General features: G+C 43.5%; 1 protein-coding gene and 1 long non-coding RNA gene across 4 annotated transcripts; both read left to right on the forward strand.

Annotated features, from left to right (window-relative positions):
• The first annotated feature begins 51592 nt into the window (after positions 1-51592).
• Positions 51593-113950, forward strand: LOC136572645 (lethal(3)malignant brain tumor-like protein 4). Of its 3 annotated transcripts, none has more exons than XM_066573409.1 (22): positions 51593-51646; positions 55140-55244; positions 55388-55514; positions 55590-55650; positions 58834-59005; positions 66685-66739; positions 69053-69141; positions 70381-70485; positions 73389-73524; positions 74049-74140; positions 74268-74419; positions 75703-75779; positions 82942-83027; positions 83270-83380; positions 83604-83718; positions 89145-89244; positions 89336-89500; positions 90168-90266; positions 106129-106184; positions 108749-108915; positions 111070-111132; positions 113497-113950. In XM_066573409.1, the coding sequence occupies exons 2-22, from the start codon at positions 55155-55157 to the stop codon at positions 113623-113625; spliced, it is 2247 nt and encodes a 748-aa protein (XP_066429506.1). In that variant the 5' UTR covers positions 51593-51646; positions 55140-55154; the 3' UTR covers positions 113626-113950. The 3 variants fall into 3 exon arrangements, with proteins under 3 accessions (XP_066429506.1, XP_066429526.1, XP_066429516.1); XM_066573429.1 differs by having other exon boundaries at positions 51605-51619; positions 55142-55244; XM_066573419.1 differs by having other exon boundaries at positions 51646-51665; positions 55142-55244.
• An 8187-nt stretch (positions 113951-122137) lies between these two features.
• LOC136572655 (uncharacterized) lies at positions 122138-127156 on the forward strand. The gene is made up of 2 exons (XR_010785811.1): positions 122138-122411; positions 125897-127156. It is a non-coding gene; the product is annotated as an uncharacterized lncRNA (long non-coding RNA).
• The last annotated feature ends 17023 nt before the right edge of the window (positions 127157-144179 follow it).

Below are 144179 nucleotides of genomic sequence, written 5' to 3' on the forward strand. Positions count from 1 at the left end.
AACTTTTGTACTGAATATGAATAATTGAATGGATAAACGAGAATGGGAAAGGATCGGGAAGGGAGTTGGGAAAGGGGATAGGGATATAAGGATTGGATCAAGTCTATACGCCTCTAATTTGATGTTGAAGTAAACGTTTGGATTAAAGTAAAATATTAGAATTGACTTCTAGTCTAAACTTCTCATCATCTGTGTAAGCGTCCTATGGCCAAGAGTATCCTGTTTGGAAATGATTTGTCCAGGGCTTCCATGTCTCCTCGAATTAAACCACTCTGTCCTGTCTATATGCAAAGTTTTTCATACAGGTAGTGCTCTGAGAGCATCTGGGAGATATCTGGTGATGTAAGAATGTTGTTTGTTCCCCAATTTCTAGCAATCAGAAGCTTGGTGGCAAGGAGACTATGTATGATAAGTTTCCTGATGTTAGGTGGAATATTCTCAACTATTGAAAGAACCGCCAATTCCAGAGAGAGAGGTATCCTGTATCTAGTTACTTTCTGCATCAGGGAGGAGACATCTTGCCAGGTTCTTCGTATATATTGATAGTTCCGAAATATATGTAGAAAAGAGCCTCGTCCCCCACAACCCCTCCAGCATCTGTCACTCGATTCCGGAAAGAAATCTGAGTGACTGGGGATCTATACCATTTCGTGACTACCTTGTTGTGGACTTCCATTAGAGTTGCACACGAAGAGGCCTTAATTGACCACCTGTGCGCCGTGTTCCATTGGTTTATTTGAAAGGAACACCCAAGTTCCCTCTCCCAATTTAGGACGTGTGCTTTCTTATTTGGTCTCTGATCAGATTCACTTTCTCTGCTAAAGATTTCCTAAATGGTCTTAAGTTTTAGTTTATAGGGGGGGGGGGGGGGCGTCAAATATAAATCTGTATAGATATACTGGTAGCGATATTTTTAGAGTTGGAAGAGTCTTCCACAAACTGTGTATTTGGAAGTAGAGGAAAAATTCGCTGTCTGGAAGATCATATTTCACTTGGAGGGCTTTAAAGCGTTTCAGCTTGTTACCGTCGGTTATGTCTGATATATAGGAAATGCCCTTGCTTCTCCAGCTACGGGTTTGTAAATTATCTGACCAGAACTCAAGAATGTCAATAGGGAGTGAAACCGGTCAACTGGGAGTTTGATTTTTAGCATACTGCAATAATGTTCTCCAAGTCTCCACAGCTCTTTTGATCATGGTTTTTTTGGGGGGGGCACTACATTAGGGTCGAGGATGGTAGCAAGTAAAAGATTGCGTAATGATTTTTTACCCAACATGGATTGTTCAATGTTTGGCCAGCTAACTCCTCCTTGTGGTATGCACCAGGATCTCACCTGAGAGATAATATTTGCCTTATGATAGGCCTCTATGCTAGGTACTACCATTCCTCCTCGACCTCTGGGACTATACATTATAGATGCCGCTACTCTCGGTTTCTTATCTCCCCAAATGAAAGCCATAAGTTGTCTTTGTAAAGCTTTTAGTAGTTTTTTAGGTCTGCTAAGTGCAATGGTACGGAATCTATATAAGATTTTCGGAAGAATTATCATCTTACATAGTACGATTTTTCCTAACCAGGAAAGCTCCACCTTTTGTAATTATTAAGAGTTTCCCGTATCTCTTCTAATAATGCAGATATATTAGTGGACATTATATTTGTGGAGGGGGTAGAGATTGTTATGCCGAAATACTGGACCCCTGTAGTCTCCCATGCATAAGGGAATTCTTTTTCAATTTGTGATTTGGAGTCTTTTTGAGATGTTGATAGGTAAGATGTTTGATTTTGTTGAATTAATTTTTTAGAATGAAACTTTCCCAAACTACTTCAGGAATTCGGAAGCTGCTCTAAGAGATTCCACGGGGGAGGCTAGCATCAGTATTGTGTCATCTGCGAAAAGGCTGATTTTGTACTGCCTGGATGCTAGGGGAATACCTCTGATATTGTGATTAATTCGAATTGCTTCGGCTAGGGGTTCCATTGTTAAGATAAACAGGGTAGGGGATATGGGACACCCCTGTCTAGTCCCGTTAGTAATTTCAAATGGGCTAGAGATGACTCCATTTATCAAAATTCTAGCAGTAGGGAACCTGTAGAGTGCTTGAACTGCTCCCAAGATTGGTGCCCCGAACTGTCTTTTGTAACACCGACAAGTTGTATCCCCAGTGGATCCTGTTGAACGCCTTCTCCGCGTCCAAAGTGAGGAGCAGACAAGGCGTTCGAGAGTCCTCCACCTCCCCCATTATGTCTAGTAATCTGGTGTTTTCTGAGGCCTGTCTCCCCCTGACTAATCCCATTTGATCACTGTGCACCAGGTTAGGGGTTATCTCTAGAAGACGTAGGGCTAGTATTTTTGAGTAATATTTAGTATCATTATTGAGAAGCGAGATGGGTAGAGATGAAAAAGCGTACTCGCTAAGGCAAACTACTCGAGTGAGTAGTGCCTTATGCAAGTACCTGCCTGCTCGTCTCTAAAGTTTCAGCTGCCGGCGCGGGTGAGAGGTGAGTTGCGGGGGGGGGGGGGGGAGAGAGAGATTTCTCCCCCGCCAGCACCCGAATCTTTAAAGACGAGCGGGCAGGTACTCATATAAGGTACCATTCGCTCGAGTAGTTTGCCTTAGCGAGTATGCTCGCTCATCTCTAGAGATGGGTCTAAAATTGGCTGGGGAAGATGTGTCTTTGCCAGGTTTAGGGACTGTAACTATATTTGCCTGGAGCATTTCTGGAGAGCGGTAGCCCTTCAGCATGGCTTGATTGAATGTATTCACTATATGGGTTGCTAGTTGTACTTTAAAGATTTTATAATATTCATTACTGAAGCCGTCCGGTCCGGGGGCCTTGTCTCTTTTAGAACTATCAATAACTTGTAAGACCTCCTTCAGAGTGATAGGGGCATTTAAGTCATCCAATTGTTTTTTTGTTCAGTTTTGGGAGGTGGATGGAGGACAGGAAATGTTCAATATCTTCATTTGATGGCTGTTCCAGGGAGGGACCGTTATTTAAATTATAAAGAGATTGGTAGAAATTTCTGAAAACTTCAGCTATTTCAATTGGGTTTGAAATTTTGTTGCCCGATATTGGATCTATTATGAAAGGAATCTTTGATTTAATTCTTCTTTTGTTTTACTCTGTTAGCCATGGGTTTGGTAAATTTGGTATTGATTTAATAAGATAATTTTAGGCTTTTTAGATTTTTCTCATGTTTATCTATGAGGATGTTGCGTATTTTAAGACGTATATCCATAAGTTTTTTTTGTGCTGATAAGTTGATGGTGAGCTTTGAAGATCTTTTTCTAATTTGTTATCTCCGTTAGGGTGTTTTTAAACAGTCTATCTCTTTTTTTTGTAGATAGAGCCCTGTTGAACCATTACTCCTCTAATCACAGATTTGTGTGCGTTCCATAAAGTGAATTGACATGTCCTGGGAGAGTCATTTAATTTAAAATATTCTATCATAGCTTCTTTGATTTTATTTTTTTCTGAAAATTATGATTTTTCAAAAGGAAAGTGTTATTCCTCCAGTTTCTGAAATGTGGAACCCGGGGGCTTAGCTTTAGTTTGATAGTAATCTGAGCGTGGTCTGACAACGTCGCTACTACTACTTTGGCCTCTTGGACTCTTTGTACCGGGAAATCTACCAGGAACATGTCAATCCTTGAAAACGACCTATGACGAAAGGAATAGAAGGTATATTCTTTAGTATTAACATTTAAACATCTAAAAGAATCGTACAGGTTTGCTTCATGGATCCAAGTAGATAAGGTCTGACCTCCCCTTTTATTCGTGGAACTAGTGTCCAGTAAGTTGTCTGCTATGAGGTTGAAGTCTCCTCCATAGGATTAAGTCGCCTTGTTGGGCCTTTTTTAATTTCCTCATCACCTAAATTCAGGAAGCTTATTTGTTTTGAATTTGGAGCATATATATTGGTGATGGTCACAGGGAGACCTTCAATTTTGCAAATTAAAATCAAGAACCTTCCCCCGGAGTCCACAATCTCCTCTACGAGTTGGAATTCTATTGAGTCTCTAATAGCAATTAAGACTCAAGCTTTTTTCTTGGGGGCATTAGCTGTAAATATCTTAGTAAATTTCAGAGGAGAAAAGACAGGAGCTCTATTTTGGGCAAAGTGGGTCTCCTAGGCACAAACAATGTCCGTCTTGGAAGAGACGGCATTCTTCCACAGCGCTGATCTTTTATATGGAGAGTTGAGGCCTCTGAGATTTATTGAAAGTATGTTAAGCTCCATTTGTGTTCTACTTGAGGAGGCTCATAATGGGTCTTTTTACTCTTGGCCTTGTATTTTATTTGTGGTTGGTTTCCTCGGGGGTGAGACTGATTAATTGTGAAGTCTTTCTGAGAAATGAACCTTCTTTGAGCTGGGGAGGGTAGGGATAAAAAACTGTGTTTGAAAACAGAATTCTTCACTTTTGCGTTCCAGAAAGCTAAATTGGAAACTATTAAAGAAACTGAGCCTTTCGGTGCTTTGGATAACTCCAAGCACATAAGGCCATGTTTGAGGGGGGGGGGGGGGTGTTAACAGTTCATCCAACAAAAGATTGCCACCCATTTTGAAATCTAGGAGCCTCAAGGAAGACTGGAGAGTTACCGATATTTGGGCTGTCAGCGGTGATGGGGGGTTTGTTTACCAGAGCCGGCCACCTGTTTATGTGGCCAGTCTTTAGCAATGTGTGAGGGTGCCACCTCACGGGGCACGGGAGATTCCACTTTTTCATTAGATCAAGACCTTCTTCGTGAGACGTTATAGTAGTGAGGGTGCCTTCTTTGTTTACGAGGCGCTTGGCTGGAAATCCCCATCTGTATAGGACTTTATTCTCCCACAGTACTGTTGTTATTGCAGAGAGTTTCCTCCTTGCTTGCATGGTTATTTGTGAGAAGTCAGAGAACAATTGGATATTTCCGTATGGTTGGGGTATATCTTTAAGGTTTCTAGACACATGCATTAATTCATCCTTTAATATGAAAAAAGTGGACCCTAACGATAACATTCCTAGGTATATTTTGAGAAATGCCTTTAGGTTTAGCTAATCTGTGGATTCTATCCAAAATGCGGTCTTCAGGTTTTGAGTTTGGAAGAAGAGACTTTATTAGGTTTTGAGCATATTTATTAAGCTCTTCTGTCTTCACTGACTCTGGAATCCCCCTGAATTTTATATTGTTGCGCCTATTACGGTCCTCCAGGTCCGCCATTTTTTATTTGAGCGCTTCAAAATTGTCTTCTAATTTATAGTGTGCATCAATCAGCTCATTATGTGAACATGTGATTTCACTGGTTTTATTTTCTAGATGGTCGACTCTGTCACCGAGATTTCTTATGGTAGATCCGATTCTAGTGTTAATATCCGCGATGTCCTGTTTTAAGGATCCTCTCAGAGCCAGCACCATGTTTTTTATGAAAATCTCTGAGGCTGCCTGTCCGGAGCACTCTATTAAGTATGGGATCCACTGTAATTTCAGATACACCAGTTCTGCATTGTATGGTGTTACTATAATTCTGATCTGTTCTGGGTCTCCTTTTCTCTGGGCTTGTGCTGGGAGATGAAGGGTTAATTTCTGTCTCCTTCTGCATTAACTGAGGAGATGAAGATGGCGCCGACCCCCCTTTTATCTTTCCTGGGCTGCCTGGGGGCGTGCACATTAAACATGTCTCTTGCTGGTTAGAGACTAGCGTCTCTTGTAATGGAGACTGTGGAGTTTTATTATGCTGGGACTGCAGAGAAGGCGGGGGGCAGGAGAAAGCCTGCTTACCACTTCTCTTGGGCTCAGGGTCCCCCCCTCCTGCCGCCTCCATCTCCTCACCACTCCGCATGCAGCCCGCCGCTTCCTCCATCTCCTGCTCCCGCTCCACTCCGCGCGCTGAGAAGAAATCTGAAAGGCGCTTGGGTCCTGCTTTCGGCAACCTCCTCCTGGACATCTTCTGAAGCCTCAGGTCTTCTGACACCTATTTTAAAGCAGGTGAGGACTTTTCTTTGTCGCTAATGGTAGCTATGGGTGGTTTTAAAGAACGGAGCTCAGGATCTAGCATCCGCCATCAGTCGTCTAGGCCACGCCCCCTCAATAATAGATTATAATCAATGGCTTCTGTTGTATTTGATGGCCAATAGAAAACCCCTATGAGGATTTTGTTTTTCCCTTCATGTATTTCAACCCATAGAGACTCCACATGTTCATCTCCCTCCCATTCATCTTCCCGTAATGTGGGCTTTAAATAGGACTTTACATAAAGACAAACCTCTCCGCCTTTCCAGTGTTTACAATACTTTCTCAACAGACTGCAACCCTCTAAGTTCACGGCCCAGACATTATTACTTCCAAACCTTATTGGTTATATTCCCCCTATTAGTCACTATACCGTTTAGATGATTTTGGTTATTTTTTATATTGCTTGTATCCCTACTAACTGTTCTATTGGTACTAACCACTCCACCCCCATTTCCATTACTTAGTCCCAGGTTACTGTCTACACTGTCTTTCCCACTATCTCTCGAGTTGTGTGCTCCCACCCAGCCTCTACTTTAAACAGTCCTCTAGCCATCTGGACTAACAAGGAGGGGCGGGGGGGGGGGGGGGGCTGAACTAGATGGACATTGTCTTCATTCAGCCTAACATACTTCTATATTACTACTACTACTACTATCTCCCCCCAACACTGCTGCATCCTCCCCATTAAGATGCAGCCTATCCCTACTGTAGAGCCTGTAAGCAACAGCAAAGTCAGCCCAGCAAAGTCTGCAGGAATCCAAACCCCTCCTTCCTATACCAATGCTTGAGCCACTTGTTTATCTCCCACTGCCTTTCTAGTGCGGTACATGGTAGTATTTCAGAAATAGAACTTTGGAGGTCCTTGGCTTAAGCTGACATCCTAGTTCCCTGAAATAGTTTTAAGAACCTTCCACCTACTTTTAACTTTGACATTGGTGATGATGTGTACCATGACTGCTGGGTCCTCACCAACTCCTCCAAGTAATCTGTCAACCCGATCTGCGATGTGATGAACTTGAGTCATGCATTTAGATCCAGGATCTGGGATTCCATTTGTGCAATGCACTCACATTTTGCATAGCAGTATGCACCAGTGAACGGCTGTTCAAGGACTGCATGCAGCTGTACAGTAGATGGCATTGGCAATTGTGGAGCACATTTTAAATGGGGATTGTACAAATACTGTAGATTAGATAAAAGTAATATATGCAAAAATTCAAATAAATAAACCTTAAATAAAATGACTCTTCCAAAGTCCCTGAATCCAAACTCACTAATCTCAAGTCAGACACTTAAAAAAATGGCAGGTTTAGAATACAGCACATACACTCAGCTTGCACTCTCTTTTATGTTTGCTTTATATAGCTCTTATCTGTAATGGGCTATTTACATAGACAAAATTGTTACACAGATTGTTGAACTGACTCTTCAATCCATTTAACCCCTTAATGACACGCCCTATTTTGGCGTTGAGGACCAAGCGATTTTTTTTTGGGGGGGGGGGGGGGGGGTATTTTTCCATCTCCATTTTTCAAAAGCCATAACTTTTTTATTTTTTCATCGACGCGGCCGTATAAGGGCTCGTTTTTTGCGTGGAGATCTGTAGTTTTTATCGGTGCCACTTTTGGGTACATAGACAATATCGTAAAAATTTTTTTTTTTTTTTTTTATGATAACAGGGAGAAAAAACGCATCAATTCTGCCATAGATTTCTTTTTCTTTTTTTTTACAGAGTTAATCATGCAGCATAAATGACACACTAAAGTTTTTCTGTGGGTCGGTACGGTAACAACGATACCAAAATTGTTGTTTTGGTTTTTTTTTAGCTTTTTACACTTTTTTGCAATAAAACCCCCTTTTTGGAAATCATTTTTTTTTCTCTATAGCTGCATTCAAAGTCCTGTAACTTTTTTATTTTTCTATGTACGGAGCTCTATAAGCGCTTAGTTTTTGCGAGACGAGCTGTAGTTTTTATTGGTACCATTTTGGGGAATGTACGGCTTTTTTGATCACTTTTACTGCATTTTTTGTGAGGCAAAATGCTAAAAATTAGCATTTTGCCTCTGTTTTTTTAGGGGTTTTTTTTAACGCTTTTTGTCGTACAAAATAAAAAGCGTGTTCAACTTTTTGTACACGTCGTTACGGACGCGTCAATACCCAATATGTGGGGTTTTCATTTTTCTTCCCTTTTTTTATGCTAATATTAGAAAAAGCATAAAAAAGGGTTTTTTTTACATTTTTCTTTTTTTTACACTTTTCTTTTGTTTTTTTTTACACTATTTGAGTCCCTCTGAGGGACTTGCAGCACTGTGCCTATGATCGTTGTCATAAGGCATGGCAGAGCTACTGCTCTGCCATGCCTTATCGCTAGTACAGCGCTTATAGGCACAGGCAATACAGGACGCCAGTGTCTGGCGTCCTGTTGCCATGGTGACAGGCCGGGCTCTCGCGATGACATCGCGAGAGCCAGCCGGAGACACAGAGGGAGCGCGATCGCTCTGTGAACTCTTTCCCTGCCGCGATCTACTTAGATCGCGGCAGGGAAGGGGTTAACAGCAGGGGGGGGTGCATCTCCGATGCCCTCCCCCCCCCCCCCCCCCGCTGTTGCAGTGGGACGCCGGCTGTGACTGAGGCGGCTCCCGCTGCTGGATAGCGCAGGATCATATGTGATCTCGCGCTATCCCCAGGACGTACTGGTACGTCCTGTTGCGGGAAGTACCAGGCTCCCAGGACGTACCGGTACGTCCTGGAGCGGGAAGGGGTTAAAAACCATTGAGTGCTTGTCATTCTGTCTAACATTCAGCACTTCACATAGAAAGTGAAACGCTGAGTGAGACGCTCACGGTGACGTCAGCACTCGTGCAGTAGTTACCCGACTGTTGGCCTGTGCAAAAGGGCCATAGTACTCCTGCTTCTCTTCTGTTTGGTGCAGTCTGCTAAAACACGGTGAAGGAGCTGTCCATACTTGCCACGCATCAAGGTAGTGCACTGTTTTGTTGGAGGAAAACGAGGAAGAAAACAAGTCTTCATCTAACAACCTTGTGTAACAGTCTGCTCTTAAAAGCTATGTACACCTTTGCACCTTTTTTTTTTTCTTTAGTCAATGTGTCTTTGGAAATTAAGACTTTTTGTAATTTGGTTTTCATTAAAAAAATTTTGATCGTTTGATTTCTATGCTTGTACTGTTTTCCAAGGCACTGCAGTTTGAGGACTGATGTATTAGCAAAATCTATCAGTAATGGCCCGTTTTCGTGTAAGAATCGCTCAAAATTTGTTTAAACAAATTAATTTGAGTGATGATCATTCAGTGTAAATGCTAGGAACAAGCTGACTATTTGTTCGCGGTTGTTTATCGCTGACTTTCAGTCAACGAAAAAACTATCACTGGATTGCTGCCTTCTTGTTGCATGTAAACTCTCCCCCCTCAGCGCTTTACCTTCTAAGTGAGAAACCAGTGATGTATCTTAGTCTAAATGTTTGCACCAGCAAGCGGTGACCTGGAGCAGTAGGTTTAAACTGTTGGCCAGTGTAAAATGGCACAAGGCTGACTCCTGGTTCTTAGCTCCTCCCCTCCCCTACTCTACTATCTGAAGGAGCAGCTGTGAGGGGGCACATTACACAGCAAGGGATTTGTGAAACATGACCACTGAGGGGCTTTCTGCAGTGACGGGAAGAAATCACATTAGTCATTTGTAAGTTCATGTGAGTCTTCCACACAGGGAAGTGCAGCCTATTGAAAGCTTGTATGTCATTGTTTATTACATTCACTTCAAGTTATAAGTAGTAAAAGAGGATAAAAAAGAGTAATATAGCTGGAGAGAGAAAACTTATTACAAATAGCTAGATGACCGTTTGGTCTAATACTACTATTTTGTCATGCTCTGCTCTCCATCCAGATCACCTACCCATAGTACAATTAGGCTCTGTTTTTAGTCCAGCTCATCTCCCACCACCTTGTTATTTAATTTAGCGATAGCACTGTGTTGTAATCAACCACACCATGCTTACGTGCTCCTCTACTATCAAGGACATAAGGATGAGGCAGCATTGTGTAATATTGTCGGATGGGAAGGGGAGCTGAGCATTTGGGGGTGAGGCCAGTGAATTAGCCCCCAGCCACAAATCTCAGTAGAGGACTTGAAGCAATGCAATCATGTTTACTACATGCATCAAAACAAAACCTCAAAGCAAAAACAAGATGAGTGCATCTTTTTTTCTGCAGTAAAGATGTGTATTGATTTTTTTTTTTTTTTTTATATTTGATTTTTCATGTATAAAGGTTGCCATAGCCTTTAATGTTCTGTCAATGAAGAAAGGTAATGCAATTTGGATATTCCATACACTATACTATGACTTTGGCCTCATGTACACGGGCGGATTTGATTTGCGAAATCCGCTGTACTAGTTGCCCTTAGGAAAGCGTGGAGCTTCCTCAGCTCCATGCACACGTGGATTTGATTTGCAGATTCCACGTGTGGAAAAGAAATCACAGTATGCTCCGTATTACCATGGATGTGCTCCATGGATCTCTATGGAAGCAAGCGATCCGCAATTCAACTGCTGATTTGTAGGCAGATACCTCTCTGGTTGCTTGGAGACCAAGCAGGGAGGAGGGGAAAGATGGGCACTTTTGGGCTTGTGATTTTATTTATTTATTTTTTTTTTCTCTCTGTACATCCGCACGGAAAAATGATTTCATGCACGATCGCCGGCAAGCATTTAAAAATTATTTCCACACTGATTCGCAGGTCTTCTGCTGTGGAAATCCACGTGTGCTGTGGACTTGAGGCCTTTAGGTGAAAAAAGTATGCTAGAATCAGTGCAGTGTGGATTTGTGTCCAAACATGATTTTCTTCGCTGACATTACAAAGAAATTTACTAAAATGGAACCTTTCAGCAACCATATGTACCATAAACTACGTTATGTGACACATTCTGCAAAATCTATCCCACAGTTTGGGTTGCCCTCGCTCAGGGTGTTGCAGCATCTGAATTTTGTAAGGAGTTACAGAAAGTGACATCAGAATCTAGATGCAGGCTTTCAGTGACGACCACTTCCTTCTGCATCAGAAGGGAACCAGCTAGAGGGGCGATCCCGGCAAGCTGTACCCTGCACCAAATCAGGCAGTCAAAGCAGCCAGCAACAGAGCTCTTTCTAAGGCCCACTAACTAAGATGCATGCAGAGCATAGAGCAAGATACGATCTATCAGAGACTCCAAGGATGGTCAGTGTTCATTTCTCAAACTCTGGAGGCTTATGGGAGTATGCCTAAGTCACATTACCTATGCTATTCTCTGGTTGCTTTAGGGAGGCACTGCACATATAAAAGCCCTTAGGAAAATTAACATAGAGCGCTGTCTGCAAAAAGAAATTGATGCCCTGTTACTGTAAACATCTTTGAATTGACTGTATTGAGAAGGTAGTTACAGAGGAATCCAAATCCATAGTCAAGGACACGAGAGCACTTATCTGACTAGAGGTTCGCACCTCCATCAACTGCGATATAGTATTAAATGAGATATATGTAGCACTTTTTCCCCGGAGAGGGGAGTTCTGTAATTTGCATTCCCCTAACAGCGGTGTGTCTAAATATAAAAAACCCTTTATGCAACGCCAAGATTTAGGAAGCTAGAGACCAGTTCAGTTCAAGATGCCATATTTGCTATTCAAGGTACCAACAGAAGACCAGTCTTCCGTATTTATAAAATGTATGGGACCTGATTAAAAGAGTGGGAAAAAGAAACTGCTTCTTGGAATACCCCTCCTACAATAGATGTGCCGATTGTATGAAGTATCTCATAAATCCTCCCTTCCTTCCTTTATTAGATGTGGGATTCCTGAAGAACTCAATATATAAAAAGATAGATGGGTTCTATCGTGAAGCTGTGGAAGCAACATTTTAAATGCAACACAGCAGCTATTTGGTTAGTCTAGTTGGATCTATTTGAAGAGCACATTGAGAATAGATCCCTCCTTACTCACAGGACATCTATAGACTTTATTATGGATGCTTTGGGACTGTCTTCACGCTCTTTGGCTCTATTCTGCTCATAGACCAGTGTGGCTCAAATCCTAGTCAGCAGAAACTGGGTTAAAAATATGTGCACTATTCCTTGTGAGGATCTGGTTATCTGGGTAGGAGCCAGACAAAGCATGGGTTTCCCCAGTCCTTTCTACTTAGAGGATGTAGACCCTTCAGAGGCTAACTCAGGCCTAGAGAGAATAAATATGACTGATGCAATAGGTGTAGACTCTCCCAGAGAAAGTCTGGTGAGTTCAACCCTCAAAATTCAAGTTGCCACAAAAACAAATCCCTCCCAATGACGCCAGAAACCTCCTCGACCTCTCCGCAGCATTTGACACTGTTGACCACAAACTCCTCCTCAGTATGCTTCGCTCCATCGGCCTAAAGGACACTGCTCTCTTCTGGTTCTCCTACCTATCTGACTGCTCTTTCAGCGTCTCCTTTGCTGGCTCTACCTCCCCTCCTCTTCCCCTTGTTGTTGGGGTCCCCCAGGGCTCGGTCCTCGGCCCCCTCCTTTTCTCTATTTACACAGCCCCTATTGGACAAACCATCAGGAGTTTTGGCCTCCAATACCACCTGTATGCTGACGTCACCCAGCTCTACACCTCTTCCCGTGACATCTCTGCACCTTTGCTCCAAAGCATCACCGACTGTCCGCTGTCTCTAACACTATGTCCTCTCTCTACCTAAAACTAAACCTCTCTAAAACTGATCTACTGGTATTTCCACCCTCCACTAACTGACCTCATCCTGACATCTCCATCTCAGTGTGTGACGCCACCATAACTCCTAGACAACATGCCTGCTGCTTTGGGTTCATAGTCGACTCTGATCTATCATTTACCCCCTACATCCAATCTCTCGCCCGAACATGTCAGCTGCACCTCAAGAACAGCGCAAGAATCCGCTCTTTTCTCACTGTGGACACGCTAAAAATGCTTACTGTTGCCCTCATCCACTCTCAGCTCGATTATTGCAACTCGTTGCTGATCGGCCTCCCCTGCACCAGACTCTACCCTCTCTAATCCATCCTGAATGCGGCAGCCAGGCTCCTCTTCCTGTCCACCCGCTACTCGGACGCCTCTGCCCTGTGCCGGTCACTGCACTGGCTGCCCGTTAAATACAGAATTCAATTTAAACCCACTACCTTCATCCACAAAGCCCCCCCCCTATATTTGCTCCCTCATCTCAATCCATCACCTAGCCCGGGCTCTCCGCTCTGCTAACGAAACCAGACTGAGCGCCCCTTTAATTCGAACTTCTGATTCCCGCCTCCAAGATTTCTCCAGAGCAGCACCGGTCCTCTGGAACGCACTACCAAAGGCTACCTGGGCAATCCAGGACTTCAGGTGTGCTCTAAAAACGCACCTCTTCGGGGAGGCATACCACATACCCTAAACAAACTCCTCTGTACTCCGCCTGATAACATGCTCCCTGACTGCAATTCCTGCTAGCCGCCATAAACCGCTCCTGCAGTCATAACGAATCTGCCGTCACACGGCTAAATGTCTGACCATTGTCTATGTGTATAGCACCCCTCACACTCCACCTCGCCATACTGTGCACATCTCAGGCCACTTTACCTTCTGTATCACCCCACTACTTGTAGTATGTAAGCTCGTGGGAGCAGGACCCTCATCCCTGCTGTTTCCATCAACTGATTACTATGTAACCGTGGTTCTGTAATTTTTATACTTTTGTCTTTCTGTATTCCCCGTCTATGTAAGCGCTGCAGTATATATTGGCGCTATACAAATAAAGATTATTATTGTTATTATTCAACTACTGTTCTTGACAGTTTGCTAACTGTCCCAGATGGCTCCTGGCCCCCTTCTGTCTTTTTTGACCAAACTCATCATATCCAGTATTTCTGACAGTGCCTATTAAAACAAGTGTAGAAACAGCAAGTGTATACTGACTGCTGCAGCCCTGTTTTCTCCTCTGCTGTGAGCATACTACTCAGATACTGACCAGTTACTAGAGGTCCATGTCTACTCCAGACAAGATGCAGACTGCGTCATGTGAATCTCCATGTAAAGGTATAGATTAGTGTGCATATGAGTCAGAGTCCTAACAGCAACACTCATTTTCTAAAGTCACAGACATGATAAACCAAAGGAATAAGAGGAAAGTTGGTACGCTGGTGAGGCAGAGAACCAGGAACTTAAAGGGGTTGTCCCGCGAAAGCAAGTGGGGTTCAGCACTTCTGTATGGCCATATTAATGCACTTTGTAATATACATCGTGCATTAATTATGAGCCATACAGAAGTTATTCACTTACCTGTTCCGTTGCTAGCGTCCCCGTCTCCATGGTGCCGTCTAATTTCAGCGTCTAATCGCCCGATTAGACGCGCTTACGCAGTCCGGTCTTCTCCCTGGTGAATGGGGCCGCTCGTGCCGGAGAGCTGGTCCTCGTAGCTCCGCCCCGTCACGTGTGCCGATTCCAGCCAATCAGGAGGCTGGAATCGGCAATGGACCGCACAGAGCCCACGGTGCATCGTGGGTGAAGATCCCGGCGGCCATCTTGCTAAGGTAAGGAAGAAGTCGCCGCAGCGCGGGGATTCGGGTAAGTACTAAACAGTTTGTTTATTTTAACACATGCATTGGGTTTGTCTCGCGCCGAATGAAAAAAAAAAAACCTGTTTCGGCGCGGGACAACCCCTTTTAAATCAAGAAGCTTTATTGAAGGTAGGCTTATGGTGTACGTGTTTTGGTATCTGAATGATACCTTTGTCTGGCCACACACTATACAAATTTTAGAGGAGCCTATAAAGTTTCAAAAACATGGGTAAAAAGAATTTAGTTAGTTATGCTCAAGTATTTTTTTAAACAAATGGAATAGATGGCATAAGTGCTGTATAATGTTCATGATGTTCTTCAAAGTAAAAGGCAGCAAGATACTGTCTTTTACTTTGAAGAACAACAAGGATCATGTCTCATACTAACATCTGCTCTGGACCGATCTCCTGTAACGCCTGTGCAAACATAGCACATTGGAGAGATTGGTGCAGAGGAATTAAAAGGGATGATAAGGGAAGTAGTTCATACACAGACTTTCACTTGACCCTCTTTTTTACAATTAACCTTTTCTTACTTCACCTACATAAAGCAGGGGCAGATTGTATTTTTGGGTTTTATTGTCTTTGTTTTGGTCTGTTGAGCATTTTGTTTCACTACATTTTTTATTTTCCATTTAGATATTTGAAGCTTTCCATTGATTAACAGCTTTCTCTTGGCTTCACTGGAGAGTGATGCCTTAGTAAAGTTGGGGTAATGGCTCCTGCACACTTGCGTTTTTTTGCACTTTTTTTTCACGCGATATCGCTGCAATTTTTTCAGGCGGTTGTCAATGGGACCTTCTAATGTTAAAAACATCGCACAAAAATTGCAAAGCACAAACTTGTGATGCGTTTTTACATTAGAAAGTCCTATTGACAATCGCGTGAAAAAAATGCAGCGATATTGCGTGAAAAAAAGTGCAAGAAAAATGCAAGTGTGCAGAAGCCCGCAGTGTCCTGTTTTTTTGCCCCAGTTGGAATCATTGTACATTTTTTTTATATCTGCCAGTGTTCCACTATTAAGCACCTTTAACCCTTTCCAATCCATTTATTTTTTCTCATCCATTCTCCCCAGCTCCAAATAAATCAGAGCTGGGGAGAATGGATGAGAAAAAATAAAATTTCCCTGCACCCTCCTGAACTGACAGAGTTCAGGAGGGTGCAGGTGCTCACCGCACCGTGGAGGGACCTGCTTACCTGTTCGGCGTCTTCCACATTCTCCCTTCTGCCTCGGCGATCATGTGACCGCTGGGGCCAGGTGGCACCCAGCCTTCACATGATCGCCAGGCCGGGAGGCAGAAGGGAGAATGCGGAAGACGCCAGACAGGTAATCAGGTCCCCCCACGGTGCAGGCTCCCGACTCGGCGTTCATGTGACCGCTGGGGGTCAGGTGACACCGGTGGTCATATTATCGCCAGGCACAATCTCCTGCATTACATAGCGTTAATTGAGCGCTATGTAATGTGTAAAGGAGAAGGCAGAAAGGGTTAAATGATGGAGGGAAATGATGATGTCGGGGCAGGCCCAACATTGGATTGGAAAGGGTTAAAAGCGTCACCAGATGTAAATCTAATTAAAATTCCCCTAAAATGTGTCGCAGTGTATATGCCCCAAAGTATGGAGCAAATGTCATATGATGACTCTTAGAACTGGTTTATAGTCATGTCCGCCATTGCACTACATAGTTACCTTTTGGAGATGAGGTCTATGCAGTGTGACGATGACCTGTTAATATGACTGCCAACCATGGCTATAGAATAGAGAAATGTATGATGCTTTTTATTGTTACCCTTATCAGGGAGGGTCATTGAGCAGAACAGAGCAGGCCACAGGGATAGGCCTCCTGTCCACGGGCGTAGCGATATCCCGTGGCAGATCGCCGCCGCAGGGTCCGCGCTGAGCCTATCTAACAGATAGGCTCACCGCTAAGAATTTTGGCTAATCGCAGCATGCTGTGATTTAAATCCCGCGAGCGGAGAATCGCTATGGTTCTCCGCTCATGGACCATGCTATGGAAAGCGTTCACTGCGTTTCTCGTCACGGGAAACAGTGAAAAATCGCCGGTGGGCAGGCAGCCTAATGAGTGTTGCTGTTAGGACTCTATGACTCATATGCACACTAATCTATACCTTTACTCAACAAGAGTTAAAATGGGGACACTACAATTACGTGAGACCGCTAGTACTATAGGAGGCACTGAGAAGGTCATTGGGGGTAGCAGCAGAATGAGGAGAGTGTGCAGAGATGAGTCATGGCTGAAAGAAGTCGTCATGGCGGTCTAGGCTGGATAGAGAGTGAAAGTGCATGAGATGTGGGTGGTTGTAATGCCAGTGCACTGCAATCACTATCGCTGTGTAGAACTAGTATCTATTATATAGTGACTGAATTATTTAGAGATGTACTAGAACTGAGTCTGCCGTGTTCCATGAGCTATCTTATAGAATATACATAGGGGGACTATTACTCTAAGGGGACACAAAGGTGATGTCTTAACATCAAGGCACATTGCTTAAAGTCTACGATAAATCTGCAATGTGCATAAAGCATTTGAGGCACTTTGACAGACCATATTATATTATGCCATTAATATTGGTTTCTATTACACAAGCATTAGCGGTTGCTGCTAGTTAAGTATAATACATCCCCCGAAAACAAGACCCTGTGCCTCTTTTGCTGCAAACAATATAAGACGGGGTCTTATTTTGGGGGAAACACGGTAGCACCTTAACAGAGAAACATATGTACAACCCTGTTTCTGCAGTTTCTACAAATATTCCACATGTGACCCTAGTTTACAATACAACCCAAAACACAGGCATCTAAAATGAAAGAGCACTTTATGGATTTTAGGTTTGGAAGATGGTAGAGAAAAATAAGAGAATGGAGCAACACACAGGAGGTAAGTAGAAAAATCTTCGTAGGGTATTTTTTTTCCTTTTTTGCAGGAGACTGGTTAGTAAAGTTTTTGACTGTTTCAGCCAAGCCAGAAATGTCACATCCTTTGTAGGAGGTTGAATCTACAAGCTAATGTGAGTTAAAAAGTGTGACTAAATGAATCATGTGAAAATATTTAGAGAGATATGCATCTTACCTACATCTCACTACATGTATGAAATTCACCCTTATTATAATACCTTCCCATTATCATTATATTTTACTTTTTTAAAAACATTTTTTAACCTGTATACTATTTATTATATGTTGAGCATCCATGTATGTTATTTTTTTATTCTTGCTCAGCTTTGTAACCCCTAATCCACCTTTTTATTAATTTTTAATAATCTTTATTTGTATAGCGCCAACATATTCCGCAGCGTTTATTACCCTCATGCCTCCAGTTTTATACCCAATAACTATCCAACTGAGACATTTATTGTAATGCTATATATCCTCCTGGGAGACCCCTTTATAAGTCATGTAACACCAGTAATTGTATTACTTCCTAACAGTATTAGCACTTCCAAATACAAAATGGAGCGCTCTCTTCTATATACAGTGGTGCAAGCAGCGTCTGCCTATTCACATGCTCCTATTACAGAACTATTCCTAGATACCTCAACTCATTCCACAATATCAACTTTAGAAGGTTTCTTTATTACAGGCTATAACACACCCATGTACAGCCCCCACATTTCACCCGGACAAAAAACAATCATATTTTCATCTGACCTACCCCCATCCTACCTATCTAGCTATTCAGTTTTTCTTTTAGAGCTTCCCACATCGCTTACCCCGACTTCAACGCAAGAAACCAAACTGTGATTCTTGTAGTGTTTGGATCCAAAGTTTTGAAAACAAAGTGAAAAACGAAGAAAAAAGAAACAAAATAACACCATAAAAATTTTTAATCTATCCGACCATTTTCTTTCTGAAGCAGAATGTAAATTATTGAACAAAGACTTTCATTTTGTCTGAATGAAAATCTCAATGAATTCGAACTATTTATCAACATCAATTGTTTCCCAATAAAGTTATTGTTAAAAAGACATTTTGCAATTGAAGAGAAAAAGAGAATCAAACCATCTAGACACCTCTGGAAACACCTGAGAGAAGACCTCCATGATCCAACAAATCCCTCCTCTCCCTTTTCACACAAACTTGAAACCAAAATCCTCATTTTATCCCATCCACCACAGAGGAAAGTTTATCGAGACCTTTTCTGCATTAGTCACCAAAGAATGCAGAAGAATCAATGGAGTATGCCAACAGAAACCCTCAACAAAGGACAGGCTTTAAGGAGCTTAATGGAAAATCAAGACATAGTTATCTGCAATGCTTACAAAGTTGGAGGAGTAAAAAAAAAATATATAGGGGATAGCGCTCCAAGAAATGGATAGAGAATGAAAGTATATGAAGCAGAAAAGTGATGTGGAAAAATAACTCACCCCGTGACGCCGGGCCCGCTGGATGGGTTCCCGTGCGTTAAAATCCAAGATGGCATATCAATCCACGATGAGGATAAAGCTTCCTTGCACCGGTCACCCAGGACATCTTGGAGAGAGCGTCTTGGTTGCTCCCAGAGATGGAAAAAACACACCACAGGATAAAAGACAAACCAATAGAAGACAAAAAATAAACCAGCGCTCTGCACAAATCTCTGCACCTTCTGATTGTCACCTTCCGAAACACCGGAGCGCTGGTTTATTTTTTGTCTTCTAAAAGTTGGAGGAGTAGTACTACAAAACTGCTCGACATATATAAAGGAAACCTCGAGAATCCTCTTGGAGTTCCCATATTATACCCCTATATCTATAGACCTCACGAAAGAAACAACAGAAGCTCTAACCTCTCTGGTTCAAGAGGTATTTAATAGAGATGAGCGAGTATACTCGCTATGGCTAACTACTCGAGCGAGTAGTGCCTTAGTCGAGTATCTGCCCGCTTGTGTCTAAAGATTCGGGTGCCAGCGGCGGGGGAGAGCGGGGAGGAACGGAGGGGAGATCCCTCCCCCCCCCCCCCCCCCGCTCACCGCTGCAACTCACCTGTCACCCGCATCTTTAGACACGAGCTGGCAGATACTCGACTAAGGCGCTACTCGCTCGAGTAGTTAGCCTTAGCGAGTAGTATACTCGCTCATCTCTAGTATTTAACAATTCTATAATCAACAAGAAAGATAGAGACTTTCTAATTATTGATCAACCAAGATTCCTGATTTCTTACCACTTGCCCAAGATCCACAAAAATCTTCAGAATTCACCAGAGCGACCAATCATATCTGGAATCAACTCAATCACCACTGATCTATCTCAATACTTTGATATCCTGCTCCAGAGATATGTGATCAAACTTCAGTCCTATTTAAAAGATACTCCATGACTCCTAAACATTTTGAAGGATATACAATAGTCACCTAGTTACAGTTGGGCTATATTTGATATCACCGTACTTTATTCTAATGTAATTTAAGAATAAATTCTATCTTATCAATTTTAGATCTTGATATTACAATACCGTTTGAATAAAAGACGTTTATTTTATACGGGATCCATTTTATCTTAGTAAATAATCATTTTGCTTTTAATTCAAAACAAACAGATAAGGGGAACTGTGATGGGACAAAATTTTCACCGAGTTTTGCGAATCTATAAGTCGGCGAATTTGAAAAAGGATATATTATGTCCAATCGTGAATGGCAGGACAATATTATATTATACAAATGTTGTAAATATGATTTGATTTTTATATGGAAGGGACGGAAGATTTTAACGAGTTTACTATATATTTAAATCAAAATAATTAACTTTTTTTTCTGGGGAAAGCATTGGCCATGCCTATTACAAGACCCCTGCTTCGCAAGAATAATCCCACCAGAGCAGAATATAATTTTTCAAAAGGCAAAATCCCTAAAAAAAAAGTTGCCTAGCATCAAGTAAAATGATTGGAATCAAGAAACATGACTCACGCCATCATCCGTTATTCCCAAACATAATCGGCTGTTTTAGGTGCAAAAAGGAAAATTGTAAACATTGCATAAATATCGCAAACCGAATCACTGAATTTAATAGCTATACCACAGATGAAAAATTTTAAATAAAGTCGGTTATCGATTGTTCCTCAGACATTGTTATATATATTTTACTAAGCTCATGCCACCTTCAATACATAGGTCGGACTACACAAACTCTAAGATGTAGGATCAATAAACAGATCCAACACTACACAGCATTTCTAAACTCCAAGCACTTAAATGTAACTGTAAGTTTGATGCTTTTCCAATAGTAGCAACATAACAGATTCCAGCTGAGATTACAGACAGATTCGGTATGCTGGAGAAAAGAGAAATATACTAGATTTACAAACTTAGCACTCGTGGTCCAATGTGCAGTTAGCAAAGGTAAAGTCTCCTGGTCCAACCACCGACTCCTAGGGTGACGTTTTCTTGGCACACTGTTTTTGCGTAGTGGTTTGTTATTGTCTTCCCCTACCATCTTTTACCCCCCAGCAAGCTGGATACTCATTTTACCGACCTCGGAAGAATGGAAGGCTGAGTCAACCTTGAGCCGCCTACCTGAACCACGGACAGCAACTCAGGGAGTGGTATTAGAATACTTTAGTAATTAAATAGGACTCACCTGGTGTGAGCAGCCTGTCACAGATAGGCTGCCACACTGCTGGATCCAGTTTGCCTATAAGTACAGTTGCCATTGTCCACTCCACCAATGATCCCTGTCAGTCCACTTATTACCAACCCTGATGATACAACTCTATGAAACACACTTTTGTTCCAAAACAGCGCACCACGTGCTGAAACCTCTGTCACCCTAAGTAAACCCGGAAGATAACATTACTGGAAAAGTCTGGTGGCTCAGCCAGCAATCGTCATGCGCCGAAACCTTGCAGTGACGTCATAACGTATAGAATGAGCGCACGTTGCAGTCCACTGATTATTAATTATGATGATACAACCCTGTGAAACGCACTTTGCATTCTGAGACAGTGCACTATGTTCTGACGCCCCGTTCACGTCAAGTGAACTCAAAAGATGACGTCATGGCAACAGTCCGGTAGCCCATCCAGCAATTGTCATGTAAGTCATTTTTATAAAAAAGTATGTTTTGAATGTTTGTATTTTATGTTTTGAATATTTAAAAAAGGTGCAAGCGAGCGCCGAAAAGCGTTGCAAATAGGCTGAATCTATTTTCTATTCCCAATAAATGTACCCGGCTATTTAGCCTTTGTGGTTACCTCTATCTTTCTACCAAACGAGCACAGAGAATCTTTTTTTACTTTTTGATTAGAAACGTGTATTCTTACATATGCTTGCTGTGGGTCAGTAAGCATACAACTCTCGGCAGCTCCCCTGAGACTGGGATACAGACGCGATTGGAGCTCTTACCTACTAATACAAAGTGAACCTGGACTCGGAGGTGCTAGTGGGGTGTTCCCAAGCAGGTACCCCACTAGCCACCGGGTAAGTCCTAATCTTTTCTTCTATACGCTTGTATATGCTAATAGCATAGAATAAGAATTTCTACAAGGCACTGTCCAAACTATTTTATTTGATTGGTATCTGCAATGACTGGGAGGATACCCGAGGTAGGTTCGTATCTTGGTCACAGACCTAGGAAGAGAACACAGTAATAAAAAAAATCCCATGCTTTATGGTGTGTGCTGAAGGAACAAGATGAAAGTGAATAAAGTTTAAGCTTACTCGGATGAGGGGTTCGTGTCCACAGCGAACCTCTTCCCGAATTCAAGATAGCCCATATGTTTGTGCTTGAAAAAAAAGAGTCAGGATCAATGTACGCACCTCTGAAATGGGTTGCACCCACTGTACCCTGTGCCACTGATTTATCCCCTTAGTGACTAGCCTGTCGTGTTTTTACGTCCTGCAGCTGCAGGCTATGTATGAAAAGAGATCGCAAGCGATCTCCTTCCATACATTGCGGCTGCTGGCTGTTTCTTATAAGCTCATCTGAGCTTATAAGATGCTCATCTGAGCTGTTAACCCTTTAAATGCTGCTGTCAATTCTACTTGATAAAGGAGTATGCCCCTCCACGATGAGATTGCAGGATGCAGTGCAGGTGTCATGGCAGCTGGGGGCCTTCTGAAAGGCCTCAGCGCTGTAATGGCAGAATGCCTATCAAGCCATACCCGTGGGGTGGCTTGATAGAATGCCTGCCCGATCGCAGTATGATATAATGCTTTGGCATTACATCCTACTGCAGGAGCGATCAAAGTATCGCATGCTATTGTCCCCTCTGGGGACTAAAAAAAAAAAGTCAAAATAGGACCAATAAAATTATACTAATTATAAAAAAAAGGTAAGAAAAGTTTAAAGAACCCTCCTTTTGCCATATTTATAATAAAATAAACTAAATAATAAAACAAAAAATACATATTTGGTATTGCTGCATCTGTAAAATTCTGATCTATCAAAGTAAAGCATTATTTATCTTGCAAGATGAACGTCATCAGAAAGAAAAAAAAATGCCAGATTTTTGGACACACTCAAAAAGCTGTATGTATTTCAAAATGGTACCAACACAAACTACAGGATGTCCCGGAAAAAATGAGCCCTCGCACAACTATGTCAACGGAAGAATAAAAGGGCTATTGCGCGCAGTAAAAAAATATATATATAATTTTGGTATCGTATTAATCGTACTGACCCAAAGAATGAAGTTATGTCATTTTTGTTGCAGTTGGTGCTCCGTAGAAACAAGACGCACCAAAAATTGGCAGAACTTCACACTTTTTCCATTTCTCTCAACTTTTTGTAACATTTTTCAATACATTATATGGTACATTAACCCCTTCCCGCTCCAGGGCGTACAGGTACGTCCTGGCAGCCTGGTACTTCCCGCAACAGGGCGTACCGGTACGTCCTGGAGATAGCGCGGGATCACATAAGATCCAGCGCTATCCCGCAGCGGGAGCCGGCTGTCAGTCACAGCCGGCGTCCCGCTGTAACAGCGGGGGGGCATCGGAGATGCGCCGCCCGCTGTTAACCCCTTCCCTGCCGCGATCTAAGTAGATCGCGGCAGGGAAAGAGTTCACAGAGGGATTGCGCTCCTTCTGTGTATCCGGCCGGAACTCGCGATGTCATCGCGAGAGCCCGGCCTGTCGCCATGGCAACAGGACGCCAGACACTGGCGTCCTGTATTGCCTGTGCCTATAATCGCTGTATAAGCGATAAGGCATGGCAGAGCAGTAGCTCTGCCATGCCTTATGACAGCGATCATAGGCACAGTGTTGTAAGTCCCTCAGAGGGACTCAAATAGTATTAAAAAAAAGAAAAGAAAAGTGTAAAAAAAGAAAAATGTTAAAAAATTTTTTTTAAAAAAACCCTTTTTTTATGCTTTTTCTAATATTAGCATAAAAAAAGGGAAAAAAAAATTAAAACCCCACATATTTGGTACTGACGCGTCCGTAACGAAGTGTACAAAAAGTTGAACACACTTTTTATTTTGTACGATAAAAAGCGTAAAAAACAACGCTAAAAAACAGAGGCAAAATGCTAAGTTTTAGCATTTTGCCTCCCAAAAAATGCAATAAAAGTGATCAAAAAAGCCGTACATTCCCCAAAATGGTACCAATAAAAACTACAGCTCGTCTCGTAAAAAATAAGCCCTCATGGAGCTCCGTACATAGAAAAATAAAAAAGTTACAGGACTTTGAATGCAGCTATAGAGGAAAAAAAAGATTTCCAAAAAAAAGGGGGTTTTATTGCAAAAAAGTGTAAAAACCTAAAAAAAAATATAACAATTTTGGTATCGTTGTTACGTGCTGCATGATTAACGCTGTAAAAAAAATAAAAAAAAAAAAATCTATGGCAGAATTGATGCGTTTTCTCTCCCTGTTATCATAAAAAAAAATTAAAAAATTTTACGATATTGTCTATGTACCCAAAAGTGGCACCGATAAAAACTACAGCTCGCCACGCAAAAAACAAGCCCTTATACGGCCGCGTCCACGGAAAAATTAAAAAGTTATGGCTTTTGAAAAATGGAGATGAAAAATACCAAAAAATCGCTTGGACCTCAACGCCAAAATAGGCCGTGTCATTAAGGGGTTAAATAGCACCATTAAAAGATGCAACTCGTCCCGCAAAAAACAAGTCCTCATACAGTGACGCCGATGGACAAATAAAGGAGTAACAATTTTTTTTAAAAGGGGAAGAAAAAAAAACTCAAGAGGCACTACAGTCCTGAAACGCTGGTTTGAAATAAAGAAGGTTGCGCCTACACCCACTTTTTAACGCTAGCTTATGGATTTTATGTCCTTTATATGGGAATGTTTTTTTTTAGGCACAAATTCCGGTTTGCAAAAGCTTTAAGGTACCAAAACACAACACCGACTGAACCCAAAAGAACTCTTTTTGGAAACTACACCCCTATAGGAACATATCGAGGGGTATAGTGATCGTTTTAATGCCACTGGTGTTTCGTAGAGTGGTGACCACTTTGAGCACCTAATGTGACTGCAGAAGTCAAATATGACTTTCAGCTATCCTCTGATGTCTATATAATTCTAAATATATGAATACTTCAACATGAAAAATAATGTTGAAGTATGTACACCCTGTACGATGTGGACATAAACTGCTGTTTGGGAAGACTGCAGGGCTCAAAAGGTTAGAACTAGAGATGAGCGAGTATACTCACTAAGGCACATTACTCGAGCGAGTAGTGCCTTAGCCGAGTATCTCCCCGCTCGTCTCTAAAGATTCGGTGGCTGGCGCCAATGACAGGTGAGTTGCGGCGGGGAGCAGGGGAGAGAGGGAGAGAGAGATCTCCCCTCCATTCCTCCCCACTCTCCCCCGCCGGCCCCCGAATATTTAGAGACGAGCGGGGAGATACTCGGCTAAGGCACTACTCGCTCATCTCTAGTTAGAACCATCATGTGGCATTTGGAGAGTGAATTTTGCTAGATTGGTTTTCAGTGCCTTTTCCACTTTGTGGAACCGCTGCATTTTGCAGTACATAACATATTTATATTGCTGTACCAGAACAAATTTGACAAAGGTTTTTTCTTTCTCTCATGTTCACCGCGCAGGCTAACTAGCATGGTTATTCTACAGTTCACGTTTCTAGAGACATGGCAACCACAATTATTCGTTTTGTTTTTTTTAAAATGTTTTTCTTTTATAAAAAAGATTTTTAATGTGGAAAAGGGGTTTATGTTTTTGTTTTGCTTTTTTACACCTATTTTTTTTTTTTTTTCCTCTGCTTTAAAGAAAATCATAACTTTATTTTATGTCAACATACCTATATGAGGGATTGTATCTTGTGGAATGAGTTGTATTCTTTCAATGGCACCATTTAATGCAATATATTGAGAAACTTTTTTTAAATTGGTAGGTGGTGTGAAATGAAAAACGTCATTGAGCTTTTTTTTGGAGGGGGGGGGTTAGAAGTATACATAGTGTGGTATAATTAAGGTACCTTTAGTCAGTGGGTCATTAAGATTACAGCAATGCCAAACTTCTATAGTTTTTTTTTCTTGCACTACTTTCAAAAAATAAAATGTTATACTTGTCACCATAATCTGACACCCATAACTTTTTTCTGTTATTTATTTTCCATCAGTGGGGCAGTGTGGGGACGTTTGCAGGGAGGACTGTAGTTTCTATTGCTACCATTATGGGGTACATACATTTTTTTAAATTCTCCTTTTATTAATTTTTTTCTTGGAGACAGAGTAAAGAAAACAAAGCACAATTCTGTTTTTTTTTTACGCCATTCACCATGTGGTATAATGCATTTTTATACTGATTCTCCATTGTAAAGAAAAGTGTTTAAGAATTTTTTTTAAAAAAGTCTTAACTAGGGGACCTAAACTTTGGATTGTTTGATTGCCTGTACAATATGCTGCCACACTTCAACATGGAAGGATTTTGTACTCTTAACAGCATCCTCTTAAACGCTGCCACAGGCAGAGCCTTTTGACGTGAATTCCATGGCAGGCCTGGAAGAATTTACAAGGCCCCAGTCTGCTATGACACCCAAACTGTAACTCACATCACACAGCGGCCGTTCAAAGGACAGAGGGAGCTACTGCCTTTTGTCAAGCGATTTAAATTTCACAGTAGGCTCTGACTTCTAAGGGTCAATGGCTGTAATTGGAGTTCTCTCCAATCCTGGCCTCTGTGGCCAGCTGCCAGTTTTATTTAACAGCCAGCACTCACCATTCATGGATCGGGCTTGGCTCCCTAGCCTGATCCATACAAAACTCATGCACATCTACCATATATAAATAGTAGGTGTTGCAAAGGGTTAATGTTTTCAAACTATTTTTTTTTTTACACATACAATACAATCACTTATTTACTATTATGCCGGTAATACATTAGTTTAGGCAGTCTATTAGGCACTGCCTCTGGCATGACCCAAAAGGCTCCTGTTGTGACAGTTCTAGAGACCATTATTAGACCTCTGGTTGCCATAGCAACCCATCATAACCCTACATTGCGCCGACTGATTACAGAGGGAGTACCCTCCCTCTATAAATCAATTAAATGCTGCAATCGCCATTAATTATGATATCCTAGCGGTAAATCTGCCATGATGTAAGTTCTCTCTGATCCAAGCCACTGAAACAGAACTGACAACCAAAGTCCTATGGTGATCGTATGTACATAGCTCCTGTGCTTGTGCAATCACCATCATGTACTATTAATTGAATATGAATGAATTAGTTCCCATGATATGTCCCATGATGTATGTCGGGGGGGGGGGGGGGGGAGGTGCTAAAATACCAAAAGTTCCAAATGGAGGCTGTAAGATCAGCATTGATCCTGCTCTTGAGAAATTGCTCATGGTGTCCATAGACTTAAAGGACACCTACTACGGTGTCCTAATTCATGCAGACTTTCCAAAGTTTCTGAGGCTGGCTGGTATAGTAAATTCATTCTTGTTGGGGTGTGTGTGGCCGAACACTGAACAGAGCAGATGCATGGACCTGGTGCTCCTTGATCCACCATCTAATCCTGTTGTCATCAGTCCCTTTTTTGTGCCATATATCCCTGCTGTGGCTTCCCTTGGCTTCCTTATAATAAGGAATAAATTGAGGGGTTTTTTTGGTTCTCCAATCTTTATCAGAGAAGCTGCCACCTACCTCTGTCCGGCAATCTGGGCCCACATAGTTGACAACAGGAGAGCAGGTGGGGGGAATTAGTACCATCTTGAAGGCTGCACATCACAGCCCCAGTTGGCACCCTCGATAGCCAGTGTCTTACATTTCCAAGTTGCCTCTGACCGCCAGCACTCTGGTCAGCAGTGCCCGCGGCATACTTACCACAGACAGATGCTGACCTCTTCTTCAGCATTGTGGATTCTCGTTCTGGAACTTTGGAGCTCCACTTGTAGTGCATGCACTGTGACCATGACTGCAGTCCGTTCTGGTTTTGGTTCTCACCAAGGGTAGATCGCCTCATGTGAGGCTACAGCTTGGGCAGCAGGACAACCAACATGGTGTCCCCATGCTGCGCTCCACACTCACTTGAGCGGGCTTTCCTAGATGAGAGACAAGACACCTTGTGCTGCACACAGGAGCAGTGGTGTATTCTGCGAATCTCAGCAGCCTAAAACATCCCTGAGCTCCCATACATGGAGATCTTTACAATTATTGAGCCATGGCTGCCATCTAGTGGTCTCCTATGAAATAGCATTCCCTGTTTCACAAATCAGCTATTTAAGGAACAATTCTTAGTGCTGCACCCAGATAGTGGACTACTGCTGCCACCAGGTGGTCACTATATGCTCTGTGGCTTATCACTGTCTGAAACACGTATTTTATTATTCGGTGAAACTCTAACTCTTTGTCTGAGGACTTGCATGTAATACTATAATAGCTCCAGATTGACGTTACTCATCCTCCAGACTACACTCTTTTCTTGTTTTCTGTGTGTGTTTTTCATCTGTAGCGCTCCTGCAAAATAGACCAAACTTAATAATAAGTTACAGCCATTTGCGCAGTCCAGCACTATGGCGAATCCTCCACCTAGTAGTGTCTCTAACGAGTCTCAGGGGTCTCCTTCTGGAACTGCTACCCCACCCAGCATCTCCAGCAACCGGCTTGACTATTATGGATATTATCAAGGCAATAACAGAATGTCGGTCTGTGCTCATTAAAAAGATAGATGCTTTACAATCTGATTTTAGCTTTTAGTAGTGAATGTCCAAAATCTACAAAAGCGCACTTCTGTGGAGGAGACTCGAGTTTCTGTTTTGGAATACATATCCACGCCACTTAGAGTTCAAGTGTAGGCTCTTGAGTCTACTTCTTTGGAACAACAACAGAAACTAGATGACTTAGACACAGCGCAAAAAAGTAAGTTCCCAGAAAGTAGTGGCCCTTATACTAAAATCGAAGCTCTTGAAAAAGTACAAACGGTCTCATGCGACTTCTGTCAACTCTTCTCTCATTGCAGCCTGTAAACACTTGAAAGACAAACTATCCTTCCAAACTAAGTCCCTCTTGGCTAGAGGACGTTGTCATTTCTTTGAGTTCGGAAACAAATGCAGTGAGATCTCTGAAAGAACAGGAATTTCATCTTCCCCTGGAACACGAGTTGAAACCCCTCTGAGCTCCCAAATTTAGTGGTACCTAGAGGTATCTGGCCTGCTATCAGTGTCACCGGAATCAGCGTGTGCTTTAGATCGTCCCATTTCAGGAGATGAGATTTCCCAAGCCTTAAAATTTATGCCCTCCTCCAACAGCCACAATGAAGGCCAATGGAAACTTCTCCTCCCTTTTTAGCATTAAAAATGGCACAAGGCAGGGATGCCCACTTTCACCTCTCCTTTAAATAATATATGTCTGGAACCCTTTCTAGGACTTGACAGATCCAACCCCAATATATCGGAGATTTACTGGAATTTTGCAGTTATCCCCAACTCTCCAATTTCAAAATGAATTACCAAAAATTGGCAGCACTTAAAGGGGTTGTCTTGTGAAATCAAGTGGGGTTCAGCACTTCTGTATGGCCATATTAATGCACTTTGTAATATACATCGTGCATTAATTATGAGCCATACAGAAGTTATTCACTTACCTGCTCCGTTGCTAGCGTCCCCGTCGCCATGGATCCGTCTAAATTCACTGTCTTCTGGCGTTTTTAGACGCGCTTGCACAGTCCGGTCTTCTCCCTGGTGAATGGGGCCGCTCGTGTCGGAGAGCTGGTCCTCGTAGCTCCGCCCCGTCACGTGTGCCGATTCCAGCCAATCAGGAGGCTGGAATCGGCAATGGACCGCACAGAGCCCACGGTGCACCATGGGAGAAGACCCGCGGTGCATCGTGGGTGAAGATCCCGGCGGCCATCTTGGTAAAGGAAGAAAGAAGTCGCCGCAGCGCAGGGATTCGGGTAAGTAATAAACTTTTTTTTTTTTAACCCATCCCTTGGGTTTGTCTCGCGCCGAACGGGGGGCCTATTGAATAAAAAAAAAACCCGTTTCGGCGTGAGACAACCCCTTTAATATCTCTCTTCCCCAATCATTGGTGACTGAGCTCAAAGACTCCTTTTCCTTTGGCTACTACCCACATAAAATATTTAGGCATTCACTTGACCGCAGACGTGAAGGATTTATATGATAAATAAGGATGAGTGAGCATACTCGCTAAGAGCAATTGCTCGAGCGAGCATTGCCCTTAGCGAGTATCTGCCCACTCGAGAGAAAAGGTTCGGCTGCCGGCGGCGGGCAGGGAGCTGCGGGGGGGAGCAGGGAGGAACGGAGGGGAGATCTCTCTCTCCCTATCTCCCCCCCCCCCCCCGCTCCCACTGCCGCAACTCACCTGTCACCCGCGCCGGCAGCCGAACCTTTTCTCTCGAGCGGGCAGGTACTCGCTAAGGTCAATGCTCGCTCAAGCAATTGCCCTTAGCGAGTATGCTCTCTCATCACTAATGATAAATGAACGTCCTCCCATGTATCCTATATGTCTTTCAGGCACTACTCATCTCTAGTCCCAGGCTCTTCTTCAAACCCCTAAACTCTTTAGTGAACAAATTCATCTGGGCAGATAAATCTCCTATTGCCAGGTCTACTCTTTACAGACCTAAACAGGAGGGAGGTCTGGGACTGCCAAACCTGATGGCATAACATCGAGCATCACATCTACCATGAGTCATAGATTGGTATAGGCATGAAGATCTAAAACATTGGATACCTCTAGAACAAAGTGTTACACCTGTACCTTTGACTACATTACCATTGCTTCAAGTTAAATTTCCCATAAGTATTAAAAATCACACCACAATAGGACCCACATTGAAAGTGATATTGAAGACCTTTCCAAGATTGGAGGTATCTCCGGGACCTTCCCCCTCCCTTTTCCCTGTCCTGGGTAATCTGGGCTTTCCCCCGGGTATGGAAAAAGGGATATTTAAACATTGGCGAGATAACTACAAAGACAAAGAACACCATTTCCTCCAAAATGGATCATGGATGTCCATGGAAACGTTATCACATATCTCTAATACCGCTGTCTTCATGGCAGATCATTCAACTCTGTCACTTTCTCATTTCACTACCCTCCACATAACTTTTCTCTCGTATAAAGATGCCCTTTGAACAACAGTGCAACGCACAAAACCCAGTTAGAAACACTCACATTCTACTAAATTCACAGTCTGAATCATTAGATCCCATCTACATTAAAAAATGGGAAAGAGATCTCTCAATGTCGTTTACAGAGGAACAAACAATATACACCATCACTCATAAAACCTTTATATCCAGTAGATTTCAATAGTCAGGGTTCAAGATTCTCTCTCATTGGTACAGGATGCCCTCCCGCCTCGACATCATGATGCCTTCTGTGTCTCCACTTTGCTGGATATACGGGAGAGAATGAGGTACATATACTGAAATCGAAGCTCTTGAAAAAGCACAAAAGGTCTTGTGCATATCTTTTGGGAGTGTCCTATGTTGGCTGGCTTCTGGTTGGAGGTATGGCGCATTACATCTAAATTTACAAATTTCCTATTATCTAAATCTCCATCGTTGTTTTTGCTGCACTTTAGTGACATTCCAATATCCACCTATAAGTGCTCTGTGGTACGTCATCTGATGAATGCAGCTTGGGCATGTATCCCGAAGCTTTAGCGTGAGTCAGTGCCACCTCAGCTCTCTTTGTGTTTTATTATGATCTCTTAAAGGTACACAAGACACATTCCTGAAAACATGGTTTTATTGGAACGAATTCCTAAACACCCCTGAATATAGATCTTTACATTGTGCCTAATACACACGTATAACTGCTGGTCCTCTTGGCTACTTGCTTTATTTCTCTGCCGCTGTACATCCCTAACCTTTTGCTTTTCCTTACCCACTTTACTTCTCTTTTTCTCCTTCTTACTTATATCCCACCTATATCACCCCCTCCTCCCACGGTCCCTGATTTAGGTTACGGATAGAGATCAGCTAGCACAAAAAAAAAACGGCTGCTTAGTACTCGAGTCGAACTTTTCGTAATGCTCAAGAGCTCGTTTCGAGTAACGAACCCCATTGAAGTCAATGGGCGACTCGAGCATTTTTGTATGGGACCAATGCTATGCATAGGGGATGATTTGTGAAACGCATCAGAAAGTCATGGAAACACCACAGAAACGAATAGGGAACGGCAGGGGCAGCATGCATGGCTTCATCTCAGGTCCCACTATTAAGCCAAAATGGGGGCAAGAGCCTGGCGGTCACCCCCCCTAACTATTTACTAGACCCTCATTAGCAAGGCACATGCGCTGGCGCATCTTAGCTAAGCACCACACTACCTGCAACCAAGGACAATCACCGCCTGTGGGTGATACCGCTGCCTCTTCTCCTGGGTTACATGCTGGCATTGCTGTCAAACCCCCCGCACGACCCTGCATCCATAGTGCACACAAAATTTTCCCTGTGCAGCATTCAGCTGCCCTCAAGACACCTGCTCGCTTCATAGCCACACCACCCTCATGTCAATTTATAAGTGCGTCTGCGATGAAGAGGAACCGGAGACACACACTGCAGAAGGTTGGCAGGGCCAGGCAGCGACCCTCTTCGAAAGTGTGGCCGATAGCCCACAATATTGATGATAAATTGACGTACGATCATCATTCCAATTCCGTGCCACCTCCGTCACAAAATTGTCAGGAGCCGCAAACGTGGGCATAAAGGGGACTGAGGTGCCAGCACTTCTACACATCTCCACAATGCAGCAGCACATACTAACACTAAAGGTTGGTTTTAAGCAGGAGGTGTCGCAAAAGTAGCCACCACAGGTATACAGTGACCCTGTGAAAGTCTCATGAAATCACTAACGCTTCTTGTGAATGCTCCAATCCAGTATCTCAGAAAACACCGTGGGAATGCGCCACAAGGTCTTTAGAGTCCCATTCACATATATCCAATCCCCAAGGTGTCGGGAGAACTGCAGGACATAAGGAGGGCTTCCCTTAAAGGAGAACGCCCCCTAAAAAAGATACAAATAATATTCTATTAGAAAAAACGTCTCTAGACAGGAGGGGTGTGTGTAGTATTCAGAAACCCCCTCCTTTTAAACACCGAAATGCATTGCCTGTTTGTTACATTAAAAACTTTTGGGACCATACCCCAGTGAATTGGAGTGTACTTAGCTCTGATGTTGGAGTCAACACTTCAAGGAGGGAGCTTCTGAATACCAGTAAGTGTCTTTCTTTGTTATAACTTTGGTTATTTGGACAAGTATTTAGCTCATACCATATCACATTATCACAAAGCGCAGAGACGTTTTTTCTAATAGAAAATCCAGTATCTCGGATAACTGTGGTTACACTGATCCCCAGACCCCAAGCAGGAGGAGGAGGTGGCATAATAAGGCCAAGAAACCATGACCAAGGTAGGACCTGCAATACTCTGTGTGGGAAGCAAGTGATCGGGCCCAGGGTCAGGCTCGATCACAGCCTCCATCTTGTGTGGCCCAAGGTGCTGCAAGTTACATAGCAATTGGAAATCCATGTATCCCCACACAGTTCATTCTGTGTAGGTGTCAGATAGCTGAACACCGCAATGGGAAAGCCTTCTGCGCCCTACTTAAGTCAGTCAGTGTATTTGAGCCAGATAGGTAAAACACCGCAATGGGAAATCTTTGTGAACCCACAGTATAGATGAGCCCATGAAACACATAAACAGTATTAAGCATGAAGAAATCAGAGTGCCCAAACATGGCAGAGTTTCACCCCGCCAAGGACCTCGAACTCGGTCCACATTTCTGTCCAATTCATTCTTTGTATGTGTCAGATAGCTGAACAATGCAATGGGGAAGCCTTTGTGCACCCACAGTATAGGCGAGCCCCTGGATCCCAGGGACAGTATTAAGCAGGAAGAAAAGAGAGTGCCCAAACATGGCTGAGTTTCACCCCACTAAGGGCCTCGGCCCACATTTCTGCACAATTCATTCTTTGTATGTGTCACATAGCTGAACAATGCAATGGGAAAGCCTTTGTGCACCCACAGTGTAGGCGAGCCCATGAAACTCAAAGACAGTATTAAACATGAAGAAAACAGAGTGCCCAAACATGGCTGAGTTTCACCCCACCTAGGACCTCAGCCCACACTTCTGCCCTAGTCATTCAGTGTATTTGTGCCAGGTAGGTAAAACACCGCAATGGGAAAGCCGTCTGCACCCTAGCCTAGTCAGTCGGTGTATTTCTGCCAGACAGGTAAATCAACGCAAAGGGAAGTCTTTGTGCACCCACAGCATAAGCGAGCCCATGAAACTCAAAGACGGTATTACGCATAAAGAAATCAGAGCGCCCAAACAAGGCAGTTTCACCCCGCCAAGGACCTCGGCCACGGCTCACACCCTCAGTAATTGTGGGCCTCAAGACTCGGATGCTAGTACAGCTGTGAACATCTCATTAATGCAGTAACGCTCCTTTTGTTTGGCCCAAACCACTGTCTCAGATAACTGTGGTAACACAAGATCAAATACATGTTGCCCAGACCCCAAGCAGGAGGAGGAGGTGGCATAATAAGGCCGAGAAACCATGACCGAGGTAGGACCCAAAATACTCTGTGTGGGATGTACGTGAGCGGGCCCTGGGTCAGGCTCGGTCCCAGCCTCCACCTTGTGCGACCCAAGATGCTGTGAGTAACATACCTATGGGAAATTCATGTGTCCCCACACACTTTATTCTGTGTATGTGTCAGGCAGCTGAACACCGCTATGGGAAACCTTTGTGCACCCACAGTATAGGCAGACCACTGAAACCTTTCTGTTGCAAGAGTATAGACGAACCCCTCAAACCTTTCAGTAGCAAGTGTATAGGCGGCCCCCTGAAACTTTTCTGTTGCAAGAGAATAGGTGAACCCCTCAAACATTTTAGTAGCAAGTGTATAGGCGGACCCCAGTAACATTTCTGTAGCAAGAGTATAGGCGGACCCCAGTTACATTTATGTAGCAAGAGTATAGGCGGACCCCAGTAACATTTCTGTAGCAAGAGTATAGGCGAACCCCTCAAACCTTTCAGTAGCAAGATTATAGGCGGACCCCCGTAACATTTCTGTAGCAAGAGTATAGGCGAACCCCAGTAACATTTCTGTAGCAAGAGTATAGGCGGACCCCAGTAACATTTCTGTAGCAAGAGTATAGGCGAACCCCTCAAACCTTTCAGTAGCAAGATTATAGGCGGACCCCCGTAACATTTCTGTAGCAAGAGTATAGGCGGACCCCAGTAACATTTTTTGTAGCAAGAGTATAGGTGGACCCCAGTAACATTTATATAGCAAGAGTATAGGCAGACCCCTCAAACCTTTCAGTACCAAGTGTATAGGCGGACCCCAATAAAATTTCTGTAGCAAGAGTATAGACGGACCCCTGTAACATTAATGTAGCAAGAGTATAGGAGGACCCCTGTAAGATTTCTGTAGCAAGAGTGTAGGCAAACCCCTGAAACATTGGTGTACCAAGAGTATAGTGTAGGCGAAGGCTGGAAAAATTTGTTAGATAACAGTGTAGGCAAGGGCCTGAAAAATTGGTGTACCAAGAGTACAAGTGTTCCCCCTGAAAAATTGCTCAACCGCGAGGGCAGGTGAAACCCATAAACATTTTTTTAAAGATACAGCTTGCTGTTGCTTAAATTGTACCAGAGCCTGGAGGCAGCCCTCCAAAAAAAATTGGTTTCAGTTAAAGTATAAAAGCTTTTGAAACTTTTAAAAATTGTAAAAAAAACTTTTAAACAGAGCCTTTTGGGCCGCAGAAAAATTGGCAGTTCAGCGTGATGACATGCTGTTTTAGGAGGAGGAGTAGGAGTAGGAGGAGTAATAATATCCGAGAGTGATTGACAAAGCTAATTCCCTTTTTTTTGTGGTGATAGAGGATGCTTTTTTCTCCTGTTGCAGCGAAAAGAATCATTAGGTTCCACTGCTTTCCACCGGTGGAGAAGAGAAGTCTGGGAAAATCCAGCCTTTGTTCATCTTTATGAGTGTAAGCATGTCGGCACTGGCAGTTGACAGGCGGGTATGCTTATCCATGATGATTCCCCCAGCTGAACTAAACACCCTCTCTGACAAGACGCTAGTGGCAGGGCAGGCCAGCACCTCCAGGGAGTACAGCGCAAGTTCGTGCCACGTGTCCAGCTTTGACACCCAATAGTTGTATGGAGCAGAGGCATTACGGAGGATGGTGGTACGATTGGCTACGTACTCCCTCATCATCTTTTTACAGTGCTCCCTCCGACTCAGCCTTGACTGGGGAGTGGTGACACAGTCTTGCTGGGGAGCCATAAAACTGGCAAAGGCCTTGGAGAGTGCTCCCCTACCTGCGCTGGACATGCTGCCTGATCGCCGCGCCTCCCCTGCTAGTTGGCCCTCTGAACTGCGTCTTTTGCCACTAGCGCTGTCAGATGGGAACTTTAGCATCACTTTTTCCACCAGGGCCCTGTGGTATTGCATCACTCTTGTACCCCTTTCCTCTTCGGGAATAAGAGTGAAAAGGTTCTCCTTATACCGTGGGTTGAGAAGAGTGTACACCAAGTAATCCATGTTAGCCAGAATGTGTCTAACGTGAGGGTCATGGGAAAGGCAGCCTAACATGAAGTCAGACATGTGTGCCAGGGTCCCAGTATGCAACACATTGCTGTCCTCACTAGGTGGATGACTTTCAGGATCATCCTCCTCCTCCTCCTCTTCAGCCCATACATGCTGAACAGATGAGAGGCAAGTAGCATGGGTACCCTCTGCAGTGTGACCAGCAGTCTCTTCCCCCTCCTCCTCCTCCTCCCCCTCCTCCTCCTCCAAAACACGCTGAGATATAAACATGAGGGTGGTCTATCAGGCAACATACTGTCATCTCCTGTTTCAAGGAGTGAGGAGGCTGGGAGGAAGGAGGAGCAGCCAGAGGATTCAGAGTCCTCAGGCCAGGAGTAGTGGACTGCATAGAAGACTGGGTGGTCGATATATTGCTGCACGCGTTTTCTGCCATCCACGACAGGACTTGCTCGCACTGCTCTGTTTGTAATAAAGGTCTACCACGCGGACCCGCAAATTGTGATATGAATCTGGGGAGCCCAGGAACTCGGCCTGTGCCCACACCCTCACTTGGACGCCCGCGTCCTCGACTCTTACCCCTACTCCTCATTATGGCAGATTAAGGATAGAGCAGGGCCCAAATAAATTACACCACTGTACAGTGCTGATAACTGTGGGTATTCATCGCACACAGAGACTTGTAGATAGTGGAGGCTCTATGCGGTGACTTGAAAAAATTAACCCGCTGTCTTGCGCTGATACCTAGGGGTAATTTACTGCTCACAGAGACTTGTAGATAAGAGAGGATGTATGGAGTGGGAGAAGACTCTAAAGCCAGTGGATAGTGCTGGTAACTGCGGCTATCTCAACCCCCCAAGGAAAGGGTATTGTGAGACGCTCTGCACAGTGGCACAGCTGAAATAGTTTGCAGTGGCCCAGAAAATATTAGAGTAGTGTTTAGTGGTGAGACCTCTATCTAATGCACTGCAGACATAGAACAGTATAGCTGAAATAGTTTGCAGTGGCCCAGGAAATATTACAGTATTGTTTCGCGGTGAGACCTCGATCTAATGCACTGCAGACTGAAAATGATGTAACTGAAAGGCTCTGCACAGGGGTAGATAGGTAAAAACAAAAATGGTGCACTACTGCTCCCAGCCAGCCACAACTGTAATGCACACGATGAGGAGTAGCCCTAAGAAGGACCATTGGGGCTTTTGAAGACAGGATCCTACTCTAACACTTTCCCTGTATAAGCATCAGCACTTTCCCTAACCACTTCCAGCATGCGTCTGAGGCGAGCCATGGACGGGACCACTTTAAGTACTTGGCGGTCACCTGATCGGCCCAGCCACTCACTACTGTGGGGGGGAGAGGGCTGGCACGTCACAGCAGGAAGTGCTAATGCCTTCGCTGCATGTTTATTGGCTAGAAAATGGTGCTAAACATGCGGGGAAAGGAAATGAAATTGACTCGAGTACCGTGTGGTGTTTGTCTCGAGTAACGAGCATCAAGCTCGGATGAGTGTGCTCGCTCATCTCTAGCTACGGTTGGAATAATATCTATAAAAAAAATAAATCTAGGGGCGTGGCCAAGCAAGCAACGAGGAGAGTCGCAGCCTTGAGAGCTCTGCCATAGAGCCACCCTTTTACGGACTTTTCCGCAAACAAAAGCACCCTGAGAGGCCCAGGAGCCGAAAGACAGGCTTCACCGGGATACACGGAGCATTTTGAGTTGCTCCGCCAGAGAATCGGTGCCGGTGCGGGGTGAGGCCTACCTGGCGCAGCCGAGCTGTGGGCTGGAGTGACGGAGGCCGCGGACCAGAAGGAGGCGCGTGGTGGTCCGGACACAGTGGCAACAGCGTAGGAGAGACCAGCGGAGACCCAAGCCGGTAAGGAGGGTGTGGGCCGTGGAGGAGCGGAGCTACAGCAGCCGGCGGCACGAAGTTCAGGTGTGTAAGGAGGAGGGGGAGCAGGCTTGTAGAAGAGGCGTCGACGGGCAGAGAAGCCGCGGGAGATCCAGACCTCCGGAGGAGAAAGCACAGAGCCACAGACACCCCTTGCTCCCTCAGGCAGACGACCCCCCCCCCCTTTCCCCGAACGGGGAAATAAACTGAGGCGGGAAAGTACCGAGCCTAGGGAGGGAAACTAGCTCCCCCTAGCTGCAGCAACAAGAATATAAGAGAGGAGGGAAACCAGCTCCCCCTAGCTGCAGCAACAAGAATATAAGAGAGGAAAGAGTGCACAATCAGTACACTAACCCTGCACCATTCCCAAAAACTCCCCCTCCTATTAAAGAGCCAGTTGTGCACAATTACATAGGCAACAGAAGCCTCCCAAAAAACTCACTGAAGTTCTAAAGCACGACTCTGTGACCTGACCGACCCGCGGCACGCCGATAGGAGGGGAAGAAAATCCGGACCCTGACACAGCCCATACATTCCTGGAGGTGATAACAGGCAGGAAACAAAACCTGCACACCACCAGCGGCTTTCCCTACAAGACATCAGTGACAAAGAAGTCATTGGCCCCCCTCTGCAGGCAGAGATACTCCTGAGGGCCGCGAAAGCATCCCGACCCTGAGAAGGAAAGAAGCTTCACAGCGAAGGTACGGCAGCTGGTCCTGCTGAGTGCTGGCAAGAACCCCCATCTACCTGGGTGAGTCCTCTCCAACTCTGCGGGGTGCACAGCAGAGTCAGCAACATACACATACAGAGGCCACACTGCGCAGTAGATACACCTATATTGGGACCCTAATCTACTGATTGCCCATCACCCTACAATACTAACCATATAAAGTCCTCTCAATATTTCAAACCGGGACCTTCTTTATAAATAGTGGCCAATGCCACCGCTAACTTTAAACCGAACATTTCGTTATCAGAGAAAAATACCATAACCTCCACAACACAAGCAAATACCGCACGCACCATTACAACAGTGCGTCGCAAGGAAATCTCACTAGAAAAAGGGTCTCCAACCTTATAGGAGAATGCCATCTTATTGATGAACATTTAGCCACACACGGCTTTGCAAGGTGGTCAAATATCCAAGTGGACCTTAAGATACCCCCCCATCTGAAACCTGAATGAACCAGCACCCAGTCCATATACCCTCAAAACCATGACCATGCGCCCCGCTCAAACTAGAATGGGGAAAAATACCCAAAACTCACAAACGCATACTAAAAAGACCTCAAAAATACAGGAAGCCCCTGCTTCCTCTGATGAGAATTCCCGCTCATCGATGGAAGAACATCATCTCTCACCGCAACTAAACTATGAGACATCAAACCAAAACCATTCTATGAACAATGCATCTACCCTTCCAGAAAACCTACTAACTCAAATAGAATCACTACTACAAAAAGAACTGTCCAAAACCTCTTCAGAAATAACAACTAAACTCTCTGGAGAAATCCGAGAACTTAGCCAGAGGACGATCGCTCTTGAAGACAGAATGGACAATGCCACCATAGTCCTCGAATCTCACGAAAAAGACATAGAACAACTCCATGAGGAGATACGCTTTCTACACGATAAGCTGGCAGATGTAGAAAATAGAGCTCGGCATGATAATATTCGCATCTGTGGAGTTCCCGAATCGATAAAAGATCTGCAATCAACAATAACGGCACTGTTCCAAGAGCTCTGCCCCAATATTCCAATCGACCGACTGGAGTTTGACCGAATACACAGAGCTCTGAGGGCACCAAACCCAAATGGACCTCCTAGAGACATAGCGCTAAAGCTTCACTTTCACCGCACTAAAGAGCAACTAATGCGTGCTGCTCGCTCCTCCCACAAACTAACCTTTCAAGGCATTAATTACAAACTGTTCCCAGATTTAGCTCCATCGACCTTGTCAAAAAGAAAAGCATTAAAACCATACCTACAAATCCTACAACGAGAAAAGATCCAGTACAGGTGGGGCTTCCTATTCAAACTGACATTCTCATACCAGGATAAAGTGCACACAATCTTATCACCGGAAGGAGCTCGACGGTGCTTTAAAGAATTAAATATACAACAACCACCACCCCAGCCGAACTCCACGGATTCCCCACCTACATCCCCCTCGTCCCCAAGACCTACACCCGGAAACGGGAGAAACAACGCAATGACCCCTTGACAGTCATGTAACCTCCTGATGAGGAAAACATGAGAGATGAATGAGACTGCAGGAAACCAAATCGATCCACGTTCTTTTTCTCCACCGGTTGTGGACTCTTTGTTTGTTTATGGACGACGCGGAAACATCCTGCAGAAACAGCTGATATGTTATCCTATTGGACTGTCGTGTGAAGGGAGGCGAACACAACCCAGAAGAGACCCCCCTAACCTTCAGTCCATGCCTTCTCCCCCTATATAACCAACCCCCCACCCCCCTGAATCCCTACTAAGTCCACTTGGACCTTCCTCACCACTAACATTCAGTTTGGTAAACCACCCCACTCCAGAGCTGTTGTGGCTTCATCTCCAAAAACCCTCCTGGAAAAATGAGACGTTTCTGGAATTATGCCACTAAGGCAACCACACTTATAGTTTGCAAAATTAATACTAGTTGGCCACCTCCTACTTATCCACCCTTTTCCTTCCTCACCCCCCCCCCTCCAACCCCCTCTCCCGTGGGGTGGAGACCCTGAGACAGCCTCTCTTTACCATAGCTCTCACCACCACCCATGGACCTAAAAATAATATCTCACAACGTCCAGGGATTCAATTCCCCGCAGAAACACTCAAAAGCTTTCCGATATTACAAAAGCAGACACACTGACATAGTCTGTCTGCAGGAAAATCACTTCTCCTCTACCTCAACACCACGCTACTTCTCTTCTCAATACCCCTTATTCTATTCAGCAAATGCACCAACTAAAACTAAAGGAGTTACTATCTGCTTTAGTAGAACAGTCCCCTTCACACTTACCTCTACTATCGCAGACCCTGAAGGTCGCTACTTGTTACTAACAGGCTCCATTCAAGACGTCCCAGTAACAATTGTATCCTACTACGCCCCAAACTCAAGACAAATACAATTCTTTAAAAAACTACTTGAGTTAGTTGACAACAACAAAGTAGGCACAGTAATCCTATGTGGAGACTCTAATTGCATTCTTGACCCGGATCTGGATAGGAACTCCATTGCCCTCCCAACTCACACTCCGTCACCCCAACATTCGATCTCTCACAACTTTAAATCCCTTCTTCAACAACATCACCTAATAGATATATGCCGCGAAACAAACCCAACTACTAAAGACTACACACATTATTCGGCTCCACATTCATTATATAGGAGAATAGATCACATCTTAGTCCCCGATAATTTCGTGCCACAAATACCACATACCAAAATACTATCAGTCCCATGGTCAGACCACAGCCCACTGACTATCACATGCAATTCCTTAATGTCTAAACCTACAAACACATCATGGATCCTCAACGACTCCCTCATATCAATAGCTGAAGTACTAGCCCTATTAACACCACAACTGGAAGAATATTTCCAAATAAATACCCCATCCGCCTCCTCCCCCATTTCTCTATGGGAAGCACATAAAGTAATAATCCGTGGATACTTAATACAAATAGCTACCAGACGTAAAAGAGAAGGCCTGTCACAACAAAAGAAACTAGAGCAACAAGTCACCCAACTAGAAGAAATAGCCAAAAACCGCCCGACTAAAAGAAATCTTCAAACATTGTCACAAGCCAGGACCGAGCTTGACCTCTGTCTCACGGACACCATAGAAAGACAACTGTGCTGGTCTCGCCAACGTTTCTATGTTCTCAATAATAAACCCTCCACAAACGTAGATGTAAAACTCCTTACCAAAATCCTTGTGACACGCCTAAACATTGCTCTGCCGTCACTAATAGGTGGAGATCAGGTGGGATTTGTCCCTGGCCGACAAGCCCCAGATAGCATCCGTAGAATAACCCATCTTAGTCCAGGACTATTCAAAATACTACCAAGCTGCCCAGGTGGCCCAACTGGCCCCCTTGCATTCCTCCTACAATACCCCTCTCTGGGTATCACTAGAAGCAACCGAAATACACCCTCTTACTACAGACTCCATTTTATGGATCCCACCCAAACATAGACCCCCAATCAACAACCCCATTGTCAATCACTCCCTCTACATTTGGGACTCTATGAAATACTCAGGAAAATTGCTATCCCCCTATCTACCCCTTGCACCGATCCTGCACAACCCTATGTTTCTGCCAGGAACGGAGTCGCTCCAGTCCTTCGCGAATTGGACGAGATCAGGCCTCTCTAAAATATACCACCTACTTTCTATAGACGGACCCACTTCCTTAACCGCCCTACAAGAAAAATTTAACTTGCCACCTTCCGAAATCTTTCGATATCTACAACTAAAATATTTTATATCCTCCCTTCTTAAGAATACAAGTTCTCCGCTAACACCAACCCCATTCGAAAAGCATTGTTACAAAAAACCACATGCAAGAGGCCTCATCTCACAAATTTATTCGAATTTGGTACACTCTTCTTTCCGAGCTCAATTGCCATATGTCGTCCGCTGGGAAAAGGACCTAGGCAAAACTCTCTCTGAAGAAGAATGGGCTCAAATATGGGAGTCTACTAACAGTAGCGCTAGAAATATCCTAATGCTGGAAACATCATTCAAAGTCCTCCTCCGTTGGTACCTAACTCCGGACCGAGTAGCTCACGCAATCCCGGGGCGATCTCCCAATTGCTTTCGCGGATGCTCAACTCCAGGAGACATGCTCCATATTTGGTGGACCTGCCCACGGGTTAAGAGGCTGTGGGTCAGAGTTTACTCTCTAATATATTCAGTTACAGGCCATAACATCCGCAAAGACCCTTGGGAGGCGCTCCTAAACAAACATATAAACAATATCCCTCCTGACTCTAGGAGGATGATATCCTTCTTCTTCCTGGCAACGAAGCAGGTAATCGCTCGGTCATGGCACAAACTCTCATTGGACTTCACGGAAGTCAAACGCAGACTAGACTGGTACTTAATAAATGAAAAGCTAACATCTATCCTCACTGACAAACACGAGAATTTTTTGAAAACATGGACCCCATGGCTAGACTACTTATACCCCTCACAAAATAATAGATTTTTGGCTTCTCTATAAAAACAAAGAACAACAAAAACAAAAGCATATTTGCCTATTACTATAAGAGCTTGGGCTGTCTCGGGCGGTTTCCACCCCATGGGAAAATCTTCACCTGTCTCTGAACCCCCCACCCCCCCCACCCTTCCCATACCTACCCCTCCCAACCTCTCCTCCCTCCCCCCCCCCCCCCAAATAAATCCAAGTTAGGCCTTGGCCAGGCCGATTATATATACATTGTTTCTTTATCTAACAATTCAAAGACAAGATTGATAAGGGATACGATAAGAGAAAATTACCTTAACATTCCTAGAAATGTATCCCCCCCCATCTAATCCTCATACTTGTAACCCAAGATTGCTGTTTATCAAAATGACTATAACATTGTTCAGTAAAATGTTACTTTACTGTAAATCTTGAAAAACTTAAATAAAACTACAGTAATAAAAAAAATAAAATAAATCTATGCCCTCTAGTAGGCACCTAATACAAACAGCCTTTCATTCTCTTATTATTGTTTAATCAGTTTTGTTTTGTTTTTTATTTTTCGGAGAAAATAAACATATCAAGGTCGCACAGGACCTTGTGAAAAGAAAATTAACATATCATGTAATAACACAAAATGGAATAGTTCGGGCCAACAGTTACTACCTCTCACTCAACTTTTATGGTGTCTAATACCTTCGGATGAGAATATAGATTTATTACCTCAGGTAGTACTTGGCCCGACAATAAGATTAAATCCTATCCTTACCAATATACGTAAAGAAGAAAGAGAAGAAGAGAAGAAAAGGGGGGGAAAAGTGTGTATGGGGGTGGGGGGATTGAAGAAGTAAAACAAGAGAAATAGGGGAGGAGATAGGGGAAAACAGGTTGGTTTAGTATTGTTAACCCTGCCATTCAGATGGCCCACAGTTGGGTCCTGCATTTATCAAGCTTAAGAGAACAAGTCTTGGAACTCTGTAGAGGACTCAAATTCTATCCATGTCTGCCATACTGACAGGAATTTATCGGTTTCCCTCGCATTTTCCGCACACAATTCCTCCATATGACACAGGTGTGACATCTCTTGTTGCCATTCACACATGGAAGGAACATGAGTGGTCCGCCAATGGCGCGGTATGACCACCCTAGCAGCTGCCAGGCAAAATCGTAGTAAACCTTCTCTTTTGATTTGTAATTGAGCCTGGGAGTATAGATAGGAGGGCAACTTGTGGGGTGTTATCTATTCTCTTATGTTATATTAAATTGTATGTGGAAAATATTTTGTCCCAAAAAGGTTTTATCATGCTACAGCTCCACCAGACGTGGATCATAGTACCTCTATCGGTTCCACAGCGCCAACAAAGCTCCTAGACTGAAGGGAATATAGTGTGGAGACGAGTAGGATACCTGTACCACCTTGATAGTGTCTTGTAGCTTTTTTCCTGAGCCGCGCAGGGTATAGTTTGTGTGTAAATATAAACGCCTTCTGCCAGTTGCGGTCTCTGTCATCCTCATACAAATTTGATCAGGGCTGATCGTAATCTGTCAAAGAACGATACAGGAGGTATACTAGGAACTGCCTGAAAGATGTACAAAAACCTGGGCTCGTCCTCTTATTAGAAGATTTGCTTATCAGTCCACTGACCTCCACATTGAACTCTATTGCGGAGGGGATCCCTCTTCCCCTAGAGATGACTAATGTGCAGAATACAGTTATCCATGAACAAGGTGGAGCTACCACTCTTTGCACAAGTTAGCCAATGACTCTACTCAACGAGACTGTTTCCAGGGTACGCTTTTTCACCCTTCCGCTCTCCCTATCCTAGGAAATCCACAATTCACTGCAGGTCTCTCCTCTTGCCAGTTCCAAACCTGGCACTCTGTCAGTAAATACCAAACTGTATATTTCCCTACCGGTTTGGAGTGGCTTTGTAGAGTGGATGTGTTGTCTGCCTCTGACCCTGTCCCCCTGGGCTTTTGGCTAACAATACAGACAGCATATTTTTTAAGCTCCATCCCACTGGCGATATCCTTTTGCAGATCATTCATGATATTTGAAAATGCCTGTCTGGGGCTTGGCCCCATCCATCTATCTCTATCACTGATTAACTGCCTCCTAATTTTGCATGCACAGGACTATAAACCCCCCTATGTAATCAAATAGGAGCATGAGCTTGGTCTGTCTCTCTCCCCAAGCCCAGATGGACAGGATTTACACACAGATCATCAATCGCCAGTAGATATAAAGGGGCAGGATAGAAGCTGCTTTCACGCTAGTATATGGTGCCATCGAAATTGCACAAAATTTTCCCTTTTTCACCCCCTACATGTTGGTGCTGTAGTACAGAAGTAGGTACCCTTTTACATCTTTTCTCGGATTGCCCCCTTATACACAACCTGTGGAATGCTGTCCACTCTATTACTTGTAAAGTTTTACACCAGCAGGTTCCTAAGTCTCCAACTCCAATCCTACTACATCTTTTGAATCTCCCTTTATGCACATATCGCAAATCTATACTTAAATATTTTATTAATGTGGCCCGCTCCTTTATTCTGGCTCTTTGGAAATCTTTTTGGCTCACTGGGTTACTTTCCAATACATGCGAGAATACCAAGTAATCTTAGGCTCTATCTAAGATACCAACCAGGAGGGAAGATGAAATGACAAGAGTAAAGAAACCGAGATATATTGGGTACACCCAATATAGTGAGTGAGTACCTTTTGAGACCCCAGCCCAACTCCTCTCCCTTCCATTTTCCTTTTGTTTTGTTTTTTTTTTACTTCCCTTCCCATCTTCTCTTCTTTCCATTCGCTCTTCTGTTTCTTCTTCCTCTCTTTGGTTGTTCACTTTATAATCACCGTCTTATGTGACAGTCTTTTCCTTTCCTTTTGTTCATGTGTTTAAGTTGCTTAATTAGTGGTATCCTTTGACAACTTGATCACTTGTAGAGTTGCGCAAATTTGCCTTTCCTTTTATTTTCAAGATACTTAGATACCGCAAATCTAAACCCAAATGAATCACAGAATGGTAGAGTTGGAAGGGACCTCCAGGGTCATCTGGTCCAACCCCCTGCTCAGTGCAGGACTCACTAAATCATCTCAGACATATATTTGTCCAGCCTTTGTTTGAACACTTCCATTGAAGGAGAACTCACCCCCTCCCATGGTAACCTGTTCCACTCATTGATCACCCTCACTGTCAGAATGTTTTTTCTAATATCTAATTTGTGTCTCCTTACTTTCAGTTTCATCCCATTGCTTCTAGTCTTTCCTTGTGCAAATGAGAATAGGGCTGATCCCTCTACACTGTGATAGACCTTCAGATATTTGTAGACAGCTATTAAGTCTCCTCTCAGCCTTCTTTTTAGCAAGTTAAACATTCCTTTAACCTTTCTTCATAGGACATGATTTGCAGACCGCTTACCATCTTGGTAACTCTTCTCTGAACATGCTCCAGTTTGTCTATGTCTTTTTTAAAGTGGGGTGCCCAGAACTGGATACAGTATTCCAGATGAGGTCTGACTAAGGAAGAGTAGAGGGGGATAATGACCTCACGTGATCTAGACTCTATGCTTCTCTTAGTACATCCCAGAATTGTGTTTGCCTTTTTGGCTGCTGCATCACATTGTTGACTCATGAGTCTATGATCTATTAGTATACTCAAGTCTTTGTCACATGTGCTGCTGCTTAGCTCAATTCCTCCCATTCTGTATGAGCTTTCTTCATTTTTCTTGCCCAGATGTAGGACTTTGCATTTCTCCTTGTTAAATACCATTTTGTTAGTCGCTGCCCACTGTGCAAGCTTTTCTAGATCTCTTTGAATACTCTCTCTTCCTTAGTATTAGCTATCCCTACTAACTTTGTGTCATCAGCAAATTTGATCAGTTTCCCATCAATTCCCTCCTCCAGATCATTTATAAAAATGTTGAACAACACTGAGCCTAGGACAGAGCCTTGTGGTACCCCACTTGATTCATTCTTCCATTTGGATGTGCAGCCATTTATGACCACTCTTTGAGTACGATCACTCAGCCAGTTCTGAATCCACGTAACAGTTGCCTTGTCAATCCCATATTTGGTCATTTTTTTCAATAAGTGTGGTATAAGATACTTTGTCAAATGCCTTACTAAGGTCAAGAAAATCTATATCCACCGCATTTCCCTGATCAACCCAGTCAGTGATACTATCATAGAAGGAAATTAGTCTGGCATGACTTGTTTGTTACAAACCCATGCTGCCTCTGGTTAATTAATTTTCATCCAAGTACTTGCATACATGCTGTTTAATAATTGTTCAAAGATCCTTCCCGGTATAGAAGTCAGGCTCACAGGCCTGTAGTTTCCTGGATCCACCTTCTTCCCTTTTTTGAAGATAGGGACAACATTTGCCCTTTTCCAATCTTCTGGGACTTCTCCTGTTCTCCAGGAATTTTCAAAAATTATGGCGAGTGGTTCAGCAATTACCATTATTGAATGGTATAGTTACAGACTGCGAATGCTTTGCTTAGTGAATTTTACAATCCCTTATTCTCAATTAGAGGATGTCACGATTTGCATTATTCACTACCTGTTTTGCATTATTGAATTGCTATTTGTGTTGATCCCCTAATGGGATTTCTGTTTTAGAAAAAAAAGAAAAAGTTTAAGATAACTAATTTATATAAAAAAAGAAAGTAGATGACTTGAAAAATCGCTCATACAGATGTGACATCAGACTAATAGGACTACAGGAGGAAGATGAGGGGAAAAATCCCTGTGAATATTTTGATTCATTTCTTAAGGAATGCTATGAATCGGGCTCCTTGTCCATCTTTTGTGTTGATCGCTCATATCGCATCCTGTTCTAAACAGCTAGTCTATATAATGTTGTACCCGACTAAGTTAAAAATTATCAAGGACAACTGTACCCATTTCTTCGACAAGCCAGAGGATGTTATTGTGTGGCTGGAGAGTCATTAGATCCTGTATGTCCTGCATCTGCTGTGTATAACGTTTCAGTTGTATATGTGAAAACTAGAGATGAGCGAGCATACTCGCTAAGGCAAACTACTCGAGCGAATAGTGCCTTATTCAAGTACCTGCCCGCTCATCTCTAAAGATTCGGGTGCCGGCAGGGGGCGGGGAGCGGCAGGGGAGAGGGGGGAGGAACGGAGGGGAGATCTCTCTCTCTCACACTCTCCCCCCCCCCCCCCCCGCTCCCCCCCTGTTCACCGCCGCAACTCGCCTGTCACCCGCGCTGGCACCCGAATCTTTAGAGACGAGCGGGCAGGTACTCGAATAAGGCACTACTTGATTGAGTAGTTTGCCTTATCAAGTATGCTCGCTCATCTCTAGTGAAAACTGTCCAGGCTACCAAAGGTGCAAAATGGCCAAAATTTCCTGGCAGTGTGTGACGTGCACACGAGTGTGGTGCCAGGTTTCCCATTGAAAACACTTGCCTATACTCTAACGCGCTTGAAAGCCACTTCGGAGGATCGCTACTTCACAGAAGTGATGGAAGGGGTTTCTGCCAGAAAAATGCCTCACATTGGGGTAAAAAAAAGGAACGTTGGTAAGCGCGATATTAGGTTGAGTTTCTTGGCCCTAGGTAGTCTTAGGCTACATTCACACAGGCAAGTGAAATATCAGGTTGGGATATCACGCTTGTCAACTCGCTTTTTACCTGCTGATGCAAAACGTTTTTTTATGCAGAAGCGCTTCACTTCACTTCTGTGAAACTATGAGCCTCCGGCGCTTGTTTTGTGCGCATAAGAGAATCAGCAAGTGTTTTCCATTGTTTTCAATGGGAAACCTCGCACTGTGTCTGCTTTCATTGGAAAGCATTGGTTCTAATAGATGCGATTCGCAAACGTGCCTAACATGCGCGTACAAAAACGCTCGTCTGAGCCCAAAGATGGACTTCATTTGGATCAGGAGAGCCTACTCACACAAATATTGGACATCATGGCATATGTTTGAGGCTGCTTTAACGCACCCTAAAAAATCGTGCGATTTTCTAGCGATGTGGCAGCACTACAAAACGCGCGTATGTGAAGCCCATGGCTTCCAATGGCTTTCTTGACATTAGCGATGGTTTGTCGGATCCTATGTTGCTAGAAACAAAATGCGGCATGCTGAGTATTACCGCGATGTTTTGTAGCCCATGTTCCCTACAGAGCCTCCTTGTTTATCACATCGCATGGCACGAACCTGCGATTTTCGTGTAATGCAACACATTTTAACCTTAGAAACACCTATTAATGCGCTCGCAATTTTATCGCAGGTGGCAGCCATGTGATATTTTTCACAAGAAAAATGCATCACTGATGCAACAAAATGGCGTGTACAAAACGGTGATATGGCTGCCGCCCGTGGGAGAGGCCTGGATGTTCTATTAAAGACATTGGGCGCTGCGTTCTGAGGAATACAAGAAAAATAGGACATGCAGCGTTTCTTCCCTCCCAGCATCACTAATGTGTAGGACTCCATTGAAAAGAATGGAGTTCATGTTTGCGTGACTTTTGTACGTCTCGCCCGTGTGAGTGGAGCCTAACGTCATAGTGACTGCTCTTACTTTCGTCTTACCAGCCGGCTGGCATCTGGACAGGCATTACTTAGCATTCACAACAGTCTGCCAATTCCTGCGAGCTGCCTGAGATTATGGCTGCCCATCTATCAGACAGGTACATGGTGATAGAGATGGCGAGAGGTGACCATGGCCCTGTACATGAGGGGCCGATGTACACACCATAGCCCTGTACATGGGGGGCCACACACCATAGCCCTGTACATGGGGGGCCACACACCATAGCCCTGTACATGAGGGGCCGGTGTACACACTATAGCCCTGTACATGGGGGACCGGTGTACACACACCATGGCCCTGTATATGAGGGGCCACACACCATAGCCCTGTATATGAGGGGCCACGCACCATAGCCCTGTATATGAGGGGCCACGCACCATAGCCCTGTACATGAGGGGCCGGTGTACACACTATAGCCCTGTACATGGGGGGCCACACACCATAGCCCTGTATATGAGGGGCCACACACCATAGCCCTGTACATGAGGGGCCGGTGTACACACTATAGCCCTGTACATGAGGGGCCGGTGTACACACTATAGCCCTGTACATGAGGGGCCGGTGTACACACTATAGCCCTGTACATGAGGGGCCGGTGTACACACTATAGCCCTGTACATGGGGGGCCACACACCATAGCCCTGTACATGGGGACCGGTGTACACACACCATAGCCCTGTACATGACCAGCCGGTGTACACACCATAGCCCTGTACATGACTGGCCGGTGTACACACTATAGCCCTGTACTCGAGGGGCCACACACCATAGCCCTGTACATGACCGGCCGGTGTACACACACCACAGCCCTGTATATGGGGACCGGTGTACACACACCATAGCCCTGTACATGGGGACCGGTGTACACACACCATAGCCCTGAACATGACCGGCCGGTGTACACACACCATAGCCCTGTACATGGGGGGCCGGTGTACACACACCACAGCCCTGTATATGGGGACCGGTGTACACACACCATAGCCCTGTACATGGGGACCGGTGTACACACACCATAGCCCTGTACATGACCGGCCGGTGTACACACACCATAGCCCTGTACATGGGGGGCCGGTGTACACACACCACAGCCCTGTATATGGGGACCGGTGTACACACACCATAGCCCTGTACATGGGGACCGGTGTACACACACCATAGCCCTGTACATGACCGGCCGGTGTACACACACCATAGCCCTGTACATGGGGGGCCGGTGTACACACACCACAGCCCTGTACATGGGGCACCGCACTGCTCGGCCCCCAGTGTCCGGGGCTATGTGCAGCAGTACCGGCTGTCACCTTAGACCGGGGCGGCCCAGCTGCTTAGAGGCTGATGGCTTCGGAGTAGTTGCCTTGGAAATAAGAGCTGGGCAGGCGGGTGCTAGCAGGGGCCGCCCCTTGACGCCATCTTATGGTGGAAGAGGCGGCTCTGGGACAAGAGTGGTGAGGAGTGATGCCCTGCAAAGTGAAAGGGGAGTTTTGCTTTACAGTTAGTAAATAGTAGACTTCTACTTTGTGGGCGCCAGCGGCGGATAAGAGGGACTTGTGTGTTTAGGCGAGCGGAGCAGACGAGTTGTGTGCGGCCCGGCGGCAGACATTGCACCCGCTGGGTAGTGAGTGATGTGCCGCCTGCTCTGTCATAGGGGGTGACTTCCGTCCTGCTGGATAGAGTGCAGCAGTTTAAGGACGGCCACTATTTCACTACTGGAACTCTTTGGCTACATCTTCTTACCTGAGGGAGTTCGCGCCCTCTAGTGGGCAGTAGCGGTCACTGCAGCCTCTGAGCTATTTACCTACAGCGTGTATGAAGTGGAGTGCGAACCCCATCTGTGGCCGCCGCGCAGCAGAGGGGCCTGAACACTAAAGTCTGGTGTATGTATACTTGTAGCTGCGCTCTCCGGCTGGGGAGCTGCTGACTGCAGTCCCTCCATCATACAAGGACTGGCGTGTACTTGTAGGTCACACCTTGCAGTTACAAAGAAAGTTGGATAATTGTGTTTTCAGGCCTCATTTTCGGGCCGTTCCTGTTCAGTCCCGTCCTCAGAGCTGAACACCAAAGCTCATGCAGGACCGAACAGACTCTGTTGCTGCATTGGGGTCCGTCCGGCCTTTCTAGGCAAAGGAGCGCAGCTCTGGAGGGACCGCCGGCACAGTTGTGAATGAGGCTGAGAGCGGAGAAGAATGGACCCAGTAAAATCGCGCTTGATTTCAATGAGACTTATTCAGTTTCACGTTTCAGATTTTTTGTGAAAAGAAATGATAATGACACTTTTTTTCACATCCGAAAAACTGAAACCCTTTTTCTTTCACATTGTACTCGGCGTGGGCCGGCGCACACGGAAACTAGTCCTTATATCCATCTCAGCTTCCATTTAACAGACCCATTAAATCACACCGCACGCGCAAGTTGTTAAACGAGAGCTAAAAAGGAAAAAACTGGCGGATAAGAGAGAATGCCATCAGCCGAAATCTCAGCGGGCGGTGCTGGTGAGGCTCATCGCTGATATCTAGCAGGCTGGAGATGAGCGCTGGACGAACAGCGCACAAGGGCCACACGTTTAGACGCAATGATTATCGCTCAAAAGATGGTATTTGAGTGCTAACCGTTGTGTCTAATGGGCCTTTAGAGCTTGCGTGTCCAAGGAGTACAGTTAAGGGCTTTTTCACAGGAGCCCCGTTTGAGAGCTCTGATAGCTGCACTAACACAGCGCGGCCATCCGGGCGTTAAATCGCGTGAATGCATAGCAGCCGCTGTTAGCAAGCTTAGCTCCCTCCTCCTCTGCCGGCTGGAGGCTATGTACAACATTGTCATTTCTGTGTCTCCAGCTATTCACACATTAAAGTAGTTCCTGGTCCCTGATGTACACACATGTTACGGGAAGAAAGAGGTTTGCCCAAAATGCACTATATTGTCAATGTTAACCAAGGCATGTACAGGGTTAATACAGCGTGGGAGCTCTCTCCGTGATTTCATTGGCCCTCCACAAAGTAATTGTGGAGGTGGGTTCAATGGCATATGGGTCTGCCGTGGATTATACAATAAAGTCTATAGATATTACACCGCAGTACAGATATTATCTGAGTGATCATTTGATTATAAGCTTTAAGTTCCCTCTAGGGATATAAGAGAATGGGAAAAAACAATCCTTTTAAATTAATTAAAAGAAACACGTTGGGAATCGTAACCTCCCAAAAAATAGAATAAGAGGTCAACAAAGTCCTATGTGCCCCTAACTGATGCCAATAACAACAGCTCATCACACAGCCACATCCATGGGAAAATAACAAAAAGTTTTAAAGGGGTTGTCCCGAGAAAGCAAGTGGGGTTATACACTTCTGTATGGCCATATTAATGCACTTTGTAATATACATCGTGCATTAAATATGAGCCATACAGAAGTTATTCACTTACCTGCTCCGTTGCTGGCGTCCCCGTCTCCATGGTGCCGTCTAATTTCAGCGTTTAATCTCCCGATTAGACGCGCTTGCGCAGAAGGGTCTTCTCCCTTCTCTTGGGTCTCGGCACGAGCGACGTTCTGGCTCCGCCCCCTTCTACGCGTCATCGCGTAGCTCCGCCCCGTCACGTGTGCCGATTCCAGCCAATCAGGAGGCTGGAATCGGCAATGGACCGCACAGAGCCCACGGTGCACCATGGGAGAAGACCCGCGGTGCATCGTGGGTAAAGATCCCGGCGGCCATCTTGGTAAGGTAAGTAAGAAGTCGCCGCAGCGCGGGGATTCGAGTAAGTACTAAACTTTTTTTTTTTTTTAACCCATCCCTTGTGTTTGTCTCGCGCCGAACAGGGGGCCTATTGAAAAAAAAAAAGCCGTTTCGGGGCGGGACAACCCCTTTAAGTCTTTGAGTACAGCATTGAAAATTTTTTTTTACAATAAAAGGGTTTATTGTACACAATAAAAAAATCTATAGTCTTGGTATTGTTGTAATCGTACCAACCTGCCGAAAAAAAAGTTATCATGTCATGTATACCCCATGAAAGTGAATGGTATTTTTTAAAAATGGCAGAAATTAATTAAAAAAAATTTTTTTTTTCACGCTGCCCCTTCAATAAAAAGATACGTTTTGCAATACATTATATGTTCTCCAAAATGCTACCAATAAATACTACAGTTCTCACCACAGAACGAAAACGCCATCATATGGTTATTTCAATGAAAAAGTTAGGGCTTTTGAAAAGTGGAGATGAAAATCCCCCCAAAAATCATCATGTCCTGAAGGGCTTATTTACATGGGCGTATTTTTCCTCAGTATTTTGTGAGCCAAAACCAGGAGTGGAATAGGAAAGGAAAAGGTATAACGGGAAGTTTTGCATTTCTTCCGTATTTTGGGCCCGCTCCTGGTTTTGGCTCACAAAATACTAAGGAAAAATATGCCTGTGTGGATAAGACCTAAAGGTGTTTTCTAGGGAGAATACTATTGATGACCTGAAATTAAAGCTAGCCATGCCTGCAATTACAAGCATCGGCCACTACACAGAGGACGGAGCAGAGCAGCGAGCGCATAATCATAGTATTTTCTGTAGAAAAAAGCACTAAAATAAGTTGTGTCCTTAAGGCGTTAAGAGTAGAGATGAGCGAGCGTACTCGCTAAGGGCAAATTACTCGAGGGAGTATTGCCTTTTGCGAGTACCTGCCTGCTTGTCTCAAAAGATTCGTGTACCGGCGGGGGAGAGTGGGGAGGAACGGGGGGGAGATCTCTCTCTCTCTCTCTCCCCCCCCCCCCCCCGAGCACCCCCGCCGGCACCCGAATCTTTTGAGACGAGTGGGCAGGTACTCGCAAAAGGCAATACTCGCTCGAGTAATTTGCCTTAGCGAGTACGCTCACTCATCTCTAGTTAACAGACATAATATGTTTTTTTTATTAAGCTACATGCACCCAAGTGAGAATCTTGTGTGAGTTTTGTTTTTTAACGTATACAATTTGTATAACAAGTTTATCTGTCTTCAGGTGGGTGAGGAAGATGTCTCAGGGATCTGCTCCAGAGTTTGACCTGAATGATGCTCTGGACTGGAGCAACGGCATTGCAACCCTTCCTGGAAGTCAAATACGGGTTAGAAACCTATTAAATCTTTTAGTTCAATGACTCTTCTGTAATAAAGCACCTAATATTGTATATTCTTCTCCACCTTGCTGTTCTCTATGTGTACTGGTCTGATAAGATTCCTCCTTCTCATGCTTGGCTTATGCTTTTAGTTCCGGCTTAGTGAGTTTGGTACCCTAGAGATCATTACGGATTCTGACAAGACCTTGGATTCTTCTGCTGGTATCCAGGAGACAAACAAATCCATTCTGAGATCCACCTCTGCTATATGTGAACAAGGTATGGGATGGTCCTGTGTATTTGTGGATGTACCATCGTATGATAAATAATTTACTTTTATTTTGATTTCTACAGGAATGAAAAAAAGTGAAGAAAAGCCTATTAAAATGGAAAAAAAGGAAATTGTGGAGGCTGAGTAAGTTTGTGAATGCAGATCTTTCCTGAGGTTTTTTACCCCGCCTGAAGTTGCATGATCTAGTATATCTTCACACTTTGCCTCTCTGCACATTGTGCTAATGGTAGTCCTCCTTTAGTCAGCTCTTTATACATTTAAAACAGCCACATGATTCTCAAACTAAAGGCCCATTTGATCGCTAAAAAATCGCTAATCGGCGATCGTTTTAGCGATAATCGGTGCGTGTAAATGCGCGCCCATCGTCTGCTTTTCAGGCACTGTTAGCTGATCGTTAAATTCAAGCTAACCTAAAAATCGTCCTTCGCTCTTATCAGCAGTTCTCCACGGGGAGTGCTGATTGCATTGTTTTACCCTGGAGAACAAAGGATCTGAGCGCAGATAGTAGCCTCTGGCTATTAACTGCTTTCAGTGAAGGCTTCATTTGCACACCTGATTGGTACTTAAGTAGCTGAGTAGCTACTTAATACTTTATGCAAAATGATCGCTCAAAGCTGTCACTCAAACTATCGTTTGAGTGATCATCTGCTGGTGTAAATGGGCCTTAAGCTATGTACAGTGTGCTTCATTAGTCTGAGACAATTAGCTTGTTTTTAAGTGATACTACCTTTGTTATTTTGATGCAGCAAGACATAGAACAGGAAGTGTAGGAGGGAGATGAGTCATTCTGCTCATTAAAGTCTATGAGAGCAGGGGGAGGGAAGGAGGCCTGAAATAGAAACACACAGACTTGCTGTTAGAGATAATGGTATACCATACGGCGCGGTATAATGGTCCCATTGATTTCAATGGGAGCCTCGCAGACATACACTCAATTGCAGCGTGATTCTCAAGCGAGTCTGTTCTATTTTTTGCGTTAAGTGCATCTCATCAGCGATGAGATGTGTTAAACCCCACTGTTGGCCACAGGGAGCTGCGGACAAAAACGAAAGTAAATTCACGGCACCACGATTAAAATTGCAGAGCTTTGCCACACTGCTGTGTGAGAGTGGCTTTAAAGCCCATCCCATGCTTTCTAGAAAAGATGAGTGACCGCTTATGTAGTCACTATTACAGTTCTCATAGGGGTTTTTGCCCAACTTTCCAAGATTTGTGTATGACAAACATGCCTAGTTAGGTAGTCATTCATCACCTGCTCTCATATTGCTGCATCACAAAGCATATTTGTTTTTCAGAACTCAAAATAAATTTAGGGAGCTATCACAGTGGGAAATCTATTGGCGACCATACGAACTGTCACACATTTTCCCATACAGATTTCACTCAGGATGGCCAGATTTTTTTGTATAGAGATAAAACTTAAAGGGGTTGTCCCACCACAGCAAGTTATCCCGAATGCACAGGATAGGAGATAACTTGCTGTTCGGTGGGGGTCCGACTGCTGAATCCCCCACAAATCTCTAGAATCCAACCTCCATGTTTCCTGATATGTGGGCAGCCAGGGATATTCGTGCGTACCTCTGCTGCATTCACTTCAATGCCACCAACAAAGACAGTAGAGTTCAAGTGCTTGACTATCTCTTGGTCCTATTGAAGTGTATGAATTAGTGGCTCACATGCATGTCCTCTACTGCCCACACTTCAGGACATGTGGCTGCTGAATTCTATGAATCGGTGGGGGACCCAGAGTCCCGCCAATCAGCAAGTTATCCTCTATCCTGTGGGTATGAGATATCTTGATTTGGTAGGAATGTTAACTTATAACCTGTATTTTTGATGATTTTTTTTTTTATCATACATGGAAATAATTTTTAACTGAGCTGCCCAGTTTCTATTCCCGTCAGAGAAGTGGCCATGCATGGGTGGTTACTCCATTAACCCCTTAGTGACCAGGCTTTTTTGCTTTTTTCCATTTTTGTTTTTTCCTACTCCCTTTTAAAAAATCGTAGCTCCTTTATTTATCCATCGGCGTCGCTGTATGAGGGCTTGTTTTTTGCGGGACGAGTTGTATTTTTCAATGGCACTATTTATTTTACCATATAATGTACTGAAAAACTTTGTAAAAATTCTTAGCGGAGAGAAATGGAAAAAAAACAACATTCCACAAACTGCAACAAAAGCGACCTGATATTTTTATTCTATGGGTCAGTACAATTACTACAATACCAAACTTATATAGTTTTTTTTTGCTGTAGTACTTGTATTTTTTTTTAAAGATATTTAATTTTTTTCAATTATTTTCTGTCATTTTGTGCGCGCAATAACTTTTTTATTTTTCTGTCGATGTAGTTGTGCAAGGGCTCAATTTTTGCGGGATGTCCTGAAGTTTCCGATAGTATCAATTTGGAGTACATACAACTTTTTGATCACTTTTTATTGCATTTTTTCTGGAAGACAGGGTAACTAAAAAAGTGTATTTCTGGCATTCTTTATTTATTTTTTTTGGATGACGTTCACCGTGCGGGAAAAATAATGCACTACTTTGATAGATTGGACTTTTACGGATGCGGCGATACCAAATACATATTTTTATTTTATGATTTAGACTTTTTAGTAATTGATATGGCAAAAGGGGGGTGATTTAAACTTTTATAACTTTTTTTTTTTTTTTTTTTTACAATTTAAAAAACTTTATTGATCTTTTTTCTTACTGTACTTTGAAGTCCCCCAGGGGGACTTTAACATGCGATGCTGTGATCACTCCTGCAGTATGACGTAATGCTATAGCATTACGTCATACTGCTTTTTTACAGGCAGTCTATCAAGCCACCCTGTGTGGATAGCTTGATAGGCAGTCTGCTAAGGCAGCCCTGGGGCCATTCATTAGGCCCCCCGGCTGCCATGACACCTGCACGGATCCCCCGATCTCACCACGGGGGGGCCGTGCGGGACCCCCAAACAGCGTTCTGGGGATTTAAATGCCGCTGTCAGAATTGACAGCGGCATTTAAAGGGTTAATAGCCGCGAACGGCCGAGCGCGGCTATTGCCCGCGGGTGTCAGCTGTAATAAACAGCTGACGCCCCGCGCTGTATGGAGGGAGATAGCGGCGCTACCTCCCTCCATACACGTCCTGCAGCTGCAGGACGTAAAAACACTATAGCGTGGTCACTAAGGGGTTAAAATCTGTGGGAGATATAGAAACAGCTGAGCGAGCAGAAAATAAAGTGATTTGCCATAAAAGTCTGCAGGTAGAACCCTAAAAAGGATACTTTTTTTTATAATATGATCTTTTTGTTTTGCTTTAGTGAAAAAAAAGTGAGCTCCTCTTTAGAAGCACAGACAGTTATACCTACAGCAGCCACTGGTCCTGCAGGCCCTATACCCAGCGCAGAGAATGAACGCCCGCAGAGGCTGAGAAAGAAGAGAAAACTTTTAATGGATTCAGGGGATGAAGAAGACGCAATTGAGGATGAAGAGGTAAAGAGTAAAATTCCTTCAGACCATGTCTACTCGCAAGAACTTTGTGTCTTCAGTCGAGGGTATGTACAAAGATAGCGGAAATGGTGCTGATTTTCCACATTGTAAAATGTTCTTCAAAATTTGCGCCATTGCTGCGATTTCGCGGCAGACTTCATCTCTTCTATTAAAGGGGTTGTCTTGCGAAAGCAAATAGGGTTAAGCACTTCTGTATGGCCATATTAATGCACTTTGTAATATACATCGTGCATTAAATATGAGCCATACAGAAGTTATTTACTTACCCCCTCCGTTGCTGGCGTCCCCGTCTCCATGGCTCCGTCTAACTTCAGCGTCTAATCGCCCGATTAGACGCGCTTGCGCAGAAGGGTCTTCTGCCTTCGGCTCGGTCTGGCACGAGCGGCGTTCTGGCTCCGCCCCTTCTACACGTCATCGCGTAGCTCTGCCCTGTCACGTGTGCCGATTCCAGCCTCCTGATTGGCTGGAATCGGCACACGTGATGGGGCGGAGCTACGCGATGACGCGTAGAAGGGGGCAGAGCCAGAACGCCGCTCGTGCCAGACCGAGCCGAAGGCAGAAGACCCTTCTGCGCAATCGGGCGATTAGACGCTGAAGTTAGACGGAGCCATGGAGACGGGGACGCCAGCGGAGGGAAGGTAAGTGAATAACTTCTGTATGGCTCATATTTAATGCACGATGTATATTACAAAGTGCATTAATATGGCCATACAGAAGTGTATACCCCCACTTGCTTTCGCGAGACAACCCCTTTAAAAGGGGAAAATCCGTTGCGGATTGTGGCATGGATTTTGGTGCTAATTTTCCGCCTCAGAAAACTTGCATAATTTCTGCTATGTATGTACGTACCCTAAAAGGGTTACCTGGGATTTGGAAAAATATGGCTGCCTTTTTTCCAGTAACAGCAGCACTCCTGTCCATGGGTTCTGTGTGGTATTTCTGAAAGAGAGCAGACATGTTTTTCTAATCCTGGATAACCCCTTTTACCTTTTTTTTTCCTCACGCTCCAAAGGACTCGACACAACAGTATTTTATATGGTAGTCCATGGAGTTAAATAAGTAACACCTGCAGCTTTTCCTAGCAACAAAAGAATACTATTAGAACACTGGTATCTGCTCTGAGGAGAAGCGCAAATCTCGTGCTTAGTTAGCCCCTTCCCGGTGACGCCCCGCTTGTCTTCTGCATCCTCCGCTGGCAGCGCTAGTTGATCGCTTATCTTGAGCGATCATCTTGCGCTGTAAATGACACAACGATGATCGCTCAAAAGTCGCTTGAGCGACACCTTTTGAGCGATTATCGTTGTGTGTAAATGGGCCTTTAAACAGGAAGAGTGAGAGGATGCAGCCCTGTTGGACACTTTTGCCAATCTCAAACCAATCTGTGTCCCCATAATGTGTTCTCACAGTGACTTATTGATTGGTGTAAAGTGATTTTATTAGCTTGATTAGATGTGCCGATACAAAGGCCTTGATGTAGTCAATGAAGCACATGTAGATATTCTTTTTGGATTTTACTTTTTCCATGGTATATGCAGGTTTGCAATATGGCCAGAGGTATCGCATCCTCGCCAGAATCCTGCCTGCTCATCAGGGAATGCCGCTTCAACTACTGATCTCAGTTTTTGCCCTATCATTTTGAGAAGGATCTTGCTTGCATGCGTATTGAGGACTATTGTTCGGTAGTTGGAGCAAGTCTGGGGGTCACCTTTCCTTGGTGTGGAGTCCTGTGGCCATTGTGTGGATGCCCATACTGCCTGGCACAGCGCTGTGATGGTTTTCATTGGTACTGGCAGCAATAGCTCTGCTGGTATGTTTTCTATGACTGGTGCTTTAGTTTTGGCTAGTTGTTTCATTGCCACAACGACCTCATGCAATGGTCCAGGTTTGTGGCTGCAGGTATATAGTTCATCTGTGTATTCCCTCCACCTATCCTTGATACTCTGTTGGTCATTCAGTTCCTTCCCATTTTTGCCTTTGATTGTGCTGTTGTGTGCCAAGAAAGGTTTTCGGGCCATCATGACCTGTGATAATAGGCCTCGCACATGGCCTTTCATGGCTTCTGCTTTGAGTTGTTTGCAGCGCTCATTCCAGTCCATTTTCTTATATTTCTTTGCCACTCGCTGCAAATCGGCATTTATTTCCCGAACTTCGTCTCTGTTGCCGGCTGCCTTTGCTGCCCTGTTTTTATCAGCTATTCTAAGGCTTTGCAAGGACAAACAATAGCATTGTTTTTCCTGCTTCTTATAGGTGAGATGCTTACTGGCTGTTTCCATAACTGTGGACTGTATATTGTGCCATAGTCCTCTGGATGCTTTTCTGATGTGTCAAGCAGTTTGAATCGATTTGCTAGCTCAATAGAGTATGATTGGGGGTTTTTAGAGTTGTAGAGTTTTCTAAATGGAGCACCTTTCTTAATGCTACGGAATTTGATCTTAATCTTAGCTGCAAGGAGTTCATGATCAGAGCGTCAGTCGACGCCAGAAAAGACTTTTTTTGCAACGACTGAACTTCACTGTTTCATGTGCTAAAAGCTACGAACTTGACAGTCTCTTAAGGGTGGACACCCACTGGCGTTTTTTAATCCACTGCGATGCGAGACTAAAGTTAAAGTCTCGTATCGCAGTGCGAGAAAAAAGCCAGCATCACGCCGGGATATCGGCATGACGCCGGCATATCGCCAGTCATTTCAATGGGGCCAGCGGCAGCAGCGCTAGCCCCATTGAAAAGAGAAGCAGAATGCCGGGGACCGCGGGGATGAAGGAATCCTCTGCCACAGCTGTGGCAGAAGTCTGTGGCATTCTATCCCATTGCTTTCAATGGGATCGGCACTGTTGCCAATCCCATTGAAAGCAATGGTTTCTGCCAAGCCCCATGGAATGATTATCGGGGAAGGGCTTGAAATATAATCTGCAAAAAGTGTGTTAAAAAATAAAAAAAAATTATACTGACCTCTCCGGCACTCAGCCACGTCCTCCTGGTGGCTCCCCTGCACTGCTATTAAGCTCTTTCAGCAGTCGGGGATTTAAAAATCCCCGCCTACTGAAAGGGCTGTGCAGATTGGCTGAGGGCTCATCCAATAGCAGCTACTGCTTAGCTATTGGCTGAGCGCTCAGCCAATGACACACTGCCCTTAGCTATTCATTATTCATTCATTATCCGCGGGGCTTGGCAGAAACCATTGAAAGCAATGGTATAGAATGCCGCGGACCCCGCGGGGGTGAAGGAAACTCCTGTCACAGCTGTGGCAGAAGTCCGCGGCATTCTCCCTATGTTTTCAATGGGGCTAGCGCTGCTGCCGCTTGCCCCATTGAAGACACTAGCGATATGCCGGTCCTATACCGGCGTCTTTCTTGCGCTGCGAGGCGAGAGTTTTCTCGTGCTCTCGCAGCGCAAGAGAGAATATATCGCTAGTGAGTGTCCACCCTAACTTTTTATCTGTTGCAGGTGTAATCTCTGTTAGTATCTGATCTGTTGATTAAAAGAAAATCATGCACGCTCTGAGAAAATGCAAAAAAAAAAACTATAAACCTTTGATTGCATGTATTTAGAGTTCCGCGAGCGTCATTGAAAAACAAGATTTTGTCATGGAAAAGCCATGGAATTTTTTTAAAAAAAACCTGTATGAACCCTGTCCCTGCTCCTGGCTAACAAAGGTAGCTGAGAACCTGGAGATTTCACGAGAAGCCGTGATATGCGGTCCCTGGTGACGTAATCATCATTATCCAATGGAAAGTTAAAAAAGTTAAACTTTCATCTCTCCTCACCAATGCGATCGGCCATGGAAAATTAAACTTCTTACCGGAGGCCTCCGCTTTTGAACCTCAACACGATCAGCCTCCACAGATACTCCCCGGCTTCTGCGCATGCGCCCACCAACAAAGTGGCGGACGCATGTGCAGAAGCCAGGGAAGGCTTGGGGAATTTAAAATCTCCTTGCTGACAGCTACCGAAGGTAGCCAAGAGCATAGTGCAATAACCGGAGGCCTCACTGAGCGGTCCCCGGTTATGTGATCACCATTATCCAATGGTATAAAAAGCTGGCGATCTACCTTAGGCCGTCTCACACACATTGAGTTTTCGTAAGCATTTGATCTGCAGTAATACGCAGATCAATCAAATGCATTGGATTACACAATTCCACTCACATTAGCGGGTCAGAAATCCACTCGCAGAAAATTGGAAGCAGCATGTTTTATTTCACCACGGATATCCCAAACTTAGAGCCCATTATGCTCTATAGTCGCCGATATACCCGCAACCCATACACAAATAAATTGCGTATGGGCTGTGAGTACCCGTGTCATCACTAAGCGACGGCATGGGAAATATAAACCAAAAAAGGTGTACTGCGCATGACCGCCTGTGTGAGTATGCAGTTATGTGCAGTACATTACTCACCATACGCAGGGCCACGGCAAGTCTCACAGCTGGGATCCACTGTGTGCCTCTGCAAGCAGATTCCATGTATGGCCGTGTGAACCCGGCCTTATTCTGATCGCTAGCTGTAATACGTAATTTACAAGAAGCCCCGGAAACGCTCGCTTTTTCTGCAGTTCCAGGAGCAGCTTGTTGAGCGCCTTCTGTGTGAGACCACAGCAAGCTTACAAAGCCTTTTACACCCCATCCCTGCTACTGAAGTAAAGAAATACCCCCCAAAGGAAGAATGGAAAGAGGAGCGATACTCGCTTTTATTGCCCCACATGCCCATCCCAACCAGCCTCTGTAATTACCCCTATTTTCAGACATATCACACAGTTTACATTATTACTTTTATCTAAGATTTAGGGAATGGCAAAAAAGGGGGGATGGGGGGGGGGATTATTTTTAGGGAGTCCATTTTTTTTCTGCACAAGTGTTTATTCAGTTGTGTCCTGAAATCCAGTGGATGTTCCTTCTATTATAGGCCTAGCCATGTGTCCAGTAAGTAGATTGGGGCTACAATGGGGGTATGGCTGAACATTTGGGATGTGTCTCCCAGTTTTTCCAGCTTGAAACTGAGAAAACTGTTATGAAAGTGACATATTTGTGAAAAAATATATATATTTTATTTTTCACCTGCTTTATAATAATAAAAAAAATACGTGCTCAAAATGCTCACAGATAAATGGGAAAAAGGGTCTAGATTTCAAAATGGGGTCACTTGGGGGCGTTCTATCGTTTTTGTACCTTGATGGCTCTACAAATGAGCAATGGGGCCTGGAATTTATTCAGTTGTGCCCTGAAAGCCAAAGGGTGTTCCCTCCATTGCAGGCCTAGCCATGTGTCCAGTGAGTAGATTGGGGCCACAACTGATATGTTTCTGAACACGGGACAAACGGGGGTATCCATTTCGGGTGCAAGTCTTCATTCATTTGTGTGCTGTAGAAAAAAAAATTTAAATGACACAATTGGCAAAAAATGAAAATCATATTTTTTCCTTCTGCTTTGCTTAGATTCATTCAAAATCTGTCAGGTAAAAATACACAGTACAAACCTAGATAAATTCATTAACCCCTTGAGTGGCACGCCCGGAAAAGTTCCGTGACGAGCTCCACTGCTCATAGCAACATAGCCCGGAAGATTTCCGGGCTATGTATTACTATGGGAGCTGCAGAGCACAGTGCCACAAGCTGTGACAGTGTGCTCTGCCTGCACAGACCCACACAGAGCAGTGCAAGGGCTTTGAAAAACCAGCAGAAGATATTGCCGACATGTCGGCAATGTCCTGCTTTGTTTACAGGTTGCCATAGAGACCATCGGCTTGTCAGAAGCAAGCCGATGGTCTCTGTGGCAGGGAGAGCTGGTTGTTAGCTGTCAGAGGACAGCTAGGTACTAGCTCTTACAGCAGAGATCAGAGAAAACCTCCGATCTCTGCTGTGTTAACACTTTACATGCTGCAGTCTATGTGACTGCAGCATGTAAAGGGCTGTCACTGCAGCATGTAAAGGGCTGTCACCATCAGACCCCCGGAATGTGATCAGGGGTCCTGATGGGTCCCTGTGGAAGTCCCCTAAAGGGACAAAAAAAAATAAAAAATTTTAAAAAAATTTTAAAAAAAAAAGTAAAAAAATTTAAAAAAAAATACTTGTCTCCCTTTACTTTGTAAAAAAAATCAAAAATACAATCACACATGTGGTATCCATGTGCGTCGTAATGACCCAGAGAAGGAAGTTAATACATTATTTAACCCCTTAATGACATGGCCCCTTTTTTCTTTTTTCCCCATTTCTATTTTTCCTCCCCCCTGTTTAAAAAATCACAACTTGTCCCGCAAAAAACAAGCCCTTATATGGCCATGTCAATGGAAAAATGAAAAAGTTATGGCTCTTGAGACGCAACTGCAAAACTAGTTGAAATTCAATGATTAGACCATTTTAAAAAACCTGCCCTGGTGGGCACGACAGGGTGGTAGGAAACCCGCCACTCAAGGGGTTAAGGGGTCTAGTTTTAAAAATGGGGCCATTTGTGGGGGTTCTCTATCATTTTGGCAGCTCAAGGGCTCTACAAGTGGGCAATGGGGCCTAAATAAAGTTCAAGCAAAATGTCTGTTCTGAAAGCCACCAGCTGCTCCTTTCGGTTTGGGCCCCCTTGTGCATACAGACATAAGATCAGGGCCACAATGGGTATGTTTCTGAATACGGGACAAACAGGGGTATCCATTTTGGGGTGCAAATTTTTATGTGCACTATTGAAAATCTTTGAAATGACATGCTTACATTTAAATATATGACATTTTATTTTTTCTCCTCTAAATTGCATTAACATCCAAAAAAAACCCATTGGGATTTAAATACTTATAACACCCAGCAGGGAATACATTCAGGGATATATTTTTTTAAATTGGGTAATTTGTGGGGTATTTTGACTTGGTGTAGGAAAGCAAAATGCTCCTCAAAATGTTAATAACTAATGTTAAATTTGTACATCTCCTAAAAAATGGTTAAAAGCAACCTAAAGTTTTTCAATTGTGCTTCCAGAATAAAGTAAAGAGAAGGAAATATACATCTCATGAAAAAATGTGTACAGTATGTTTGCACATATTTAACACATTACAGTTGAAAATGTGAAAAAAATGACAATTTTTTCAACATTTTCCCAATTCTGGAGCTTTTAATAAATATACACAAATTCTATTGGTCTATTTTTACCACCTAATGAAATACAATATGTGACGAAAAAACAATGTCAGAATCACTTGGATATGCAAAACCTTTACGGAGTTATTCTATGATAAAGTGACACATGTCAGATTTCCAAAATTTGGTCTGGTCATTAAGGCGCAAACAGGCTTGGTCACTAAGGGGTTAAGATGATCAGGAATGGGACAAAGCTTTGAGCCAGGATGTTTTTGTCTTTAGCTATTAACCAAATTTTCTTGAGCTTCATGTATAATTACTACGCACTAATAATTATACCTGTCATGTAAGAAACATGTAAAACCTAAGATGTTCATTGTAAGTAGCCTTAACCTGTTACTGTTATTTTAACACTCACTAGCTCCCTGCTCCATAAAACGTTTAACTACTTGGGGCCCATTTAAAAAGAGCATTCCATTTCTAGATTGGAAACTTGAATTTGCATATTGAGGTGCATATAGTTTAGGGGTTTTAAGTGGATCACTGGTCTTACACTTTAACCCGTTTCAATGTTTAACCTTACAAATGTTTTGCTTTTTTTTCTAGGATAAAATCAGAGGTCACCAGAAGAGAGGAAAAACTACCAAGCATGGAAAATCAGGTAGATGAGCATGTGAAGTGCAGGCTGTCACCATCTATTCACCTTCCACCACATGTTCTCCTTTCCCTTTTACAGTTTTAAAATTGAATGATATGCAAGAAAAGTCCATACTTGGATCTACAGTATTATGTCTGTATCTAAAGCACATTATGGCTACTTATTGTTATTAAACTTAAACCAATGTGACTTAAATGTACCGCATGGGAGCTTGTAGTTACTTGCAAGCACTCTACATTTCAGAGCTGTGTTCACAGGTGTATAGCATTTGTGCCTGTGCGATCAGCCATCAGGGCATAAAAGGATGTCAAGGCTAAGGGGTGTTGCATGGGGGCAGCTGGGATCCCAACCATTTAACCTTTGACCAGTAGGGAATATGACATTACAAGGGAGGGTTGGGGGTGACTTCACTAGTTGTTCTTCAGCCCTGCTATAGAGTTCAACATGGCTGTTAGGTATTCCTTAACAGCTGCTTGTACATGTAAATACATGGGTATTCCAATACATTATAATACAATAAATGATAAATGGCAGCAACAGTGAGAAACTAAAAAAAGAAGTTATATCTTCTGGAACACAATGAGACACAAAAATATAAAAATATGCTGCATCTTCAAGGCCAAAATCAAGTGTTCTTAAAAGGGATATATTGCCTATAATTTGTTTGAACTAATTTAAAAGCAATACCAAATTTTCATTTTCTATTTTCTGTACATATCTATTGGGTGGCCAGCCAGCATTCAGAGACATGTTTTGCAGGATAGGAAATTGGACACGTGACCTCGGATAAGGTTCAGTGTGAATCCGCAATAAAATGGGGAAAATGAAGCGATCAATGTGGTTTCGAACTAGCATGATCATTAATGCAAGACTGAGGCCAGTATTTCAAAAACCTTAAACCTATCTAATGCAATGATGTAAATAGCATTATGAGAATGGTGTGACTGAGGAAAAGCGTCCAGTGCAAAGGAATCCTGTGGATGTAAACATTTCATTAAGGAAAGGTGTTAGGGGAAGGTGTAAAGGATCACTCTTAACAAACAGGCGGTGTACAGTCAAACAAATTGCACCTAAATACAAGGCTTGTGCTTCAACAGATACGTCTGAATGCACAATTTATTACTCCTTAGCATGAATGGTCTATAACAGCAGATAACCAGTTGGACTCCCATTCCTATCTAAGATCAACAGAAAGGCAAGACTCCAGTGGTTAAAAGAGTGCACAATGTCCAAAACATTGCCTGGTTAGATGAATCCAGACTTCTGTTGCTCCATGCTGATGGTTGGGTCAGAATTTGACGCAAGCTGCAAATTTGCGGCATCTACAAGAAGCTGTCCTGTCCGCATGACACAGTATTTCTGCAGAATAATTTCTACACCTAATCGTTGAATCTATGCCTAGACAAATTGCTGCGGTTTCAAGGCTAAAGGAAGTCCAACATGCTACTAGATAATAGGGCATTGTACTTTCAACAAACTTTGTATTAATCGATAGTGTAAGTGAATATAAGAAACTTTGTAATCTACCTTATTAGAGAAAATTGCCTTACTCCACCTATGAGCCACCGCCACGTATCCCCTCTCTCTGCCTCCTGTACTGATCATTCACACGCAGTTCACTGGTAAAATCTGTCTTCAAAGAGGAGACAGATTGTCAGCTCACTGAGAGATCAAGTTACATGCTTCCCATAGAAGTCTGAGGAGAAAAGAGGGGAAGAGGGAGTAGCAAGGAGACACCAAGAGTGCAAAGGAACACCTAGCATCTGACAAAATGGCTTAACCAGATCTGGTTTCCTAAGGGGAAAACTCTTAGATTGAAGAATTATCATTCAGATTCTCGCTGGACTGCAGGAGTCTGAACTATAATGATTCAGTGTAAATGCTGCCACGGGCTGAATGATGAATGAATTCGTTGTTCAGGCATTAAAAACAAACGATGATTGGCCTGGGTAAACGGGCAGGCATTTATTTATGAATGATGGCCTTTTTATTGTGGCCAGAAGCAATATCCCACCCGCTCTGTCTCCATTCGCTGAGTGAAAGTACAGGCGTGTTTATTGCTGGGACCATAAAAGGATGCTAAGAGAATGTAGTAAATGCATAGAAAGTGGGGTGTGGGTTGAAGGTGCCAAGTTGAACTCCAGCACTCTTCTATAGCTGTGTGTACCTATAAAGTTAGGAATATTAACAGCTTCATAGGTCAAACTATTCTTTGTATTTTTATAGTTCCCTCATTTCCTAATAAGGTCAAATATTAACTATATGTTTAATAGTATTCGTCTTCATTTTATGTTTGTTTTCTTTTTGCTAAATAAGCATCTGCACAAAAAAAGAAGCTATGGAATTGGGTTTCATACCTAGAAGAGGAGAAGATGCCAGCTGCGCCACTTAAGCTCTTCAAAGAGGTAACTTTTGTAAAACTAAGGATCAGCTCGCCTGTACTTTTGTATTATTGCAAAAGCTACAGAATCAACAGGGAAATGTCCGGTACTACATCCGGTAGTGTTACCTCCTTATTTAGAACAGCTGATAAAAGCCACAAGGCGCTGATTCATGGATCAGTCCTATTTATTAGATGCTCCAAATAAAGGTGGAATACTGGAGGTTTTCTTCTTAACTTAATTTCTGTTGTATTGGCATTAGCTCTTATATTGGTTTTAAATGGTTCGGCTATCTCAGATTCTGGTATCTATCCCCATACTCTGGTGCTACAGTCAAAGCTTTTTCCTGGTACTGAAAATATGCTACGCATTTAAATGAAGACCAGCCCTTCGGTTAATTTTTTCTCTTTACTAAAGTACTGTATATACTTGAGTATAAGCCTAATTTTTTTGTGCTGAAAAAGCCGCCCTCTGCTTATACTCGAGTCAGGGAAGGCTTAAAAAAAAACCTCCATACTCACCTCCCAGCCGGCGTCTGTGTCTCCGGCGGCGGTGCGGTAGGCTGTAGGCTGTCATCCCCCGCCGTCAGCGCTGTGTAAGTAAGAGCTGTGATTGGATCGAGCGTCAGCCAATCACAGCCGGTGCTCGATCATTCACAGCCAATCAAGCTGCTTTAGAATTCTCCCCGCTGTCATCTCCCTGCTCAGCTTTCAAATCCCCCGCCGTCAGGGCTGTGTAAGTAAGCGCTGTGATTGGATCAAGCGCCAGCTGTGATTGGCTGGAGCTCAATCCAATCACAGCACTTACTTACACTTACACAGCACTGACAGAGCCAAGCAGAGACGATGGTGGGGATGACAGCAGGGAGAATTCAAGCAGCTTGTTGCACAGACACAGATACCGGCTGGGAGGTGAGTATGGAGGTTTTTTTTTTACCTAGTATATACTCGAGTATAGCTCGGCTTATACTCGAGTCAAAAGGTTTTACCAGTTTTTTTGTGGTGGAACTTATTGTCTCGGCTTATACTCGGGTCGGCTAATACTCGAGTATATACAGTAGTCTTAAAACATTTAAAAAATGGCAGCACACATGAAAGCATGCTCAGCTTATACGTTTCTGTCCCACATAAGAAACACGTACATTTACTGAAGTTATGGTCTTCGACTCAACTCCTGATAAAAAATCTTTCCTAAATGAATACTAAGGACAAGGTTTCTGGTTGTCTTTTACTGCTTTTTAACTTTAGTTTTCTTCGTTTTCAGCACCAGTCTTTTCCACAGTCACGGAATAGCTTTAAAGTGGGATTAAAGTTAGAAGGAATAGATCTGGAGCATCCATCCTTGTACTGTGTCCTGACTGTTGTAGAGGTGAGAGTCACTAAGTCCAGCTGCAAACAAGTTGTCCTTTTATACCTTAGAGTACCAACCACTTTTGGCCTTGCGGTCATTGATTAAATGGCTGTGATTGGTGCATCAAGGACTGGTTTTGATTGGCTGAGCCAGCACTCAGGAACCAATCAATGCAATCTCTTGCTGGAGGCGGGGTTTTCAACCCTGTTACTAGCAAGAGATGGTGTGTCGGAGGCTGACAACTTCACCGAGAGAGCACGCCGGAGAGCAGCAGCAGGGACCCGGACGGCGCCTGCCAGGTGAGTATTCCTTTTTTTTTTCAGCATCCTTGGCTGCATTTTTAGCTGTGCTGAAAATGTAGCTAAAACGCTGCCAAAATGCATGCAAACGCTGCTGAAACGCAGTGTTGAAAAATGCAGTGTTTATGCAAACGCCTGTGTTTGGGAGGCCCAACTATTATATTTTTCGTCTACGAGTGCTTGTTTATTGCAGGATAAGTTGATGTGTTCATTGGTACCATTTAGAGTAGATTACTTTTTTTTTAACTTACAAGTTTAATTGAGTTTGCAAGTTTTTCTAGCAGTTCCCATCTTGTCTTGGGGGCAATTATACAATACACACAAAACACAAATAGAGAGAAATCTACCGTCACAGTCAGATATATCAGTAGAAAAGAACGTGTTTTTTAAAATTACCTATTATGTTGTTTTTGGGAGGCAGAGTGATCAAAAACAACAATTCTGGCATTGTTTTCTATTTACATTTTATCCTGCAACATTTATCACGCAATATAGTTTACTTGTTAATTTTATTCCATGGATTGAAACAATTACAGTAATACTAAATTCATATACTTTGTTTAAGTCTTACTGCTCTTGCACAGAAAAGCAGTTTTTTCTGTATTTCTTGTCACCATATTCTTAGAGCCATTACATTTTTTATTTTTCTGTCTACAATACTGTTGAGGACTTGTTTTTTTTCTGGGAGGAGCTTAAGCTTCAGTAGTTCCATTTTAGGTGTACAAACTCTTTGATCATTTTGTAGTGCATATTTTGGGAACTGAGATGTATAAAGAACTGCAACACTCACATTGTTTTTTTCCCCCAGCATTCTGTTCACCGTACGATATATTTAACATGCTAAACTTATTTTGTAGTTCAGTGGGATTACGGTGATGCCACATTTATATATATATATATTTTCTATAGGCCTACTACTGTCAGTGATGAAACTGACAACATTAAAGCACCATACATGGCAACCTTCGGGACCCTGCAATCGGATTGCGAGGGTGCGAATAAGGTGAAGTAGGGAGCTCCCTCCCTCTCTAAATTGTATATATGCCTATGTCTGCACTGCGTTAAATTGGTGGGATCAGAGCTCGCTCCGATCTTGTAGCAGGAGTCTGGCTGTAAGTTACAGCTGACTCCCACTGAGGAGACCACAAACTCAGCTCCTGAGCCTGCATATTGTGAGCACCATACACATACTGCATTTTGCACTAACACCTAGGCGGCTGAGACATACATACATTCTTTTTGTAAAAAAAAAAAAAATCAAGCACCTAGAAAGAGTTGTCGTTTTGCTGCAAAACCTGGCATGTAGTTATATTTCAGGCAGATATGCAAATGATTAGAGTTGTGGCGGGATGAACAGTCTTGCCACCTGAGGCCCTAAAATTGGTTACACCCATGGCCTATAAAGATGTTACTTGTGTGTAGTGGACCTCTTTTTCCTCTTGTGTAGAGATTGTTGACCTCTAAGCGCCTCTACGACACAATTAACGAGATTGCGCCCAGTTAACAGAATAAGAGAGGGGGTTCTTAATTTGAATGCAAGAAGCTGGATGGTTATATTGATGATTTGCCCACCATCTGGGCCATTCTTACCAGACTGTTAGGATGTGTTGGGACCTGTGGATGCATGAGGGCTCCCACACAAGGCGACCAAACTCAGGACAACCCTCGAGAGACCACCAGTAGAGAGGATCATCTGATTGTCAGATTAGCACAAGCGTGTCCAACTGTTTCGTTGTCCGCCATCCAGAGACAGATGAAACCATCATTACAGGCCTCTGTGTCTGTCAGAACCATTTTCAGGTACTTGGCAGAAGGACAATTGGTCACTCGGCGCCCAATACATGTACTGATTTTCACACCCACCAATGCCTCTGTTTGTAGTGGTGTCATCAAAGAAGAAACTGGACTGCCACAGAGTGGAACCACATTTTTTTTCAGCGACGAATCCAGGTTTAGTTTGGGCACTGACGACGGGCATGTTTGTGTCTGGAGCCCTAGGGATAAGAGCCTCAATCCTGCCTTCGCTGTGGAGCTACACTGCCACCCACTGCTGGTGTAATGGTCTGGGGGGGCCATCGTATACAACAGTCGGTCATCCTTAGTAATGGTATGAGGGACAATGACCGCTCAGCAATATGTTCAGGTCATCCTGCAGCCACATGTGTTGCCTTTCATAGCAGCACTTCTAAGAGGCATTTTCTAGCAGGATAATGCTTGGCTTCACACAACAAGGACGTCACAGGAATACCTACATTGCCACACTTCCATTGCCTGCCTGGTTGCCAGATTTATCGGGACCACCTGGGACACCAACTTAGTCAGCCTACAAGTTTGCACAATCAAGAGGTTCAATTACAGGAAATATAGACCAGTATGCCACAGCATACCATATGGAACCCATATGCCTCCATTCTTTTCTTTTTTTAGTTTACATTTGATTTGTTTGGAATGGTCTGACAGTGATTCTTGGTGTACAGCCTTATATATGCAGCTGGAGATGTAGTCAACTAAATGTATTTTATAATGAACTAGTTAAACATAAAATGTTATTTTGCTCGCATTTTGTCTATCTTCAGTTTAAAAAAAAGTTTAGATTTTTGACATTTATTTATTTTTTTGTAGGTTCAAGGTTATCGAATCCGACTTCATTTTGATGGATATCCAGACTGCTATGATTTTTGGGTTAATGCTGATTCTTTGGATATACATCCTGTGGGATGGTGCGAAAAAACTGGACATAAGCTTATACCCCCAAAAGGTGACGCACTGCAACGTTTTGTTTTTGAGTAACCAGGTTTTTTGAAAGAGAACCTGTCATCAGTTGTTTCTATTTGAAATTTGGCATATTTGTTTGTACTTGCCCGATAAACGGTGTTAGCAATTACCTTTTTGGTTTTCTGTTTTTCTGTAAAAGGCAGACAAATGAAATCTTTCCTGTTAAAAGTGCAAATTCAAGATTCCCAAAAATGAGAGAAGTCCCACTACTTTCTTATCATTTGCAGCTTTGTCCACAATTACATGATAAGTCAGATTGAGACTACTGCAAGGATAATATCCACCGGCCACAGGAAAGATTTCAGGCTGCAATTTTGTACAAAAAGCAGCTGCTATTCTTGGCACTGTCCAGAAGACCTCTGCTCTCCCTTGCATGGTCCATTGTAATCCTGATGTTTCTATCCTTTACCCTAGGAGTATAGGTTTTTGGCCTAACTTGCAATTGTTTATACTTGTTAAAGCTAAAGATAAACAACATTCAATGTTCTGTACATTTTGTATTTCTAGGTTACAAAGATGGAGAGTTTAGCTGGCCCACATATCTGAAGCAATGTAAAGCTCAGGCTGCCCCCAAAACATTCTTCAAAAGTTACAACACGGTAAGACATCAAGCTAATGTAGCCCTCACCTTCAATGTTTTTTATTCTTCGGCATTATTCAGTATGTTCATTCTTCCTTTGTATCTGATTGTCACACCAATTATCATCTGTTTTCTATCACGTGCAGCCTGTGACTCCAACTGGGTTCCGCGCTGGAATGAAATTGGAAGCTGTGGATCGCAAGAATCCTTCCTTGCTTTGTGTGGCTACAGTTTCAGATATTGTGGAAAACAGATTGCTCATTCACTTTGACAACTGGGATCACAGTTATGATTACTGGTATTGTGTGTGCTCATATTCCTGCTCTTTCTCCCTTGCAAATATTGTTCTAATTGTTTTTAATGAGGTCTTAATCTCTTCTCAGTCCTGAACTTTTGTATTTGCTGTAGCTTCTTCTTCTGTAGCATGTAAGGTAGAATTGATATCCTAGTTAAGTGAAAACATATTTCATAATGAGTTTGAAGGATAAACATACAAGATGTTGGCCTCTTCACACTTTACGTTTTTGTTGTGTTTTAGCTGCTGCAGTACCTTTTATGCAGCCTCCAGGTGTTAAACATTGTTCTGAAAAGGGAAAAAATAATCCAATTCTCTGCATTAAGCCCCATTTACACGCAATTATTATCGTTCAAAATTTGTTCAAACGATGGCTTTTGAGTGATAATTGTTGCGTGTAAATGCTTCCATCTTTCACGCTTTGGCTGAACAATGATTTTTAGGTGAGCATAAAATCCATTGTTCAGCTGGGGAGAGGTAGCAGGGACTGCACGCTGCATTCTCCACAGGAGCAGCTGATTACATTGTATTTAGCTGACAGCCCCCGGAAGCCCATACAAAGACAAGTGCAGACCACAGTGTGGGATTTGAAAACAGCTGCTGGGGCTCATTTGCTTGCAAATGAAGCTAATAAAGTGCTAATGGGCATTAGTGCCCATTAGTACTTTATGCAAAATGATCACTAGAACTGTCAATCTTTCAATCCTTTGCAAGATTGTCTTTGCGTGTAAGTGAGCCTTAATACGCTTTCTCTAGTAGTTTTATCATTTTTTTCCGTTGTTCACCCCCATTGACGTTTTTGGAGTAAAACAATGGCATAGAAAACTTGTGTGAGAACTGTAATGACTATTGTTATAGCCATGCCATTGAGGATTTCTTTTGAAGAACCTGTTGGTTTTTTTTGTTTCTTTTTTTTCTGTGGTAAACTTGCTGAACACTTGCCTTTACATCTTATACGGTAGTTGTACACCATTGGTGAAAACTATTGTAAAATGTACACATTTGAGCAGAATGGTTTGTTTTGCCCAAATCTCTCATTTATTCTAAGAAATTCTCTGCTCGTTCTTGCACATGCCAGGTGAAGCTACACAGTGTAGCCAATGTATGCCCATCTACAGTTTTCAATGGGCGAACAATTTTGTGTTAAAGTGGTGCAGCCATTTGCCACCCCAGGTGGGCAGGGTTCTGCCAGCGTACCGCACTGGATCGCATTCTCTCTGCCTTTACTTAAGGATCTGAAGAAAAAAAAATTTTGAGGCTGAATATCTGTTATTGATCTTTCCTAGGTGTGATGCTAGCAGTCCATACATCAGACCAGTCGGACACTGTCAAGAGAATACTATTTCACTGACTCCTCCCCCAGGTAATACATTTTTTATTTTGTAATACTTTTACTTCTATAGAGCTCTTTTGATTAGAGTTGGTGCACTCCTGGTACATTCATGTGAAAGCGAGAAAAGGAAAATGCAACACTAATTGGCGCGCTCCTATAGATCTGAGGAATGACACTGGTACATTCAGGCACAGTGGCTCAGATTTACTAATACTGATATATTTTTCACTAATGAAATCGTAGAGAGGAATTGGCAGAGATGTTAGCCTAATTTATTAACCATATATAAATATACCAGGGGACAATACAGAGATCTCTCACAATAATAGGCTGAACTGGATGGACAGTTCTCACACTTTTTAACAAACAAATAGAACTAGAATTTCATAAAATAAATAAAATTACTATATCCAATGTATTTTTGTGTAAACAGATTTCAAAAATGCCATCTGTCAGGATAATTAGGAAAAACACTCAAAGGATGACCGTGTATGAGTTGACACCAACAGGAGAGTAGAAAACACTCAATCCAGTGTTAAATACTGTTCTGACATAGTTCAGGGCAGTGAGTTTCTTTATAATTAATCATGGTGGGATAGCTTAAAGGTGCCATAGCATAGTATTACCAATTATTGTCCAGCAAAAGGGTACTGGCTCCCCAGGTGGTAAAGGTACGTTTTGATATGGTCATGAATATGGTAGTCCAGAAGAAGTTGTACATATATAGTGTTGTTATCTCATGTGAACATTAGATAATTGCAAGAATGTGCATGGCTAAGAACTATGGTAGACACAGCCAGAATAGACTGGCTCTTTTACCCCTAGTAAGCCTATGTAATACTTGGAAGTAACCCAATACAGTGAAATTTTATGTTGTACTGAAACCATACAAGCTCATAATGAAATATTGTTAAATGTCCTCTGGTTTGCAGAGCAGGTGAGTGCCACTAACAAACAAACTCTAAAAGTGCTTTTACATGGAATGATTATCGTTCAAAAAACTCGCTGGAGCGTTCAAATTTGAACAATAATTGTTTAGTGTAAACACGGCCAACGATCCAACGATGAAAGATAATTTGCTCGCTCATCTTTTATTTTGTGCAAGCATGAAAATCATCGTTGGCTCGTCTGCTAATCGTTCGGTTCAAATACCGATCGTTCAGTCGTTCTCACAGTGAATGTGAACGACTGAATGATTTATCTGCCTGCATAAACAGGCTGCATGAGCGAACTCTGTCATCATTTGCTTGTGTGAACAATAAACCATTCTGTGTAAACCAATTAGCGTGGAGATGAGGTGCGCTAAATGCAAAAAATAGGACAGACTCCGCACTGGAAAGAGTTGTCCAGCGTTGAAATCGAACGCATGTCTGCGAGGCCCCATTGATTTCAATGGAAGCGTTATACCGCAATTAACGCAGCGTTCAAAATGGCGCGTTAATTGCGGTAAAAAGCACCTGCGTGAGTGCGGCCTAAGGCGGGCTTCACACAGGCATAAGCACGTTCACACGCATTTGTACGATGGCCGTTGCATCTTTGTGTGCACCTGTGTATGTTTTACTGTATTTTTTGTGTGCTCATTAGGGTGGCCCAAGAGATGCAGCAAGACACCTTCCCAACTTGTTACATCTGCTAATAGTAATGTTAGGGTAAAGTTTTAGCTTTGAATTCCAACTGCAAGATGGGGCTCAAAACTGATGTATATTATGAGAAATGGCGCTTACGCGCAAGATTTCCAATTACACGAGCTACAGCATTAATATTAACAATTTGCTTTTGCAAAAGAACCACTATAGTTTAAAACAAAGTATTGACAATGGCATTTGTCCTGACAGTCTACACATTTCTGCTGTTCCTACAAAAATACCTCCAAATATATAAAAATAGTCAAAATTACGACACAAATACTTGTCAGTCGGTGCTTAAAGGGGTTCTGTCATTAGAGAAAAAAACGCAATACTTACCTATTCCTCCTCAAGCAGCCTTCTTACCACATCTTCTCCTCACTGCAAGCCGGCTGGATCCTCTTCTTCCTGTTTTGGAGCGTCCATTCTCAGCAGTCTCCTTCCGGCAGGTAAGTGTACGTTACGTCAGTAGTAACATAACGGTTACTACCAAGCAGGAAATGCCAAGGTATTGCCAAGACTGCACATGCACGCTCTCTCACCGCAAGAGTTCATATACTATTGTTGCGAGACAGCGCGCATGCGCAGTCTTGGCTATTGCCTGGCATTGGATTCGGCATTCCCTGATGGACACTAGTGACGTAACGTACACTGACCTGCAGGAAGCAGATTGCCGTCAATGTACGCTTTGTCACGGAAAGAAGAGGATCCAGCCGGCTAGAGGTGACGCGACCCGAGGGACTGGAGGAGTCAAGAGAAGATCGGCAAGGAGAAGATGCGTTAAGAACACTGACGGGAAAGGAATAGGTAAGTGCTAGTAATTATTAGGAAATTATAGTACCAGTTTGTCTGGTGGTGCAATGTGCCACACAGCTGTGCTACATGGGATATCACACACACAGCTCTACTACATCCATCCTGACCCCAAACATCACACACAGCTCTGCTACATCCTGATTCACACACACAGCTTTGCTACATGGTACATCCATTATAATCCCCACATATCACACACAACTGTACTACAACCATTTTGATTCCTATTACATACACAGCTCTACTCACAGCTCTACAAGGAAAGACTAGAAGCAATGGGATGAAACCGAAAGGGGGGAGACACAAATTAGAAATTAGAAAAAAACCTTTTTGACAGTGAGGGTGATCAATGAGTGGAACAGGTTACCACTGTAGGTGGTGAGTTCTCCTTCAATGGAAGGAATGCACTGAGCAGGGGGTTGGACCATATTACCCTGGAGGTTCCTTCAAACTCTAGCATTCTATAGTTCTACTCCATCCATCCTGATTCCCACAAATCACACACACAGCATATGACAAACACAGCTCTGCTACATCCTGGTTCACACACAGCTTCTACTACATGGTATATCCATTATAATCCCGACATATTACACACACAGCTGTACTACATCCATCCTGACCCCACACATCACACACACACAGCACATGACACTCACAGCTTTGCTACATCCTGTTTCACACACACAGCTCTGCTACTTGGTACATCCATTATGATCCCCACAAATCACACACAGCTCTGCTGCATCCATCCTAACCCCACACATCACACACACAGCTCTACTACATCCATTCTGACCACACACACAGTACATAACACACACAGCTCTGCTACATAGTGATTCACACAGACAAAGCTCTGCTACATGGTACATTCATTATGATCCCCACACATCACACACACAGCTCTACTACATCCATTCTGACCACACACACAGTACATAACACACACAGCTCTGCTACATAGTGATTCACACAGACAAAGCTCTGCTACATGGTACATTCATTATGATCCCCACACATCACGCACAGCTCTACTACATCCATCCTGACCCCACACATTACACACACAACACATGAGATACAGAGCACTGCTACATCGTGATTCACACAAACGCAGCTCTGCTACATGGTGCATCCATTATGATCCCCACACATCACACACACAGCTCTACTACATGCATCCTGACCCCACTCATTACACAAAGCACTTGACAAAAACAGCTCTGCTACATTCTGATTCACACACACAGCTCTACTACATGGTACATCCATTATGATCCCCACAAATCACACACAGCTCTGCTACATCCATCCTAACCCCACACATCTCACACACAGCTCTACTACATCCATTCTGGCCACACACACAACACATAACAGACACAGCTCTGCTACATAGTGATTCACACAGACAAAGCTCTGCTACATGGTGCATTCATTATGATCCCCACATATCACACACACAGCTCTACTACATGCATCCTGACCCCACACATCACACACAGCACATGACAAACACAGCTCTGCTACATCCTGATTCACACACACACACACAGCTCTGCTACATGGTACATTCATTATGATCCCCACACATCACACACAGCTTTACTACATCCATCCTGTTCCCCACACATCACACACACACAGTACATGACAAATACAGCTCTCCTGCATCCTAATTCATAGACACAAAGCTCTGCTACATGGTACATCCATTATGATCCCCACACATCACACACACAGCTCTACTCCATCCATCTTGAGTTCCACACAAGACAGACACAGCTTGTGACATCACCACAGGTTTTTTAGCTCACCGACTCTCTGTGGTGGCGGTAAGTGGTTGTCTTCTGTCTGGACCCTTGAGTTGTGCGTGAGATAATAACGGGTTCAGTTGTATTCTAATGTTGTTATTTTTGTCGTCCCTTTTCAAGAGCCCTAACTGTGTTGTTCTTCTGTCAGTCAGACTCTGTGTTTTATCTATATATATAAAGACGAAAGCCCTCACTGACTGACTGACTCACTGACTGACTCGCCAAAAGTTCTCCAACTTCCCGATGTCGTAGAAACATGAAATTTGGCACAAGCATAGACTATCTCCAAAATAGGAAAAGTAATTGGGTCCCAACTTGATTATTCAATTCTAGCGCAAAAGAATTGGTGTAAAAATTTTACGTACATAATCTAAATCTCTCACTTCCCAATGTCATAGAAACTTAAAATTTGGCACGAGCATTGATTATGTCATAAATAGGAAAAGTTAATGGGTACCAACTCTATTATTCAATTCTATGCGCAAAAGAATTAGCGTCCAAATTTTACGTACAGAATCTAATTCTCTCATTTCCCGATGTCATAGAAACTCGAAATTTGGCAGGAGCATTGATTATGTCATAAATAGGAAAAGCTAATGGGTCCCAACTAAATTATTCAATTCTATGCGCAAAAGAATTAGCGGCCAAATTTTACGTACGGAATGTAATTTTCTCACTTCCCGGTGTCATAGAAGCATGAAATTTGGCATGAGCATTGATTATGTCATAGATAGGAAAAGCTAATGGGTCACAACTCGATTATTCAATTCTATGCGCAAAAGAATAAGCGTCCAAATTTTATGTGCGGAATGTATTTTTCTCACTTTCCAATGTCATAGAAACGGGAAATTTGGCATGAGCATTGATTATGTCATAAATAGGAAAAGCTAATGGGTCCCAAGTCCATTATTCAATTCTATGTGCAAAAGAATTAGCGGCCAAATTTTACGTACAGAATGTAATTTTCTCACTTTCCGGGGTCATAGAAACGTGAAATTTGGCACGAGCATTGATTATGTCACAACTAGAAAAAGCTAATGGGTCCCAACTCGATTATTCAATTCTATGCGCAAAAGAATTAGCGTCCAAATTTTATGTGTGGAATGTATTTTTCTCACTTTCCAGTGTCATAGAAACATAAAATTTGGCACGAGCATTGATTATGTCATAAATAGGAAAAGCTAATGGGTCCCAACTCGATTATTCAATTCTATGCGCAAAAGAATTAGCGGCCAAATTTTACGTACAGAATGTAATTTTCTCACTTTCCGGTTTCATAGAAAAGTGAAATTTGGCACGAGCATTGATTATGTCATAAATGGGAAAAGCTAATGGGTCCCAACTCGATTATTCAATTCTATGCGCAAAAGAATTAGCGGCCAAATTTTATGTACGGAATGTAATTTTCTCACTTTCCGGTGTCATAGAAACGTGAAATTTGGCACGAGCATTGATTATGTCACAACTAGAAAAAGCTAATGGGTCCCAACTCGATTATTCAAATCTATGCGCAAAAGAATTAGCGTCCAAATTTTATGTGCGGAATGTATTTTTCTCACTTTCCAGTGTCATAGAAACGGGAAATTTGGCACGAGCATTGATTATGTCATAAATAGGAAAAGCTAATGGGTCCCAAGTCCATTATTCAATTCTATGCGCAAAAGAATTAGCGGCCAAATTTTACGCACGGAATGTAATTTTCTCACTTTCCGGTGTCATAGAAACGGGAAATTTGGCACGAGCATTGATTATGTCATAAATAGGAAAAGTTAATGGGTCCCAACTTGATTATTCAATTCTAGCGCAAAAGAACTAGCGTCCAAATTTTATGTACGGAATCTAATTCTCTCACTTCTTGGTGTCATAGAAACATGAAATTTGGAACGGGCATTGATTATGTCATAAATAGGAAAACTTAATGGGTCCCACCTCGATTGTTCAATTCTAAGCGCAAAAGAATTAGCGTCCACATTTTACGTACGAAATCTAATTCTCTCACTTCCCGATGTCATAGAAACTTGAAATTTGGCACCGGCATTAATTATGTCATAAATAGGAAAAATTAATGGGTCCCAACTCGATTATTCAATTCTAAGTGCAAAAGAATTAGCGTCCAAATTTTACGTATGGAATCTAATTCTCTCACTTCCTGATGTCATTTTATATAAAGGAAACGTCGCATGGTTACCTCCCCGTGGTGTTTCCTGGGTAACGCAGAGAACTATTCAAAATGGTGAACATATGTTTTTCCGGTATCTCTAAAGTAACCACAACTTCATAAGATTTTCCGTGTGAACACCAGTACCAAATTAACTTGGGCGAAGCCGGGTATATCAGCTAGTATATCATATAGCAGTGTGTAATAGTGCTAATTGCCAGGCTGCACCTGCAAGTGCAGTTGTTGGGAAAATGTGAGCGCTAGTGATTGCCATTACTAGTCCTCTAATAGCACCCTAAAACTCCACATACACCTTCAACAGCTGTCGACCAAGTGTACATTTGTTCAGCCGTCTGCTGTTTCCCCTTACTTCCCCATGCAGGTTTGAACGACTAAACACTAATGTGTATGCGGGCCATAAGGATAAGGCCTTTTTTAAATCTTAAATTAAACATTGTAAAATATCTATTTTCAGTGAGTGCTTTGCTGCAGATCAAATCTGCAAAGAATCCACATGTGTACTATGCAGATTTTGTTAAGGGTTTCCTTCAAATTGTGACAAAGTGTGAAATTTGCATTAAACATTTGTGGCAGATCCTTGACATGCCCTGAATTCTGCACAGATTTGTCCCCTATAGACATGAACTCTACTGTAAATATTTGGCTATTTTTGGTGTGAAATCTGTACTGAATATCTTCAACAAATGTGCAGTGTATGAATTAATCTTTAATGTAAGTGAGCTTTTACACATAACTTCTGTTTCTCACTTGTTTAGAATTCAAAGATCCTAAATGTTTCTCCTGGGAATCATACCTGGAGAAGACTGGCACGCAGACCGCCCCAGCAAGGGCATTCAAAGTGGTAAATATTTGCTTGAATATGTATTTCATAAAATAAGAAAACTATTGCCTATCATGTTGGTCCAAAGTTGTATGGCTATATGACCACTGCACTGTTAGTAAAGTAGTTAGATACTGTACTGTATGACCTAGCCATTTCCATACATTGTGTCACATCATTGAGCTCTTAGCTGAAACTAATGTCTGTGTATCCTCTGTTTTAAGTAATTAATTTAGGCTTTGCGTTTTCTTTCTGGTTTTCAGCGCCCACCACATGGGTTCCTGCCACAGATGAAACTCGAGGCTGTTGACAAGAGGAATCCTATGTTAATTCGAGTCTGCACTATTGTTGAAATAGAGGAAAACCGCATCAAGGTGACTCAAATATAAAACTGAAGCAGCCCCTTCCAGAAATCTAGGGAAAATAGATATGTATTTGATGTCCTCAACAGGAAGTGTTCCTAAATGTTTGGCAGCACCGAGCTTGGCACATAGCTTTTGAGATTTGTGAAAATGTCTCTTAGAGAATATAAGAGCTTTGATATTGATTGATTACAGTAGGACACAACTTTCTAATAGATATATATTTTTGTTTTAGCTACATTTTGATGGCTGGAGCTCACTTTATGATTATTGGGTGGATGCTGACAGTCCAGACCTTCACCCAGTAGGTTGGTGTGCAAAGACTGGACACCCTCTACAATTACCTCCTGGTAAGAGATGTTTTAACTTAAAGGAATTGTCCCAAGATATAAAGTTCTCTTCTCTAACCTGGTGATCAGTGGAGGTCCACTTACTGGGACCGCAGCCAATCCCAAGAACATGGGTCCTGAAGGTCTCTGCATGAATAGAGTGCAGGTTGCACAAATGCACGGCTGGAAATTGAGTACAAACACACTGCACTCTAGTGCTCCTATTGAAAAGACAAAAAAAGGTGACACACATGGGTGACCTCTGCTCCATCAATGCAAGCATCCTCAGGACCCATGTTCTCTGTCAATGTTAATGAGGTTCAAGTCTCCTGGTGGGGCTGAAATAAAAAGAACAACATCCAATCTACAAAAACTCAACTTACCTTTCCCCTTGTTATGTAAAGTAAAGCTAACACAATTCTTAAAATCGGTGTAGCTGTATTTGTAAAGACCCAAATTAAAAGGTTAGCACATTATCTGCATGGAGAAAAAAATATAAAAATATGGCCAAAATTATTGATTGAAATCCTGTCTCTCAAAAGCTGAATGAAAAGGTTGATTAAAGTCTTATGAATGGCAAAATGGTGCTATAAGGCCGCCTGCACACAACTGGGTTTGAATTGCGGAATCCGCGATCGTCTCCCACAAGGACGATCCGCGGCATTCCACACCAATTCAAACCAATAGAGCATCTACATGTCCACTCATATGATGCGGGAAAAGTAGGAGCTTAAAGTAAAAAATCTGTACTGTGCATGTCCAGCGCCAAGCTGTGTGGACCATCCACAGTACAGATGGTTGGATTCCACTGCCAGCTTCCATATGCTGAATCCGACCCAGCCATGTGCAGCCAGCCTAAAAAAGAAAATCCCCTCACACAACTCTGTCATTGGAAAAATAGAGATGTTAAGGGTCTTTGAATGCAGCGATTAAACAAAATCTTATATTTATTGATTTTAAGGACACTGTGTCTATTGAGTGTTTCTATTGAACAAACATAGTAAAACATCAATCCTAAATAAATTAGGTTTTGAGTAAAGCTGAATGAAGACGGCCGGGTCGGTTTCCGACTGCGAGACTCTCGCAGCGGGATGCGACCCTGTGCCCCTGCATTGACATCCGGCTTACCTATCCGGCATCTTCACTCTGCGCTGTCAATGTGCCAGCTGGCACACATGCGCAGTGCAGAGCTGGTGCATCAGCAATTACGCAGTCATTCGCACCTCTGCGAGGCTTGCACTAGAATAGGACAAGCAGAATATCACAGTTGATTTCCGCTCATGTGCATGGAAATGCATTTTTCAATGCATGTTCTATGGGCTGTATTTGCTGTGGGATTCGTAACTCCAGATTCCGCAGTGCAAATACACCCGTATGCATTAGGCCTTAAGAGGCTGTTCATATCAGTGTTGGAAGCTCAGTTTGGAGTCTTTGACGCTGAATTCCATTAACCCCTTCCAATGCAATTTGTATCCTGGTTTTCCTAGGGGGCTTACTCTTTTTCTGCCATTATACAACGGCGCTATCTGCTGGCTACAGCCAGTACTGCATGAGGTGACACATTGGATAGGCTCCGACAGCAGAGAGTCTGCCAATATACAGTAAGAGAACCCCGACGGATGTCTTTCAACATCATAGCTGTACAGCTTTATATCATAATGTCTTGAGAGGCCAGACAGTGGATTGGAAAGGGTTAAGGCCTCATGTACGCCACCCTGCGTACCTGTCTGGGTCTGTACTGCAGACGTATGCGGAAGCACCGGTGCACATTCGCAGTACATTTATTTATTTTTTAAACTGATTTTTTTTCGGGGAATCCGCGGCCCGTCCACAATGTTAATTGTGGATTGGATGGCTTTTATTGACTTCAATGGAAGCTGTCCATGTGGGAACCGCACTAAAATGAAACATGCTACGATTTGATTTCCGTACCTAAAAATCTACAAATCAAATCGGCATGCTTTAATTCAGGTGCGGGCACCCATGTTTCCCTATGGGTGGCTTGAACGGAGGCCTAAAATACAGGACAGCTGATTGAAACCCAAATTTATAGTCAATGGGGTCTGTTCTGTGTTGTCAAGAGCCAGATGCGTTTGGCCAGTGGATTCCATTTTCCTGTTGTCATAACAGAATAGGAAAACTGAACTCACAACACCAATGTGGACAAGCCCTTATTGTACTGACCCCCAGAATTCATTTAATATGTCATTTATACTGCATAGTGAATACGGTTTAAAATAAATGACAGGTTTTAGTTACTCTTGCCTCCAACAAAATAAAAATGAAATAATACAAATCTCATATGTTCCAAATAAACGGTATCGGTAAATGTAATACGAATTTTAAAACAATAGTTTGTTTTTTTATTGTGCAAAAATAGCAAAGCATAAAAAAATAGTATCACTGCAATCATAAAGACATATAGAGTGTTGGCTTTTAGTTTTTTTTACACAGCATGATGAATGGCGTAAAGGCGTGAAGCTGCGTGATTATATCTCACTTGTTAGGGTGCCATGCACAGGGCGTAAGTGCTGTGGAATTTCTGCAACAGAGTTTGCTAAGACGGGGACGAAATTTAAAAAATGTTGTCCACATGGAGCAGAAAAAATCTGTGCAGAATCCACAGCATATTTGAAATATATGATGGGGACTCAGAATATTAATTTATGCTGCAGATTTTGACAGCGGATTTCAACCATTTGAAATACAAATACAAACGTCCCACAAAAGATGAGCCCACGCACAACGGCATCAATGGAAAAATAAAAAACTTTTTGCACTTGGCTGCCTGCTATCCCCTGTGGTGGATGTATCAGCTGCAGCAAGGGATTCCTTGGATGTCAAACCCCTGGATGTGACAGCATTGTGGTCAATGGGGCAGGCGGCAGCGCAGACCCCATTGGGAACATACAGTGAAGATCACGATCCTCTGACAGCTGTGGCAGAGGATTTCTTCATCTCCGCGGGGAATTCCCTTGTCACTGAACACTGTGACAGCATTGTCACAGTGTCCAGTGACAATGGGACTCCCCGCACAAATAAAGAAATCCTCTGCCACAGCTGTCAGAGGATCGCGATTTAATGAAGCCAGCGCTACATTTGAAACAAAAAAGCTAGTTTGTCTAGAAACAATTTAAATGGTGGGGCTGTTGGTTGTATCCATATCTGCAAGATAGCCTTTTATCCAACTGCCGCCACAAAGTGTAGAAGTTTGCAGGGTCTTCTTAAACAATATAGATGTGGATCTAGGTATCCAAAAATAACCCATAAGGGCTCCTGTGGGCAGAAATTTGTCAAATGTATGATGGTATATTCTCAAATCCGGGACCAAAAAACCTGAATCTGGGGGCAAGCCCACAAACAATGGTATAAGTTGGCATTTGGTGCTTTGCATTTAAAGCAATTTGGGGTGGGATCTATTCCCATGTGATACCCTCTCATAGCGGTTAGGTAAGACCTATGAGCAATCATTAATCTCATTTCCAGGAACCTAGTCGAGGGCAAATATTTATAAGCCGACAACAGAGATTCCAGAATTTGCACGGGCGTGAGGTTCGGGTGGTCCAAGGACCACTATTCGATCCCTCGGTCAGTGTCACTCTGTTCCCACATATTCCTTATTGCTCTATATAACTTAGAGATCGTTCCCCTCGCGCCCGCCAGCCTAGAGACCCATGTACCCCCTGTCTGCGCCCAGTCCAGCTTCCGGAAATGCGGCAAAAGTCCTGAGATATAGTGTGTAGCTTGTAAGTATGAAAAAAACGGCCTAGATATTTCAGGATATCTGAGCTTCATTTCCTAATATGACAAAATGCGTTTCTCTTTTTTATGTAGGAGTTTATCTATTGAGTCAATACCTTGCTTTCGCCATTCAAGAAAAAATGTTTTGAGGGTTATTATCGTGAAAATTGAGATTACTGACAAACGATGGGTATGGAGATACATGCGGAGACGCCTGGCTGTCACGACGTAACTTGTCCCACGATTTCCACGCCTCGAATATCAAAGGGTTATGTTTGATTGTCTCTGGCAATTCTGTGAGTGGGAGATGTAGAATATTTTGCAGCTGTATCGGGCCAGACATTTTTTGCTCGAGTAGTTTGTTTGTGTAGTGTGATTGGCAGTATATCCAGTCGTGGATAATGCGGGCCTGCGCTGCCAAGTTATAGTCCTGTCTGTGTGGCAAATTGACTCCACCATTGATTCTATGTTAATTTACTGTTTGGTGGCTATACCTGGTCGTCTCCCTCCCCAAATAAAGTTCCTGTACAGATAATTAATCCTTTTTATTTCTTTTAACTTCAAGAATATGGGTAGAGAGTGTAATATGTATAACAGTCGGGGGAATTCTGTCATCTTTAAGACATTGGCTCTCCCCAAAAAGAATATTTTAAAGTTCTTCCATAAATTTAGGGTCATTTCTAATTTGTTAATATAAGGTTCAATATTGATTTTGTATAGTTTGGAGGGTTTTTTGTGACCTGGATCCTTAGATATTGTATTGAATGCATTTCCCAGTGAAAAGGGTACTCAATCGCCCACAGAGGTTTGGTCGGTCCCTTGAGTAGCAAGGCCTCATGACCGTGGTATTTAAATCCCCCAACCGATGTTCGGTCCCGCGATGAGATTGCAGGGAGCCATGGGGATGGCTTGATAGACTGCCTGTCTGATCTCAGTATGCTGTATTGCTATGGCATTAATCGTACTGCAGGAGCAATCAAAGCATTGCAAGTTGTTGTCCCCTCTAGGGATTTTTTGCCATATTTATAATATAGAAAAATCTAAATAATAAAGCAAAAATACATATTTGTTAGCGCTACGTAAGTAGAAGTCCGATCTGTCAAAGTAACACATTTACCCCGCATGGTGAACGTCGCCGAAAAATAAAAAAGAATGCCAGAAATAGACTTTTTTGGCCACCCTGTCTCCAATAAAAAAAATGCAATAAAAAGGATCAAAAAGTCATATGTATTCCAAAATGATACCAACGCGAACTACTGGACGCCCTGCAAAAAATTAGCTCTCGCACAGCTATGTCGACAGAAAAATTTAAAAGTTGGCGCCAGAAAATAATAGAAAAAAATTAAATATCTTTGAAAAAAAAATACAAGTAGTACAGCAAAAAGAAACTATATAAGTTTGGTATTGCACTGAAAGATGGCGGAATTTAATTATTTCCCATTTTTCGCCACTTATATATTTTTTTAAGTTTTCCAGTACATTATATGGTACATTAAGTAGTACCATTGACAAATACAACTCGTCCCGCAAACAAGCAAGACCTCATACAGCGACGTCGATGGATAAATAAAGGAGTTACAATTTTTTTAAAGGGGGGAGGAAAAAACAAAGATGGAAAAAAACTAAAAAGTTTGGTCACTAAGCTGTTAGGATAAGAAAAAGTCTTTAAAAGTTAGTTTCAATTTTATGGAAACCACTTCTTCCAGGTGTTGCAGACATATCTCCTGTTCCTGGGCAATGCTGTCCCATTGCCGGATGTAAAGGAATTGGACATGTTCGTGGTCCAAAATATGGCTACCATTACACGTATGTACACATTTGCCTAGCCTGAGAGGATAATGTACTGGATGCACTTCCGTATTTTAGTATATATATTTTTTACTGTGTTCTGTTATAGTGCTGTTGGATGTCCCTACTCAGAAGTAAACCTCAACAGAGAGAGTTTCTTGCCAGACCGTCTTAGTGGGGAACGTCCACTACCATCCCACCACACATTAAAGGCTCGGAGATTAGAGACACCCAACCCTTTTCCTGACCCCTCACCTGATTCTCCACAGTCCAGGTCATTTTAAAGAGAATTTCTCATGTGTTTAACTTTAGTTTGATTAATTGTTTTGAAGGAATGCTGAACAGAGAGAGATGGTGCCAAGTATTTTTCTGCATTGCCTAAGGATAGGTGCACATGCGTCAGATTTTTCTGCCGCCAATACTTAACTGCTGCATTGAAAGGTATGAAGTCTGCAGTGAAAATCTGCAACAGAAATCTTATCCACATGCCTGCTGCTGTACCCTGCCATCAGTTATACCTATACAAATGCAAAGTATTTATGCAAATAAGGGAGATGGAATAAATCCTCCACAGTGCCACCTATTGAAAGGCAGCATTCCTTCCAGCCAAAGTCAGACTTTTTATACAAGCCTTGTTACAATGACCGGGAATTACAAGCAAATCCAGACTCCATGTACATACAGCTGTTTCAGGGTTTTTGCCCTTCATCAGTGTACAGTAGGAGTCTGGCTTTGCTAGTGAGTGGCCTGGGACGGGGGTCAGAAACGCTATCTTTTCTCCTTAGGGAGAGCAACTATAAACTAGGTAAGGAGACTCAAATGGCCGTGCACGCTCCTCTGCCATGCTTAAACTGTCAACTTAAACTTTGCTGCATCTGGACCTTCCCTTTAATAGACTTTATATTAGCAGCTTTTCTGTATTTAATTGTCAACTCCTTTAGAAAATCTCCAAGTCCTACGGATGAGCATTGGGGACGAGGCAACATGTGGGAGATGGCAGAATGGCTAGAAGATGAAGTGGACACAAAGCGAATTAAGAAGTGAGATTTTTTTCTTGTGAGATGGTAGAATGATAGAGCCAAAGAACGACCTAGAAATCCCAGTCAAGTCAGTGAGAAAAATATGTTTATACCAAATTTGCCAGAAATATTAAGGACGTGCTGCAATTGTTTTTAAATTCCTGGCTGGCATTGAGGTAACTGCATAATTATACATACATATATGAAGTACAGCTTGAAATAAAAAAATGAACTGTGAACAGCTGGAGTCGGCTCCATGTACAGTCATGAGAAAGAGTAAGTATGCCCTCTTTAAATTCAATGGTTTTATGTATCAGGACATGATAGAAAAACATCTGGTCCTTAGAAGGTCTTAAAATTAGGTAAATTCAACCTCAGCTGAACAACTATACAAGACAAATGACACTGTCATTATTTAACAAAAACTAAGCCAAAATGCAGAAGCTGTGTGTGAAAAATTAAGTACATCCTACTGCTTCCATAAGTGTTAGAAGGTAAGCAGCCAGGTGCTGCTAATCAGATGTCCTTGATAAACTGTTCAGCAAGTATGACAACCCCTATGAAAGCAGAAGTTTCTCATCTATATCATTGGGGGATACAACTTTGACTGTAGGGTATAACTACTGTCACTAAGAGGTGAACACTATGCAGAAAAAGTGTAAGTTTCTCTCACTAACTATATTTCTCCTGCAGGCACCAAGCTAAATAGTTTTAGCTTAGTAGGAGGCTGACCTTCTCATCACCAACCTTCAGGTACCTTTGGATTTTGGGAGAAAAGAGGCATGACTCTCCCAGTTACCCCACCAAGGAGGCCGTGCAGAACAGAGCTAACCGTTCTGTTGTCTGCTTGAACCTCAGAATCAGAAGAAGAGGAAGCACGTCCCAGCCTTAACTTGAACGTGGCCCACCAGCCATAGTGCCCCCCCCCACCACCACCTTTTCTTCTTACCGAAGCATTCCTTTCCTTGTTAAAGACAGGCAAGCATTGGGGAAAAACACAGCTGGAACTCTCGCTGTAAAACAGTTTGCATGTAGCTATTTAGAGCAGTTTTGCACTAGCTGTATCCTGACTTGGCAGGTGGCCTAGACCCCATTATTGGCACCCCTCCCGTTGAGCCATCTCAGATCACCAAGCTGGAATGGGCACGCTCTTTGTCATTAGTGGTTTCAAACCTGACTAGAGAATCCACAGCAATTCTCAACAAGTTGGACCATATGTCCAGTCCACCTGGTTGGAACGTATCTGATGGAGATGACTGCATCTTGCAGGACTCCTTTCATGAAAGAGGTTTAGACTTTCTTGTTTGAGGCAATCATCTGGGTGCCCCGCATCGTCTTTCCATTCAGTGCCGCTCAGCGTATGCTCGGAAATTTACTCCAGACACAATAGTTGCTCAGATGGCAAACTGTTTAATCTACCTCCAATTCCGATTTGGACAAGGAGCAGGCTTCTAAAATCTCCAATATGGTGGCTAGCTTATTAGTTTGCATCACATATACCCCGTATGTATCAGATCAGTATCGAATAGTGGGCATCAACTAACAGAATGGTATTTACCAAGGAGAATTGCAAAGTCCTACAAAAATGACAAAAGCACATACAGAATGGGAGGAATTGGGCTAAGCAGCAGCACATGTGAAAAAGACTTGGGTATAATAATAGATCACAGACTGAACATGAGTCAACAATGTGATGCAGCAACAAAAAAGACAAACACAATTCTAGCATATATTAAGAGAAGTAGAGTCTAGATCACATGAGGTAATTATCCCCCTCTACTCTTTGTTCATCGAGCACTGCAGTGATTGGCTGAGCCGCGGCGCTCGAGAACCAGTCAGAGGTAGCACTTCCTGGAGGCGGGGTTTTTGAAACCCCTGACCAGGAAGCTCTTCCCGAAGACTACAAACAGATGCTGGAGCTGCAGAGGAGATGTACGGCGGAGCGGATAACTCCTCTTAGCTAATGTATTGTTTTTTTTTCCGTTTGTTTTTCATTGAGCTAGGGCTTATTTTAGGGCTCAAACAGTAGTATTTCTTACTGTAAAAGTTGCATCGCACCACACGAAGACCGCGTTTTCGTGCGATGCGATGCAATACATGGGAAGGCTCCATAAGGAACCATGGCTTACAAAACATTGCAAATCGTGGCTGTATAGAGCATATCACGATTTTGTATTTTTGCAATGTAGCAGCCTACAAAACATCGCTAATGTGAAAGAACCCAGTGGAAAGCATGAGCTTCACATGCAATTTGTAAGACTGTTGCATTGTTAAAAAATTGCGCGATTTTGTTGCCCATGTGAAACCAGCCTTAGTGAAGTGCCAGTGCATCTTTTGACTTACAAGGTGGTCCTCCTGATAGCGGTCACCACCATCCTCAGGGTTTCTAAGCTTGCATCCTTGTCGACCAATCCTCTGTTCATCATTTTTTATTAGGGCAAGGTTGTAGTTCATCAGGTCTTGTCCGTTTTACCTAAGGTGTTGTTGGCCATCTAAATGCGGACATTGTCCTTCCTTCCTTCTGTCCCAACACAGTTCATCTGAGAGACCAGGCCCTTCACAAACTTGATCTAGTGCAAGCTCTGGGAACCTATCTTTCTCAAATGGCCTCTTTCAGATTCTCTGATTCCCTGTTCATAATCCTCGATGGCCTAAGACGTAGCCTTTCTGGCTTCCAAAGGCACCTCCATTTTGTGTTACGGCGCATTCTACTTGGACAGTGGGTGCTTCATGGGCAGTATGTGACAGGGCCTTAGCTACGCAGGTGAGTAAGTCTGCTACTTGGTGTTTATTGCACACCTTTTCAAAGTTCTACAGGGTGCATGCATTTGCATCCTTGGACACCTCCCTCATTCAGAGAGTTTTGCAGATCGCTGTAGGCTGTCCGCAGGCATCCCTGGTATACCCTACCACCCTCGAGGAGCTGCTCTAAAACGTCCCACGGTTAAAGCTGTATCCGCAATGATACAGATGAGAAAATATTCTTGGTATGACAATATTCTATGGTAGAAACTCTTTCCCGTCTCATTCATTGGGGACACAGCTCCCATCCAGTCGTGTTTTTAGTTCTTTTACATGTACCCCTCCTTGCTAGTGTACCCTTTGTTGTTACATATGGTGCTATCCTGAGATATAGTTCTGTCCTGTCATTATATTAAGTATGTTTTTTTTGTTTTTTTTATATCCTTACTGCTCCTAGTACTTGCATACAAACTGGTTAGCTTGGATATTGCAGGGAAACTATAGCTAGTGGGAGGAGCCAACACTTTTCCTGCTTAGTGTCCACCTCCTAGTGACAGTAGCTATACCCTACAGTCAAAGCTGTGACCCCCACCAATGAGCGAGACGAGAAAGAGATTTCAGATCCATTCGGAACCGTAAAGTGTCCTCTCTTGTGTTAATTTATTTCCATAGTTCTCATCATCTGCAAATACTGATATTTTACTGTACAATCCCTCCACAATGTCACTGATAAATATGTTAAAAAGAATAGAGCCCAATACTGACGCCATTAGTAATAGTGACCCAATTAGAGTATTTACCATTAATTATTTTCAATAATTTTTTTTATTATCAGAACAGAGGTTAATTTCACAAAACTTGTCCTTAAATGAACAATATTCTTATTACAAGCATTTCAGTTAGCTATTATTCTCCATGAACAATTCACAGTTATTTTCTATTATTTAAGCATTAGTCTAAAAACAAGAACTAGACATAAATGTGATATTTCAATTGGGAAAGGGTGCATCGAGGGGTATATAAAATAAGATAGGGGGTTGTGGGGGGAGAGTATGATCCCATCTTCAGTTTTAATATCAATAATTTTCTCAGAAAATACCATAACTATTATTGGATATGCTTGTAGTGAGTTTCATTTCGATCACCTACAAAAGCCATCAGAGTTGACTTCCTTTCCCCCTACTCAGTTTGGATCTCTAGCTGATTATATTTTATCCACAACATCCACATCTCTAGAAAGCTATTCATTGTATAATTTCTATAAGGGTGGATCTTTTCATATAAGTAATGGTTAGATATTATCTGTGATTGGTCCACTATTGTGGGAGGATGTTGTTTCTTCCACCACCTAGCTATGAGTAGTTTTACTGTCATGAGAATATGTGCAACTAGTTTCCTAACCTTGACTGGGATGTCTTCTATTCCGAGAAGCAGGACTGCTCGCTCTGGGGAGGGAGAGACTGTAGTCTTTGTGATCCTATCAATCCAGGGAAACCAAGTCTGCCATAAAGATTGTATTCTTGGACAGCTCCACAACATGTGTAGGAGAGTACCTCTCTTGCCACAATCTCTCCAGCAGTGGTCTGAAGTGTTAGGGAAAAGTCTGCTAACCTAACTGGAGATTGATACCAACGGGTTATCACATTGCAATGAACTTCTCTGAGGTTCGTTCATATGGAGGCTTTTTGAGCCCGCATGTGGGCTGTTTTCCATTGCAAGGGGGAGAAATTGTTCCCCATCTCCCTTCCCAGTTCAAAATATGGACCTTTTTGCGTGGATTAACTATTCCCTCTCAGTCTCCACAAAAAAACTTCATATATAAATTTTAAGCTGAGATGATAGAATGGTGTAGTTGGAAGGGACCTCCAGGGTCATCTGGTCCAACCCCCTGCTCATTGCAGGATTCACTAAGTCATCCCAGACAGATATTTGTCTAGCCTTTGAACACTTTCATTTAAAGAGAACTCACCATCTCCCGTGGTAACCTGTTCCACTCATTGACCACCCTCATTGTCAGAAAGTTTTTTCTAATATCTAATTTGTGTCTCCTCCCTTTCAGTTTCATCCCATTGCTTCTAGTCTTTCCTTGTGCAATTGAGAATAAGGCTGATCCCTCTGCAATGTGACAGCCCTTCAGATATTTGTAGACAGGTATTAAGTCTCCCCTCAGCCTTCTTTTTTTCAAGTTAGGCATTCCCAGTTCCTTTAACCGTTCCTCATAGGAAATGATTTGCAGACCGCTCACCATCTTCTGCACGTTTACATCTAGGTCCGGAGGGATTGCGCCAGCTCCTAGATTTCGCAGCTTGTTTTTTTGCCAGGAGATGTAAAGCCCAGGACAGGACGCCTCAAAATCGAACTGTTCCAATGAGTGTCTCAGATTATAAGATGTGACATCCAAGAGTGCAACATTATTGGCATAGTCCAGTTCGAGACAGTCAATGCTGTCACTGAGTTTGTGTACCTCGGAAGCGTTCAGCACACAGATGGGAGGGCACTTCCGGACATCCTGCGGAGAATAGCACTGGCAGCCTCGGCGATGAGGTCCCTGAATAAACTCTGGCGGAGGCAGAACATAACACTCAGGACCAAGATTCGATTCTACCAGACCTGCGTTATGCCAATATTATTGTATGACTCGGAGACTTGGACCTTGCTGTCACAAATCACTGAGCATCTGGAGTCCTTTCACATGCGATGCCAACGCCAGATTCTCCGTGTCCATTGGTTTGACTTAATCAGAAACAGCAAGATACAGGCTTGCACGGGGTTTGAGTCAATCACAAAAACAATAACAAGGAGACGACTCGCACTTTTTAGTCATGTTGTATGATTGTCAGAAGTTATTCCAGCCCACGGTGCTCTAACCGCAGCAATTGCTAAGAAAATCGAGAGACGACCCCCTACCAGATGGCGGAGGCCCCCTGGTCGTCCGCTGCACTCGTGGGTGTAACAGATGGGCAACGGTACCTCCTCCGAGATCAACACCGAATGGAACAATGCTCTCGGTCACAGCCACTCTAGATCGGCACTACGCATCTTCGTCGTCCAAGCGAAATAACTAACTAAACTAACACCAACTTGGTAACTCTTTTCTGAACTTGCTTCAGTTTGTCTATGTCTTTTTCAAAGTGGGGTGCCCAGTACTGGACACAGTATTCCAGATGAGGTCTGGCTAAGGAAGAGTAGAGGGGGATAATTACCTCACGTGATCTAGACTCTATGCTTCTTTTAATACATCCCAGAATTGTTTGCCTTTTTGGCTGCTACATCACATTATTGACTTATGTTCAGTCTATGATCTATTAATATACCCAAGTCTTTTTCACTGCTTAGCCCAATTCCTCCCATTCTGTATGTGCTTTTAAAAATTTTTTTGCCCAGATGTAGGACTTTGCATTTTTTCCTTATGGTTAAATACCATTGTGTTAGTCGCTGCCCACTGTTCAAGATTTTCTAGATCTTTTTGAATACTCTTCCTCTCTTCCCTGGTGTTAGCTATCCCACCTAGCTCAGTGTTGTCTGCATATTTGAACAGTTTCCCATAAATTCCCTCTTCCAGATCATTTATTAAAATGTTGAACACCACTGGGCCTTGTGGTACCCCACTTGATACATTCTTCTACTTGGATGTGCAGCCATTTATGACCACTCTTTGAGTACGATCACTCAGCCATTTGTGAATCCACTTAACAGTTGCCCTGTCAATCCCATATTTGGTCATTTTTTCAATAAGTATAGTATGGGATACTTTGTCAAATGCTTTACTAAAGTCTAGATATACTATATCCACCGCATTTCCCTCATTAACCCAGTTGGTGATTCTGTCATAGAAGGAAATTAGATTAGTCTGGAATGACTTGTTTATTGCAACCCTATGCTGGCTCTGGTTAATTACTTCATTTTTATCCAAGTACTTGCATACATGCTGTTTAATAATTTGTTCAAAGATCTTTCCCAGTATAGAAGTCAGGCTCACAGGCCTGTAGTTTCCTGGATCCACCTTCTTCCCTTTTTGAAGATGGGGAGAACATTTGCCCTTTTACAATCTTCTGGGACTTCTACTGTTCTCCAGGAATTTTCAAAGATTATGGCGAGTGCTTCAGCAATTACCTCTGCTGCTATCTTTAGTATCCTAGGATGTAATTTATCTGGACCTTGAGACTGGAATTCCTTTAAGTTAGCTATGTGTTCCCTCACCATCTCTCTGCTTATAGATAACCTACATTCTTTTATTCCCCCAATAGCACAGGGAAGATCAGTTGATGTTCCATCTACTTTCTGAGAGAAAACAGACACAAAACAGTAATTTAAAAGTTTGGCCTTCTCAACATCATTCTTAACCAATTCACCATTTTCATCTTGTATGCATCCAATAGCATCTTTGACTTTTCTCTTGCTTTTGACATTCCTCCAAAATCCTTTTTTATTGCTTTTGGCATCTGTTGTAAGCCTCAATTCATTATTAGCTTTAGCTTTTCTGACACTTGCTTTACAGTTTCTGCAGACTGCATTATATTCTTCTTTAGATATTCCCCCCTCTTAGCATTTGATAAACATATTTTTCTTCCTTTTTAACATATGTGCAAGTTCTGTGTTCATCCATCCTGGTCTCTTTAAATGCTTCCCATTCTTCCTTCTTTTAGGGATTGTTAACAATTGTGTTTTGAGAATCTAATTTCACAATATTTCCCAACCTTCTTTTATCCAAAATTCAATGATCGCATGATCACTGCCTCCTAAGGACCCAGCTACTCTTACTTCTTCAACCATTTCCTCTCTGTTGGTAAGAATTAGGTCCAGGATAGCAGATCCCTTTGTTTTCTCTTGTACCTTTTTGGAAGATAAAGTTGTCAGCAAGAGAGGATAAGAATTTGTTGGATCCATTACTTTTACCTGAGAGAGATTCCCAACAAATGTCTGGATAGTTAAAATCTCCCATGATCACTATGTCATGTTTTTCTGAGAGCTGGGCCATCTGATGTAGAAGAGTTCATCAATATCCTCCGCTTGTCCAGGTGGCCTATAGTAAATGCCTACAATGGTGTTCTTTCTGTTGTTCTCTCCTTGTACGAGGGGATGCTTATAAGTCTTTGGCTTTACCCAGAAAGAAACTAGATAAGAAGATGAAACTTTTTACATTTATTCCACATACTCTCCACTGATGTCAGCACACTTCTTACATCAGTATTCCAAGTTCTATAAGCCTTGCAAAAAGAAGGATTTTGCTTGTGCCTCAAACCAGTTATCCGTAGCAGCCATGGCATCAGAAATGGTGTGAAATTTGGTACCCTTGAGGTGTTTCTTCAGGTTTGGAAACAAATGATAGTCGGAGGGAGCTAGATCTGGTGAATAAGGTGGGTGGTCAACCAGCTGGAAGCCTAGCTCCACCAGTTTTGCCATGGTCGCTTGTGCAGTGTGAGCGAAGGCGTTGTCTTGCAGAAACAAGATTCCTTTGGACAGCTTGCCGTGCCTTTTGGCCTTCAGAGCTGCCTTCAATTGGTCCAAATGTTCAATGTAAAACCTTGCATTGATGGTGGAACCATTTTGAAGTTAGTCCACTAGAGGCACACCCTCCTTACCCCAGAACACAGACACCATCACCTTAGTGGCTGATTTTTGCACCCTGAACTTCTTTGGGTGAGGAGAACCACTGTGCCTCCACTCTTTTGACTGCTCCTTGGTTTCAGGGTCATACAAATAAATCCAGGTCTCATCCATAGTGGCCAGTCGATCCAGGAAGTTCTTACCAGAACTTGAAATTTGGCACGGGCATTGATTATGCCATAAATAGGAAAAGTTAATGGGTCTCCACTCGATTACTCAATTCTAAGTGCAAAAGAATTAGCGTCCAAATTTTACGTACGTAATCTAATTCTCTCACTTCCTGATGTAATAGAAACTTGAAATTTGGCACGAGCATTGATTATGTCATAAATAGGAAATATTAATGGGTTCCAACTCGATTATTTAACTGTAAGTGCAAAAGAATTAGCGTCCAGATTTTACGTACGTAATCTAATTCTCTCACTTCCTGATGTCATTTTCTATAAAGGAAACGTCGCATGGTTACCTCCACGTGGTGTTTCCTGGGTAACGCAGAGAACTATGCAAAATGGTGAACATATGTTTTTCCTCGGTATCTCTAAAGTAACCACGACTTCATAAGATTTTCCGTATGAACACCAGATAAACACCAGTACCAAATTAACTCGGGCGAAGCCTGGTATATAAGCTAGTTCATATTAAAAACCTTTCTGGGGAGTCATTAAGGAGGAAATATTTCTCTATTGCTTCTCACAATCTCTTTGAGAAATTTGGTGGTTTAATCAGAAAGGACTTGTTCCTCCAATTCCTAAAGGTGGGAGATTGGGGTACCACCTGTACAGTCAAAAGTATCGGAGAATGATCTGACCAAGAAGCTACGTCAGTCATCCAGTCTCGTTTTCTTATAAACATATGGAAATCTACCAGAAACATGTAGATTCTTGAGAAAGATTTGTGGAGTGTTGAATAAAAGGAATACTCCCTGGAGCCCGCATTGATACATCTAAAGGAGTCAAACTACTTCTCTTTAAGCAAACATGGGGTTAAGAAGGGAGTACCGCTTATACTGGTATTGCTGGAGTCAAACTCCCCATCTGCTTTTACATTGAAATCTCCACACATTATTAGATGTGACCTTAGCTAGGAAGCATAATTGTAATCCGTTTGGTACATATATGTTGACCAAGGTCATGAGAAAACCATTTATGCTGCTAATCAGAATAAAAAATCTACCCCCCCTCATCCACCTCCACCTCCAGTAGCCGAAAGTCTATAGTGTCCCTTATTGTGATCAGAACACCTGCCTTCTTCTTTGTCGCATTAGCCGAATACACTGTAACAAATTTGGGGTGGGACAAGGTGGAGCAACCATTCCTTGCGAAGAGCGTTTCTTGCACACACAGAATATCTGCCTGCACCATGCGGGCCTCCTTCCAAAGCACTGTTCTTTAAAAATGTGAATTTAGTCCCCTTGCGTTGATAGAGATTAGATTTTAACTTCATATTGGACTTTGGATTAATAATAGAGATGTAACATCTTCTGCTAGTTCTGCTGGATGGTAATGCGTCTCCTGTTTGTGCATTATTTGTTGTATGTGAATATTTTAGATCTGGATCTTCTCTTGGAATTATGGAGAAAGTGCTGCAAACTAACTTGGGATAAAGATCCCTTTAATATTTAACCTTGATAATTTTAACTGAATACGATGAAACAAAAAAGGACCTTCAAAGTCTGATGGGTACATATAGACCCTTTTTATGAAGGTCGCAACTTGAGGGGAAACCAGTTCAGCTATCATTAGGATGGGAGCACCTCTTCCATCTGGAGGTCCACCGATACTGAATTATGCATGAAATATGTTTAAGGCCTCCCTCACACAGGGTGTTTTATACAGCGTTTAGCGCTGCCTTTTCAGCCCAGCGCTAAACGCTGTACAACACTCCTATTCATTTCAATGGGGCTACTCACACAGGTCTGAAAACGCAGCACCTCCCAATGCTGCGCTTTGACAGCGATGCATGTTCTATTCTAGGGCGTTTTTAGCCCTGCGTCGCCCATTGAAATGAATGGGCAGCGGTTTTAGCACTGCTGAAAACACGGCAACACTTGGTGCCTCGTTTTTAGCAGCGTTAACCGCTCGCCGATTTTCGGGGTGAGGGCTTGCAATAGAAGCCCTACCCCAAAAATCAGTCCCAGCTAGGCTAGGTAGAAAAAAAGAAAGTAATACTCACCTAGCCGCTTCAGTCTGGGTCGCGGCCGCTGGTCTCTGCCGCTGATCCGGGCTTCCCCTGCATTCATAAAGTATGCCAGCGCTGCTGAAACGGGGCGGAATCTGCAGTAACGCAATGTTGAAAAACTCTGCGTTTCTGCAAACGCCCTGTGTGAGGGAGGCCTAAACTGTTAGTGGTGTGCTGGTGCCTTTCTGTGTGTTTTGGGAGCAGGTCTCTGTGCCCATTCTTTAGTCAGATAAGTTGGGGCATTGTCTATGGATATCGGGATTTTTTCAGTAGAGAGTAGCCTTGCCTTCTTCAAGGTTTGTAAGAATGTGTAATATTCCCTCTTTGTTTATGTAAAGCATGGTCGGAAAACCTATAAAGGATTCTATTCTCTCTGAGAATGGATGTTACCGGGGAGAGTTTTTTTCCTTGCTAACATCACTGCTTGAGAAAAGCCTGAGAAAAGTTTAATCTGTTCAAAGGGAGGGGGCATAATTTTCTAGCGGCATTCATCGTGGTGTCTTTACTATGGAAGAAATGTACATGTATGATCACATCCCTGAGTGCATTTTCTGAGTGACTTTGGTTTTGGTAATCTGTGTACTTTGCCAAGTATGTGTTCTTCAGGGTTGGAATCTGGTATTAGATATTTTATGAGGTGTTGCACATAATTGCATAGGTCTAAAGTTCCTTCTGATTCCGCAGTGCCCCTTATTTTCACATTATTTAGTCTGTTGCGGTCCTCTAAATCTGCCATTTTGTTTTTGACCTCCTCAAGCTCCTTCCAGTTTGTAATGCGTATCAATTAACTCATTGTGAGAGCTTGTTATTTTACAGGTTTTGGGCTTCAAGTGATCTACTCTCTCCCCTATGTCCAATATAGCAGAGCTAAGTGAGCTGTGTAGAGCTGAGAGACCCTTTTCAGGGAACCCTTTAAACCATTATCATGTCCCTTCTGAAATATTTGGAAGCTGCCTGGCTGGAGCATGCAATATTTATTATAGGGTCTCTTTCCTCCTCTTCCTTCATTTGTTCTGGCTATGCTGGGGATTGGGTCCCATCCTCGCCTGTTTTCTTCTGGTCATCCACACTCACCTCACCGATAGTCTGCCTCAGGTGGCCTCGGTGGTCACTAATTCATCACTTAAGGGTTTCTAGTAGCAGAGCTTAACGGAGTAGCATCCGCCATCTTAGCCATCCAGGCCACGCCACCCAGAGTATGCACCATTAATAACCACCCTCTGCTTTCTATCATTGAGCCAGTTACTTACACATATTCTCACCCAGACCAAGCATTCTCATTCTATATACCAACTTTTTATGCAGCACAATATCAAACGCTTTGTAAAAATCCAGATATACACAAGATCCAATGACTCTCCCCCATCCATTTTAGAACCTACCTGTCCATAGAAGCTAATCACATTTGTTTGTCAAGACAACCCCTCATAAACCCATCCTGATACGGTGTTAAACACCTATTTTTCTTTTAGAAACCCTTCAAACATTTTATCCACAATTGAAGTAATACTTAGCGGCCTATAGTTCGCTTTTTTACTTTTGTCAATATGGGCACCACATTTGCTATTTGCCAATACAGTCCCTGTCACTATAGAATACTTATATATAAGAAACAATGGTCTTTTACATTATTTAGTCCCCTTAGAACCCAGGGGTGTAACCACTGGGACCCATCCATTTTTCTATTTTAATCCTTTAAGGTGGCTCTGCGCTTCCTCCTGGTTTAGACTGGAGAGTTTACTTTATAATTCTGCATCTCATCTGACATTTCATTTTCCTGAGTGAATTCACTGACGAAATAACTTTTTAATAGATTTGGTGGCTTATAGAAAACCCCTATGAGGATTTTATTATGTTTCCCTCCATGTATTTCCACCTATGGAGGCTCCACATGTTCATCTCCCTCACATATATCTTCACGTATTGTGGGCTTTTAAACAGGCTTTTACATAACTCCCTCCCCCTTTCCGTTTTTTATGATCCCTTTTAAACAGACTGAAACCCTGTAAGTTCACTGCCCAGTTACAGCTTTTATCCAACCAGGTCTCCATTATTCTCACTATGTCATAGTTTTCTTCAAACATAATTACGTGTTTTGCGTTAATCTTGTTGGCCAGGCTTCTAGCATTAGTCACCATACAGTTGAGAAAGTTTTATTATTTTATTTTAAATGTGTCTCTACTAACTGTTCTGCCAGTTCTAACTGTACTGCCATTCCCACCGCTCTACTCCCATTTCTGTTATTTAGTCTCAGGTCACTGTCTAAACTAGGGACTGGGAGAGAGGGCAACTAGAGAGACACAGGGAAAGATAGTGTAAACTCTCTTACAACCTTTTAGCCATTTTCTCTCCTAGTACAGTTGCACCCTCTCTATTGAGATGCAGCCCATCCCTACTTTGGAACCTGTAGCCAACAGCAAAGTTGGCCCAGTTCTCCAGGAACTGAAATCCCTCCATCACACCAACTCGCAGCCACTTGTTTACCTCCCTAATCTACTGCTGCCTTTCTGGTGTGGCTCGTGGTACAGGTAGTGTTTCAGAAAATACTACTTGGGAGGTCTTTGCCTTAAGCGTACAACCCTAGTTCCCTAAAATCGTTTTAAGGACCTTCCACCTACCTCTAACTTTGTCATTGGTGCCAACGTGTACTATGATCACTGGATAATCGCCACACCTGCCAGTAATCTGTTAACTCGATCTGCAATATGTCAATCTTGAGTACCAGAAAGACAATACACCGTAAAATGATTTTGGTCTTTGTGACATATTGCCTTATCTACCCCACTAATAATTGAGTCCCCACTGCGAGAACCTGTCTAGCCTGCCCTGTACTCCCCTTCCCCTTCTTACTGGAGCAGTCACCCCCCTGGAGGTCAGAGGGCATGTCGAGTTTGCAACGCTATTCATCCTGTAATTATGTGCAAACTTTGCAAACTTGTTGAGGTGTGCCAGTTAAGGTCCAACAACCCTGGATCTCTTCTCTCTACCCCTCCTCCCGTCACCCAGCTAACTGCCTGCTCATCCGGCTCTACCAAACTACCATCCATTACCACATCTACCCCAACAAGTACCTGCTCATGAGCAGCAAACCCTTTTCCAAGTTGCCAGTGAATCTGAGTGTTACTAGCAACGCATTTAGATCCAGGATCTGGGCTTCTAAATGTGCAACACATTTGCATCTCATACAACAGTATGCACCCACAACAGCTATTCAAGGACTGCATACATGGCACAGATATACACTGGATGGCATTGTCAGTTATGGAGCACATGCTAAATAAGGTCCCCTGTCCACAGCCGTGACAGAATATAGCCAGCAATATTCCGCCACAGGTGATGAGGGTGGAGCACTGACAGGTCTCAGCAGTGAGCCTAGCATGTCGCGATTTAGATCCCGTGAGGGGAGAATCGCTATGATTCTCTGCTCGTGTATGCCGACGCTGTGCTTTCCATAGCAATGCTATGGAAAGCTTCATACAGCTTGATCCACCAGCAATTTATTGCCGGCGGATCAGCGCCAGTGGACATGCAGCCTAAGGCCTCGGTCAGACGGGTGTTTTTTCGCGCGATTTGCGTATCGCATAACGGATGCGCATCTGCAAATTGCGTGACCGGGGCCGACGATTTGCTGAAAAATCTGCACCTAGCAGCGCTTTCAGCGAAACGGGCCCGATCAAAGGAGCGCTGTCCGCTCCTCGCCCATTAAATTCAATGGAGCCGGCAATACAGCCGGCTCCATTGAAAGCAATGGGCTGCCGGCGAGCGCTGGATGAATTTTCGGGAAGGGCTTAAAAATATAAGCCCTTCCCTGAAAACCATTCTGAAATGTGTAAAAAAAAAATTTCAAAATTATACTCACCTTGTTCCGGCAGCCGGAGTTCAGCCGCGTCTGGCTGTGTAGTATTCAGCAGGCGGGGATTTAAAAGCCCTCACCAATCAGAGGCAGCTCTCACTCACCCATTCATGAATTCATGAATGGGTGAGTGAGTGCTGCCTCTGATTGGCTGAGCGCAGGGACCAATCAGAGGAAGCTCTCAGCTGTCATTCAATATATTCAATGTCTTGTATAGTTGTTCATCTGGGCTGTATTTACCTAATTTTAAGACTTTCTGAGGACCAGATGTTTTGGTTTTTTTTTATCCAGTCCTAACAGGTAAAACCATAAAATTGAAAAACTACTTAGTTTTTCTCATGACTGTATACCACACGATTAGGCTATTGCCAGTGGCAACCGTTATGTGGGCAAACAGGACTTGCCATTCAGGAGATGAACTAGTACAGTTGCCATTAAGTCATACTTGACAAGATCACAATTTTCAGTGCTCAAACTGAGCTGGAGCTCCTTCTGCTTTACATAGATACACAATTAGCAGTTAAAGGGAAGCTGTCATGTCCTATGAGCACCATAAACTCAGTGTATTGGCTTATAGGGCAGGTGCTGCAGAGCCCAGGTAAAGACGATTTTTAGGTAAAGGCCCATTTACACGAGCAGATAATCGCTCAAACGATAGTTTGAGCTACAGCTTTGAGCGATTATTTTGCATAAAAAATAATTGGTATTCAAGTAGCTACTCAGCTACTTAAATGCCAATTATATATGTAAGTGAAGCCTTCCCTGAATGCAGGCTAATACCCCGGGGGCTATTATCTGTGCTCAGATCCTTTGTTCTCCAGGGGAAAACAATGCTATCAGCACTCCCCGTGGAGAACGACTGACAAAAATGATGGTTAAAATCAAGTGAGCTTGATTTTAACGATCACAAAAAAGTGCCCGAAATGCAGGTGCCCTGCGCTCATTTACACGCACCGATTATCGCTAAATGATCGCCGATTAGCGAATTTTTAGCGATAATCGTCCAGTGTAAATAGGCGTTTTGACTGAATTTAACGATCAGCCAGCAGTGCCCAAAAAACTCACAATGGGCGTTTAGATGTGCCGATGATGGCTAAAACGATCTCTGATTAGCGAATTTTTAGCTTGTGGAAATGGGCCATAAGTACAGTTTTGCTGAGATTTGCCCCATGCCCTACTTGGGCGCCTACTATTTAAAACTGCATGCAGCTAACCTCAGCAATGTTTAACCTATGCTTCACATGTATATGAGGTAAGTAAACCAAACAACTATTGACTTGTGTAAGCAGGCATTCGTTTAACTGTGAATGGAGGTAGGTTGGTCGGAACGCTCTCCGCTACCCTCCGCCTCCATTCACAGAACCATTATTGCTACTGTGAAAAGCAAAAGAGAAATAGTGGAGCACTCCTGTGCCCGACAAGTGTCCCGTGTAAGGTGAACTTTACCTTCATGTTTGATCATTTCTTTATGTTATGTTTTAATTTGATGAATTTTTTTTCTAGGGGTGCACATACATATATTCGTCTCCAGCTGATTAAACAAGAGGCAGATGGTACAGGTAGCTATCTGTGTTTCATCTATCTACTGTCAGAACCGTAGGGTATGGCTTCATGGTTTTGCGACATGTCATGTTTGTTTTGCTCTTAGTATTAGGCCTGGCTCACATGAGCGCAATTTTAATTGCGCATTACTCACACAATATACGCACGAATAATAGGTGGTGAATAGAGTCAATGAAAGTACATTAATTTTCATTGATCCATTCACACTTTAGTATATACATTGCATTTAATACGCACGTAAAAAAGGACGCAGCATGTTCTATTTTACCGCGTATTACTCGCGATAGAGCCCTATGTAATTGCGTATGTGCGACGTTTATACACAACATTGCTAAGCGACAGAGCAGGAAATTTAAAGAAAAAATGAAACAAAGAAGACTGCACATGACAGCGTGCGTGAGATACGCTGTCATGCACAGTCAAAAATCGCTGCAATATGCGGTGATAGGCCAGCTCACACAGCGGTAAAATAGATGCTGCACCACAACGCCACAAATCTAACAGGACCAAAATCATCCACTTGATAATCCAAAAGAAAATCTAAATGAACACATTCTGTTGTGTCACAACATCATTAGGGGTCTACTTCAGTAACCATATAGAGCAGCATCCGGGGTGCAAAAAATCCTCAAGGCATATCCTTAAAATACGATATTTCCTTTATTCAATCCATGAAGCAACGTTTGGACTGCTGTACTGCAGTCTTTCGGATGCTGCTGTGTATGGTAACTGAAGTGGATTATTTGATGGATGGCTGGTCAACATATTTGGTGAGCGTACATCATTAGCCCTGAGTGTTTACCTCCCTGTGATAAGGGGTTTCTTGGAGTGCTGCTGCCTGCTGACTTGTTTGACTGATTATTAGGGGTCTAGTTCTCCACAATATCTCCAGCTCCAACCTGCCCATTAGGTTATCCCTTTAGTGTTGTTATATTTGGCGCCACAGTCTTCTTTTCTATTTCATTCCACTTAAAAACAAAAAGTGTAAGTCTTTCAATACATTATATGGTACATTAAATAACTTAAAAAATACAATTCATCCCTCAAAAAACAAGCCGTATCAACAGATAAATAAGTAATACCTCCTGTAAAGGGGGAATGAACAAAATGAGAAAAAAAAATGTGAGCGATTTCTTGAAAAGGGTTCACTACCAGCCATTTTTTGCTTTCCTTTTTTTCATTCCCGCATCCCATAATGTACTGGGATGAAATGGGGAAAAAGGTTAATTTTACAGGGCATTTATGGTGTTGTAAAAATGTAATGGTAACTTCATTCTATTCTTCAGTACCATTCTAGCCATACTATGTTTGTAGACTTTAAAAAATTAAAAGTAGAAATGTCAGTGGTGTTTCCTTTTTTTATTCTTTTGATCATTTTGTGGGAAAAAATTATTAAAGGTTTTTTTAACATTTTTAATATTTTTTTAAAATTATTTCACTTAAATTAGGTGTTTCAAACTCCTTTTCACTGAGGGCCATATCAACATTATAGTTGTCTTCAAAGGGCCGATTGTAATTGTAAGACTTTATAGTAATAGTGACCCCAATAGTGCCCCTAGCAGTAATAGTGACCCCAGAAATAATAGTAACCCCAATAGTTGCCCCAGTAGTAATAGTGACCCCAATAGTAAGTGTCCCCTGTATTAGTGACCGCAGTAGTAATAGTACTCCCCGTTGTTAGTGCAGTAGTAATAGTGTCTCCTATATTGGCCCCAGTACTAATAAGTGGCCCCCATAGTAGTCCCAGTAGTAATTGCGACCCCTCTTCTTGGCCTCTGACCAACCAGCATGCCTACAGGCATTCCACTCACCCAGCCTGCACCTTCAGTCTGACGGTGGGTTGGAGTGGAGACCCGGCCTTCCCCCATCCCTCTACGGCTAATAGTTTACATGCCAGGGATGTTTGCGGTAGGTGTCGGCTGTCAGAAACAGCCAGCACCTGCCAGGTATTCAGCAAGCTCAGCTCCCTGAACTGCTTCATAGCAAGCCTGCACCCTCTGTATGTCACAGAGGGAAAAATGGTTAAGAGAGGAAGGGCACATTGGGGCTTGCTGTGCATGGCTCAGATGCTGTGGATACCACAAAAAGATGCGGGTATGCTGATGAAACTCTGCATAAATCTACCGCATCTGAACTTAAGGGTGGGATGCTATTCATCAGCCAGTGATGTACAGTTACACCAAGGCTAGAAATTGCCTGTCTACCTTTGCTTACTATCCAAAGTGGTCACAGGTCTTGGGTCACACCGCTAAAGTCGCCGCGTAGTCCTAGTATTATATACACATCATTCTCCCCTTCTTTTTGCAACCTGTACATTTGTTGTTTTGTTGTATGAAAGGAACCTTGTTGCAAGCCCGATCTGACATTGGGCATAGAAAGACACTGTTGCACCTTGGGTGGGGCATTTGCCAAGGCAACCATACAAAACCCAACAAGTATTGTATACATGACCTATTCTAATTAATAGGATATGTACATGGTACATGCTTGGTGATGGACTCTAACAACTCTTCACTTAAAAATATTGAATGCTCAATTGGAATGGCTTGATTTTCCCCAGATTGTGAGCTGAGTCTAGAGCAAGCCCTTCATCAATCGGTATTCATGACTTCCTTGTCCTCTGATCCTGGTCACCGCATTCATCTATGCTGGGAAAAGCAATGCCATCTGCTTCCTGAAGTATCCTCATATACTGCCAAGACTGTCAGCAAGTGGAATGCTGAAGAAGTAAGCTGTATATATTGGTTTGATTAGAACGGGCGTTGATATGATTGTAGGACGTTCTTCCCCTTTGCATCTCTGTGCACTTTCATTTGCAAGAGTTGTTCCGCTGGTCCATAGTGGCTCAACATATGAATGTGTGTTGGGCAAATGGGTTGAGCAGTGCAGAGCTGTTTAGGTTTTCAATCTATTCTGACTGCTCTAGTGACCTGTGGAAACGTCAAGATTGGTTTGTTTTAGAAATGATAGTCACATAAAAATAAAACTGCGCTAACAAGAGTGAAATATATTTCTAATAGAATATAATATGTGCTTTGATCGGACACTAGGGCAGACCTGCTAATCATGCCTAAAATTTACACTGCATGAACTTTAATGCTAAAATCCTGGCACACTTTGTCAAATGTCAGCTAAGCCCCCTTGTTGAGCAAGATGCAAAATAGTTTCTACGTGCACGTGGTGTATGGCTTGTACGCCATTTTTTTCTGCAAATTGAAATTTTTTGCTCAATTTGTAAATATCCCTTACTGTCTTTTAAATTATTAGGTTAATGAAGGTGTGTGAGGGAGTACAAATGTGCCCTTCCTTAAAGGGTCACTCCGGTGAAAACAGTTTCTCTGTCCCCCTCACCAGATTGCCTGTCACATTTCGGATGTCTGCAATGTGTATTTCAGCCATTTCCATGCAGTCTACCCAGGACCTCTCTTTCTATCTATCTCTCTCTCTATCTATCTCTGGGCGGACACCCACTGGCGTTTTTTTTCTCCTCTGCGCTGCGAGAGTAAGTGAAAACTCTCGCAGCGCAGTGCGAGAAAAAAAACGGGATCACGCCGGGATATCGCCAGTCTTTTCAATGGGGCCAGCGGCAGCAGCGCTAGCCCCATTGAAAAGATATGGAGAATACCGCGGACTTCTGCCACAGCTGTCACAGCTTTGACAGCTGTGGCAGAAGTCCGCGGTATTCTCCATATCTTTTCAATGGGGCTAGCGCTGCTGCCACTGGCCCCATTGAAAAGACTGGCGATATCCCGGTCTTATTTCGGCGTCTTTCTTGCGTGGCGAGAGTTTTCACGTGCTCTTGCAGCGCAAGAAAGAAAATATCACCAGTGGGTGTCAGCCCTCTCTGTGTCTCTCTCTCTCTCTCTCTATCTCTCTCTCGCCGGCCAGCTGGCTCCAGCCAATGGCGTGCTGCGGTGGGCGGGACCAAAACAGGCACGTCACAGCGGGGTTAAACACGGCTTGATGCTCGTTCGAGTAATGAGCACCATCGAGTACGCTAATACTCGAACATCAAGCTCAGCAGAGTTCGTTCAACTCTAGTCACAACACATGCAGCAGTAAAACTACAATAATTCCATTGTTGTTTTATCATACCTCATTTACTATAAGGTTAAAATTACATGTTGAATGAGAAATAATGCTTTGATACTCTTAAAATATCAAAGTATTCTTCGCAACCGATCATGTGCTATAATTTACTATGTGAAACTACAGCTCCCGACATGACGTGAGCAATGGTAAGACTATGCAGAGAGTTGTAGTTTCACAAGCTACAATGCTGTGGACCTTACATGTGATCATAATACTGGTGTGACAACATCAGAAACATACAATGATACTGAGTGACCCACAGGTGATGTCCTCTAGACTTGTTCATTTTCTTCTAGATTTGGTCCAGACCTTCAAGACTTCCCCAGCCAATTTGTGCCCGTGGAGTTTGCTGCTCAGACACCTTTGTCTCCTCAGAAAATAATAGAGCCATGCACTGTCTCTCCTAAAAATAATGCTACTTACTGTGCCACAGAAATAAATGACAATACACAGAGCTACCTGAAGTTATAATACACTGCATCCCAAGAAATAAATAATACAGTATGCCCCCTGAAATAAATAGTACACACTGCTGCAACCAGAGTGGCATCTTCACATAAGCCTGGTCAGCGTGCGCCTTGGGCGTTGTTGAATGCCTCTTTCCTGTTACTGTCGGAAATCTATCTGCGTCTTCTGTCATTACAGAAGTTCCATTGGGTGTTATCTGTTGGGAATGTGTTTTCTGGGAATTCATGCAGTGACATTGTAGATTTTGATTGTCTTTTTCAGTATCTTTGGCACAATGCTCCAAGGGGATTTTACTCATTTCTTTTACTCTTTATTTTGCAGGTTGCTCTGTTTGTCCAACAGTTGCCAGGTTGTATGGAACAAGCAACTGTCTTTAGAGAACAGGTATAGTACCAAACAATGAGCACTTTTCCTATATATCCAACATACGTAAATATGGGAATGTACAAGAAATGATGGCTCCCGCTATGTGGCTTACAGGGAATGATTAGCTAATAATTTATATAATAAACATATGTATAACTGCCTTGTGAAAGTATTCATTCCCTTGTTATTTTTGTACTGCATGTTTTATACAACATGTTTACCAGTTTGAATGTGCTAAATATTTTTTTGCTGTAGTCTAAACAATAATTAAATCACAGGAAAAAAAACTGTCTATTCGGGCATTAAAATTCAATGTTTATTAATATATTTAAAGCACAAGGAGCCCTGTCAATCCCTATGTGCTAAACGATGATAAATCATAGAGTACCTACCCTGAAAGGGGCAACCCTGTCAAGAATCCAACCCTACTTATCCATATTGCACCCTATTATGAATGGAAGAGAGAGGAATTAAAATATCAAATATTTGGTCAGCACTAATCAGTGATAGCCTTAAATACTTAAGTGTTCATCTCAATTTAGCTATGTAAACTGACCTAATAGTGCCTTTTGGATTTGCTCACCTTCAAGCATGGTGTTTCTTTGCAGTTACAATCTGTATCATGGACTGCAACTTCCATACAGGCTAATCACCTCAGAGACGGGGGGTTTTGGTATCATCTAATATCCTTGAGTGCTGTTGGTTTTATTTTTGGAAATATGTGTCTTTTGTGACAGATGGGACCTTATGTGTATCTTGGCATAATCTAATAAAAGGGTCAATATGTAAGCTATGTATCTATAAGGCATGTTTTTATGATATCATTTGTTTGGAGTGGATATGTTTTCAAGCCCCCAAAAAAGCCCAAAAAAATTTGGTTGCAAAAATGAACAAAAGCCAATTAAATTACAGTGGTGCCTTGGGTTAAGAGTTTAATTCGTTTCGTGACGGAGCTCTTATTCCAAAACACTGGTAAGTCAAATCAATTTTTCCCATTGAAATGAATCGAAAAGCCATTAATCCAATCCAGGTCGCGAAGCTCTCTTACTGATTTCAATGGGGATGGCGTCACCCCATTGAAAGCAATAGGACGCTGGCACTTTATAACCCCTACCCTGAAAATCATCTCTAGCTGTAGTAAAAAAATAAAAAATTATATATACTCACTTGTTTGCCTGGGCTCAGGCACATCTAGACACCGCTTATTTTCCCTGCACTACTCTGAAGCTTTTCAGCAGGCGGGGATTAAAATTGTAGTGAGAACAACCAGAAGCTAGACACGCCTGAGCCCCGGCAGCTGCGGGCACGTGAGTATATATTTTTTACTACAGCTAGGGATGATTTTTCAGGGAAGGGCTTATATTTAAAGCCTTCCCCCGAAAATCACTGCAGGGGTTGCCAGCAGGCCATTGCTTTCAATGGGGCCACCGGCAGCAGCGGCGGCCCCATTGAGAGCAAGGCTCTTAACCCAAGTTTTTGCTCTTAAATCAGAGCAAAAATTCGGGAGAGAGCCTGCTCTCAAGTCAAAAAAGCTTGTAAACGGAGGCACTCTTAACCCAAGGTATCACTGTATATGTAATCCAAGATGGTGCTATTTAAAAAACTACAACAAACCCTTACACAATTTTATCAGCACAAAAATGTTTTAAAAAGTTATGAATCTTGATCTACTACTTTTCCACACTAAAATACTAGGAAAAAAACATTATGGATCTCGAAATGTAACAATGAAAAAAAAGTGCTCCTTGAAGGGAACCTGTCAGCACTTTTTAAGATTGTAAACCCAAGCCTGCACTAGAATAATCACTTGCCCCCATTTAGAAAACTTACTGGCCCATGCTTATTTACAAAGTCTAACTGTAATTGCTTTTTACGATGTTCCTGTGCGGCATGTATGTTCCTGTGCGGCATGTAAATTAGGAAGAGCTGTTTGGTGGGTGCAACGATTCTGCCCACAAATGGGACAGATGATCCGTACATGTGTGTTTTACTGGTGTCAAAAAATCGAGAGAATTTGCAAAGCTTCCTGAGGGGGGCAGACTTACAGGCAAATCTTGCTAGGACGACTGACAACCCAGACTGATCTTCCTTATTCACATAGGATATCCGCATAGGAACATTTTAAACGGTGACTACATAGATATGGCCTTGTAAATAAACATGGGGTAATAAGTGTTCTAAATGGGGGCGAGAGATTATTCTAGTGTTGGGCTTGGCTTACTGTCTTAAAAGTCCTGACAGATTGTCTTTAATATCGAAAGCATCTGCCATATTAAAGGGTTATACATACAAAAAGTGACTCCATGTCTATGTAATTGTTATTCCTGATACTGGTAACATTCTCTAACCCTACTTTCAAATTATTATCCACAATTCCCACAGCAAATAGATGGTGAAGCCTTCCTCCTACTTACTAAGACAGATTTGGTGAAGATATTGGGACTCAAATTAGGACCAGCTCTAAAAATCTACAACTCTATTCTTATGTTCCACAATTTGGCTCAAAAATAGTAAGACATTAGTCCGTGGGAACAAGGGAGAAATAAAGAAGACTCGTCTGCTTCATCTTTCCATTACGTTTGTTTAAAGAATATTATAAAGACTTGAACAGTCAGAGACTGAAATAAACCCTAATGATCAGACTATGTTCTTTGTTTGTCCATTGCTATGAGGCTTGCTTCATCAGTGTGCAGAGTCCTCCAACACTGAAGAGCATGGTAAACTTGCTGCTGTGGTGCCTTATTGCTTCTATTCCTACTGGTTTGTCCACTTATTAGTGGAAAATATGTTTTCAGTTTTCTCATCGAAGTATTAAAATGTTTTTTTGTTGTTGTGACCTTTGTGTTTTTATTCAAAGTTCTGCATATCCATTTTAAACAGAAGAAATAAAGGGGTTGTCTGCTTGAGCAAACCCATTTTTATAAGGCAATCTGTCACTGGGTTCATGCTGTGCGAACCAAAAACAGCAGGAGCCCCAGGACAGATGTGATCATTGTCCCTACTGAACTTAGGCCTCCTTCCCACGAGCGTGACGGGCTCCGCAGCGTAATATTACGCAGTGAAGCCCGTCACGGCGCCCCCCAGAGCCCCTATACTTACCTGCGGGACATAGCGTGAAATCGCTTCCCCGCCCACCGCCGCCGCGTCACCGCTCGTCACCGCCCACCGCCGCGCGTCACCAGCCGTGTCACGTGCACGGCCGGCCGTGTCACGTGACGCGGCCGGACCGCGTCATTTGGCGTCATATGACGCTCGGCGGTGGGCGGGAAAGCGTTTTTTCACGCTATCTCCCGCTGGTTACAGCGGGAGATAGCGTGAACGGACGGCTTCCATTGACTGCAATGGAAGCCGTCAGTGCGTACAGCCCGTCCTCACCCGCAGAAAATAGAGCATGCTGCGGGTGAGGACGGGAGAAATCGCGGTGCGTAATTCCGCGGTGGAATTACGCATCGTGAGCATTGAGCTATTAGGTTCAATAGAACCTAATAGCTGCGTGCAACGCAGCGGATTTTCGCCGCGAATTACGCGGCGGAAATCCGTTCGTGGGAAGGAGGCCTTAATCTATGCCAAACTACCATAGCAGAAAAACAATTAAGATGGTCAAGAATCAAAGTTTTCTCACAGGGAGATCGACAAGGTAGATTGTTGGCCCAACTCCTGGCTCCCAGACCCTTCCTCCTAGCACTCCCTAAATTACGCCTTCAGAATGGTAACCTGAGCCAAAATGCAGTTGAGATTGGAAGAGCATTTGGTCAATTCTACAATAGACTTTACGCTAAAGAACAGTTCCCACAGCAAATGTGCCAGAAGTTGCTCAAAAAGGTCCTTCCCAGATTAACTCCAGAATATAGGGAAGAGAGAGAGAGAGAGAGAGAACGAGAACGAGAACGAGAACGGTGATGGAGGTTTGAGGAGCAGTAAAATTACTTAAACCTTCCAGAGCCCCTGGCCCAATGAGAAATTTTACACACCCCTGGGTGGTTCCATGGTTGGGTTTTTCAATTCCCTTGTACAAAACTCCATATTTATCCCCTACAGCCAACAAAGCCTTAATTTACATAATCTCCAAACCTAATAAGTATCACTTTTATTTGTGACAATTATCGCACGATTTCCTTAATTAATAATGACCTAACGATTCTCTCCCCCCCCCCCCCCCAACATCCCTGATTAAAAACTAAATTCATGAGCTTCCTACAGTCTTTCAGGATTAGGAAGGATCCATTCTATTAAATGTCATTGCTTCCAAAAATTCTAGATCTTTTTCATACTTTGCCCATTCCTATCCCAACAGCAGACTTGAAACGTATACAATCCAAACTGTTGAAGAAATCCAGTCTACCCTATATGCATCTCGCAGTGTGGGAGGCCTAGGAGTCCTGAATATCATAAAATATTACCATGCAGCTGAATTAGCACAATTAACCTCCATTTTCTCCCATCATGATAAACCGCTGTGGGCATCGATTGAGGCACAGGCAGTTACCCCCTAATCACTGGAAGGTATATTTTGGTGTAGAGCAAAATACAAAAAGCAATCATAAACCCTACTCTGTCTTCCTCCTTGGCGCTCTGGGATAGACTCTCAAAAAGGTGGTTCAGTGATAGTATATTAGCCAGGTACCCAAGCTTTCACATGAACAGCAAAGCTTTTAGTCTAAAGAGAAGTTGTCTACAGAGCTACGTTAAGGTTCGCCTTGATGTGGTGGATGGGCTTCAATGTCTTCTAATGCGTTTGTATCTTGTTCCTAAAGGAATCTCCAGTATGTTTCTAGGGACATCAGGCCTACGTTTTAGGGGATGCAGAGGGGAGGTTACCTTTCTACATATTTGGTGGAACTGCCCTAGGCTCCGTAGGTTCTGCATTCAGGTATACACTCTTATATATTCCATTACTAATCTATTGTTACAAAAATCATCCTGGGAAGCTTTATTGGGCACACGTATGCCTAACATCCCCAAACACACTCATAAATGGATATGTGATTGCTTCCTAGCTGTGTGTATAGCAATCGCTCACTCCTGGAGGAAAACATCAGTTAGTGTTGATTTAGTTAAAACAAAATTATCATGGATTATGGTCAATGAGAAATCGGCAGCTATCCTTAGGGACCGTGAAACGGTATAGGAGAGAACCTGGTTTTCTTAGTACCAATACTTGCTCACTATTAGTCTTTGGAACCCAACAGCTAGCTATTCATTCCTTCTATGGGAATCTAGCTTGCCATTAATTATATAAACACCACGCCCCCACCCCTACCCCAACAAATTTATGAGGTACATGTCTTCACAGCTAGTCATTAGAATAGTTTATTTCACTTTCCCAACACCGGTGCACCGATATGACAAGCAATAAGCACAGCCTGACTGCCTTCACCCTCCTGATTTTCTCCTTATGTGTTTTCCCAATTTTTCCCGGCTCCTCCCAACTGTTACTCTTGTTTCATGATTTTGGACATATTTTGGACATTTTCAAAATCAATAAACATTTTGTTAAAGTAATAGCAGAACCTTTTTCCCTATATGGGGTACCACCACAGTGGCCCCCAACCCAGATTCAGGTAAATAGGAGGGGTTGCTCTCCCTGATCCAGGGCTAAAGCTATATAGTACCATGTAAAAAAATGAAGGACTACAAAAAGTTGGGCAGATGGCACTGTAACATTTACATTCTATCAAAATGTGCAGGTGAAAAGCAGAATATTTCTTCAGTTTCAGGAGAGGGTAATCAAGGCCTTAATATTTGGGAATCAAGAAGGGACTGGCCCAGTATTTCTGCCCATACTGTACCACAGCTTAGTGGTATCTGGATGGTAGGTTTCTGAACACAGAACAGGGGTATCCATTTTGGGGTGTAAATGCTCATTTTCATGTGCACTATAAAAAAACTGCCTTTAAAATGACATATTTGCAAAAATATGATTTTTTTTCTCCTCTAAATTGCATTAACTCTTGAAAAAATTGTGAGGTCAAAATACTCATGAGTGAATATATTAAGATGTGTATTTTTTAAAATGGGGTCATTTGTGGGGGTATCTATCATTCTGACACCTTTGAGCCTTTGCAATCTTGGCTTGGTGTAGGAAAACAAAGTTGATAATTAATGTTAAATTTGTACACCTCCTAAATGTTTTTGTTTTTTTTAAACTAAAGTTTTTCAAATGTGCGTCCAGAATAAAGCAAACAGATGGAAATATACATCTTATCAAAAATTTGTACTGTATGTTTGCACATATTTGAGATATTGCAGTTGAAAATGTGAAAAAATAAAAAAATGTCCCCAATTTTGGCATTTTTAATAAATATACACAAATTCTATCAGTCTATTTTTACCACCTAAATGAAGTAAAATATGTGGTGAAAAAACAACGTCAGACTCAGGGCTACTGCACACTTGTGTTTTTTCACGCATTCTAGCTTGCCTTTTTTTCCCCGCGATTGTCAATGGGACTTTCTAATGTTAAAAACGCTTTGCAAGTTGGTGCATTTTTAACATTAGAAAGTCCCATTGACAATCGCGTGAAAAAAAGCAGCAATATAGCATGAAAAAAGGCAAGCTATAACGCGTGAAAAAAACGCAAGTGTGCAGGAGCCCTCACTTGGATATGCAGTGACACGTCAGATTTCCAAAATTTGGCTTGGTCAATAACGCGCAAACAGCCTTGGTCACTAGGGGTTAACAGAGAAAGAGCCTCCTCAGCACTAATAATAACAATCTTTTTTTGTATAGCGCCAACTTATTCTGTAGCGCATTATTCCGCTGTATTCCACAGTACATTTTTTGCGTCAGCACTTCAATGAGTCATGGCAGACAACAGAAGAGTCAGGGAGGAAAAATGTGGTATAAGCAGCCTGTAATAGTTTGCGTATCCCAAAAAACATTTAACAGCTTTTGACTAAGAAGATGTGGCTAATTGAGAAGAGCAGTTTCTTTTGGTCCTTGGTGAGGCCTTCGGCAGAAATGATGTCCCGTAGGAAGAGCAAGGTGGTCTGTTTAAAGGAACATTACTCTAACATGGCATACAGACAATTCTGGAAAAGACCCTGTAAGTCTTTATGCGTTTATGGTGCGAGGAGAGGTTTCATGAGAAGATTAATATATCATCCAGGTAGAACACACTGTCCACAAATACCTGGAAGACAGCAGGGGTATTACACAAACCGAAAGGCATTACAAAATATTTATACTTTATGCCTCTAGTGTTAAATGCTGTCTTCCACTCATCTCTCTCATGTACCTGATGATGTAACAAGCTCCACGAAGATCTAGCTTGAGGAAGATGGTGGCACTCTAGAGTCTATCAAACAATTCAGAAATGAATAGTAATGACTACTTTAAAAAAAACTGAACTAAGACCTCTGTAGTTGATACATGGTATCAGGGAGCGATCTTCCTTTTTTACAAAGAAGAATCCTCATTCAAGAGTTTCCTTAATGTAGTCAGACATGGCTTGGGTCTCAGGTAGGGATAGCAGATATACATGATCTCTGGGAGGTGAGACGCCTGGCAGGGGGTCAATAGGACAATGATCTGGTCTTCTGATTGAAGTGCCTCAGGCTCCTTTTTACTGAGCACATTAGCATACTGTGGACTGGAACAGTGGAACGTAGGCAGTTGGTAGAGCGATGGTTGCTCCAAGTGATTTGTCCAGTATTCCAGTGAATCGCTGGTGAATGCTGACGAAGCCAAAGAAATCCCAACACCACCCAGTTTTTTGGACCTAGGTAGGTCGAGTAGAGAAATCTTTTCTCCATGCAGAATTCTGATTTGTAATTCTAGAGAGACTGTGAAAAAGCTGACGACATCAGACAGGAGCTCCCCATCCACAGAAGTGAGGGTGATGGACTTCTTCAGGGTCCCCTGTGCTTGATCACCACAGTCTGTTGGATAAAGTTCCTGGCAGAGCTGGAGTCTAGGTAAAGAACTGGGTGTCAGCCCAGGACAACATAGCAGAAAAAAACAATTTTGGAGAAGACTCTTCATTAAGGACAGTTTTACTTACTGGCCCTAGATGATGAAGATTACCTGGCTTAATTGGGCAGAATCTGAGGAAGTGTCTATTACCACCACAATGAAGACATAAATTTAGTGTTCTTCTCAGGCGTTCTTCACTGGCAAGAGCAGAGGGCTGCAGAATTGGTTTTGTGAAATGCAGCCAGACGATTGTTGTACCAGGTAGTTTCACATAGACATTCTTGAAATCAATTCTGGAAGTCAGGGAGACAACAGCCTTCAGAAACGAAAGTAGGTCTCTAGCTGAATAAAGAACGAGTTAGCTGACAAGAGACCCTCCCAGAAGGTTGCTTGAAGGGCCTGGTCATTCCACTGCAATTCTGCAGCTCAGGTACGAAAACACAGCCAGGTTCCTCAAATACTGTACGGACTGTTGCCAGGAAGATCAGAGACCATGGAACACTTGCCCAAGCTACAGCTTCAGCTGATAGCAAGCAGATAATAAATTCTATCTTTGTACGATCAGATGGAAACTGTGCAGGGTTCAGTTTAAAATGAATAAGGCACTGGTTCAGAAAACCTCACCAGGACTTGGGATATCTGAAAAACTGTGAAGCTAAGAAGGTAGTTGAAGTTCAGTACGAGATGCTAAGGGCAGAGAAGTAATCTGAGCTGTTAGATGACTGGACATTTGATTAGTAAAGGTGTGTTTACACAGAACGATTATCATTCAAGAAAAACAAAATTATTCGAATTCCAACAATAGAATGATGAATGATAATTCGCTTGCTTATCGTCCTCTTCACGCAAGAATCAGAACACAGACGCCATCACCTTAGTGGCTGATTTTTGCACCCTGAACTTCTTTGGGCGAGGAGAACCACTGTGCCTCCACTCTTTTGACTGCTCCTTGGTTTCAGGGTCATACAAAAAAATCCAGGTCTCATCCATAGTGACCAGTCGATCCTGGAAGTCCTTATCAGTCCGAAAACGCTGACAAATAGACCGGGAAGTTTTCACTCACATGCTTTTCTGATCTGTTGTCAAACATTTGGGGACCCACTTTGCAGATAGGTTCTTCATGTTCAAGTGTTCATGAATAATGACACAAACCTATTCACGAGAAATCTCCATGATGTCTGCTATTCCTTTAGCTGAAATTTGCCGATTCTCCAGTATAAGGGTGGCTTCAGACAAGCGTGTTTTTGTGCGTGCATACACACTCACAAAAACACGCGTCTATTACAAGCAATGCATTCGCTATGGTGTGTTCAAATGTACGTGTTTTACAGGTGCGTGCCTGTAAAACAGGACATGCGTGCACAATAGGAAATGCACACATTGTCTTCAATGGAGCGGCGGCTGCTGCCGGCTCCATTGAAGACAATGGTCTGCCGGCACCCCGTAATTGTTTTTCAGGGAATTCATGAATGTCATTCAGCTGTCATTCATTAGCTGAGAGCTGCCTCTGATTGGTCACACTGCTCAGCCAATCAGAGGCAGACCATTTAGCAGGCGGGGATTTTATATCCCCGCCTGCTGAATGCGCCTCACAGCAGTGCAGGAGAAAAGCCAGCTGGACGCGGCTGAGCCACGGCAGCTGAAGAAAGGTGAGTATAGATTTTTTAAATTTTTTCTTGTTTTTCAGGGAAGGGCTTATATTTAAAGCTCTTTCCTGAAAAACAATTACTGGATGCCGACAGCTTGATCCGCTACCGTAGCTGTCATCTGTGACAGCTGTGGTAGGGAATTCTTTATTCCCTGCAGGGATTTAGAATTCCTTTGCTGCATCTGTCACAGATGTGGCAGGTGCAGCAGGAAATTCTTTATTCCCCGCTGGGATGCAGAAAACATGCGGCAGATGTATTCTTCATCCCCGCGGGGATTTAGAATTCCTTTGCTTTATCTTTCACAGATGTGGCAGGTGCAGCATGGAATTCTTTTTCCACGTGGGGATGAAGGAAACATCTGCCGCATGCGCCAGATGTGTTATTCATCCAGGCGGGGACAAGGCAGCAGCAGACAGGTAAGTTTTTTCTTTGTTTGTTTTTTTTAACACTAAAATTGTTGTTTTTCAGGAAAGGGCTTATATGTAAAGCTCTTCCCTGAAAAACAATTACGGGGTGCCAGCAGCAGCCGCCGCTCTATTGAAGACAATGCGTGCATTATTTATTTAGTTTAAAAAAAATTAAATAAAATTCATTTTTTTCGGGGAAGGGCTTATATGTAAAGCCCTTTCCTGAAAAACAATTCAGGGGTGCCGGTAGACCATTGCCTTCAATGAAACCGCTGGCAGCAGTTGCGGCTCCATTGAAGGCAATGTACGGACCTGCATTCACGCGTGTTTTGGCATGAACATGGGTGCGCACTTATGTACACCCCTATGTACGCACAAACACATGCTCGTGTGAAGCCACCCTGAGGTTGTGCACAGCATCGATGATCTCCAGAACAACAACCTCTCTCGGTCATCCAGGACGTTCCTCATCATTGGTGCTGAAGTGGCCCGTTTTAAATTTGGCAACCCAGTTCTTAACTGTAGAATATGAAGGGCATTGATCCCCCAATGTCTGCGACATATCACCGTGAATATCCTTCATGGACTTTCCTTGCAGAAACAAGAATTTTATCACTCCTCTGCTCTCATTTGCTGTGAATATCGCCTTAGACTCCGCCACTTTGTTTTCCCGCATGCCTAGATCACTGTTGCCATAAGCTACAAACACAAAATTTTGAAAACATATATTAGACACATAAGGCTTTCATGTGATGTAACATTCGTTACCATAGAAACAAAAAAAGAACACAAAGCCAAAGACTTATCAGCAGCCCATCGTATATTAGTATTTCATTTGGAGCCGTCCTCAGAGAGTCACTACCCATACAAATTAAGTTTTATACATTTCTCTGTAACATTGACTATTCCAGAATAGTTGACGGTTCCCAACCTAACAGCTCCTGTTAATGCCAGATTTCACTGTAAAGTCTAGAGACTGCAGCACAGTATAATTACATGGAGTAATTTACAACACAGAGAAAAACCATATGGGTTTCTGTCTCTTTAACACCACCCTCCACCCTCCTTCCCCATCTCTCGCCTCCTCCCAGTTCCAGAAACTCTGATTCTTAACCCAAACCTTCTGTCCTGGGACAGTTGCAAGAAGAAAACGGAAACCAAATAAAAAGTAGATAAAAGTAATGTCTTTGTTCGGTGTGGATGTGAAGATTACACGTGGGAATGAAGTAACAATATACAGAATTTCTAAACAAAACTTAGTGTAGTACTTTACAAAGGAACCAGCGGCTGGCACGCAGTCTGGACCAGATTCATGCAGCACACAAAGGTATGTACAAGATTGTGTATTTGAAAGTTTCGGAATTTATAGACCTAGTAACAGAAGCATGCTCAGCGACGACTAAATGCTACACTGCATGTTCCTTCCTTAGGTTGGTGACTATTGATAACTTGGAGTACTATAAAGTGATATATGATGTGTATAGACATTAGTGTACATTGTATTTGTTCAGCTGTATCGACACATGGTTCAGATTTAAGGTGTAGGGTTAAAACCGATGGCTTCTCCTGAACATTCAAATCATTGTTATACCATGGAAAAAAGAAATGGAGAGACAAAAACAGGATTGGTCATATAGTGCATTACACTTTTTAGGTTAATCCTTTCATGTGGTGGTCGGTAATTACAATATTGCCATCCTAGGCCATATGTACCATGTATGAGGCAAAACCCTTCCTGACAGTACATACTAGTAAGATGTGGTCATTCAGCATTGGATGCTCCTGATACCAGATTTTCACTAAAGCTTAAATCCATATTTATGCATTTCATTCACAGCCCAGTTCTGATATCCTCTCTCTCTATACTGCCATATAAGGCCCTTTTGTGGGATTTCCCTGGACACAGCTGACCTTAGATATGTGGGAATGTTATATGCCCAAAGATAAAAGGTTGGTGCTTAGACAGAGCAGGATTTTTTTTGTTTTCCATTAAGTGGGGCTACATATAGTAACCTCCATTCTTTTATGAGGAATGTCAAAGTAACTGGATTATAATAGCACTAGCTACAATCACATGTCCAAATGTGGCAAAGTGGGTCTTAATAAAGTCATAACTAGTCAGTAATCTCTAGTGATGCTATAACTGAACAACTGCAAGAGAAAAACTTCTATGGCCCCACTGCACACGGGGGGAAATTTCCCGCAGAATTTCCGCCCGTGCCCACTGCCATAGGATTGCATGCATGTGCGCAATGCTATGCACACAGACGCGATTTGTCCGCAGGAAAACAAATCGCAGCATGTCTTATTTCTGTGCAGGTCTCGCAGAGGCCCGCACAGAAATGTCAGTAGAGACCCGCCTGATATAGGAAAGGCAGCACACTGGAATAGATCTTCTTACCAGAAACCGTCCATAAAAAACTTTTTATTCATAATCCACACATAGAGAAGACTGGGATGTTTCGATCATCCGCTGTGATCTTTATCAAGCATATTAGGACCCGCCGGCATAGCATAGTAGAGACCCGCCGTCTCCGCTCCGCTCTGCACATGCGCCGGCTGGGCGTCAGCTGGCACATCACAGAGTAGAGTAGTGAGCGGGTGAGCCGGAGGGCTGTGCAGGGGCATGAGTCTGCATTCTCGCAGCGGGATCCGACCCGGCTGTCTTCAGGCAGCCTATTTGTGAAAATACATATAAATGGAGAATAGTGTGGTGTCATTCGACATTGGAGGGTATCCACCTCTAGGACACTGAGTGGTGATTTTCAAGAGAACAGAGGAAAATGGGTCTTGGAATGCCAGTTTGGACATTATTTAGATCACTGAAAAATGCAGGATTTCAGAAAATAGTATTAGCCGTTGTCAACCTTTTAGTGTGAGGATAGGTATAGTTTGGTTAGGCAAAGTAAGATTTATGTTAATTAAAGGAAAAATTAACAAGATTTTGTCATGAAGGTAGTCAGTCCTTTTGATTCATTTCTAAATGCTACTTGGTAGCAGGAGGGAAATTTTTACCTTTTAGAGCCAACTGGTTCATGCCTAAGGCCTCCCTCACACGGGCGCTTTTTACTGCAGTTAGCGTGGAGTCCTGAACGTCACGTTAATCGCAGTATGACGCTCCCATTGTTTTCAATTGAGCCTAGCAGACATGCGTTCAATTGCGGCGCTTGGCAACGACACGATTTTTGAGCGGAGTTTGCGTTTAGTGCAGCTCATTAATGATGAGGTATGCTAAATCCTACTGTCTGCAGCAGGGAGCCGTGGGCGAAAACGAAAGTAAAATCACGGCAAAGTGCTCTGCAGCGCGGCTGTGTGAGGGAGGCCTAAGGGCTCCAACCCACTAGCGATAGGTTTTCCTGCGATGCGAGAGTGAGTGAAAACACATGATTATAAAACCAGTGATTTTCAATGGTTTCATACTCGCATGTTTGCGTGGCGTGCCCTCAAGCCTTGCAGCGCTAGGAAAAATCTGCGCTATCGCCTATTGTTTTTAATGGGGCCAGCAGCAGCCCTGGCCCCATTGAAAACCCAGGGAGTACATCGCGCTCCCATGACACAGCTGTGACAGCTATGGCAGGGAATTTCCTTAATCCCCGAGGGATAAGCCCTTTCCTGAAAATCATCCCAAGCTATAAAAAAAAGTTAAAAAAAAATAACAATTTACTCACCTAGAAGAGCTGTCTAGCTCTTCTCTTTGAGCCTGGCAGTCGTCTTCTGGAGGCTGCCGATTGAAAAATCCCTGCCTCCAGAAAGCGCTGCCTCTGATTGGCTGAGTGGTGTGACGAATTAGAGGTAGCACCCAGCCGTCATTGAATGACAGCTAAGCGCTGCCTGTGATTGGTCACAGCGCTCAGCCAATCACAGGCAGCGCTCAACCATTCATTGTATTCAATATTTCAAGCCCTTCCCTGAAAATCATCACTGCGGGAGTTGTCTACAACCTATTGCTTTCAATCAAGTGGCAACCTCACCGGCCCTATTAAAAGCAATGGGATAGCATTGCGGACCTTTGCTACAGCTTTTACAAGGGATTCCTTCATCATATCGCTAGTAGGTTTGAGCCCTAAGGACTTATTCACATGGGCGTGAAAACCCGGCCGATATACGCTGCCCTTCTCTCTCTCTAAGCTCTGCCCCATCTCTCCCATTGCAAACAGAGGTGAGGGGCGGAGAGGGGGCGGGAGCTCAGCACACTAGCTCCTGCTCTGTCCCACCTCCTCCCCTTGCAGTGAGGGGCAGCGTATATTGGCCGGGCGTGAAAACCCAGCCGATATACGTCCTTGTGAATAAGCCCTTAGGGTGGGCTCACACACAGCTGATTTGCTATAGATTTTCTACAGCTGAAATATTCCACAGCATATCTACACCGTTTGGTGCAGATCTGCCGTAGATTTCACAGCTTCAGTTGAAAAGGATCCACTCCAAAATTTGCAACAAAGTCCACATCAAATGATGTGGATTTGCTGGGAAAATTCTTGTGAATGCACGCATGTGGCCTGTCAGTTTTCCCCTATTGAAACAGAGCAACACAAAAAAGAAAAAAAAGATCCCCATTTTTTATCCTTATCCTTCACCTTCCGCAGCTGAAGTTGCTTGAATGTGTCTTTCAACCATACCATAGAATTGGAACTTTCATGTCAGGTTACTTCATTAAAACAGTATGTGGGCCACAGACAGCAGCCATAATGAACCGGCGGTAAAGTAATTTACCAGCAACATTGGTTTATAGAACATCTAGCTATATTTGTCACTATGTATATACAAGTCTACTGCCCTCACGTTAAAGTTATAAATCTCTTTCTTTTCACACAGCATTTTTTCTTAGTTTTTAATAATGAAACGTTTAACAACTCAGCATCTGGATGTGCACTTTTTTCCTCGTTTTTTGAGTCTTTTTAGAAGATGCCAGTCTTCTCCTCAACCACTTGATGCACCACCTAAAGGGCAGCTACGTCTCCGTTCACTTCCTGGAGCCTTTGTATTTGCTGGCATATTTCTTGTACTAATAGGTCTAATTGTGGCTGTCATTGGTTACTGGCCTCACAAATCCAACAGCCAATCAATGTCTCCTTCACAGCCTCAACAATCTGTAGAGAGACTGAAGCTTATTGGTCCTGTCATAATGGGATTTGGTTTATTTGTATTCATATGTGCCAACACACTTCTCTATGAAAACCGGGACATGGAAACAAGACAGCTACTCCAAATCAGTGCAGTCACACAGGGACATGCTGACATGGCTTTATCGGCTAATAGTGGTGTGAAAGCTCAAACTCCGAATACCTGGAGTGATAGTTCTGGAGAGCTGGACAACAGGAGGAATATATTAATTAGGGCACAGCTTCTATGTCCCCCCATTAATGACCTTTCTCTTTCGCTTGTGAGCATACACTCTGATCCATGTATTTCATCCTTACCACAACTGGGGGAGAGGATCAAACTCAAGGAAGAAGCCGAGAGGTGCTACAGCTCTGATGTCAAGTTAAATATGAGTATGAGGGCAGTAAAAGAAGGCATTGTGGAGGTTCCCCATCGAGGTCAAAAGTGTCGCAGCTGGCCAAGACTGGAAATTGTTGATGATGGTTGTACTAAATTACATGAAGCATCAGAGGAAGCGTTAAAAGAGAGTAAGGAGAGTAGCCAAGAGACTGTACCGGAAGTGGCATGAAATTGATGATGGAGGCCTTACTTTAGATCAGTGTTTTCCAAACTCCAGTCCTCATGGACCCCCACAGGTCATGTTTTCTGGATTTCCTTAGTGTTGCAGAGGTGATGTAATTATAGTCGGTGCCTCAGATATTGCCACAGGTGTTCTTACTATAGGATATCCTGAAAACATAACCTGTTGGTGGTCCATGAGGACTGGAGTTTGGGAACCACTGCTCTAGATCTTTTTGCCTCAGCTTTTCCTGCTCATGATGCCAAAAAGAAACAATTGAATGAAACAATAATTGTATGGACATGCATTATGTTTACGACAGAGAATGAGCATTATACAATGGAGTGTTAAGTGTTCCAATCATGTATCTCTGACTGAATAGCTGTAAAGTGATTAAACATGTGATAACATGAGGATGTCTACAAGTCTGTGTTTGGCTCTCCTAAGCTGGGCTGCTACAATGTTTTTCTTTTACAAAAAGGAAAAGATGGAAAAAATGTGATGCGATATACAGTACTATCTTCATAGCCTAATGCCGAGGGTCCAGTGTAATGGTATTAGTGTATATTGACGCCACCAGGAAGCTAGGGGTTTGACAGGGTGAACGCCCCTGTCACACCCTCAGCTCCCATAGGCTGACATCAGTAAGGTCCTAGCAGCACAGTGTTTAGAGATCTTTGCGGGCCCTGGCCGTTTAGGGTTAGGGGTTTATTTTCCAGGGAGGGTTACAGTATTAGTTGAAAAAAAAAACCCTATGTAAGAGGTGTAACATGCAAGCATTAATAGTTAATTATGTAGAGCTCACTGGAAAATTACCCCTAACCCTAACCGTCCAGGGTCGGCAAAAATTGGTAAACACTGTGCTGCTACGCGATGCAGGAATCTGCAGTCCCCGTTTCATGTGGCCAGGCCAACCGCTGGCTATGGACAGAAAGGTGCAGCAGGGAGCAGCAGCACCCAGGAAGTCTCCGGAGTGCACTGTCCTGGCCCTGCTACATCACCATCATGTGCATGTGTGTAGCAGGCGTCGCTGCGCAAAGAGCAGGGAAGGGGGCAATGCCACTCTGCTGATGGCACTGCGTGAGCATAGACTCCATGTCCTGCCGGCAGCAGCTGTGGGGAGACCGGGGGTGATCATCAGTGAGGAAGGGGCGCCCAACAGAGAAAAACAGCTAGGAGTTAAAGGGGTTGTCTCGCGAAATCAAGTGGGGTTATACACTTCTGTATGGCCATATTAATGCACTTTGTAATATACATCGTGCATTAAATATGAGCCATACAGAAGTTATTCACTTACCTGCTCCGTTGCTAGCGTCCTCGTCTCCATGGTTCCGTCTAAATTCGCTGGCAGCTTGCTTTTTTAGACGCGCTTGCGCAGTCCGTTCTTCTCCTTTCAGCACGAGCCGCTTCAGTGTGCTCCCCGCTACAGCTCTTCTGCGCATGCGCAGACGAGCTGTCACTGCTCGGGAGCGCTCTGGAGCGGCCATTCTGTACCATCCTCTGTTAGAGGAAGGTGCAGAGCTGCCGAGCTGTCCGGAGAAGCCGCCCAGCTGTCCCGCCGTCCAGGTAAGTGATGGGCTGGGGGGTCTGCCGCTGCGCCGGGGGCGGGCTGTGCCGGGGGGGGGGGGGCTGCCGCTGTGATGGGGGGGCTGCCGCTGTGATGGGGGGGCTGTCGCTGTGATGGGGGGGCTGCCGCTGTGCCGGGGGGGGCTGCCGCTGTGATGGGGGGGGCTGTCGCTGCGATGGGGGGGGCTGCCGCTGCGATGGGGGGGCTGCCGCTGCGATGGGGGGGCTGCCGCTGTTCCGGGGGGGGGGGGGGTGCGCCGGTTACCTGCTGCCCGGCGGTGGGTGACTGGTCAGCCGTGTTCACTCCAGGAGTCCGGTCGGCGGCTGCGGGGCGTCTGGTTGTCAGGGAGACACAGCTGGTAGCGTCTCGGGAGCGCGCACGTCGGGCTGCAGCAAGCGAAGGGAAAAGAGGCGGCGGCCATCTTGGGAAAATTTTTATAAGTTGCTGAAACGCTGGAACGGTAAGTAGAAACCAGCTAGAAAAGTCATTTACAGGGGGGCTTAGTAATGTATGCTTAATTAGGGGGACTGGGCAAAAAAAAAAAATCCACTCCTGCCTCGAGACATCTCCTTTAATGTTATGGCCAGGGACCCAGGAAAAGGGAAAGCAGACTGCAAAACTACAAGCAGTATTGGGGAGCTTTACATGTCGCCGGGGCCGGGGAGCCGCTCACTGTTACAGCAGCAGGGAAGGCAACTCTTGTCCGTGAGCAGAGGGGAGAATAATACACACCTTCCAGGACCTGAAGGGGAACCATCTGTGCAGCCAATGAGGTACTAGGGAGCATCACCAGGATGTCAGTGCTCTCTCCAGCACCACTTCCTGGTGTCATCAAGGTACACTAATACCCAGTGTAACATCTACCATGGGCCATTATGATAACTTTTGCAAAAATTGCACCAAATAACATATGACACAATGGTACAGAAAACAAAGCAAACATGACTGGGTTACTTTCTCCTATTTTAATGACACTTTCCAAAAAAAGGACAGCATTATATATCTTTCATTCCTGCAGGCTTATGGCTGGGTCATTAGGCACCATATATGCACATAGCTAAATATACTGTATGTACTGCTGTCACCAGATTGTGGAGATATTTTCCCTTAGTATCAATACTTCTAAAATAGAATACATCCATGAAACAGCACAAGATGAAACATGCCATGATGAATTCCATATGTCTCTTTAAAGAAAAATCTGAGACATGCAGGGCCAATAGCTTTCCATACATTTGGTAGTATGAACCCTTACACAGGAGTGCCTAGTACAGAATGATCGTGGTATTACAGATGCACAGTTCTTTCATTGTATTGTTTCATATCTTTTTTTTTAACAATACTTTTCATTAAAAAGCCATTCAGAAGTATCTACACAGAATTGTCTTGATATTATGGAAAATGTCTGGTCATCTGCAACCATTGAGTAACTTTATGTTAAAACTTAGTTTGGTGTGTGGTAAAATCAAATGTTCAACGTATGTTTTTTTCACTTTGACTTGATGATTTGGAATAATTCGATTTCATAGTATACATCCATACGATTATACCTCTGCTGTGTTAGGTCTTTGACCTGGCACTGGACATTTCAGCCCTTCATTTTAATGGGCATCACTAACAAGTGCTCATCACAACCATTGGCGTGTGGTAATACAAAAGGTGGCAGGTTAAAAACTAATGCATAAAAGTTGCATATGGATAATTCTAGATTCATGCATATGGCAACGTCACATGTATACAGTCTGTTCAATGACGCATGAAGGCACTGCAGGTCCATATTGTGGACCCTTAATGCCCAATAATCAGGCCGCGTAAAAGGGCCTCAATGGCTAGCTGCCTGATTGAACTAAGTAAAAGAAACAAGGATCAACTGACTGGCTAAAAGCCCAGTTACACGCAAAGACAATCTTTCAAACGATTGAAAGATTGACTGTTTTAGCGATCATTTTGCATAAAGTATTAAAGGGGTTGTCCTGCGCCGAAACGGGTTTTTTTTTTTCAACAGCCCCCCCGTTCGGCGCGAGACAACCCCGATGCAGGGGTTAAACAAGAACACCGGACAGCGCTTACCTGAATCCCCGCGCTCCGGTGACTTCTTACTTACCTGCTGAAGATGGCCGCCGGGATCTCCTCCCTCGGTGGACCGCAGGGCTTCTGTGCGGTCCATTGCCGATTCCAGCCTCCTGATTGGCTGGAATCGGCACGTGATGGGGCGGAGCTACAAGGAGTCGCTCTCCGGCACGAGCGGCCCCATTCAGAAAAGAAGAAGACCCGGACTGCGCAAGCGCGTCTAATCTGGCGATTAGACGCTGAAAATTAGACGGCTCCATGGAAACGAGGACGCTAGCAACGGAACAGGTAAGTGAAAAATTTCTGATAACTTCTGTATGGCTCATAATTAATGCACAATGTACATTACAAAGTGCATTAATATGGCCATACAGAAGTGTATAGACCCACTTTGTTTCGCGGGACAACCCCTTTAATGTCCATTAACACTTTTTCAGCTTCATTTGTGTATAAAAGGGCCTTTCAAGAACTGTTTACAGAGCACAGCATGTGGTCTGAGCTCTGCACACAGCTCCATTGTTCTCGCACAGGTTGTCGGCAGAATACAATGTAATCTCCAACTCCCATGCAGAACACAGTGTATGGTGCCTGCTATCTTCTCTCTGTCTGAAGGATGGATTTTAAGCTTGCCTTAAAATCATCTTTCAGTCGAAGAGAAAAACAATGGCAGCATTTACACACAATGATTATCACTCATATGCCATTGTTTGAATTAATTTTGAGCGATAATCGTTGTGTGTAAATGGGCCTTAACTGTTGATTTTCACAGCAAGTATAAAGATTCTCACTCATTAGCTATACAGCTCCAGGTGGTGTACACTGTACAGTCAGTTTATGGGCACGAACAATTGTACTTTAAGCAATTCTTTTCCCATGTAAATGAAAAATAAACACGCATTGATCAATACATTAGCAATGCTATGCTTTGGAAGGATATAATCTACGTAAAGTGACATGCATTGGAAAATCTTCTGATTGTTGTAGGGCTACAATTGTAGGAAGATAAGAAAAAAAATATTTTTTCTCCAGTTGTAAGCTACTATAGGGCTACTATTGGCGTAACAACTCAGGGTCCCTCAGCAAAGTAAGTAGGTATTGAGTTTCAGTTTGACTCAAGAAGATCAGGTGAGCAAAAATGTACTTTTACAATAAGCGGGGGTTTTTGTAATTCTATACGCATTGTACTTATTTAATATGTATGTATAATATACATATATAATCTATTTATGTATATTATACATATATTGCAGGAGAGAGGTCCGACATCAAACCTCTCTCCTGCATGGTGTAATATACATATACAGAAGAGAACTCCGATGACGGACCTCTCTTCTGCATAGTGTTAGAAACGTGTCGGACCTCGCCTGACATGGGAGCTATGCAGGAAAAATCTCAATGTGACAAGATCTGACACTGGATTAAAAAGGGTTAAAATGTGTTAAATTAGAATGTATTTAATTCTGAATATGTATGTTGATATATTACCACCATGATGCTAGATTCTGCCCATTGCACTTCCTAGCAGATACATCCTCAGTGATGTTACTGAGAAGGGGATCATATCTGACAAGCCAGTTTACAGTACAATAAAGCGTTGGCTGTGAGGATTATGGGAAGAGAATGGTCCTGTTCCTGGCAAGATTATGCAGATAAACCTAAAATCTGATATATTTGTGTCTTTTCATAAAAGGGAAAATAAATAGTATAGAGTCTGTGAGACTTCCATGCCTCTTTAGAATAGAAACAAAGGGGTTTGCTTATTGCATGTAAAGGCAGCTTTATCTAGGGTGACTATTGCCTGAATAGCCGCTAATGCAAAACGTTGAAGCATAGGAAGTACAATCTATGTAAAAGCAAATGAACGATTGTCAAATAGTTGTTTACCGAGTCATCATTCATAAAGTCGGATCTTCATGCAAATTTGTTTGCAAGTCGTTCAAATGCAAAAATTGTGACTTTATACTAGACGACTTTTGACACCTATTTTTTTTTAGGAGAGCTGAAAATGAATGACTAGTGATCAAATTATCATTCAGCACCGTCTCACCTAAATTCACAGTCTCCAGCCATGATTCAGGCAATCTTGTCATGTAAATGCACCTTTAGGCTGCCTTCACTGGTGTGAAAATCGTGCATTTGTGCGTTACGGGATGCACAAATATGAACCTCATTCTTTTGAACATGTTCATTCACATTAGTGATGTCTTCCTGCATGGCACCGCGTTGCAATGCTATGCAGAAAAAAGATTGCGGAATGTCCCATCTAGCTGTGAGATGGCAGCTAGCAGCCCTATTGTCTTCAAATGGGGCCGGTGGCAGCAGCACCGACCCCATTGAAAATAATGGGAGAACTCTGCGATCCTCTGCCGAGGCTGTGACAGCCGCAGCGGGGGGATTCCCTTAATTCCCGCAGGGATTCGAAGCTGTTTTCCACAGGGATTTCACATGGTGGGGAGCGCGATATCGCCCTTGCCAGTGTGAAGGAGCCTTAGGCGGATGTCACCAATTCCAGAACCATTCACCACAACATAGCTTTCCATGCTTCATGTCATTAATTAATAAACGAATGGCATCCAATGTCTACTTATAGTGGTTTGTGAAGCAAATGGCATTCCTGAAAACTCAGAATTTAAGGAAACATGAATATATTATATTTTTTCTTTGATTACTAGCGTGTAATTTAGAGTGGTCTATCGGAACTGCACTGGTTAAAAAGCATAAGCATTCAGTGTGGGGAGATGTAAGAACAGTGCATAGGCGCCCCATCGAGGAGGGAGTGATTGGATACAGATGTGGAATTTATGCTTCCTGGCTGCATATGCCTATTGCAGGAGATCATTTTTGGAGTTGAGGTTTTCTTAACTATATTAATTCTGCAACACACCATAAAATAAGCACAGTCCCTGTTTTTTTTTAAATTGAATTTTAACTTTTAAACTTTTAGAGTTTTTGTTTTTTGTCACTGGGCACATTTTCATAGCTGGTGTACTACAGCCTGAGACGCTCAGTCCGCATTGGCAACCGTGCTCCTGGTTAACCCTCACTTGGCCCTGAGGTCTTTTCCAGGAAAAAAAAATTGAGACATTTCAGTACTGTGGACAATAAAACAGAACAGATCACAGAAGGTGGTACATTTCAGATAACCTCTGATGTCATTCTACAGTACCGGTGTGTAGTATGAAGGGTTAAATACTATACCTGTTGTGGCAGGTGATTTTACGAAATACTTGGGTCCACTCCTGCAGGGTTTTGTGTGCAAATATGATGCGTGTTTCGGAACGCAAAAAAAGGACGCAGAAGGGCCCATATTCTTGAATAGCCTATTGTGGCGCGTAACCTGCACTGAAATAGGACATGCTGCATATTTTTTTTTCACACGATCGATAGTGCATTAAAAAAAATAAAAAAATACATTCATATGAATGAACCCATTGAAGTCAATGGGTTTTATTCACTGTGTATTAGGCCTCATGTCCACGGGCACGCACGGATGCCTAGCGCAGAATCCCGTGGTGGTTTTCAGCCATGACCAAAGACACGAGAACAAAAAATACATTTACTCACCTGTCCGGACGTGGGTCTCTCGCTGCGGGCCCGGATCTTCTTTCTTCTTTATGGCAGATGCGCTTGGGACACTGGCAGCAGACAACTTCCGTTGACTTCAATGAAGCCATCCGTGCAGAAAAAATTGCAGAAAATGGGGAATGCTGCGGTTGTTTTCCCGCAAGCGCGATCCGCACGCTGTGACAAAATGACATTCACAGGTAATTACCTATGGGCACAGATCGCATGCGGTTGAGACACGGGCAGATTTTTAAATTCCATTTTCCCTGTGGCCAGGAGGCCTTACGGCTGCAAAAGTACACACGTGTGAAGGGGCCTTTAGTGTGTGGCTACTAGCTGCTATGCTGTATCTGCTCTTGGACATTAGTTCAATTATTTAGATTGACCCCTTAGCTACGACGCCTGTTTGCGTCCTTGTGACGGAGGCAAATTTTGGAAATCTGACATGTGTCACTTTGACATAGAGCAACTCCATAAAGGTTTTGCATATCCAAGTGATTCTGACACAGTTTTTTTCGTCACATATTGTACTTCATTTAGGTGGTAAAAACAAACCGATGGAATTTGTGTATATTTATTAAAAGCGCTAAAATGGGAAAGGGATGAAAAAATGTTCATTGTTTACATTTACAACGGAAATATGTCAAATATGTGCAAACATACTGTACAGATTTTTGATGAGATATATATTCCCATCTATTTACTTTATTCTGGAAGTACATTGGAAAAAATTAACATTTGTACATCTCCTAAATGGTTAAAAAACACTAAACATTGATTATTAAACTTTTGAGAAGGATTTTTTTCCAACACCAAGCCAAGATTGCAAAGGCTCATAAGTGTCAGAATGATAGATAGCCCCACAAATGACCCCATTTCAGGAATTAATGCAATTTGATCAAAAAGACATATTACTTTTTGATCACGGTTTAATTTTCTTGAAGGTAGTTTTAGATTCTTTTCATAAATATGGGAATATTTTTTCCTTAACTTTTGTTGCCTTTTTTTTAATACAAACTTTTACTTGATTTTTACATTTTCAGGTTTTATTTTTTACTCCTTATAGGGCACATGAACTTGCGATAGTTTGATCACTCCTGCATTATGATGTAATGCCATCTGACAAAATCTATCAAGCCATACCACAGGCATGGCATGATTGGCAATCTGCAATGGCAGCTCTGGGGGTTTTCAGAAAGCGGATGTAAGAAACGGCTGGCATTCACTGTATAGAGCAAGGTCGGACCCTGATTCTCCTCCATACAAAACTCGAAACTCCATGACACAACTGTACGTCTTGGAACATTAAGGGGTTAAATATACATGTAAAATTATGACCATAATTCATATCTGTCTCTCTATATGTATCTATATAATTATATATATATGGATGTGTGCAACAAAAACCCAACAAAAAACAGTAAGTAAGCAGTACAAAACCTCCGTTAACTAGAAAAAAAAAACACAACTGACAATTTTTAGCCATAAACAATGTAAACAAATCCTTTTATTAGTAAAGCAACTTTAAACACAACTTGTGATAAAATCTAAAGAAAGCACCAGCCTATATGAACCCCAGAAAATAACCAAAAAACAAACAAAATAAACATAGGTGATGGAGGATTAGTTCTACAGGCACTAATTAATGATCAACAGTAGAACAGAACCTCCAAGTAGAAGGTTCAAGTTAAAGGATGTCAGAAATAATTGATCATAAAAGAACAGAACATCTAAGGGTGATGAGAACTTCTATAGTTCAAATGCCACCCTGCAACTAGGATAAAAACCTGCTAAACAGACTAAGTTCTAAACTCTACTCTGACCAAATTAAAAAAATTTAAAAAAATCACAGGAGGTGAGAAAAAAAACGCTCAAAGACATAACTCACAGAAAAAGAAGCCAGATGCAGGATATGCACTACAGGAAATGCTCAGCCGTGTAACCTGGCAGCATGCAGCAAGTCAGATTGCAATATAGAGAAGCAAAAATGTTCATTGAGCAGCCACTCAGCAGACACCCCTACCCTGGGTTGAGTTAACAAACCCAGCCTGCACAATATGAACAGATACCCAGATGACCGCCATAGATGGGTGCACCACACATAAAGACGTACAACCCACACTGACCAAGCAGTAGATTGCCCAGAAAATTTTTCGGGCCGAGCTTCACTGCCCATAGTGATATAGCCCAGAAGGTTACCGGGCTATGTTTCACTATGGAACCTGCAGAGCACATTGCCATAAGCTGTGGGAGTGTGCTCTGCCAAGACAGTCCCACAGAGAACATGGCAGGACTTTAAAAAAAAAAAGAAGCAGGAAGATATTACCGATCTGCCAGCAACTTCACAATTCTTTTTTTAAACTCCTGCACCGTTTACAGGTTGCCATGGAGATCATCGGATTGTCAGAAGCCGGCCGGCCGATGGTCCCTATGGTAGGGAGAGTTGGTGATCGGCTGTCAGAGGATAGCCAGGCACCAGCTCTTACAGAAAAGTATGGAGAAAACCTCAGATCGCTGCTGTTTAACCATTTACATGTCGCGGTCTATGCGACCGCAGCATGTAAAGGGCTGTCACCATCGGACCCACCGCAATGTGATCAGGGGGTGCTGATGGGTCTCTGTGGCATCTGGAGACTTAAATAAAGCCTCTGGGTCTGCCAGCTTAGGCTATGATGCTCACACTCGGTCTTGCAAAAAACAAGCCCTCATATGGCTGTGTCAATGGAAAAATGAAAAAGTTATGGCTCTTGGAACGCCACTGGAAAATTAGTTGAAATTAAATGATTGGCGCATTTAAAAAACCTGCCCTGGTAGGTCTGACAGGGTGGTAAGAAACCTGCCACCGAAGGGGATAGAAGACCAAGTCTAAACTTTGCTCTTCTCAACTCTGCTCAACACACTTCTTCTCAAAAGGGATTCATCAGAAGAAATCCAATATAAACAATAAATCAAAGAAAATAAAAGGTGAAAAGCCAGATTTAATGCTAAACTGACAGCAATGATGCAGATGCATGCAGTGATGAGGCTAGACACCTCCCTTATAAAGCCTGCCAAAGATACCACCCACAACAGGGGCTTGGTCCCTTTAACCAAATCACAAAGACTCTAACAGTCCATGAATAACCACAGATCAGATCTCAAAAAATGCTGGTGACATTAGTAGAGATGAGCGAGCACCAAAATGCTCGGGTGCTCGTTACTCGAGACGAATTTTTCGCGATGCTCGAGGGTTCGTTTCGAGTAACGAACCCCATTGAAGTCAATGGGCGACCCGAGCATTTTTGTATATCGCCGATGCTCGCTAAGGTTTTCATTTGTGAAAATCTGGGCAATTCTACAAAGTGATGGGAACGACACAGCAACGGATAGGGCAGGCGAGAGGCTACATGTTGGGCTGCATCTCAAGTTCCCAGGTCCCACTATTAAGCCACAATAGCGGCAAGAGTGGGCCCCCCCCCCCAACAACTTTTACTTCTGAAAAGCCCTCATTAGCAATGGATACCTTAGCTAAGCACCACACTACCTCCAACAAAGCACAATCACTGCCTGCATGACACTCCGCTGCCACTTCTCCTGGGTTACATGCTGCCCAACCCCCCCGCACGACCCAGTGTCCACAGCGCACACCAAATTGTCCCTGCGCAGCCTTCAGCTGCCCTCATGCCACGCCACACTCATGTCTATTTATAAGTGCGTCTGCCAGAGAAACCGCAGGCACACACTGCAGAGGGTTGGCACGGCTAGGCAGCGACCCTCTTTAAAAGGGGCGGGGCGATAGCCCACAATGCTGTACAGAAGCAATGAGAAATCCAATCCTGTGCCACCTCCATCTGGAGCTGCACACGTGGGCATAGCAATGGGGAACCTATGTGCCACACACTATTCATTCTGTCAAGGTGTCTGCACGCCCCAGTCAGACCGCGGTTTTTTATAAATAGTCACAGGCAGGTACAACTCCGCAATGGGAATTCCGTGTGCACCCACAGCATGGGTGGCTCCCTGGAACCCACCGGCGGTACATAAAAATATCCCATTGCATTGCCCAACACAGCTGAGGTAGTAATGTCGTGCTTAATGCAGGTGGGCTTCGGCCCACACTGCATGCCCCAGTCAGACTGGGGTTCTTTAGAAGTGGAAACAGATGCATTTACAACTCCCTGTGGACCGACAGCATGGGTGGGTGCCAGGAAGCCACCGGCGGTACATAAAAATATCCCATTGCATTGCCCAACACAGCGGATGTAACGTCAGCTGTAATGCAGGTGGGCTAAAAATTCATTTGATTACACTGTAGGCGAGGGCCCACAAAAATTGCTGTATCAACAGTACTAATGTACATCAGAAAAATTGGCCATGGCCAACCAAGAGGGCAGGTGAAACCCATTAATCGCTTTGGTTAATGTGGCTTAATTGGTAACTAGGCCAGGAGGCAGCCCAGTTAAAATAAAAATTGTTGGAGGTGAAAGTTTCAACGCTTTAATGAGCATTGAAACGTATAAAAATTGTTTAGAAAAATTATATGACTGAGCCTTGTGGGCCTAAGAAAAATTGCCCGTTCGGCGTGATTATGTGAGGTTTCAGGAGGAGGAGCAGGAGGAGGAGGAGGAATATTATACACAGATTGATGAAGCGAAAAGGTCCCCGTTTTTGATGGGGATACAGAACGATGCTTCCATCCGCGGGTGCAGCCTACGTATTGCTTAGGTATCGCTGCTGTCCGCTGGTGGAGAAGAGAAGTCTGGGGAAATCCAGGCTTTGTTCATCTTGATGAGTGTTAGCCTGTCGGTTGACAGGCGGGTATGCTTATCTGTGATGATTCCCCCAGCCGCACTAAACACCCTCTCTGACAAGACGCTAGCCGCAGGACAAGCAAGCACCTCCAGGGCATACAGCGCGAGTTCAGGCCACGTGTCCAGCTTCGACACCCAGTAGTTGTAGGGGGCAGAGGCGTCAGGGAGGACGGTCGTGCGATCGGCTACGTACTCCCTCACCATCCTTTTACAGTGCTCCCGCCGACTCAGCCGTGACTGGGGAGCAGTGACACAGTCTTGCTGGGGAGCCATAAAGCTGTCAAGGGCCTTAAAGAGTGTTTGCCTGCCTGTGCTGTACATCCTGCCTGATCTCCGCGCCTCCCCTGCTACCTGGCCCTCGGAACTGCGCCTTCGGCCACTAGCGCTGTCGTATGGGAATTTTACCATCAGTTTGTCCGCCAGGGTCCTGTGGTATAGCAACACTCTCGAACCCCCTTCCTCTTCGGGTATGAGAGTGGAAAGGTTCTCCTTATACCGTGGGTCGAGCAGTGTGTACACCCAGTAATCAGTAGTGGCCAGAATGCATGTAACGCGAGGGTCACGAGAAAGGCATCCTAACATGAGGTCAGCCATGTGTGCCAGGGTACCTGTATGCAATACATGGCTGTCCTCACTAGGAAGATCACTTTCAGGATCCTCCTCCTCCTCCTCCTCAGGCCATACACGCTGAAAGGATGACAGGCCACCAGCATGTCTACCCTCACCAGTGGGCCAAGCTGTGTCTTCCCCCTCCTCCTCATCTTCCTCCTCCTCCTCCTCCTCACCGCGCTGAGATATAGACAGGAGGGTGCTCTGACTATCCAGCGACATACTGTCTTCCCCCGGCTCTGTTTCCGAGTGCAAAGCGTCTGCCTTTATGCTTTGCAGGGAACTTCTCAAGAGGCATAGCAGAGGAATGGTGATGCTAATGATTGCAGCATCGCCACTCACCACCTGGGTAGACTCCTCAAAGTTTCCAAGGACCTGGCAGATGTCTGCCAACCAGGCCCACTCTTCTGAAAATAATTGAGGAGGCTGACTCCCACTGCGCCGCCCATGTTGGAGTTGGTATTCCACTATAGCTCTACGCTGCTCATAGAGCCTGGCCAACACGTGGAGCGTAGAGTTCCACCGTGTGGGCACGTCGCACAGCAGTCGGTGCACTGGCAGATTAAACTGATGTTGCAGCGTCCGTGTGGGACTTGCGGAAATGTGCGCAGAGCCGGCGCACCTTTCCGAGCAGGTCTGACAAGCGTGGGTAGCTTTTCAGAAAGCGCTGAACCACCAAATTAAAGACGTGGGCCAGGCATGGCACGTGCGTGAGGCTGCCGAGCTGCAGAGCCGCCACCAGGTTACGGCCGTTGTCACACACGACCATGCCCGGTTGGAGGCTCAGCGGCACAAGCCAGCGGTCGGTCTGCTCTGTCAGACCCTGCAGCAGTTCGTGGGCCGTGTGCCTCTTATCTCCTAAGCTGAGTAGTTTCAGCACGGCCTGCTGACGCTTGCCCACCGCTGTGCTGCCACGCCGCGCGACACCGACTGCTGGCGACGTGCTGCTGCTGACACATCTTGATTGCGAGACAGAGGTTGCGGAGGAGGAGGGTGGTTTAGTGGAGGAAGCATACACCGCCGCAGATACCAGCACCGAGCTGGGGCCCGCAATTCTGGGGGTGGGTAGGACGTGAGCGGTCCCAGGCTCTGACTCGGTCCCAGCCTCCACTAAATTCACCCAATGTGCCGTCAGGGAGATAGAGTGGCCCTGCCCGCCTGTGCTTGTCCACGTGTCCGTTGTTAAGTGGACCTTGGCAGTAACCGCGTTGGTGAGGGCGCGTACAATGTTGCGGGAGACGTGGTCGTGCAGGGCTGGGACGGCACTTCGGGAAAAGTAGTGGCGACTGGGAACTGAGTAGTGCGGGGCCGCCGCCATCATACTTTTGAAGGACTCCGTTTCCACAACCCTATACGGCAGCATCTCCAGGCTGGTAAATTTTGCTATGTGCACGTTTAACGCTTGAGCGTGCGGGTGCGTGGCGGCGTACTTGCGCTTGCGCTCAAACACTTGCGCTAGCGACGGCTGGATGGTGCGCTGAGAGACATTGGTGGATGGGGCCGAGGACAGCGGAGGTGAGGGTGTGGGTGCTGGCCAGGAGACGGTAGTGCCTGTGTCCTCAGAGCGGGGTTGGATCTCAGTGGCAGGTTGGGGCACAGGGGGAGAGGCAGCGGTGCAAACCGGAGGCGGTGAACGGCCTTCGTCCCACCTTGTGGGGTGCTTGGCCATCATATGTCTGCGCATGCTGGTGGTGGTGAGGCTGGTGGTGGTGGCTCCCCGGCTGATCTTGGCGCGACAAAGGTTGCACACCACTGTTCGTCGGTCGTCTGCACTCTCAGTGAAAAACTGCCAGACCTTTGAGCACCTCGGCCTCTGCAGGGTGGCATGGCGCGAGGGGGTGCTTTGGGAAACAGTTGGTGGATTATTCGGTCTGGCCCTGCCTCTACCCCTGGCCACCGCACTGCCTCTTGCAACCTGCCCTGCTGCTGCCCTTGCCTCCCCCTCTGAAGACCTGTCCTCAGTAGGCGTAGCAAACCAGGTGGGGTCAGTCACCTCATCGTCCTGCTGCTCTTCCTCAGAATCCTCGGTGCGCTCCTCCCTCGAACTTAATGCCCTTACTACTACCTCACTGATAGACAACTGTGTCTCATCGTCATCGGCCTCCTCACCCACTGAAAGGTCTTGAGACAGTTGCCGGAAGTCCCCAGCCTCATCCCCCGGACCCCGGGAACTTTGCAAAGGTTGGGCATCACTCACGATAAATTCCTCTGGTGGGAGAGGAACCACTGCTGCCCAATCTGAGCAGGGGCCCGAGAACAGTTCCTGGGAGTCTGCCCGCTCCTCAGAATGTCTCATTTTCATGGAGTGAGGAGGCTGGGAGGAAAGAGGAGCAGCAGCCAGAGGATTCTGAGTTGCAGCAGTGGACGGCGTCGAACTCTGGGTGGACGATAGGTTGCTCGAAGCACTTTCTGCCATCCACGACAGGACCTGCTCACACTGCTCATTTTCTAATAAGGGTCTACCGTGTGGACCCATTAAATGTGCTATGAATGTGGGGACGCCAGAAATGTGCCTCTCTCCTAATCCCGCAGCAGTCGGCTGCGCTACACCAGGATCAGGAGCTCGGCCTGTGCCCACACCCGGACTAGGGCCTCCGCGTCCTCGGCCGCGCCCACGTCCTCTAGGCCTACCCCTACCCCTCAGCATGCTGTATTACCAGGAATGCAGAAACACAACACTAATTAAATGTGCCGCTTTTTGGCCTGTGGTTTGAGGCTAAGTTCGCTTAGGGAACGCCAGGAAATAATTTGGCGCAAGCCTGCTGTAACACTTAGCTGGCTGCGTATTTATTTGGAGAAATTTTACCCCCAGCACACACGGACCCACAACACTGAGCAGAGTGACAGGCAGGCCAAGTAGATTTTTTTCTAATCTTTTTTTGCACAAGGACCACTGCGTATATTCAATCTATATATGTCTTCTGGCCCTGCCTACACAATTCTGTCCCTGATGTGTGTGACGGAACTGCAGTGTTGCACTGTCTGTTATTAAGTGCAACAGAGCGGTGATTTCAGAGCCAGGAAATAATTTTGCGCAAGCCTGCTGTAACACTTAGCTGGCTGCGTATTTATTTGGAGAACTACAACCCGCAGCACACACGGACCCAGAACACTGAGCAGAGTGACAGGCAGACCAAATATTTGTTTTTCAAAGATTTTTTTGCAAAAGCACCACTGCGTATATTCAATCTATAATATATGTCTTCTGGCCCTGCCTACACAATTCTGTCCCTGTAGTATTACTGCAGGGCGCAATGCTCTGCACGGCCGATATAGCAAAAAAAAAAAAATGTGCAACACTGCTAAAAGCAGCCTCCACACTACTGCACACGGTTAGATGTGGCCCTAAGAAGGACCGTTGGGGTTCTTGAAGCCTACACTAACTCCTAACACTCTCCCTGCCTAACCACCACTTCTGTCCCTGTAGTATTACTGCAGGGCGCAATGCTCTGCACGGCCGATATAGCAAAAAAAAAAAAAAGTGCAACACTGCTAAAAGCAGCCTCCACACTACTGCACACTGTTAGATGTGGCCCTAAGAAGGACCGTTGCGGTTCTTGAAGCCTACACTAACTCCTAACGCTCTCCCTACAGCAGCTCCAACACTATAGCACTGTCCCTCAGCTATCTCACAACGCATCTGAGGCGAGCCGCGGGAGGGGCCAATTTTTATACTCGGGTGACACCTGATCTCCCCAGCCACTCACTGCAGGGGGGTGGTATAGGGCTTGAACGACGCAGGGGGAAGTTGTAATGCCTTCCCTGTCTTTCAATTGGCCAGAAAAGCGCGCTAACGTCTCAGAGAGGAAACTGAAAGTAACTCGAACATCGCGTGGTACTCGTTACGAGTAACGAGCATCTCAAACACGCTAATACTCGAACGAGTATGAAGCTCGGACGAGTACGTTCGCTCATCTCTAGACATTAGTGAAAACGATAGCACATGCGCTCATATCATTGCAGCAAACTACAAGGATGGACTACGATAATCATGCCAATGATGAGTGACGCAGAGGGGGAAAAAAAGAAAGAAAAATCGCACATGCGCTCACATCGCTGCGGCAAACTTCATCACCTTCTATGTTTTTGTTTATTTTATTTGTTTTTTGGTTATTGTCTGGGATTCATATAGGCTGGCGCTTCATTTTGCCCTCCTTTTAGCTTTTACTTTAATAAATAGAAGTATCCTCAGTGATATTTATACTATTAGATTGATTCTTCACTGCCGCACTGTGAATTTTTTTTAACTTGTGAAAACCAAAATTGCTGTATCTATTGCGACTAAGAGGAGTTAAAAAATGTGTTAACATTCAACTACCAAAAGTGGGAATGTTTGCTGCAATAACATCTACTGACACTAATGTTTAGTGAGGCAGACCCTGGCCTTGATAACGGCTGCACAAGAATGGAGCATAGACAAGATGAGATTTTGGATATGTGCATGAGGTATTTTATGGAACTAGACCTTAATATTCCTCAGCTGCATTGATCATCCAAGTTTCATCTTTAATGCCACCCAACCCATTTTCAACCTGATTTAAACCCGGACTATTACCAGGTCTTGGCAAGGTAGAGAGGATATTGTCCTTCAGCCATTTTTTTAAAATGCTTTATTTATAAGTTTTCTATATAAAACTGCAATTCAACACTTACCAAATACAAAAAAAAAATTATGTGTACATACATCTTTAACATTCCAAAATATCAGTCACAATATGGAACCAGGTAGGTCCTGACCATATGTACTTTAACGTGCAGCAAGGGTAAGGAAAGGGAACATAGAAGGTTTGAGGGGGAGAGAAAAGCAAAGCGACGGATAAGACAAAAAAAAAGGGG

The sequence above is a fragment of the Eleutherodactylus coqui genome, chromosome 1, assembly GCF_035609145.1.
Source record: "Eleutherodactylus coqui strain aEleCoq1 chromosome 1, aEleCoq1.hap1, whole genome shotgun sequence".
NCBI classification, from domain to species: Eukaryota; Metazoa; Chordata; class Amphibia; order Anura; family Eleutherodactylidae; genus Eleutherodactylus; species Eleutherodactylus coqui.

Coding starts and splice junctions, on each gene's coding strand:
- LOC136572645 (XM_066573409.1), top strand. CDS start 55,155: ATGTCTCAGGGATCTGCTCCAGAGTTTGACCTGAATGATGCTCTGGAC. Junction 55,245..55,387: donor TTCCTGGAAGTCAAATACGG/GTTAGAAACCTA, acceptor TTATGCTTTTAG/TTCCGGCTTAGTGAGTTTGG. Junction 89,245..89,335: donor AAATATGGCTACCATTACAC/GTATGTACACAT, acceptor GTTCTGTTATAG/TGCTGTTGGATGTCCCTACT.